General features: G+C 37.1%; 1 pseudogene; it reads left to right on the top strand.

The window, feature by feature from the left end:
- The first annotated feature begins 119,367 nt into the window (after nucleotides 1-119,367).
- LOC145066635 (secreted RxLR effector protein 161 pseudogene) lies at nucleotides 119,368-120,006 on the top strand (annotated as a pseudogene).
- Nucleotides 120,007-144,179: the final 24,173 nt, after the last annotated feature.

Genomic DNA, 144,179 nt, shown 5'->3' on the forward strand with positions numbered 1-144,179 from the left:
TCACAAACAAAAGACGATGTAATATTAGAGTCACTAGAAGATTTGGGAATTTTCACCTTTGGTACCCATCTATATTTGGGTTTAACCCATTTCTTGTTCGATCCGGTGGGTGCCTCAACACTTGATTTGGGACTTGAAGCCGACTGCTAAGATAGCTTTGACCTAACCGGTCTTGGCTTCACAGGAGCATCTCTTGAACTAGACTTCTGGGCCAGCATTCCCTTCTTGTTCTTGGGAGTTGGATGCTTGACCTTGGGAGCTGAATTCTTGGCCTTCATGGCATTCCAGTCGGCATTGTCTGAACGTGACCTTGAGGGGTTTCTTTTGAAGTATCTCCCTCTTGGCGTGTTCTGCCGGCCTTGAGCATAGTAAGGAACATATGCGTGATTTGGACAGTTTTTGGCAATGTGTCCAGGCATTCCACAGTGAAAACATGTCTTTTTCTTCACTGTAAAGTTATTTCTTCCTGCCCCTGGTGGCGTATCCTTGCCTTGTCTCTTATTGTTCCCACAAGAACAATTGCAACGGGCACTCTGTTTCACTGGAATTAGAGGCCTGTGTTTCTCAACGGTAGGTTGATCAGAAGCAGCTGAGTTCGAAGCAACAGACTCAGAGCTCAAAGAGATGTTGGTTTGTTCAATGATTTTCTCCTTGTTCTCATCTTCTACTACTTTACCTGCACATGAAGTAGACACATTAGTGTTTTCAACCTGAATACCTCCTGACACAAATCCAGCTGGTTTGCCATATTGAAGATGTGCCTCCCTAGCAATTTCTTCCTGTGTCATAGGGATGGATGTGTAGTTATGATTGAAAGGTGGAGGAACACTATCATACCCTAGACCCTTGTTTTGATTATCTTTGAATTTTAATTGGGTTTCAAATAAGGACTCGACTGTTTGACTTGACGCAGTATAACTTTTAAAACTAACATTTGTTTTTCCACACTTAATTTCCAAAGTGTCAAGTTCTTCAGTTACAGCAGCAAGTTGTCTCTTAGTATAGTCATAATTTTCACACTTGTTGCTATACTCTTCCTGAAGCTTCCTAAAGTCCTTGGTTTTTGCTTCTAATTCAGCCTTCAGGGGTTTCTGTCCTTTCCTGAGTCGATATCCTTCATATCTCAGGTCCTCAACTTCTCTTTTTAATAAATCATTTTGTTCCCGAAGAAATTTAATCGTAGTTTCACAAGCTGGAGTACATGTAACTTCAGTGACCAGAATGTTTTCAGAACTCATTATTTTTCCACACTTCAAAGCATTAAGTTCTTCAATTACATCAGCAAGACTAAGATGATTGAGATCTTTTGTCTTTTTGATGATAGCCACGTTCACATCCCACGATTTCAGAAGTGAATTCAGTAGCTTTTTGTTTATTTCATAAAAAAACGCAAAAATATTTATGGTCTTATATGTAAACACCTTAAAAGTCAAATTTAAAAAGTTAAACTCAAAAGTCAAACTTTAAAGTCAAACCGAAAAGCTAAATTTGAAAATTTAAAAGTTAAACGAAAAAGTCAAAGGTCAAACTTGGAAGTCAAAGTCAAAATTTAAGGTCAAAAGTTAAAAAATAAAATTCAAAAATTAAAATTTATTAATTTTAATTTAATTTATTTGTTATTTATTATTATTATTATTATTATTATTATTATTATTATTATTATTATTATTATTATTATTATTATTATTTTATTTTAATTTTGGATGAAAAAGGAATTTAAAATTAAATGAAATTGATTTTTGGGCTGATTTTGTCAAAATTTCGAAACTTTCAAACGAGAAAGACGGGTTATGTTTTAAAATTCGGAGGAATGACACAAGAAGCTTGCTAGCTGAGATGGTAAGGCGCTGTGTTTGTGAGCTGGAGGTCGCGGGTTCGAAACCCAGCACCCTTAAAATCGTGTCTTATTTTTATGTTGAAGCGCTGAAGCGTGCTGCTGCTGAGCCGAGCCGTCCTTCAAGCCGCGCAAGTTTGATCCGCAAGCCGCCGAGCCGAATTCTGAGCCGAGGCCGCAAACTCCGGCCGCAAACCTCCGGCGACCGTGAATAGTTTCCAGCCATAAACTCGGGCCGTGAACTCCCAAACCCTAGCCTCCGGCCGCAAACTCCGCCACACCATCGCAGGTTTTGACCAAAAACACCGATTTTTCGAGTTTGAAGCTCCAAAACTCGATCAAAAACCCTTTTTTTATGACCAAGTTGTTTATGGTCCAAGACACAAAAATGCATTTTTCTAGAAAAGTAAAGTGTAAACCAAAACTCAGAGATCTATTCAAAAACGCAAAAATATTTCGAAAATAAGATCAAATAATGCCCCAAATCTGACAAAATTGACTGATACAACCAAGCTCTTATACCAATTGTAAGTCCCTAATTCGCCTGTGAATCAATCAGATCCGTTTGATGGTGCGGAATCCCAATCAAACGGATGATGTCAGATCAAATAGAAGAGAAGGAGAAGGAGAATAATATGAATCTATGTATGAATTGATTAGAATGACGATCCGGATACAAAAGATTCACACACACAAAACTTCTCTCTAGTTTCTCTCTTGGCCGTACACTCCTTGCTGTTTCATCAATCTCTACTCCTCACCCTAACACCTATATATATACAAGGGGAACATGGGCCGTAAATGGGTTTACGGCCGTAAACCTGTTAACGGCCGTAAACACGTATACGGCCGTAAACACCAAGTTCTTTATGGTCCAAGACACAAAAATGCATTTTTCTAGAAAAGTAAAGTGTAAACCATATTTTTGACCCAACACATTGAGTTTGGTAGAGTCAAGTGCTTTTGTAAACACATCAACAATCTCTTCATGAGTAGGGACAAAAATAAGTTCAATATTACCTTTCAGAATGTGGTCTTTGATGAAGTGATATCGCAGTTCAATATGTTTTGTCTTGGAGTGCTGAATAGGATTATGAGAAATCGCTATGGCACTTTCAGAATCACAGTAGATTGGTATCTGCAACATTCTGTATCCGTAGTCTAATAGTTGTGTCTTTATCCATAGGACTTGGGAACAACAGCTGGCTGCGGCCACATATTCAGCTTGTGGGGTAGATAATGAAACACAACCTTGTTTTCTTGAGGACTAGCTGACAAGTCTACCTCCTAGAAATTGACATCCACCAGATGTACTTTTTCGATCAAGTTTGCATCCGGCATGATCCGCATCGGTAAACGCTTGAAGACTGAAGTCATTGCCTGCGGGGTACCATAGACCAAGATATTTACTTCCTTTTAGGTACCTGAGAATTTGTTTGGCTGCGGTCATATGTGACACTTTTGGGTTAGCCTGATACCTTGCACATACACCAGTTGCAAAGACAATGTCCGGTCGGGTTGCGGTGAGATACATTAGAGAGCCAATGATACCTCTATAAGTCTTGTGATCCACAGATTCGCCAGAGGGATCAGCAGAGATCTTATATCCGAAGGCCATAGGGACCTTAGCCGAGGAGCAATTGTCCATAGAGTATTTCTTCAAAAGTTCAGTGCTGTATTTCTCTTGATGAATGAATATCCATTGCTGAATTTGTTTGACTTGAAGACCTAGAAAGAAATTAATCTCTCTATTCATGCTCATTTGAAATTTGTTTATCATGAGCTTAGAAAATTCATCCACCATTCTTTGATCAGTCGATTCGAAGATGATATCATCCACATATAATTGTACAAGCATAAGGTGATTACCATTTGCTTTTCTAAATAGTTTGGGATCAATCACTCCTCTTTTGTAGCCTGAAGAGACTAGGAATTCAGAAAGAGTCTCATACCAAGCTCTATGGGCTTGCTTCAGACCATAGACTGGTTTTTGAAGCTTGTAGCAGTAATAAGGGAACTTGATACTTTCAAAGCCGGGAGGTTGTTAAAGATAAACCTCTTCTTTCAATTCCCCATTAAGAAAAGCGCTCTTAACGTCCATTTGGTGTACCTTGATATTTTTGTGGGAAGCATATGCTAAGAAGATTCGGATTGCTTCCATTCTAGCCACTGGAGCATATGTTTCATCGTAGTCAACACCTTCTAGTTGACTGTAGCCCTTAGCAACTAGTCTTGCCTTATTTCTGATAACTGCACCAGATTCATCTAACTTGTTCTTGAACATCCATCTTGTACCAGCAATAGTATGGCCTTGCGGAATGGGAACAAGTTGCCACACTTTGTTTCTTTTGAATTCTTCCAGTTCTTCTTGCATTGCAGAAATCCAACTTGGTTCCAATAATGCTTCTTTGATAGATCGAGGCTCGACTGCGGACATAAATCTTGCATAGTGACAATGATCAGATAAATCCTTGGCAGATCGAGTTTGGATACCTGCGGATGGGTTGCCAATAATTTGACCTGGTTGGTGATCTTCGTCCATACATTTAGACGACGCATCAGATGATCAGCAGTTGTGGTAGAAGGAATGTTTTCAATATAAGAGGTTTCTTCGAATGGGGATGGTAGTTTCCCCTGGATTTGAGAACAGCCTGCGGAATCATCTTGGCTTGTTGGAGCGAGAATGACATTTTCTTGAGTAGTTTGGAGAGGTTCCCCCTAGATTGCTGATGGGAATTCCTATGGAACCTGAGAAGGTTCCCCCTGGACTGCTAATGGGAGAGTGATGATCCTTGAGTCGGTTCGAGTGTCAATATTCTCTATGATTTCATCATTCGAATCCGAGGATACGTTTGAAGGTAATGATTTTCTGAGAATGGGAACTTGAGCATCATCAAGTATTGGAACCTCGATGGTTGTTTTTTGATCCGGAGTAGAGCTTTCCCCCTCAACCGGAGAGGTGAAAGTATTGAGAGATGCTACTTCGGATAGAGATGGACCAGAAACATCAGCGTGTTGTTGTTGAGCAGTTAGTGACACAAGAACTTCGAATAGTTTTTCCGTTTCAACAAGGTCGAAAAGATCATCATAATTGACTTCAACTAGGTTTAAAGGACCTGGAGAAGCAGGAATGTCACTTTCCATGATGGCAGTGGTTTCAGTAGATGGACGGGTGTTGCGGATGTAAAAGTCATCGAACTTCACATCAAAACTTTCAATGATTAGCCTCGTTCGTCTGATGAGAACCCGATAAGCAACCTTATTCGTGGAGTAACCAAGAAAGATGCCTTCATCAGACTTCGGTGAAAATTTGTTGAGCTGATCTCTATCGTTGATCACAAAACATCTACACCCAAAGATATGAAAGAAACGAACCTTTGGCTTTTGGCTGTTGAGGCCCTTATATGGTGTTTTGTTGAGGCGTTTGCAAACAATGCTTCAGTTCTGAACGAAGCATGTTGTTGCTACAGCTTCAACCCAGAAGTAAAGAGGAAGATGTGCGAATTTGAGCATGGATCTAGTTGCTTCGACAAGGGTATGGTTCCTTTGCTCTACTACACCATTTTGTTGAGCTGTATAAGGAGTAGAAAAGTTGTGAGAGATACCTTTTGACACTAAGAAGTTGTTAAGAGGATGATTAGTGAATTCAGTGCCATGATCACTGCGTATGCGTCTAACAGGAAGCTTGATCTAGAGTTCTATTTCATTGATGAAGTTTATTAGAATCTGCAATGTTTCGGATTTGAGTCTAAGGAAAAATACCCAAGTGAAGCGAGTGAAGTCATCAACTATAACCAGTATGTACTTTTTATGATGGAGACTGGCTACGGTTGATGGACCACAGAGATCAATGTGGAGTAGTTCAAGTGGTTCAGATATAGAAGAGTCAATCACCATAGGGTGACTTGATTTGGACTTCTTACCACATTCACAAGCAGGACATAGAGTGTCATTGCTGAACTTGAGAATGGGTAGTCCTCTGACCGGTTCTTCAGTGACCAAGGTGTTGATGTATTTGAAGTTAAGATGAGCGAGCTTGCGGTGCCATAACCAGCTAACTTCGGATACAACTTTGGAGAGAAAGCACAGCTGCGGTTTATCAATGATGAGAGAGACATCTAGAGGATAAATGGTACCTTCGGATCGTGACTTGATTAAGCAGATGCTTCTATCACTCATCATGATGTAACATAATTGATCATCAAACTCAAATCCATGACCTGCCTTACATAGTTGGCCAACACAGATGAGATTGTGTTTAAGGCTTTCTACATAAGCAACCTTCTGAATTGAGAAATTCCCCATAGTGAGTACACCGTAACCTTGGATGATTCCATTCGCATTGTTGCCGAATGTAACATTTACACCATTGCATATAGGCCTGAAATCCCGAAGGTATTCTAACCTTCCGGTCATGTGCAAGGAGCAGGCACTGTCGATCAACCATTCTTCTTCTTGATCCTCCTTGCACAAAGCCTACAAAAGTTAAGTGGTTAACTTGGGCACCCAAGCGAGTTTGGAGCCCGGAGTAACATGCGATATTTTAATCGATGCATGATGTGAGGTTGTAGGGACAGGTTTCAATTCAACTTTCAAGCCTAGTCCTGGGTGTTTGAGATTTTTTGGAGTTTTGTGAGATTGTGGATAGTTACAAGTCTTTTGAGAACGATGAGATTTGTCATGAGAGAAGATCTTTTGACACTGACATTGACACACAAACTTTTTCTCATTTACCCTGACATTTGGCTTGGTCTGTGGTTTTGAGGAAAACGTATGCTTTTCTCCAGTCCGAGGATTGTAAAATTTGACCTTTTTGTTTGTGTGTTTTGAAAAGGTGTTCTTTGCAGGTTTTGCAGGTGTGTAGGCATGCACAGGCCTTTTGTGATGTGATTTCTTAAACTCTTGAGGTGACCTTTTAAGTGCCGGAGTTGGAAAAATTCCTTTCCATTTTTGAGTTTTTGAAAAAGACTTTGGAAGGGTTGGGGTAGGTAGAATACCTTTCCATTTTGGATTGTCTAATGAATAGATCAGAAAACCATTTGATCGAAAAGACTTATCCTTTGTGTTACATGATTTCTGAGCAGTGTTAGAAACAGTGAACTTCTTCCTTTTTGTTTTCTTGGAAACAGTTGATTTGAAGTGATAATTTGAGAAAATAATTTTTTCTGGACTTTTTGACTTGGGACATTTAACAAATTTCTTTAGTTTTGAATGAATTTCCCGTTGCTTTCCATGGGAACGAAATTCTTCTTTAAAAGCTCTTTTTGCTTCGGGTTTAGGAGAACCGCAATCAGTGACATTTAGTTGCGGTTTCCTTAAATCCTTTGAAGATTTTGAAAAACAGGGACTTGATTTATCCGACCTGGAGAAGTCAGTACTTTGAGAACATTGACCAAATTCAAAGTTTTCGATTGGTAATTCATGATTAATTGGTTCAATAGTCACATAACTTTTGACTATGGTCTGCGGTGTAGAGCTTTGAACAACCGCATAGTAAGTCTTGGTGGACACTTTAGTGGGACATTTGATAGTAGGTAATGGAACAGATTTCAGTTCATGACTGCGGTTAGGAGTACTGCGGTCAGACTGAAGAGATGGGAAGTCCAATGTGACTTCAGGACTTTCTACAACAATTTCCTCATCAACCACGGATGATGTCTGAGAATCAAAATGAATTATGTTATCAACATGATTAGAAAATTCAGGGAGAATTTCCTTGATAACATAGTTATTACTCAGATCATGGAGTTTACCAAAATGAGCTTGGATATCCTCAGGAAATGTTTTTTCATTGACTGGGAATAAAAAGTTGCGGTCTGGAGGGACGTTCCGGGGTGAACCGGGGTGAGGAGTCCGTTACGGTTGGGTACCCATTGGACCAACCCCAATTGAAAGTGTTATCAACATTCCCATTATTAAGTAGATTCTCAATGGCTTCACTTTCATTAAAAAGCTTTTCAATTAAAAGATTTAAGCATACAATTTCACTCTGTGCTAAATCTCTCTTATTTAAAGCTATCTTTAGTTGTGTTTCACTTAACATTCTAGCATCTTTTTCTAGTATCAAGTCTTTCTCTAACATTGCAATTTGGAGTCTTATATTATCCAAACGTCCTCCAACGTGGAACATTTCCTACGGTGCGATGTTCTTCTCATCTAAGGCTTTATTGTAGTCTGTAAGGACGGCAACACATGTGTCATTGAGTGTGTCTATGAAAAGTTGACAGTCATGCATGCTATAATTTAAAGTTTGAATCATAAGTTTTACCTGTTCCACAATGTTGAGAGTTCCATCTTTTTCCATATAGCAATGGTTCTTCTTTAACTTGGTTGAGCCGTCTTCATCAGTAGTTGCTACCATACAAATCTTACCTTTTCCTTTACTGTGATCGTCTTCATCTTCATCTCCTGATGACCACACTTGATGATTCCTGTTCACTTGAGCAACATAAGCTTTTCCCTTTTCTTTGTCCTCCAGTTCTTGAGCCATTCTGAGATAGAAGGCTCTGTCTTTCACTACGTTTTCCTTGCAGTCCTTGGAAAAATGGTTTTCTTTGTTGCACTTGTGACATATAACAATATCACTTTTGTCTTCTAAAGAAGTACCAGAGTCATTTGATTGAGACTGTGGTGGTATGTCTTTAGACTGTGTTTGCTGAGGCTGCGGTTGTGGAGGAAGAGGATTCTTGGTGGAACGAAAGTGATTGTTTTGAAAGTTGTGGTTGAAAGGTGGTCGGTTGTACTGTTGGTTTTTACGAAATGAAGGTGGTAAGCGATTGAATTTTTGACTGATAAGGGCGATGGCATTTTGAAACTCTTCTTCATCTACATATTCTGAGTCTGCTTCAAATGACTGTGGTGGTGAGTCATACGTGGTGGGATATGTTTGATTGTGAGGTGATTGTACTACAAAAGCAAGTGGACCTCCGAAGTTTGAACAGTCCTTGAGTACAGTGGACTCTTGAGCTTGCAATTCTCCATAGAGCTTATAGAGAGACAACGACTGAATCTTCCTATCTCCTTGGACAATCATTTTGGCTGTTATCCATTGTCTTCCCAAGCCATTAAGGAACTATAGATTTGTTTCATGATTGCTGCGGACGGTGCTCGCATTGGATAGTTTTGTGACAATCAAGTTGAATCTCTTAAAGGAGTCTTCCAAACTTTCACCGGTGTGAGCTTTGAAGTTGTTGAACTCATTGAGTGTAGTCGTGAGCTTCTTGTCTTGAGCTTGCTCTGAGCCTTCATACAGATTTTTTAGAACATCCCAGATCTCTTTTGCTGATTTGCTGTTTATGATAATGTCGAAGTTGTCAGGAGCAACTCCACAAGATATTTCATAAAAGGCAATAACATCATTTTCCATCTTGTCAAGATCATCCTTGGTGGGACGGTTCAAAGCTGGTTGACCTCCTCCTAGCCTTGTTGTGGCTCCGTCAGTTTGGACTGGTGTAAGGACTGGGACATGTGGTCCTTCTTCTATAGATCACCAAACATCTCTACCAAGTCTTCTGATATATCTTTCCATCCTTTGTGATCAGTGATGATATTCGTTCGCAACCAGTATTGGGGCTCGATTAGAACCACCAACACTGTTGGAGACATTCAGTGATAACGATTGTGCCATTTTTGAAGATTTTTTTTGTGTTTTAGAAATGAGCTTCAATGGTATAGAAAGCTCTTTGAAAAATCAGAGTTCCGATTTTCAAAAAGCAACCACTATGGCTCTGATACCAATTATTGAGAGAAAAACTTTGAGACACACTTGAACAAACGTTAGAACAAGTATATAGCGGAATAGTTAATCTCGAAGGATCTATTAGCTCAACAATAATATTAAGAGTTAGAAGTTAGTGAGTTAGTTGCAGAAAAGTAATGAAATGTAAATGACAACAGTTGTTATTTCAAGTATACACTTAAGATGATTCATAACGAGGAATGCATTCAAACCAAGTTAATGTGTGAGATCAAACTTAGTGATTAAGTCACAAGTGACTTGCTCCGAAGAGAGATGATGATTGATTATGAGAGTGAGAAGATTTAGTAGGTAAGATAGAATGAGAACTTCTGAGATATGTATTAGAAATAGATGAGAGATTCTCTTCTTACTGATTACACGAGAATGAGTTCTATTTATAGAGACTCATAAAGAAAACAAATTTACAACTCTAAGAGTAGCCATGCAAGGCATATTGGACAATAGAGTGTTTTACAATAAAGGCAAAGTAAACTAGATAGAGACCGCCGTACTGAAGAATTCATATGATTATTGTTGAAGAGACTGCTTGAATGCGGTGGCTTTGTGGCTGCGGTAGCTGAAGTTTAAGAGGGTCACTTTTTTGATTCAACAAATGGGATGTTACACTAGGGTTTGTCCAGACATGGCTAAAAACAAATAAAAACGAATAAAAAGAGAAACTAACTTATTAGTTTTGCTAAATTAAGTGTAGGAGATGATCCTTACTCTTCATATCTTCATAAATCACTAAAATCGGAGAAAAATCGCATCATAAATCATCTTTTTCATCGTCTGGAGCTTCAGGAATCGACTGCTTTGAATCTGATCAAAGGTGTTATACTTGTATGCATGTCAAAAGCTTTCGGAGCAAGTTAGCCAAAAATACGATCGTAGATATATAAAAATGTGATCGCATTTTTTTTCTCAAAATCTCAATATTTCTCTGTTATTGAAGCACAATGCTATTTTCGACCTTTTTCCCATATTATCGCATTTTTTTTCTAGATGATATTTTCAACCAAAACAATCCTCGATCACTTTATGCAATCGTAGAAGTCCAAAAATGTGACCGTATGTTTGGCTTTTCGGCTTGATTTGGTCGCGATTCTTCCTTTTTCACAAACACAAAAGTCGTCTTAAATTTTGTCCAGTTTCCAGAACATTTTGAATCTCATCAATCAGAGTTACGAGTCATGAGATATGGTCAAAATACTAACAACGGATCAAAGCTGCCAACAACATCCTTTGGGCTTTAGAATGTAGCAATCTATCTTTATAGGATCAAATTGATCGAATTTTTCTTGACCAAAACATCTTCCAAGCATTCCTCATAATCCTTCATAAGTTCCAAGTTCGAATTAACTTCAATGCTCCATTAAACGCATCCAAAGCTGCTCCCAAAGTACTACCCGACTCGAATTACCTAAAAACAACATAAATACATGAACAATATCGGAATTCTAACAAATGACACGAGTTGAACATTATTTAAACAAATGAACATGAAATAACATAAATTATGATCCAAAATGCTAATAAAACTATCCTAAATGATGCATAAAATGGCATCTATCACGGTTACATGTCGAAAATAAAAACAAACCACACATAAATAAAATCAAACCCAAAATGAAAATCAAACTTAAAAACTAAAAATAAAACTTAAAAAAGGATAATCAATATTCATCTTCATCCCCTCTTGATCCACTTGTCTGGGCCCTGAAATTATCGGGCGCCCGAAGCTCTTCCCATGTCGGTATGTAAGGTGCTTGTGGTGACATAAGTGGCCGATGCTCAATGTGCAAGTGTGAATAAATCACATCCAATGCTTTATTATGATAGTGCACACCTCCATAAATATTATCCAAATAAAGACCAACCTGACTTTGAAATGATTTAGTTGGAACTCCTCCCATCGGTACATCTTAAGATTTTGCTTGTCCTCTTTCATCCCTTTCCCTCACGTTTCTTCTTCCTTGTGGTCTTTGCTTCTCCACATTCTCCATCGATCATACCTCATTGTCTACCAGTGTACCATAAGCAACACTGAAATTCACCATAACTCGCATACTACCCAAACCATTAGTGGTGGGTTCGATGTCCTTAAGGCATGTCATCGTATAAACAAAACCCGAACTTTAAATTCCATATGAACGCGACAAGCATACCACAGAATGCCCCCCTGTTATAGGACTCTTTGCTCTTGAAGTGACTTCTTTACCTCTTAAAAATCTTGCCAACATGTAAGGAATGTAGCAAAACACTCCCGGTGTAACTAAACTCCATAGGTAAAATATGTTTGTGAAGGCACATTGTCACCGTGATATTTATGATTGATGTTGAAAGTTACGAGGATGTGTAGGAACCAGTGAATTGGTGACCGAATGTGGCATTATCTAGCATCCCTTGAGTTATAATCATCATTAGCAACTGTCTTCCTAAAATCAACATCTATTGTTCACGTGGTAAAGTCTCCAGAACACTCTCGTAAAAACAAAGGAACGTAGGGAGATCTCATTTCCTCTGTGGTGTACAATCCCATTCTCCTCACAAAATCCAATAGACTGCAATCTCGGTACACTCCCCCCCAACTAAAATGCGAGAGCCTACCCATAAGTTGGGTCCACCATGTATTCTGCAAAGTTAATGACAGAAAAGCATTCAACCGAGTGTGCACGATACACTGGTTCTTGAATTATGAATAGATTGTGCCATCCATTACATGAAAAAGTGAACCCATTCCCAATTTATCTTTTCATCCAATACTTCCCCACTTCCCTTACAATTCATACTCCTCTTAATCAAGAACAATTGATGATGGGTGCGATAGCAAACTTGTGGTTGTGCAACCATCCCGACCGATTATTGTAGTTGTTTAAAATGTTGCCCAGAGTATTTGGTGGAAACTAATAAATTGGGTGAAGATTTGAGACATCAATGTCTCCTTGTGCTTGGAAATCTTCTCTTCTTGGTCCCATGGTTCTACAAAAATAAGACACCAAAAAAAACACATAACAACCATAGCAGTTTAGTTTAACAGAAAGAAAAGGGGGCCTGATGTCCAGTTTTCATGTCGTGATGCTCAAAGCTCATGTCATGACCTTAGTTCCACAACATTTCTAAAATTGGTCATAATTCAGGTCAAATCAAACCAAATATACACAAAGGGTTTTTATCTATTAGTAGTTCTTAGTCGATTATTCGCACATGAAAACCAAATTTTTTAGAAAAAATCATGAATTTGACACTAAGAACCCTAAAAACCGAACGATTACTTTCAAGGCACAAATGAACAAGACCACCCCTTTATATAGAGGACATGGGCCGTAAACAGGGTTTACGACCATAAACTTGTTTACGGCTGTAAATACATACTCAGGCCGTAAACATACCAAACACCCTAGAAATATACCAAATGACTCAAAAGACCTTTATACAAAGTAAAGCCTAGACCAAACCACTAACTGAACCCTTCAATCTCCCCTTGGTTTGGGGCTAGCTTGAATTAGTCTTTGTCGACAAGAAGCACATCTGATTTGCCCATCGCCCAGTTCCACATCCTTTTGTTAATGATATCGGCAACCATAGACGTATACTCTTTAGCAGCTGGCTCAAAAATGTCTTCTGCAACCTTGATCTGATGAAGATTCAGCCGATGAATATCCTATTTCCCAAACTGAAGCAGATCCCTTTTGTCATATAAACGAATGCATCCATCTTTAAGCTTTATGACAACAGAGGCTGTAGTTTCATCAAACACCCAGTAAAGCATGGACTGTAAAGATCCATCTGGATGATTCTGAAGTACAGGAATCTATTTGACTTGATTGGTAGTGGGCCACATCACAGATCGAACAGGAAGATTAGTTTTGGGATCAAGTACACTCCAGTAAAATTTAATAATCGACTCTGTAGTCTTCATTGAAGGAAAACCCTTAAGCACTTGATCTTCCAAGAAATACTTGAATTGTGTAGCCTTGGGATTTTGAGAGGGATTTGCAAAAGTAACCTTTGATAATTGTGAAAGGTCAACCCTGGTCCAGGAATGAAAGTCATGAGCATCTTTATATAGTTCTATGTTGCCACTCTTCCGTCTCACGATCCAAATATTTAAAGTGTCGTGAAAGCCCCATGAGATAATCCCTGACCTATCACCATAGATGTCTCTGAAACGATTTTCTTGAAGATCTGTAACAGTGATTTTGGACTGATCCCTAGGAGCATTTTGATCCGAGATCCTTTTGAACAAGATTTGACCTTTCTCAGCTGCTTTGGCCAACTTGGAACGCTTCAGAGCTACGATATTGGGAGCTTGAACTAGTTCCACTTCAAAATGATCCACAACTTGTGATGCTTGAGCAAATGATGGCACGACCGGGGGAGCTTGAGAAGGCAGATACATCCTCGACTCATCAACAAAGGACTTAAAACTTGTCAACAAGTTCATCTTCTAGTTTTTTCTTCAAATCAAAGTAGCTTGTTGTGAGGAGACCAAAGTGGGTCTGAAGATTAGAGATCTGTTTAGACGTTAAAGTCTTATCCTCTTCAAGATCAGAAACTTGAATCTTGAGCTTGGCGTTTTCACTCATAAGACCAGTCACCTGAATGTCAAGCTCTATGTTCTTTTGATCAAGCACGTTTATTTTCTTCTGAAGCTCAACAATGGTGGGATTATCTTGTCCCGAGTGACCTTCTCTAAAAGAAATTCCTTTAGCTATGGGAGAAGGCACTGAGATTTGTTCTTGAGCTAAATGCATGGTGAGCCTCACAGAGGCAACATCATGATCTGGCCTGGGAGGAGAAAATCCTGTAAGAGATGAAGAGCCACCGGCTTCAAATATAGTGGTAGGTCCTTCAGAAATAGGTTCAGATGAGACAATGGCAGGAGTGGTTGTTGGTGATGTTGGAAGGCTTAAAGATAGATCTGGAGTGATAATTCCATGTCTAGGATCGCGTCTTCTTCTCTTCAAGGGTGGCAGGGTGGTTTGAGGTGTTGCATAATCACTCTCAATTGGCTCAATAGTAGGAGGAATAGTATCAAGGGGAGGAATCCCTGAAACTGTCTCCATTGGAATGGTAGCTTCAGCCATTTGTTTGGATGCAGGAGGTGTTGATTCGAGAACATCTTCGGTGTCCCGTATCTCCGTTGCTAGATGAACAACATCATGGATGTTGTCAAGGAGCGAGTTAAGGTTTTCATTCGACAAAAGATCTTCATTGCTTCCAAATTTAAAAGGAATTTCATCCTTATCATAGCCAGAAAGATCAAGATCTTCATACAAATCCATCTCAGTTACATTCTCTTTAGTCCCTTCACTGTAATCACTTTGAACTGGAACGGACGTCATGGCATGTTCTTCTACCACAAAATCATTAGGAACCGTTGTTTCTTCTCTTTCTTCGTGATCTAACACAGTGATAACATTCTCATCTGAAATCACCCTCTCTGAAGACGTAGGCTCAGAGGATACTTTGTCAGAAGATCCATGAGACTAGGATGCTTCGTTCAGTTCAGCAAACTTTCCAAATTTTACAAGCGAAAACTTTCCTTGGAAGACAACCTTTCCCTTGCGATTCTACTTGATCATCCCAACCGTATGAGGACCAAGATATTTCATATCTAGCGTTTCTCCTTCTTTGACCACCTCTCGGAACTGTATATCAATAAATATATGGATAAACCTGGGATACATCAAGAATGTGTCCCGTGTTGTTGCATTAATGTTCACCACGAATTCATCCAAAATAAACTTCAAAAAATTGAGATCTCGTCAGCACCAGACCTTCTACCATAAATGCAGCTCACAAAGATGTGATCCAAAAATCTCCAATACGGTGGCAGATCCTTCTTCACGGTATGAGGAAAGTTGCCTTCATAACCCATCTTTTTAAGAACCTTTTGGGTGTCTTCAATCCCAATCTCAGTAGGAAAACCAGGTTGATCATCAATCAACAAAGACTCTCTGGTGAATTGTTTAGTTATTTCAATCTTGTATCCCTTCATGTCTGCTTCAATAGTAACAGCTCCATCATTATCTCTTTTGAACTTGACAGTCTTCCAGAATTTTCTAATGATGCCCTAATAAACAACGGGATTCACGGGGATAGCAGAAGCCAAACAACATTCCCTCAGCCTATGGATCATCGACTTGAACTCTGCATGTGCAACAGGAGGATCCGCCAGTACGATAGCCAAATTGTGCATGTCAGCGAACTCCAAGTTTGCCATTTGATCTGCACTAAAATAGTCCAAGTAAGAAAACAAAGATATTTGAACAATTAAAATTTTAGTTTTCTTAATTAAGCAAATTAATTTTGGCTCCAAATTGTTTTTGACCAAATGGAGTTTACGGTCAAACAGGGGTTTACGACCGTAAACCCGTGGCCATAAACTCATGGCTGGAAACGGAGTTTACGGCCATAAGCTCCTTGTCCTTAAGCTCCTAAAATCGATTTTCTTCGATTGAAGCTCTAAAATCCGTCGATCTGGTGAAAAAAATACATATTCACGGTCGGTTTTCACATACCTTCGAGATGTACCGAACAATTTCAAAAAACGAGATAATTTTTTTTCGAGAGGAGAGAGAGAATGGGAGAGTTTACGGCCGGAAATTGAAAAATGAGGAGTGGGACTTGATTTCGGCTGTAAACCCTCCTTATATACCTTGTTTGAATTTAACAGTTATCCACACAATGTAAGGCACAGTCCAAATCCCAAAAATTTTCAAAAATAAAACCTTTTGAGGATTAAAACTTAAAATTAAAATTAAGATAAACTAAAAATAAAATAAAAATAATTTCTAAAATTTAAGAATTAAAAAAAATTAAATTTTGACACTTATAAAAATAAAATAAAAATAAAAATGAAAATAAAATAAGAATAGACTTATCTCAACAAACACTGAATATAATTTTGTGACACTGGGATCAAAGTTGTTAGACAGTCTTCATCCACTTGTCGGTACCTTTACCTTCATGTATATGTCTGGTCGATCGGCGGTATTGTGGTCCACTTAAACACGAAAAATTTCTGATAAATTTGGACAAGCTAAGAATGACAAGACATTTTGACCCTATAATCCTAAATATACTCCCTAAAGACCATTCATCTGACGATGACCGGGGATATTATTGTCCACCTAAATTGAACAGCGAGATCTACAGACAACCTGTAAGTGTTCAATTTTTAATTGTACTAGAACATGTTTCCCGCTTCCTGATATGCTCCAGTAATCAAGGAATTCCAGAATACTCCTTACATCGGGCGAGCAGACAATTATTAAGAGAGAAGATAAATTTAGAATGCATATGCTATACACCCAGGTCAGATCTCTTCCAATCACGCAGAGGGTAAAACATATAACTAATTGAAGTTTTAGAGGGAAAGAGAAGAAGAATGATACATATACTGTGTACCAGGTTGGATTGTAAGTCACGCAAAGGAGACAGTATATGGCTAACAGAGAGATAGAGTTGCATATGTCACAGTCCAGGTCGGATCTCTCGATCGCGTAGAGGAGGCAACATATGACTAACAGACAGAAAGAAAGAAAATAATCTACTAAAGACCTAATTTATCAGAATTCCCCAGTCACCCCATCAATACCGGAATTAAGGACAAAATCCGCACATCAAGGAAAAGTTAATCCACAGTTCTAGATACGGGTTCTTTTAATGTGACCAGTAGATTCCCATGTATATCTCCCTGCTCAACCTATCCGAGCATCGTATTGTCAGGCTAAACGGATCTAACTAGGTCAAAATTTGTCAAGTCATTAAATTCCTTAAGTTTAGCTTTTCCTAGTGATGTCCATTTAGAATCTTTCGTGCCTACCAGCGCATCGAACACATAGCGTAGACAATTTAGTTTTGGTACGTTACGCAGATTCAGATTGCCTATTATCACTTGATAATGTCACTTCCCTATAAACAAAACTAACAGAAGACACATAATTTTTTATTTTATGATTTTCTAATGTTTTTGGATTTTTGGATTTTCTGAAAAAAAATAAAACAGAAATAACACTATTTTTGGATTTTTGATTTTCTAAAATTTTTGTTTGGTTTTTGTTGATTTCTCCCCTTAAATTTGTGCATGGATGAGAATGAAATCAAAAAAATGCACAAATTTAAACTAACCTAACCTAAAACAAAAAATTAATCCTCAAAACGAATCATTTTCAAAAAGCTCACAAGCACATCGAATCGAGCTTTGTTAAAAGGCTTGGTGAATAGATCTGTTACGTTATTAGCAATGGGAACCTGTTCTAGCCGCATGAGCGAACGTTCATAGCAGTCTCTGATAAAATGAATTTTGATATCAATATGCTTGGTTTTGGAATGTTGGACATGATTTTTAGCAATCTGAATCGCACATTATCACAGAAGATAGGGGTTTCTAGATAGTTCAAACTATAATCCAACAGCTGATGTTGGATCCAGATAACTTGAGAGCAACAAGCAGATGCAGCAACGTATTCCGCTTCTGCTGTTGAGGTTGAGACGGTGTGTTGTTTCTTGCACTGCCATGACACCAGGCTATCTCCAAGGAATTGACACCCTCCTAATGTGTATTTCCTGTCAAGCTCACAGCCTCCATAATTACTGTCAGCAAAAGCATATAAATCAAATTCGGAATTTTTCGGATACCAAAGACCCAATTGGGCTACCATTGATATATCGAAAAATTCTTTTAACAGCAATAAGATGTGAAAATTTAGGATTAGCTTGATAACGTGCGCATTGACAAACTGCAAACATGATGTCTGGACGTCTTGCAGTAAGGTACATCAATGATCCGATCATCGATCTATAGTGTGTATGATCTACGGATTCTCCATCAGTATCTGGATTCAGCAGGGGTCTTTCGGCTATCGGCGTCGATGCAGTTTTGGCGTGTTGAAACCCGAACTTCTTAAGTATATCCTCCACATACATTGCTTGATGGAGCAGGATTCCGGTTGACTTCTGTTGGACGTGAAGCCCCAGAAACATGGTCATCTCACCAAACGAACTCATCTCAAACCTCTTTTTCATAATGCCTTCAAACTCTTTGCATAGCTGTGGACTGGTAGACCCGAAAATAATGTCGTCAACGTAGATCTGGACTAGAATCTGATCATTACCCACATGCTTGATGAATAAAGTTTGTTCAATAATGCCATGCGAGTATCCATGCTCGAGCAAGTGCTTTGTGAGAGTCGCTTACCACGCTCGAGGAGCTTGATGTAACCCATACAACGCCTTGTCCGACTTGTAGACATGATTAGGAAACTTCGAGTTAACAAACCCAGGGGGCTGATCAACATAAATTTCTTCCTTCACCTTGACATACAAGAAAGCTGTCTTGACATCCATTTGATAAACTGTGAATTTCATGTAGGAAGCATATGCAAGGAAGATACGAATAGCCTCCAAGCGAGCCACTGGAGCATAAACCTTAGTATAATCAAGACCCTCGATCTGTCGAAACCCATGAACCACCAATCTTGCCTTATTGCACACTATAACTCCATAATTATCCTGCTTATTTCGATAGACCCAACATGTGTCAAGAGACTTTTTGCCCTTTGGTAACTCAACCAATTTCCAAACCCCGAGCTTTTCAAACTGATTTAGCTCTTCATGCATAGCATCTACCCAATTAGGTTCATTTAAAGTCATTTCAACGTTCTTTGGCTCTTTTTGAGAGATAAAGCAAGAATAGAGACATGTGTTTACATCTCCACTCTGACTTCTAGTTTTAACACCATCACCCAGCTGGCCAATGACGTTTTCGATCGGATGATCGCGTTGAATTCTTGAAGGTATCTCCTGGCTGATAACATTGAGTGAAACAGGAATATTGTGAATGTTGAAACTCCATCATTTGCTGATTATTCCACATTAGATGAATATGCCACAAACTCATTAGCAATTTCTTCAGGAAATAGTAGTTCCATAAAAGTTGGAGTAACAGCGGAGCATCTCTAGACATGAACTCTCTTTCAACAGGAGTAAGAGGTGTAGCATCAGCATCTGGAGTATCATCTTGAACTTGAGATTCTGGACTACCAAGTGGAACAGATGACTCCCCCTGAGGTATTGAAGTGGATACCAGTGGAGGTCTATAAACAACTTCTTCGTCTTCATCTCCAGAAACAATCTCGAGCCAGAGGAAGAACCAGACGAACCATCTGAAGACATATTTATGGATTTGAAGAGCGATGTGGAACCAAATAGCCAATCAGGACCCACTAGAGCATCCGTTTCATTTTCCTCCAACCAGCGCACGTCGAAAGATTCAACAATCAGCTTCGTCTTCTTATTGTAAGCCCTATACACCGTGCGTGCAGCATACCCCAGAAAGTAACAATCATCGGCTTTGGCATTAAATTTTGGGTTGGACTCCAGGTGAAAAAGGGTGCAAGGGCAGCCAAATACGCCGAAATGACTGACTGAAGGCTTATGACCATATATAATTTCGTATGGTGTCTTCATCTGGGCTTTGTTGATCCAAACACGATTCTAAACGTAGCAAGCAGTGTTAATCGCCTCAGCCCAAAAGAAAACAGGTAACTTAGAGTCACAAAGCATTGTCCTTGCAGCGTCTTTTAATGTTTGGTTTCTCCGCTCAGCCACACCATTTTGTTGAGGTATGCGAATAGAGTTGTATTGATGCACAATTCCCTTTTCTGCGCAAAAATGATCAAGAACTGCATTCTTGAATTTTGTTCCATTATCAGTGCGGAGTGCCTTCACCCGGTTGTTAGTTTGGTTCTCAATCAACACAATGAACTTGTTTATCAGATCGACAACCCCAACTTTTTCCGATAAGAAGAAAACCTATGTAAAAAGAGAGAAATCATCAATCACAACCAGACAATATGAGTTTCAGTTGATGCTTAGGACGTTGACCGGACCAAATAAGTTCATGTGCAATAATTGGAGCACCTGGCTGATTGAATTAACCTGTTTCAGTAGGTGTGGTTTTCTATGGTGCTTTCCCTGGGCACATGACACACACTTCTCAAAAGTTATAAAGTCTCTGATAGGTAGTCCTCGGACCATCTCATTCTTCGCAAGACGATTTAAGTTTTTAGCATTCTCATGACCGAGTCGTTGGTGCCAAAACATTGCATTCTGTTTGGAGACTTTCGAAAAGAGGCAAGTGACTTTTTTTGGAATGTTACTGTTCATATCAATAATGTAAGCATTTCCATCCCGCTTTGATTTGACAAGAATCCACTCTTCTGGGATGACAATGCTTGGCTTGAGAATCATGCACTCTTTTCTAGTAAAATGCGTTGAATACCCTTTGTCACAAATTTGAGAAACACTCAACAAGCTGTGTTTTAACTCGGGAGCAAAGTTGACGTTCTCGAAACTCAGCACTCCATTTGTAATGGTTCCTCTCTGAGTGATTTTTCCACGTTCACCACCCGCAAAGGAAACATACCCCCCGTTAAAAGATTGAATGTTGCTCAATTGGGAGATATCTCCTATCATATGCCGGGAGCAGCCACTGTCGACGTACCAAGGTCTGACGACATTCCTCCGCAACTGCCCCTACAAAATGAGCGGGTTCATTTATATTTGGGAACCCAGGTCATCACTTTCCTGGGTTGGCCCTTTACTTTCTCTGATTGATCTTTTAAAATCTTCAATTTTGAATCATCATTTTTAACCTTTTTAGAGGATGCTGATGATTGTTTGGAAGTTAATTTAGGCATCCAATGATATTTGGGTTTCTTAACAGTCACAGGTGGTTTTGAAATAGGTTTCTTATCATTTTTTATTGAGCATCTGGATGTTCTACCAGAAGTGGTTGAAGATCCAGAACTGCTCTTTGACGAAACCGATGTTGGCGGAGCCTTGTTCGGTTTTGGCAAACTGTTTGTGACTTTGTTATGAAAAACCCTTTTATTCTTTTGAAAAACTGCCCTTTTTCTACTTCGATCATCCTTCCAATCATCATCCTGAGAACGAGTTCTTGAGGACTTTGTAGTTAAAGACCTTCCTCTAGATTCATTCTCTCCTCTTGGTGACAATAATGTATAAAAATCCTATTTGGACAATTCCTAGCTATATGACCACCAATACCACAGTTAAAACAAATATGTTTATTATTATTAAAACCCTTACTTTTCCCACAAGAACATGTGTAAGAAACAGGTTGTGAGATAAGTGAGGGTGCATCAGATGGTGTGATTTGTGGAATTGGTGTGTTTTCATTAGAAGCATCACAAACATCAGGATTATCAAATAACTCATCAAACACTTCAAAAAAGTTCAATTCAGCATCAGCAGATGCAGAAGTATCACAAAAAGCATTGTCATTTTTAACATCAGAAACAATAAATTCTTTATTTGGAACAAAAACATCAAGTTCAGACTCAGTTTTGTTATCAGAAACATATCCTTCAACATCGTGCTTTGACTCATCTAAGGATTGATCTGCATGGGGGAAGTAGAAACGTTAGTACTTTCAACATTAATAAATCCTCCAGAAACAAAACCAGTTGGTTTTCCATAAACCATAAATGGTTCGTTGGCAATCTCCTCTTTAGTCAAAGGGTGATACTGATATGTATGATTAAAAGGAGGAGGTACATTATCGTATCCTAAACCCTTTTGTTGGTTTCGTTTGAACTGCAAGCAATGGTCAATCATGTTGGCAACTACCTCGCTTGACACATCAAACTTTTTAAAATCAAAATTTGTAGATTCAAATTTGCTTTTTAATGTGTCAAGCTCAGTAATTAACTCAACATTCTGTCTCTTGATATAGTCATAATTTTCACATTTGTTACTGTAGTCTTCTTGAAGTTTCCTAAAGTCCTTGATTTTTGTTTCTAACTGAACCTTTAGGGGTTTTTGTCATTTTCTAAGTTGATAGCCCTTATATCTAAGGTCCTCTACTTCTCTACGTAATGATCCTATTTCGTCACGAAGAATTTTAGCATAATCAATACATGCCTGAGAACAATAAGGTAAACTTACCTCACTTTTCTTGGGTTCGGAAGTAGAAGATACCATCAGCGCAAACTGTAGCTCCATCATCTTTTCTTCAGGATCAGCTGCAACATTCTTCACGGGGGCATCATCATTGACTTGGGCCAGGTGATTATTTTCAGGTCCTGAAATATTCAGAGCCTGAATCTGGTCCTCCCAGTCAAATGACTGAGCAACCATAGCAGTCTCACTGTTGACCACAACACCTCCACGATTGTTTCCCACCGCAACCATCATCCTTTCATTGTTTAACCTTCGATCCGGTTTCGGGCACTCACAAACAAAATGACCCGGCTCGTGAAAGTTGAAACAGCGTAGCTTCCCTTTGTTGAAACCTACCTTCTTGTCAGTGTTCATTCCCCAATTATTCTTTGCAGTTTTCTTTGCGAACTGATTCGCCCTGAACACTGCCATAGCTACTTGCCATGTAATATCTATCTCTTCCACATCTTCTGGATGAATCTGATCCAGGTCAGCAAATGATAGCTGAGGTGGAAGTTCTCCGGCTAAAAGAGCATTATAACAGTTGACAAGTCCAGTGGCAAGAGAAAGATTCTCATCATTTTCTTTGAAATTTGAGGAAGAAGCCACCACCGGTATATTGGAGGAAGAAACAGCTTGAGGAACAACAGATGGAGACACGAATGACGCAGCAGGAAGAGATGTTGCTGATGGAGTAGCAAAAGTCTGAATCTGAGGTTGTTGTACAACAAATGCTTGACCTGAGGAAGAGATGATTGATGAAAGAGCATTGTTAGAGGAAATCCCGAGATTTGTAGTCGAATAAGAATTCACATGGTTAATCTCTCGCTGTTTATCATCAATATCACAGGCTTTGATGATCTCCATTGTTTCAGCAAGAGTGAGACATTTCAGATCCGTGGTCTTCTTAATAACAGCTACATTCATGTCCCATCACTTTGGAAGAACATTCAGTAGCCTTTTATTTAGCTCGGACTTGGTCAAGAAGATCCCAAATATGTTCATCTTAGTAGTGAGAGTTGTGAATCGCTGCAGCTGTGCCTCCAGGTTTTCTCTGGGAATGTAGTTGAGCATGTTGAACTTTTGACGCAGCATATCCTAGCGACTTTCCTTCATGTCTTTATTTCCTTCATATACCTCAATCAAGGCTTCCCACAAAGCTTTAGCTTAAGTATACTCTATGAAACCTTGAGCTATATTCGAAGATAAAGCCATGGTCAGAGTGGCCAAAGCCCTTTCCTGTTCTTCAACTTTCTCAAAATCCTCATATGTATAGTTCTCAACTGCTTTGTCAATTTGTTGTCCTGCAACAGTGGTGGTAATTCGGACTGGACCCTTGATGATACTTCACCAAACTTTGAAATCTTTCATTTTAATATACTTCTCAATCCGGTATTTCCATTCAGGAAAACCATCTACAGACAATAGTCTTGGAATAGGCGTGGTTATGCCCATGATAGAGTCCAGTTCGAGATGATGTGTTTGACTTTGAGTATCCATTTTTTTAATTAATAATCTAAAGATCAAAAGATTAAAACAAGAAAAATGTCAAGAATGAGTTTGTGGTCAGACTGTTTACGGCTGTAAACTGAGTTTACGGCCATAAACTGATTTTACGGTCGATTGTTTATGGTCACTTAGATTACGGCCAAAGTGTTTTTGGTCAATGAAGATACACTGTTTACAGTCTATGAAGATGCTCAGTTTACATTCCAAGAACACAGTTTACGGTCTTTGAAGATTCTTGAGTTTACAACTGTAAACTGGGTTTACGGCCGTAATCACTTGGCAGTAAACTCCCAGAAGTTCACGAAAACACAAATTTAGAGTAGATTCGATCCCTTTTAGCAATGAAAGTACCAAACCCAATATCGAACAATGAAGAATGCAAGTGTAAATGGCCGAAAACTTGATTGAATGATGCTTTGACACCGGTTTTACTCTGATACCAATTATAAGGTCCTGGAAACGGATCTTACCAGTGATCAATCAATCAAACAATCAACAAGAATAAGAATGGGAGTAGAAGAAGAATAATATCAAACTTGCACACGTTAATAACTCGAAAAACGTCTGGTACAGCTCGATGTTCTCTGGACGTGAACTCTGAACTAACAACAACTACAAATGACCAAGACCACTCCTTTATATAGAGGACATAGGCCGTAAACAGGGTTTACAGCCATAAACCTGTTTACAACCGTAAACACATACTCAAGCCGTAAACATACCAAACACCCTAGAAATATACGAAATGACTCAAATGACCTTTATACAAAGTAAATCCTAGACCAAACCACTAACTGAACCCTTCAATGAAATTGAAGTGAGGGCCAAGGATCTAGCTCACGTTGTAAGTGGTATTGGAAAGTATGAGTCAATTGGTTTTGTTTAAAGGTAAAAAGTGACTTGGTCCCCCCTATAATTCAAATCGTGACCTTTAAAGGCTCACGTAGTGAATGTTTAAGTTGAAAACAATTACGAGACTTCCTTTATTCCCCACATCATGGTAATAAAACACCACATTGTGGGCAAAGAACAATCCATTTTTTTGATTAATTTTTTTATCACTTAATAGATCCCACACTTGATTTTAATAGAAGATAAATGAATGACTAATCCTCCGAATTAAATGAAAAAAAAAACAATTCAAATCAAATAAACTATAAAGAAAAGTGCAAACCGAGATCGGGATACCTCCCGATAAGCGCTTGTTTTGATGGATTTGTGATCCGGACTCCTTTCCGCTATACGTTGTGCTGGTCGGGGAAGGAATTTCCACGTTCACCTTCATCTCAACGCGTTTCCTCTTGTAATCTGCAACCTGTCTCCTATAAGCTTTCTTAGAATTCTCCTTCTTCCTTGGGTGTTTGCATGCATCGTTCTTTCTTTTGACTCCTTGATATTTTTTAGCTACCGTGCTCTTCTTTTTCTCTTTAGCGGGTTCCTTCAAGTTCACTTCCATTTTTTCAAGCTTGGTCTCCTTGATTTCTTGATGCTCCTCTTCAACTTGATATTTTGGTATGGTAAAGGCAAAAAATTTAAAGGTCATGGGAATTAAGGCTCTAGGTTTTGTAAGCTTAACCGTTTCTTTTGGTTTTAGCTTTTCCCTAGTTTGTACTACTTCTTCCATTAACTTTTCCAATTCATCAAGCTCGTTGTCTTCTTTAAATGCCCCGTCCATGAAAAATATTTCATCTTTTGCTTTCGAGTTCTTGGACATTTCATCAATTATGAAAGTGATTTCCTCCTTCCCCACTCGTAATGTAAGCTTAGACTCTCGAATGTCTACTAAGGCTCTTACGGTATTGAGTAGTGGACATCCAAGAATAATTGGTTCATCTTCATCCTCTTTCATATCTAAGACAACAAAATCAATTGGATAAATGAATTTTCCAATTTTAACCAATAAATCTTCAATTATGCCTCGTGGATAAGTCACTGAATGATTAGCCACAAGGTTGGAGAACTCGCTACTCGGTACCTGGTCGGCTGAGGGGGGGGGGGGGAGTAGCGAGTACTCGGATTACTCGGGGAGTACTTGGATACAGTAAATCATGTAGAAAAATATTTTAAAGGAAATTATACATGTCAAAGATCATAATTTAAAATATTAGTTGATTGAAATTCATTACAAAATTAGGTGAAATATCAACAAAAGATACATTTTCAAATCTTAAATTGTTTCAAAAATAGACAACATTCTTTAATATTGTATATTTAGATTAATCATTTAATCTTCCTCTTCCAATGTAGCTCCAATTTGTTCGTTGATGTTAACTCCATCCGATTCATATTCAACATCTTCATGTAGTTCTTCATCATTCTCCGACACAAATTCTTCCTCATCAAGTTCTCTTAATCTAGAACTTCTAGGATTTTGTAAAAATTCCTCGTCACCCATAGCTTCATCGGGCTCAACTTCATCCAACAATACATCATTTTCCACAATCCGTTCTTGAGCCTCACTTGCATCTTTTGCTAAAAGTACTTCCATATCCTTAGTCTTCCTTATCTTGTTATTTTCAATCAAATTTGCATTAAACTGAACAAAAACAAGATTTTTCAATTTAGACGTCTCTAATCTATTTCTTTTCTTTGTATGTACCTACAAATTTAAATAAGCAAAAAATATTTGATAAATATATAAGTTTTGAATAAACTACTTAAAATTTATAATTAAAATTTAGTAAACTACCAACCCCTTCAAAAGTGCTTCAATTTCTTTCACACCCCGAAGAACTAGTTGTTAAAGAGAGTATCCTTGTAGAAATATTTCTCAATTGTGGAGTTGAGGCACCATAAAATACCCACCAATTCACTACAAGTTGAAAAAAAACATTGTTAAATTTATTATTTTGGAATTTTATAAAATAAATACAATTTAAAATATATTACCGGGGTCAAATTTGTCGTTGTTCACCTCACATCCTTTAATTGCAATTTCTCGACTGAATTTTTCTTGTTTACCAATGTAAACCGGCAACTCAACCACCACGATATGGTTGTGCAAAGAATGATCTCCCGGATATATTGTATCGACAAAATCAACAACCGTATCGGTCACATCAATATCATTTTGGATCTGTAACATCCATAAATTTTGAGCCAATTTAAAACTTTTTGAATCATTTAAAACCATAATTAGTTTTCGAAAGAGTTTATACATTAGAGTTCCCAGAAATCATAATCATCAATCGAAGAAGTGTACGGTCATGCCTTCACCTTCCCGCGTTCATCTGCTGAACCTGAAACAATAAACTGAAACTGTAAGCACGAAAGTTTAGTGAGTTACCCCCAAAATACCAACGCCATACCGATAATCATATCACATAAACATACAACCAACAGAACAGCCATGCATCTCGAGTCTACAGTGTGACTGGTCCGCCCGCAATGGGCCTTCAGTCCACCTGGTCCACTCTTTGAGTCTACAGTATGACTGGACCGCCCGTACCGAGCCTTCAGTCTATCTGGCCCACTCTCCGAGCCTCGACACATTTGGACCACCCTCTCGGGGACTTTAGCCTATCCGGACCACTCGTCGGGCCTTAGGCCTGACTAGGTGCCCTCCTGGGCCTACAGTCTATCCGATCCTCCCTAGGTATGTTGGCCTACAACACGAAGCAGGACCTGCCTCAACCCAACCCTCAAAAAAACAACCATTTGCACATATAACAGATAATCACATAACAGTTCATAGACAAACAAACCGATCTAGAAGATCATATAGCATAGCAACATCCTAACCATGATACCGACCTAACCGATCACTAACATTGCATCATCCTATATACCAGGATACCGACCTAAACTAGGTCATTGGATACTGACCTAAACCAGGTCACTAACATAATATTGTCCTAATTATCAGGACACCGATCTAACAGATCAATAAGTACATCAAACAAGTATAAGTACACAATCTGAGAAAGGGTCGGCCTTGGTGACTTAGACCCTGTTGATATAGTGAGGACAACTTACCTTGCAATGCCGCATTGAACCACAAAATCACGCTCCCGAAACACTGCCCCAAACTCCAACACCTATAACCATCAATGATCCAATCATAAATACTCGCTTACCAATTATCCTCAAAAGTCAAAACGGTCAACCTTTGGTCAAATTCAAAGTCGACTATCAAGGTCAACTGTCCATGTTGACCTCCATTCGTCGAGTACCCTCAGCCACTCACCGAGTTCCTTGCATACTCACCAACTCGCTGAGTCACTCGAGTGACTCGTCGAGTTCCTAGTATCAGTGGCCGCAACTCCTTGGCCAACTTGGCGAGTTTTCCCCTTACAACTAGTCGCATTCCTATGTGTCCAAAGGTTGGGAAAACCCTAGTCAACTCACCAAGTCATCGACTGACTCGCCGAGCCCAAGGCAATCTTCATCGGACTCGCCGAGTTGTTCATCCAGCTCGTCGAGTTCATGACCATCTTCATATGACTCGCCGAGTTCCTTCAATCCTCCATCCATACAGATGCTTTTTAATCCATGCTAAGGCTTCATACTGCATATCCAACTTCCCATGGCATGCTTATCACGTAAAGTTGCAAACTTTATGTGCATGCAAGGCTCTAATGACCCAAAATGCCAAAACCAATCTTGAAATGGGGTTTTACACTTAAGTAGGGGTTCATACTTGCCAATGATGATAACTTTATGGACTTACAAATCAAGGAGAGTTCAGATCTCAAGTTACAACTTCAGATCTGAGCTCATACCCAAGAATAGCTTCATAACCAAGCCAAGAAGCCCTGATTTCATCCAAAGAGATCTAGAAAGGAATGAGGCCAAGATCATGAATTGATACCTAAAATGAAGCTAACTAAGATAGATTTTGTAGATCCATACGAGTCCCTTGCTGCTAGCTACTCGACCTTCAAGCTCCCTTTCACAAGTTCCACCTTCCAAAGCTCAAAAACACACTCAAATGAAGCTCTCCCACGAAATAGGATTTTCTGGACTCTCTAGAGGTTGTAAGGGACTAAGGGAGACTAGTGGTTCCTTAAATAGGGTGCAAAACCCCGAAATTTAGGGTTTCATCTGCCAGTTCCTACTCGTCGAGTTCCTCCTTGGACTCGGCGAGTAGGTCACTTAAACACGCGGATCAGCCCGCTGCTATTCGGCGAGTCAGGCAACCGACTCATCGAGTAGACCTTGAAATCATGAGAAATTATCACCACAAATTGATACACGGGAATCGGGGCGTTACAGGATCTCCGGATTCTTATAAAGATAATATGGATTTAAAAGGTAAGCCGTCAAATGTAGGGTTGTATCAAGCCTACCTTTCATCTTTTTCAAAATGATATCTATAATAGGCTCATACGCTTTTTATTGTTTCCCAAAGCATTAATAATTTCTTGTTTTGCCTTTTGAATCTCACCATATACAAAACGCATTGATGGCTTTCAATCCGCAACAACCATGCGAAGAACTTTGACCAAAGGGGCAAAAACCTTTAAACATAATGCTACACCGGTCCAAAATGTCGCATTTACCACAGTGTCATATGCGTCTTTCCCTTTAACGGTGTTCCTAAGTCTAAATGATTCCAATTCATCGCTTGTAAGCATTTGTTTTAGTTGGGCTTTTTATCGGCCAAACTTTGCAATGTAAGAAATGCGGAAGCAAATCTCGTGACTCTCGGTCTCACAATATCTCTTTTCTTAGTAAAGTATCTCATCATGGCCAAAGTTTTATGATGAGCATAAGTAAATACCATGAGTGTTTTTGCATGGTTGAGAATTGTCTTATACCTCGGTAGCCCACTAATACCTTTTAAAATAAATAAAATGTTAGTAACATTATTAAAAATTAATAAAGAACACTAAATTATAAACTTAGCACAATTAAAATTAATACCTTCAAGCATAAGATTGAGGGTATGTGTTGCACAAGATGTCCAAAAAATAGGTTGTCTTTTTTCCTTTAACGACTTGGCCACTCCCATATTATTAAATGCATTGTCGGTCACAATTTGAACCGCATTCTCGGGGCCAACTTCTTTGATGCAACTTTCAACATACTCGTGTATGTGTTCACTTGTGTGAGCTTCATCCGATGATTCTTTAGATGAAAAAAAATGGCCCCAGGTTATACTTGCAATTGTAATTATAGACTTATCCAAGTGGGACATTGTTGGATTAAGGTGTCTAAGCTCATAATTAAATTGGTATATTCTTGTAATTGGAAGAAAAATCCTTTTGAGTTTCCCTCATAACTAGAACTTGATTAGGATGACATTTGTAAAGAGAGAATGACTTATTAGATTATTATACGATTAATAAACTAATTGGAAATTATAAGGAAATGATTTGTTGATATATTATATGATTAATATATTTATTAGAAATGGACAGTTGATTTGTTAATTTATTAAGTCATTAATAAATTAATATGAGTTCAGTTGTTAAATAAATGATTTGTTAATTTATATGTTTAATAAATTAATATGACATCAATTAGAATTGGTTAATTATTATTCAGTATTAGTTTAGAATTAATTTGATATTAATTAAAATTAATTAAAGGTGCAAGAGGTAAATTGTAATTGTTCAATAGTTGAACAAAAGAGACAATTTTAGAACCATCCAAGGGAGGACAGTTTTCGGAGCTCTTTTAGGCATTCCCGAAGCATCTTGGTTTGTAATAAAGAAAGGATTTGAATTGGGATTAAATCCATTATTTAATTAATTCAAATCTAGCTTTGCCTGCAAATTACCTAAACTATAAATAGGACCCGTTGGGCATCAAATTTCGTGGTTACTCTAACCAAGGAGTATATGAAAGAAATTTATACATCTCCTCCTATTTCCTCACTTGTCTTCTAGTTCTAGGGTTGGGGTTTGAGCCATTAGAGGCATCATCCTTTTGGTCCTAGCTTTCCAAGCTCTTCAAAGGAAGGATTGAAGTGACTTCTTTGTTATAAGAAGTTTGAGGTATATAACCCTAATTTAATGATTTTGAAATTGATAGGTTTTATTCTAGATTTTGTTATTCAAAGTATGTTGGCTTTGAAGTATAATACATAGATCATTTTAGGTTCCATATGCATTTCTTAATTGCTAAGAGTTTTTCTGCTTTGTGCATATTGTTGTAACCCTCTCACTTTTGGTTTCTCACTCTAGAAGACCTTTCTGTCTCTATAATTCTGATTTTTTGGAGTCTCTAAGTGTTCACAGTGAGGCATTGCTATGACAGAAAGCCCAACAGAAAGTAGTGTTCGGTATCAAAGTTCTGTCCGCGACTTTCCGAACTTTTGTCAAAAAAACTCTGTAAGTTAAGTTGCACTAACTACGCTTTAAGTAAATTATATTTATATTCATAGTTGCTATTATAAACTTATAAATAAGATTTATTAGTGCTACCAGTTGTTATAATGATCGATATACTTACGAGAGTGATGTCTAGGCTAGAGTTGTATGGTGTTTAAAGTGGAACAGGTCCTACCTCCGATACGATCTTACCTAGTTATTTATTGTTAGCTATAATTCAATATTCTTTTGAGATTATTGATAAATCCAAAATATTATAATTAAAGTTTCTAAAAATTTAAAATAACGACTAAGACTTAGTAATACTTGTTTATAGGTTGTTTATTGGGAAATCAAAAGTAATTTTCAAAGATCTAACTTTTCCACAAATCATCCACCATTAACAAGTGAGTGCATAGTCATATTCATATTACACATTGTGACAACTGTCAATTTTCGGTCAAGTCAAAGTCAACTAAAGTCAACAAGTCAAACCAGTCAACCCAATTTGCCCGTAGGTACTAGAGTTTACGTTATGTAATTTCTAAACAACTCTCTATTCTAATGAGAGATCATTAATCGAAAAGTGCGTACATCTAGATCTCCTTAACCTAAAACGGTGGTACGTGGAGAGCCAAACTGATAAAACAATGTTACATACTCATCGGGAGTATGCAAGATCCTTAAACAAGGCTTAACGGGGTTTACGGACCTTGCATTGTGAAGCCGGACACTCAAAAAGGTCACCAATGAAACCTCTCTCAATCGTTTTCACTCCATCTCTTCTTATCAGAAATCTCTCCCAAATCCCTCTAAGTATGTGAAATCTCTCCCAAATCTCTCTTTGTATGAGAAATCTCTCCAAGAATGTCCAATCTCTCCCAAATCTCTCTAAGAATGTGAAATCTCTCCCAAATGTCTCTTTGTATGTGAAATCTCTCCCAAATGTCTCTTTGTATGTGAAACCTCTCCAAGAATGTCAAATCTCTCCCAAATCTCTCTAAGTATGTGAAATCTCTCCCAAATCTCTCTTTGTATGAGAAACCTCTCCAAGAATGTCAAATCTCTCCCAAATCTCTCTAAGTATGTGAAATCTCTCCCAAATCTCTCTTTGTATGAGAAATCTCTCCAAGAATGTCAAAACTCTCCCAAATCTCTCTAAGTATGTGAAATCTCTCCCAAATCTCTCTTTGTATGAGAAACCTCTGCAAGAATGTCAAATCTCTCCCAAATCTCTCTAAGTTTGTGAAATCTCTCCCAAATCTCTCTTTGTATGAGAAATCTCTCCAAGAATGTCAAATCTCTCCCAAATCTCTCTACGAATGTGAAATCTCTCCCAAATATCTCTTTGTATGTGAAATCTCTCCAAGTATGTCAAATCTCTCCCAAATCTCTCTAAGTATGTGGAATCTCTCTCAAATCTCTCTCAAAATCTCTCTCAACTTTCTATAATCACTCGGGGCATCCCGACCCTCGAATTTGGCGAAAACAGCCCAAAAGCGGAAGTCTACGCGAAAAACGGGCTTGAGGAACCGAAACCCTTCTTAGGACCCGAAAGTCCTCTTAGGAACCGAAAGTCCCCTTAGGAACCGAACCCTCCTGATGAAGAAGGCTGTTGAACCGAACCGAACCTTCGCTTCTGACCCTTCGGACCGAGCCTTCGGACTGAGCCCCTCGCCTTCGCCTTCTTCTTCTGGTTCGCACTTCGCTCCCGGCTCAGCACCAGCAAGGACCGAACCTCGGCCTAGGACCGAGAGGTCTCGCTGGGAATGCTTTTTCTCCCGGTTTTCGACTAAATTCGCATTTTAGGCCCGTTTTTAATTGTTTTAACATGGGATTTTCACCAAAACTTTATTTTAACATATAAGGACCCTTAACTATTAATTAATCACATTTTTAAGGATAAAACCTTATCCAAAAGAGAGTGGGTGAAGTACAAAGGTAGAGTGTTGACTTTACTTATTTCTATGACACAAGCAACCACTCCCATACCCACTCCATGTCACTATTCACTACCAGCCCATCCCTAGTCACTTCATAGGTCCTTTCTCACTATTTTCAACTATTCCCACGTTCTTAGGGCTGGAACATCCATCCTCTCTCCTCACACTTTAATCATTCTCTCATTTTTACCAAGAACCACACTCCAAACTCTCTCATCTTTTTCTCTCTAATTCGAGAATTTCAAGGCATACTCCAAGACTTTTCTCCTACAATTAGTAAGTATCATCATCTTTCTTATGATTATTACACATCCTCCTACTCAAAATCATAGATTGCTTACACAAACATCATCACATTCTTGTTAGATCTTCGAATCTTCAAGTGATTCTTCAAGTGGTCTTGGGTTGAACACTTCTCTTCTTCAACACTTACCTACTGAAATCACTCAAGGTGAGTTCATACCCCTACATTTTCATGTTTTCTCAAGTTTTTAGGGGGGGGGGGGGGGGGAATATAAGTTAAAACACCAAGAACATAACTAAACTTTTCTAACAGCCTTCATCAGAAACGTTCAACTCCATTCACGGACTATTTTGGACGACTTAAACATTTTTGTTTTCAAAACTGTTTTAGGTGAAAGTAGTTCAAGTTCTTAGCTTTAAAATGACTACTTGCACATCTCCATACGATTTTTCTACAATTTATGGTGAATTTTACAAAACTGCCTATCATTTCAAACACCAATCCGGACCAGTCTGTGATTATGGACCTTTTCACCCAAGTTAGAGATCATTAAAAATCATGATAAAAACTATGAGTAAACTAGACACATTTTGGGAACTCCCAGAAGTTACGGATTTAGTTTTCGACTTCGTATGATTTTTCTATGGCGTTTCTAAAACAGTGCAGGAAGGTCTAATTTAGTTAACATCATATAATTTTCATAACACTTTGTATTATGTTGAGCAAAGTGTATAAATATAAATTCTAAGTATTGAATGTGTTTCTTTTTAAATTTTATCATCATAAACTGAAAATAAGTCATTCATGATAAGATTATTCATTCATTTAGAACACGTATATAAGCTATAATAAGCATAGTTTAATGGATTTCATAACACTAACGCTTTTTCATAAAAGAGTTCTTATATATCACAAACATTTTGGATAAAACTATAATAGGTATAGTTTATGATACATCACATAACACACTCGTACAAAAAGGGTACATTCATACATAAAGGTTTTACACTCACGCACACAACTCGTAAACTTGTTAGCCTAAATTGTGAGACAATCTCTTTCCGTACGTCCGAGTGCGGGATGTAATTCCTGTTAGTTATAATTAGAGTCTCCTGGAGGGAGAACGTGATAGTTGTGTATAGATCTATATTGGGTTTGACACCCCACACCTTGCTTCTAGCTACAGTGGGACCTGCAGGTCTACGGATGACAAATGTCATTTCAGTTTTACGACGCCTGAGAAACGTCGTGGCAGGTTCATTTAGTCATAGTATGATTATAGCGACTCACATAGGGATATAACAATACATAAAGTTTACGGGATTTTTATAAAACTTAAATGGGTTTTATGTCGATTTTAAAATCACTTTTTATCTCAATAAGTACATATATTACTGTACACTTTCGGTTTTGGTATTTATGACTACACATCATTTGAAACCACATTTATATCTTTAAGTATGGACAATACTTGTTATTTTCTCGGTCCTGGGATTTAGGACTACATATACATAAAGTATTAACAAACATAAGAATTTACGGGAATTTCATTTAATTCAGGCGCGTTTATGTCAATTTAAACACATATCATTTTCTATTAGTAAGAGAGGTTACTTATACATTTTGGTCTTCGGTTATAAGACTACATTACATAACTTTTATAAAGAAAATATCGGATTTTCTGGATACATATACTATCGCTTTTACAAGGAAAACGGTTTACTTCTCCAACAAAATCTCTTATGAACTCACCAACCTTTGTGTTGACACTTTTTCAAAACTACTTGTATTCTCAGGAAATCAATAAACAGGTAACCAAATGCTTTTGAGGATGGGACGTTAAGGCATCAAACATTTCATACTTATTGTCTACTTATTGTAATTGATTTAGAATATGTAATTCATACAATGATGTAACTCTTTCGAATAGATATATATGATTGGTTGCATTTACTTTGAGCACTATTATACTCGTTGTTGTGATACTATACATGAAGTCCTCCACCCCGGACGCTTCCGCCATCCTTGGTTTGGGGGTGTGACACACATAGATACAAAATTATTTTAATATTATAAATGTTATATGTGTTATTTATCTGTTTTTATGATACATGTGTTATAGCATGACAAGACTATGCTTAGTTGAGTTATATTGTTAAAGTATTGATTTATTTTAAATATCATACTTAAATCATATTGGGTAGTGAAGGGTTGTGAAAGATAAAATAATGGTGTGAGGTCATGACCATTATGGTACTATTGTACCATTGTGGCCAATCATACAGCAGAGTAAAGATGATGATCACTGCCTATTCTAGACAGCCTTGTTGAACACTGGCATATTCATTTCTTGTAGGTGTTAATGAATTGTGTGTTTATTCGGGTACTCCCCCACAGTGTCCTTTATTAAATTATATTGCTAAGGAATCCCTGAGGTCGTATGGTCTACTCTTTGCTTACAGTAATCGCTTAGGATAGGTCCCTTGATATCATTATTTTAGGATCAAGGGGTAAGAATAAGGGGAATAGGTAATCAGGTTAATTGATTGGGTGTGAAATATATATATATATATATATATATATATATATATATATATATATATATATATATATATAATATTTAAATATATTATTGTGGCCTGAAAACCCTATGTTCTCATCGGGCACCCTAGCCTGACTCACTCAGTTTATTTGTAATAGGTAGTGGTAAGAAGGCTATGGAATAAGTGATCCTACATGTTGATTTATAAAGGAGATTAAGGCTATTAGTATAATAAAAAGTTGTAAGGCATATAATGACTAGTTATGCTTATATTTTCGGTTTCATTTATGATATCTGAAAAGTTGTATGGGCTCATACTACTAAAAGAACAAGACTCATACGCGTATCTAGGAAGTCATGAACCCTGAAGATTGAGTAATCCCTTAGTGATGAAATAGTATGAAATATGGCTTTTCTGATGTGTTCCAGTTTGTTTTTTGTATGTAGATCACTAGAGATTCTGGATCAGGAGTTGGCGGCCTGAAGAGGCCAGGTTTTTCTAACAACGAGATTCGTGAGATGATGACCACCTAGATGACCATGGTTGTTAAGGAGGTGATCTTGGAGGTATTTGGGTCTTTTAAGACCATCATGATCGTGATGTTTGATGAGCGTTATGCTACTCTCGCAGAGCCTGCTGCTGCCGAGTCACCGCAGTTGTTACTGTTGTGGGACAACATGGGAGAAAGACGATGCAGTACCATTAGTTCAACAACACGAACCCACGGAGTTCAAAGGGGTCAACGACCCGATCATTTCCATGAGGTGGCTATCTGATATGGAGGGCTGTTTATTCACCTTCTCGTGCCTAGTGGACCAGAAGGTCAAGTTTTCCTTTATCCTTATTCATTTGGCGACGAAGGACTGGTGGAAGATGGTGACCAGTGATTATCCTCCTGTGGAGAAATTTGTGGTGACATGGGATCAGTTTAAAAAGATGTTCCATACCGAGTATGTTCTACTGCCGGAGCGGGAGAGATTAGCCTAGGAGTATCGGTCGCTGAAGCAGACGACGAATTCGGTGACGGAGATTACAAGGATGTTTACGGAGAGAGCCCTTTCCTGCCCCAAGTATGCTGCTTCATAGAAGGTTCATATGCCCTGTTACTTGAGCATACGCAACACGGAGATCTGTGAGTTTGTGTCGACCCAGAGGTGTGGTTACCTCTCCAAGTTGTATTCCTTCACTCAGAGTAAGGAGATTGAGATGGAGACCTAGACGAGAGAGAAGAGGCAGAGCCCCGTTCAGTCAGCATCGAAGCGGTTTAAGCCCACTGGATCACAATCTGGAGGATAGAGGGGCCACACTTGTGGCAAGTTCGAGAAGATGCTTGAGGGAGCATGCTGATTAGCTAATGGGTGCCAAAAATGTGGCAAGGAGGGGAATTTTATGAGGGATTGTTGTCAGCAGGCTCCGTTATCGAGTACCGGTATTTGTTACCATTGTGATCAGGTTGGCCATGTGAAAGTCAATTATCCCTTGCTCGCAGCTAGAACAGCGCAAACACTAGCGCCGGCTACTTTGAGGATTACTAATGGACTCCAAGGGAGGGCTAAGACCCCAAAGGCTAGGGGTCGTGCTTTCTAGCTTACAACAGAGGAGTCCAGGGCGGTGCCTGGCGTCGTTACTACTATGTATTCATTTATTTTCTGTTCAATTATTTCATGTAGGCTTATGCTTATATTTTTTATAGGTACCTTCTTAGTGAATTCTTTGCCTGCTCTTGTGCTTTTTGACTCGGGTTCGAGTCGGTCCTTTGTATCTCAGTCATTCAATAGGGATTTTGGCATGACTCTTGGAGAGTTGGAGTGTCTGTTGTGGGTTTCCATCGCTAACGAAAATAAGTTTTCTACTTCGAGTGTTTTTTGGGATTGTACTATGGAGATATTCTCTTCAACATGGGTGTTTGGATTATCTCGCTTACGTGGTTAATACTCGGGATGAGAGGAGAGTTTTGGTTTCAGATGTGATAGTAGTTAGAGAGTTTCTATATGTATTTTCAGAGGATTTACCTGGTCTTCCTCTCATGAGGAAGGTGGGTTTTAGTATCGATCTAATCCCCGGTGCGGCACCAATGGCTAAGGCGTCATATCGCCTTACACCACCAGAGATGTAGGAGTTATGTTCTCAGCTTCGGTTTGTGATATTTGAGAAGTCACAGAGATGTTACAACTCACCCATTATATATATATATATATATATATATATATATATATATATATATATATACATACATATATATATATACATATATATATATATATATGTATATATATATATATATGTATGTATGTATATATATATATATATCATATGCAATACATATAAAGCATATAACATCATGTAATAAGTCACTTATTACTTCACATTCTATCATATAACATATGTTAGAATACTCCTAACCATTGTGTCTAGAACTTTCCTACGAGAGGCTATTCTATAGAACCTAGATCATCTGATCATACTTCCCTTCGAGAGGTTGTTTGTGATCAATATACTGTTATTGTACAACTATAACTACCCACCAAGATGCTATTCTCTACCTTTCTGATTCTCCCAACCATACTTATTTCTTAGAGGTTATTCATGGTCGAAAATAACATAATCACACAGTCCATATAATAAGAAAGTTCATGGGAACTCGAATGAATGACTGATTAAATAATCCACATCGTGAGCTAAGTGGTACCAATATTACCTCAAATCACTACACAATAATTAAACCTAATTTATTAATTAAGGTTTAATACTTAACCTTCCTTTCTAATGAGCCTTTCTATTTTCAGTGGCTTAATGGATAAAGTTTCCAACTTTATCCATTATAATGTCTTAATCACTCAACCTTTGCAACCCTAATTAGATTTGTCCAAAAACACTCAACACTCCTTGAATGGTTGATCAAAAACACAACCGAAGGAATTTTTCTAGAACTTAAGGGACAGAGGCATGCTTGTTTACCATTAGAAGTTCCGGAGATTTCTCAACTCCAAGAACGTAGGGTCTATGTAACCCAAAAATAACCAAAACTCCTGGAAACCTTAGATATATGTACAAACTGAACAAAACATAGGTCTAGAAGACTTACAGTGTAAAACCACAAATATTGAAGATGTTTCTTGAGCTGGAATTGGAAACTAACACCAATAAGGCCCATAGAAGCTCCTTATATCACCAAGAACTCAAAACGAAACAAAGCATAAACATGGGGACTAGGTTTTCGTGTTTGGATAGTGGAGGATAAGGTCTCCTGAAACCCTAGAGTTAGCATCCCTTAAATAGGGCCAAGGCCTAAGACCTAGGGTTTTATGTCTAGCCATCACCGCATCGGGGTCCATATACGACCACATCGCCACTTAAGTGACATGGCACACCGTTTTAGAGACCTTTGCGCAACTATGGTTTTCCTCATAAACCCTAAATCTTCCATCTTAATAAAACAATTGCAAAGGATAAGCCATACCTGAAATGGGGTGTTACAACATAATGATTAAGGGTCTGAATGTTGGATGATTGTGTGTGGGATAGAGATTAACAATGCTCACCGATCATCCAAAAAGAAAGCAATGTTCATCGTCTAATTCTTTTAAAATGTATCATCAATAGATTCTTTTATAACGGACCAAATTTATTCTTTCATAATGCATCATATTCTTATTTTGTTCATGTATTTTACCTCAAGAATGTTTTTTTTGTATCCCGTTCTTCAAGAATGCAAAATATAAAATGTTACTCTTTCTATGATTTCTCAACTGCTTTTTGTAGGCTAGTTCACAAAATGTAATTATTTGACATGTTGTTAGGTTAAAGAAAGCTTTTGTGTATTACGTTTTCCCCAAAATGGATTTATTTAAAAATGGAAAATTGATTTTATAAGCTTTCAGTCCAAAATTGTCCTTACAAACACATAATAGATGTCATTCACTTTATAACATATATATATATATATATATATATATATATATATATATATATATATATATATATATATATATAGAGAGAGAGAGAGAGAGAGAGAAAGTTTTCACTTAAATGTCCATTGAAAGTCTCAATTTTGGCTCAGATTAGTCACTAAAGAATTGATCTTTGCTAAATTAGACTTTGAAGTCTTGATTTTTGTTTGATTTTCCTATGTGACATTTTACACTAGGTTTATAAGTTACATTTAGGATTAATGATATAATTGACCATTAAAGTTACCAAAATGTTCCCATGTAGCCATCTAAATACAATTATTTCATTAAATGTCAAAAAGTGATCGACCAACTTGGTCAAAGTTAACGGTCAACGTCCAACGCGTCACAACTATCTCATTGGTCGCGTTGCGAACACTAAATGACAAAATAGTCACAATTAGCCATCATGAGTCGCTCTAAAACACCCATTTAGTCGTGTCACGCTTATCGATCATTCAACTAACTTTCACTAAGTTCTTAATCCTTTAAGTCTAAAGCCCAAATCATCAAATCTATTTCTCATAAGCGACTTAATGGATAAAGATTCAAGCTTTATCCATATCCCTAAGCCATGCTAACCCAAACTTAAACCCAAAATACTAAAAGCTACAAAATAGGGATTAAATTTTTTGCCTAGCAACAATGAACTTAATTAAGCACTCATCAGAATCTTAACAAGTCCAAAAGGCACCCAAGAACTTGCAAATGGTCCTGGAGTTCTCCAAACTCCAAGATCTTCAAGGAAAGGGACATCAAGATACCAAAACCACCTCCCAAGACTACATCTATGCATTAAAATGTTTAAATCAAGGAACTTTATAACTTACAATGCTTATACAGGGTCTAGAAGGTGGAAATTTCAGTTCGACAAAGCTTCTCCACACACTAAGGGTCTCCTTCTTCAACAAGAACTCCAAAATCACAAACATCATCTCACCAATATACACACATGATAGGGTTTGCACCTGAGGGAATGGAGGATGAGAATAAAGCAAACCTTAAACATCACATTCCTTACATAGGGATAAAGGCCCGAGACCTAGGGTTTTGGGCTGTGACGGCTTCGTGACGCGACCAATATAAGGTCACGTCTCTACTTAATGATGTGACATGCACTACAACCATTAGGCATCCACATTGCAACCCTCCAAAGAACCCAATTGCAATTAGCTTATAGAAGATCAAGAGAGAAATCGCATATCAACATCGAGGTGTTACATGTTGGTTTTGAAACATTTTTTTCTGGAAGGAAAATTCTCAATTTCAAAAGCAAACATTTTTTTTCCAAAAATAACTTATATATATATATATATATATATATATATATATGTGTGTGTGTGTGTGTGTGTGTATGTTTGTATGTATATATGTTACTACTTCGTGATTTATCATCTATGCTATGCACTTTGGCATAGAATTCGTCATGGGACGTCCCTATTCGTTTTACACTATTTTTTTTTGTATTTAGGCTTTTACGATTTTATCAATTTTGAGCCACAGTCTTATAGAAATTTTCACATAGATAGAAATGAATTAAAGTCGAGAGATTTTTAGTGTAAAGAAATGTTAATTAAATTATTTAAATATTTAGCTAATTTATTATCTAAAGGTTGTTAAGATTGGAATCTTCTATAAAGTTGTTTTAAATTTTGCAAGATATATAACATCAAACTAGGATTGAAACATTTTACCAAAATAAAGTAGTCACCAAATTTGGTCGCAAAGTCTTGTTTTGTCGCAGCACTTATTGAAACTTGATGTTGAAATCGAGCTTAATTGATTAAGCGTGAACAATAATTCTTTTTGTTGGAAACCATGAAAGTTAAAAAGGAATATTTTAAGAAGAAAAAGAAACAAGATCATTGTGATTACGTACAAGATATGCCATAAGATCATAAAGAGAATAACATAGGTTTCAAGATACTCTGTTTAATTTAAGATGAACGAATGAAGTGATGATACACTATGAAACTTCTTGTGGCATGCAATGTTCGGTTTCAAGTTAGTTTAATGGTTTTCTAACCAAAGATGTAAGATTAAATCGGATCAAGATTTTAAGGTTGTAACATCCATAAAATTCGAGCCAATTTAAAACTTTTTAAAACGTTTAAAACCATTCAGTCATTACAATTTGTTTTCAAAATAGTTTAAACATCATGGTTCCCAGAAATCATAATCATCAATCGAGGAAGTGTACGGTTACGCCTTCGCATTCATGCAGCCATCCGTTGAACCTGAAACAATAAACTGAAACTGTAAGCCCGAAAGCTTAGTGAGCTACCCCCCAAAATACTAATATCATATAACAATAATCATATCATATCAAAAAATATAGAATAGCATGAATAATGAGCCTTCAGCCTGACTGGACCGCCTCGTATAGCCTACAACCTATTTGGACCGCTCATGAGCCTTCGACATGTCTGGACCGCCTCGTAGCGCCTGCAGCCTATCCGGACCGTTCGTTCGGCCTAACTGAACCCCTTTGCAGGGCCTTCAGTTTATTCGGACCGCCCTGGGTATGTTGGCCTTCAGCACAAAGCAGGACCGCCTCAACCCAACCCCCAATCAACAAACATGTGCACATACATATCATACACTAGCATATATAACAGATAATCATAACGATCTAACAGATCACTAACACAACAACCATCTTATAACCAGGATACCGACCTAACCGGTCACTAACATAACATCATCCTAACTACTAGGATGCAGATCTAGCAGATCAATAAAAATATCAATCAAATACCCGGATACAAATCTGATAAAGGGTCGGCCTTGGTGCGTTAGACCCTTATGATATAGTGAGGATAACTCACCTCACAACTGATGCGCTGAAGTGATAAGCTTAACTCTCGCACTACCATCACAAACTCCACAACCTATATCCACCATAGAACCATATCCATAAATTTCCAAGTTCCCAAAATGCTCTCAGAAGTCAAATAGTCAACCCTTGGTCAAAGTCCAAGTCAATGATCAAGGTTAACAGTCCATGTTGACCTCAACTCGTCGAGTACAACCAGCCACTCGTCGAGTTCTTTGCATAATTCATCAACTCGCCGAGTCACATGAGTGACTTGTCGAGTTCCCTGATGTTTGCGACTGTAAACTCTCAACCGCAAACTCCTGACCGAAAACCCATCCAGTCGAAAACCCCTTGGCCGACACGTCGGGTTTCCCTACAACTCATCGAGTTCATGTGTGCCAAAAGTCAGGAACACCCTAACCGACTCGCCTAGTCACCTTACTGACTCACCGAGTCCACGACAATCTTCATCGGACTCGCCGAGTTAACAATGCAACTCGCCGAGTCCCTTCAGTCCATAACCAAACAGATGCTTATTATGCCACTTTAAGGTTCCATATTGCAGATGGAGCTTCCCAAGGCATGTTTATCACGTAAAGTTGCAAACTTTACATGCATGCAAGGCTCTAAAGTCTTAAAATGACAAAACCAAGCTTGTAATGGAGTTTTACACTTAAGGAGGAGTTCATACTTGCCAAAGCTAAGAGCTTTATGGACTTAGAGACCAAAGAGAGTTCAGATCTAAAGTTACAACTTCAGATCTAAAGTTACAACTTCAGATCTGGGCTCATACTAAAGAATAGCTTCATAATATGCTAGAAAAGCCCTAATCTTCACCCAAATGAGATCTAGAAGGAAATGAGGTCAACATAACGACTTGATACCTTCAATTGGTGCTAACTGAGGTAGATTTCTAATTCCCACACATTCCTTGCTTCTAGTCACTTGTTCTTAAAGCTCTTCCCACCAAGAATCCTCTTCCAAAGCTTAAAACACACAAATGGAGCATACACATGTATTAGGGTTTGCTAAGCTCTCAAGGGACTACTACTCCACGAGTTAGGGCACCCAAATCGTTGAGTAGACCTTGAAATCATGAAAATTTTAACCATAAATCAATACATTGGGAATCCGGGCGTTACTATTCTCCTCCACTTGAACTAGACTTCCTCCTTGAAGTCCGTTGCAGTGAACAACTTCGGATAGTGCTCCCGCATCTCTGCCTCCGGCTCCCATGTCCACTCGGACCGTCTTCGGTGCTCCCATTGAAGCTTTACCAATGGTAACTCCTTGTCCATAGAACCTTCACCCTTCTCTCCAGAAGGGCCACATGCCTCTCAACAGAATTCAGATGCTCATCGACCTGAATGTCATCCAACGATACTACCGCCTCCTGATCCATGATGTACTTTCGCAACTATGAAACATGAAAGATGATGTGCGTCCCAACCAAACCTTTTCATAAGGTCTATCCTACATGCCACTTTGCCAACTTGACAAAATCATGATGATCCAAAGTATCGAAAACTCAATTTTCCTATTCTTAAAGAGAACCCCTTTGTGCTGACAAGACATTTGTCCCAAAAATATCATACCAAATCAATCCACTAAATCATGAACACACATGCCTGGCCCAATCAGCTTCGGGCTGGAATACCAAACATATCAGGTCCAATCAATCATAGGGTCCGGTCATCCTCAAGATGGAATACCCTATATTGGAATACCTCTATGAATATAACTCGGGTCTACTCATAACTTGAGATCCAAAGATCTATCCTTGCGTCTCATCCACCATCCTCATATTTGTCACAACCGAGTGCAACTCCCCCAAATCTTCAACAATACATCCAATCCGAACGCGCTCCTACAAAAGACATAACCAACACGATCTCTATGCCCACGGCCTATGACTGGAATACCCTTACGTAGTCCTCAGTATAGGTCTGGATTTCCTCCGAGCCCATAGCATGAGTCTGGTATGCCCTCTTCGGCCATTAGCTCATGACTGGAATGCTCCCGATGACCGATCGACACTACCATCGTCACGTTAGTTGCCCAACACTCCGGTCCTGTAGATATCCACTTTCCTCCACCGCTCGATGGTCCTAATCGATGATACACTCATCAACAAACAACATAATGATACAAAACTTCTACCACCCATCAATCCTAAATCATAAACCCACTTCAACTCTTTCTGCTACCATGTGATGTTTCTCAGACGAAGTCGAAACCTCCTTGGTCCCAACTTTTCCTCCCACTATCCGATGCATCCGACACCTCACCGATTACCGAACCAAAAGACACACAAGAACAGCAGTCACACGCGTCTCCCGAAGAGAAAACGGACTGGCTGGACTTGTGTAACGCTCGTAGATCTGGGCTAGTGAATTTAGAGACGATAAGTATCAAAAATGATTTTTTTATAGCAGAGTGTTTAGAATAAATAATCTTAACACAGTTGTAGTATATGTCACAAGGTTTCCGTGAATATAAAGAACACTAAAATCCAAGTTATAACGAAGAAGTTATGACATGTCGAAGTTTCACGACAGATTCGGCACGACGATGTAGGACGTAAATAGTGAATTTAAGATAGAATGATATTTAGTCTTAGTGATCTAAACGAAAGTTGTAGAATACGTTACACCGAGAGCGTGCATAAAAAGAACGTCTAAATTTGACTTCGTATGAAGAAGTTATATTTTTTGAAGTTTCGACTTAGCGGTATGCGGCCCAAAGTTCGAATATGAGATCGAGCGATTTCTAGCCGATACAATCTATACGAGAATCGAAGATCTCGTCGATAGTAGTTCAACAGTAAAAAGACAGACGAAAACGGACGTCAGATGAAGAAGTTATGAGTTTATATCAGAGTTTTCCTGTCCCGGTCTACTAAAAATGAATATAATAAAAATTAAAGTCAAAATTAGCCGAAAGAGTCTACACGAGAGTTGTAGATCATAATCTCACCTACGCGTGGATGTAAAGAACGCTGAAAACGGAGCTCGTATGCAGAAGTTATGAATTTCTGAAGTTCTGGGCGCCAACCCCAACACTGTGTCAGAGTTCACGACATGAAAAAGGGGTTCACGACGTGAACTCAGTGCTGACGTCTTCTGGAGCCTGACAGACTGAACATCGTGACTACGCACCTGATGACGTCCAAGGTCACGACATGAAATGATGGTTCACGACGTGAAAAATGAATTTTCAAGCTTGTAAATAGAAACAGAAGGCAGTCGGTTTTGGTTGCTAATTTCTCAACCTCTCTCCTACTCTACTCATCTTTAAGTGTTCTTTTACTTCCCCTCCCCCCCCCCCCCCGGAAGCTCCGGTACCATCCCCGATACCCGAAGCAAGTCCTGACGCTCCGAAGATCCTGAGAAATAGAGTTGTTGAGCTGAAGCTCTGCCCGCGAGAAGCCCGGTGTGTGAAGATATCCCGGTTTCATTGAAGAATATTATTATAAAGAGCCGTAGTGGTGTCCGATCATCATCTTATCACGTGAGTGCATAGTCCCTTTCATGAACATGATTTTAATACAAGTATTGTTTGAATGTATTAAATATATGTTTTGTGTGAGTTATTTGATGATGTCTAAATTAAGTGTTAAAGAACATAACTGAGTGTTTATGATAACTTAGGTTAAAGAGTAAACCAAATATTTGTTATAAGGGTTATGGGGTAGTATCTCTTTATGAGTATGAGTGAGATATATACGGAGAATAGAACTTTAAAATATGTCATTGATCCGGGAGCATGGATTAGATATAGTCATTCGTCCCTAGTCCAAGAGTATGGATTGGACTTAGTTAATTGTCATTAATCCGAGAGTATGGATTAAGACCTAGTCAGTTGTCCTTAGTCCGGGAGTATGGACATGACATAGAATCTGTCATTAATCCAGGAGTATGGATTTAGACCAATTGTCCCTTATCCGAGAGTATGGAATGGGCAAAATCATGACTCAAAAATATGGATTAGATCCGGGAGTAAGAGTTAAAATTTAAGGTCCAAGAGTATAGATAGTCTCATTGAGAGGATTGACGGGGTGGGGTAAGAGTTGATGATGTATATATAGAGAGAAATTTTTGTATTGTGTGAATTCCAAATTATATATATGTTATAACATTGTGGGATTGAAATCCCTATGTACTCACCAGGTTTTCTAAACCTGACCCACTCAATATTTTTGTATCACAGGTATCGATACAAAGACACATTACACTGAGAGATTAAAGAAATGTGTATCATTAGTATAGATGAATGTAAGTTCGGTTTATGCTTATGTGTCTGTATTGACCAGGACATCCCAAATGTTTTAAAATGAATAAAATACATCTCTTCAGAGATGCTTGGATAAAGTATTTATCATGTTTTCTGGGAACAAATTCCACAACAGTATTTATCATGTTTTCTGGCCGTGAAATTTGGGGATGTCACAGTTTGTATCAAAGCATTAGTTTAAGAAAACTAGGAATTTGTAGGATTTCTAGACTTAAACTTACAATGCTAAGTGAAGATTGTGAGATGAGTGTCTGTCATATTTTAGACACGAGCACTAGTATATTTTATGAAAGATGCCTAAAATGCTTTTACGTGCTAAATGTTATATTTTTGCCATATATGATATTGTTTGTTCGGATCTATGGTCTGTTGCCGACCGGATCTGGAAACCTTATGTGTTTAGGATTCTAAGCGTACGATTACGATATTAGAACTAGCATGTAAACGTTTCGGAGTGATAAGGATGATTTGAATATCTATCGTGAATGAGGATCTATGCCACACCTCGAACCAGACGGCGGAAACGTCCGAGGGCTCGCGTGACTTAAATTGAATATCATCACAATGAATATACGTGAATCATAACATAAACATCACCATGCATCAATACATTACAACTGACATTCTTCACATCAAGTACATTGTTTAAACATTACATATCCATAGCATAAATTGTTTGATAGTTTTCAAAAGCATAACACCCTAACATACTTGGTACTACTCCTCAGCTTACCTATTACCTGAGAATACAAGTTATTTTGAAAAACGTCAACATATGGAATGTTGGTGAGTTCATAAGCATGGTTGTTTTGAAAATGTTTGTATAGTTTATAAAACCCAGAAAATCCGATATTTTCTGAAAAGACCATTGTTTATACCAAAGTGTGAAGATCCATAGGTTTATGCATGAATGATTTCCAAGCGTATATAAATGAAAAGTTTTGCATTACAGTTACTGAAAAGTACAAATGAATGGTGTTGATCTCCCTCGAAAAACCCGATGTTTTCCGATCAGAAAATATAATTGTTTCAAATTGTTATACCGTTACAACGAAGGATTATGATTTTTCCTTGATTACTCGGATAGTATTGGATTTGTTTATGTGAGTCGTTATAACCATGCATGATAATGACTAGTTCGTATGTCTTGGCATTCTACGAACGCCGGAATTGATCTTAAGATTTTGTCACCCTAGACTGGTCGTGTCTAACTGTAGCGAACAACTGAGGTGTGGGGGAGTCACCCCCGTATAGATCTATACACAAACTCTCGCTCTCCCTCTAGGAGACTTTGATTATAACTACAGACTACAACCAATACTCGTTGGTGCCGCCCGTTATTACTCACTAAATCCCAAATGAATTTGATTACTATTAACTATCGACCTGTATTTGTTTACTGAATTGAAGGTAAGCCTAACAAACGAGAAGAAGAGGATTACAAAGTCCTTCTAATTACATGTATTATTTAAGGCTGTTGGGTATACGAAGGACAAGTAGACCCATTTTGCATTTGATTTATTCGGACCTTACTAGCAATGCTAATGGGTCATTGAGGGTCCCTTAAACATGTAATTGGGTCACGAGAGGCCCAATAACGTTGATTTTTATCGTTGGGCTCAAAAGTTATGTTAATGGGTCACGAAGGCCCAATAAGCATGATTTGAGACTTTCAAGCCCAAGGATTTGAATGTTTACTTGTTTAGGTATTGTATAATTGTTGGAAAGTCTGATTGATCGATTGTTATTTTTGTATCAGCACTAGGCCGTTCGGTTGTTTATAACGATTTTTGGAATTATACGTATATTCATCTTTCCATTTTCATAAGTTGTAGTTTAGTATTTTTGACTCAAATATCTTAATAATAAAATAATTGGTTCAAAATATTGGTTTGAGCTTTCAGTCCTTCTTTAATAAAAATGACAATTTTAGTCCCTTATATAAAAAGACATTTTAGGCTCTTAAATCATTTTCTTGACATTTTTGATTCTTAGACTTGTTTAAGTGATGTTTTTAGTTCAGAAATTACTCCTTGGCAGTTTCACCCTCTCCAGTAAATAGTTTCTCAGTTTAAACCCAAACTTTTCGCAACTTTTACAATTTTGGCCCAAAATCCAAAAAGTTTACATTTTTTATCCTTGTTTGGAAAATTAATCATTTTAACCCCTGAATTAGTTTTGTTTACCCTTTTAACCCCTGTTTTGAGAAGTTTACCATTTCAATCCCTTGAAAATTGTATTTTTCGTAATTTTTGGCTTAATGGGCCGAAAAGCCCAAAATTTGGCCCATTAAACTACAAATTACATTTCTAGCCCTTAAAAGAGTATGTTATTCATAAAAACATTTATTTTTACTGTTTTGACTCTTTTAGTCCTTAAGAAAACCGTGGATGGCAACTTTTTAACCCAAGTTTTGTTTATTTGACAAATTAAGTCCAAAAATGGGTTTTATGTTGTAACATGCTTATTATAATCTTGGATGATAAATTTTTCTTAACTTGTTAAGTGTAATACATCCTAGATCACATATTTTTCCCCCATGAACTATAGATCTCGAAATATCATTTATTTTTGGCACATATTTACCACATAAACATAAGAAATCACACATAGCATACAAATACACATAGATCTACACATGTTACTTGTATTCTCCCCCATAAAACATATGAAAACCGAAAATAGAGGGGTATGAACTCACCTTTGTTTGTTGGTCACGATTTTGAAGAAGAAATGGAAGAAGTTTGATGCTATTTTCGGTCCTAGAAAGCTTCTTGAGAAGACTTTGGCTTAGATAGGTTCTAAGAAGCATGATCATGAACTTTCATGAGTTAGAAGGAGATTTATAATAATTTAAAGAAGATAAACCATGGATCTAAGCATTAACTTACCTAGAATGATGATTGTTGTGGAAGAACCTCCTTAAAATACCCTAGATCTCGAAAATTATGATGGAGAAAGGAGAGGTTGTTGTGAGTTCTTGAGATATGTTTAATTGAATTGTGTGTGTGTGTGTGTGTGTGTTTTTCCTTTGAACGAGAGATAAGAAGAGAGGGGAGAAGAAGAGAGAGGTGAAAGGATGGTTGCATGGAGACATGTGTTGTTGCTTGGAAGTCCATGGTGTAATAAGGAGGTGGCTAACCCTCCTTATTTCATGAGTTTTCTATTTTTTTGTTTTCCTCTTGGGCCGAGAAGAAGAGAAGAAAGAATAGAATTTGGGCCTTTTTGTGCTTAAGTCCATATTATGGGCCCATTTTGATGATTTTTGGCCCAATTGGTCCTTGGAGATGGTTCACGGCCCAATATAATTCAAAGTATGAGTTTTACGTCTCATTAGGGCTAATTAATTTGTTATGACCCAATAAGGCCCATTAGAGATAAACTAGTCCATTCTAGGCTTTTGAGGCCCAAAATGTTAAGTTTCATGCAATTGGGTCCAATTAGGGTCCATTTAAGAGTTCTAAGCCCCAAAATTGTCAAATTGGAAGCTTATTGGCCCATTAGGCCGAATAAGAAAATCCTAGTCCAAAATGGACTTAAACCTGGATTTTTAGGGTTTCCAACTTTATTTGGCTATTTGAAGTGTTTGTATAGAGTATGTGATGAAACTTTGGTTGTTATTGAATAAGCATCATACATGCTTTCATAGTTTTGGTTCACATTGTTATCATTGTTGTTGTTACAAAGCATAAAATTTCTAGTTGTGACAATCTAAATTTACCTTATTCGGTGTGTAGATCAAAATGGTAAGAACCAGAAGTGGAGTTGGAAACGTGAATGAAAACAGGAATCAACCACCTATGATTGAACAAGTGGTTGTTGCAGCAGCAGCACCGGAGCCAATGACAATGGTTGGGGTACAATTTATGATTCAAACGATGTTGGATCGTCAGATGGAAGAAACAATATGTCTGCTTTGGCAAAATCGTGAAGAACTTTCAATGCCGATTGAACAGCCCGAGTTGAATGAAGGGCAACCGTTGGTCAAGCCAACCCACCGTTAGTTTGACAAAACAACCAGGAGGGAGGAATTGATAGACTTGGATCCAAGTACAAAGACTTTTTGACTTCCAAACCATCGAACTTCACTGGAAAGGAGGATCAGATCGGAGTTATGGATTGTGTTGGGTTTTGAGCATTCTAACACTCCTAAGTGTACATGCAATCCTAAATACATTGGATCTATGTTTTCTCTATTATACACGCAAATATCAATTTCTAAGGTATTTATCCTAACTAGCATATTATGAAGTACAAATAATATAAAATATAGTACAGTGACATACCTCTTTGTTGGTGCTTGATTCCATGTAGCTTGAGAGCCTAGTGCCCCAAGTGTGACACCTCAAATGGTTCACACAACATCAAATGCATTTGGAATAAATTAGAGGGAAAATAGAACACTTCATGAAATCGGCTTGCCCTCACTTGTTTCACTGTTGCCGATTTCTTCAATCATAAGATCATTATATAGTTAGTCACAATTAGGGTAAACCTTAATTGTCATGGCTTTCCATTTCCTTGGATCCATGGGTTCAAATACACCATGGAGCATCCATGTAGCATCCTATGGGTTTTAGCCCAACTTGATAATCCATGGAGCATTAGCCCACTATATAAGTCTGGATGATTTACACAATCAACCCATATATTTAATTAGTCTTCTTTTGATCACTTAAATAATTTTAGATTAATTCTTGATCAATACTAATTAAAAAATCTTATTAATATATTAGAACTTGTAATATATTAATAAACCTTAAGTGTTATTTCTCTCATTTTAGTCTATCCAAATGCATGATTCCATGCAACCCAAATGGACCATGCCGGGTCGGGTCAACTATATACCAATTATAGTTATGGACTTAGACACTAATCCAACAGTCTCCCACTTGGATAAGTCTAAAACTATTATTGCAAGTACGACTTCATAACCCGACTAGCAATCGTAGCTCTCAAAAGCCGCTGTCGAACTCTAAACAAATCAATGACGCGTCCATTAGATAAGTGATCATATATTCCTCCATTCTAGATATCATATGGACTGATACATGGATTATAATCATTCTCTCTGTCCATTTGTTGTTTCCTGATTTCCAATTTATGAAGACTAACTAATTGAACAAATCAAATCAGTCCAGGCTCAGCCGAGCACTTACATTTTGTCATCACTAAATCATCGAGGGGCCCACAGATATCACTTTTATCCCATTAAGGGTAAAAGGAATGGATAAACTTCGATTCATATGCTTGTACTGACTACTTATTAAATCATACACAAAGGCACGTTTTATAACATCTAGTAACCAATGCGTTTTCGTGCAATCAATGTATAAGCAACTCATAGTCAACAACTCATATCTCTAGGTATAAAGAATATAAGATATTATCGTCTCATGATTCACTCGTGATAAAATCCATGAAGTGATTCAAATGAGCGTGGTTTGAATCCAATACTCAGAACTTATGAGCACTCATGAATGTTGTAGCAACTCTTGCTATGTCTAATGCACATTAGACAAATCATACAAGCCAAATTCATGACAGTCTTGATTCATATCTACTTCCAACATATGACTGACTGTGGATGGTTTTAATAGCTTAATCATTCGGGAAGAATGATCTAATTATTCTAGAAGTAAAAACATGCAAAGTGAAACACATAAATAATACTAATCTTGTATGGCCTCAACACTTTGAGTGTAAATAAAAACCCTTTTATCTAAGCGCCATATTGATTACTCATTATTCATGTTTCGATTAATCAACTTAATACTTGAATTGAAACAATAGTCATGCCATGCTCCAAGCATGCATACTTTGTTTACCTATGGTCCTTTCTTTGTGAAATAGATCAATTGAACATGACTCCAATGATGCTCATTTCAAAATCCCAATCCCTTTTGTAAATGTAAGAATACCAACCTCTTGCCATTTACTGTAATCCGTTAGATTCTAAACTTATATGCAATGATTCTCTTGTAATGACTATGCACAAAAGTCACAAAGACTTGGCAACAGACATTACAAATTATTCTAATGGAGATCAATTCCATGGAAGCGAAGTCTCATATTCAAAGTACATTCCTTTGAACATCCTTCTTTGCATAGAGTTTTCTAATCTTACACAGATTCATAGAATAACTTCCACCTATGGAAACAATTCCATATTACCACTATGACTATTACTTCTAAACAAGAGTTGTCTTTTTTCAGAATATCTCAATATATTCCTTTCCAAAGTTTAACACTATACTTCCAATTGTCCACGAGCAACCTATATTTGGTAAACCTCATATTGTCCTCGACAATTTGCTTAATCATTTTAGTCATTTCCAGTTCTATTCCTTTTCCATTTAAATGCCTTAGGCATTTGGAAAATTTATAATGGATTATAGCACATGTAATCGAACCTATATCCGAAGCATATGGGACACGATTCATGCTATAAATTTTTTTTATTTGCCATGTTCTCATAATTCGAACTATGAAGAGGTATGCCGTAATCATAATCGAATTTTGAGAACGCAACATATATAGAATTTCGTTATGTTGAACCATTCCAACATAACATTCTTATATATCCTTGACTAAAGTAGATTAAAATCTCAATCTAAGCTTGTAGAATTGGGATGAAGTATAAAATCCTCTCCCTTAATTATAGGAAAACAACTTTTCAAAGTGAATTGAAACTTTTGTTTTCTATAATTAACATTGCTAACTTGCAACATAATCATCATGCTCCCACTAGCATAATGATTATTAGCATAACACTTATGCTCCCACTAGCTTTGACATGTACTCAGAAATCAGCTGGACTTCTAGAAATCAATACTTTATTGAATTTCTTACCAAAGTTCAGATTTCTGATACGATATTGCTTTGATAAGACTTTATCAAAATCATACACCTTTCCTTAGATAGCTCACATGTATGTCTAAACAATTTTAGAACTATGAAAAGGGATGTCGTAATCATCGTCTCAATTGTTTAGACCTTTTCCATTTCTCACAAGTCTATGTTAGTGTGCCGGTTAACCACATGCGCTCCACTAACGACTTTGAGAATGCAAATATTACAATTTCTATGTTCCTAAAATCTACTTAGTGAAAGCGTTTCCTCACCATCATTTTCATGAATCGGAGAGAAACCTTATGACACTTACATTTTATGGTGTATGTGTTCCTATCCATGTGAATTTTTCATAACCATAATCATAAGACAAGGTTAGTGACAAATCCAAACTCATATGGACTGAACTTGGCCAATCTCATTTCCTTGCCACCCGTCAGCACAAGCGCCTACCATTGCTTCTAGGTTGTTATGCAAACAATTGAGAACTCAAAGAACTCACAAGCATAGCAAACTTTAACTGGAATGGCACAGAAACAAGAATAAGTCAACACGATAGGTTATAAACCTTAAGTCATGGGCTAGTGATTAACAATACTCTTGATCAGTTCTCAAAACTATCTCAAGACTCCCACTATCCTATTGACATATAAGATTCTTTTGTCAAGAACCATTCCTTGACAAAACAAATATTCAAGAGTTAGTGCGGATTCTTATCAAGTTAAACACTTCTCACAATTGGTCTTAGTTGGTCTTTGTTTTATCCAAAACATCACAGCTTACCAATATCAAATGTACAAGAATAGGAAACATCTTACTCTACATTTGACAAGTGTTATGAACTTTCTAAAGATTAAGTCACTCGAGGCTCAATCTTGGAGTATGACTCTAAGATTTGATTTTGGAACGAAGTATGATTTATCTTTTTATTTAACCATTTCCACAATTCACGATTCCTCTGCTTATCCAACAAATACACTAAGGTGTCCTTAGAGGATCAATTGTGATATGGTTCCATAATCACTAAGATAATCATAAAACAAGATACTCAAGTACTCTCCCATCTCTTCAGATTGGAGAAACTTTTATCTTTCTGTCTTATTTGATTCTTCTTATTCATTATGCCATACATTGAAACTTTTCCAATGTTTCAGAATTACACTTAAACTTGTAAGCATAATCATATTTACTAAACTTTAGTAAATCATAACGAATAATCTTATTAGCCTTTGTGGTGGACCTGACCAGCGCACAACCAAGTGTACCTAATCCTTTAGTCCTTCACTTAACTCACACATACATGTGACCAAGGACTTAGTCTTAATTACCCAAAGATGAAAATTTTCATTCATCACACAATACAACTTGCATAATTCCAAGTTTCTATCCAACTGAAACTTGGGTGATGAGAATCTTTCCTTATTTGGTAAATTATGACACTACCACAAAGAAAGAATCAAATCCATTTACCAATATTGCTTATCAATGGAAACATATAAACAACAATTTTTTCACAAATGCCATTGTAAGGATACTTAAAATAAATAAATAAAAACAAAAAATTTCTTTTATTTTAAAACTTGCGGAAAAAACTTATCCTTACAATGAAAATACATATGAAAACTTGTTGTTATCTATTCCTAAGCAATATCTCATAACTCTTATGTAGTGGCTTAAAATTCTGGTCATCGAACCATGCAATCGAGATCAGCACACTCTTTCTTTAAGCTTCCTTTGATTCTTTCAAAACATCAAAATGTAATTACATTACATCATGTATTAAGAATCACAAAAGGAGACTTAATAGAGTTAGATAATGGAGTTTACCCGAAGCAAAGTCAAACCTTTTGACTTTTCAGGTAAATTGGGCAGCTTCACAACCAATGTCCCTTTTATTGGCAAAAGAAATATATGGACTCTTTGGAAATGGTACACGAGACTATCAAAGACTTAGCCTTTCTCTTAACCATTGGGTCAAACGACTTGACCATGGCCGATCCCTTTCCATTGGGAAGAGAAAGTTTTTCTGGACTTCTAGTGTTATCATTGTTAATGTCCATGAAAATTTTGGGAAGTAGATCTTCCAGTCTAATTAGCTTTACCAATGCTCCAAATCATTGCTGATTCAACATCATCAAGCAAATAGGTAAGATCATTAAGGGTCATGTCGTGATCTGTCATTAGGGAGTGACTGAAGAACCAAGTCAACAGCCAGCTACCTCGAGACTTCGACACCCGACTCTCCCGGCTTGTGAATATGTGACTTAACCTCTAAGATGTAAGCACATATAGACTTTGGTTGCCAATAGGGATTGAGTGAATTCGAACTTATCAAGTCTTGAAACTTGTGGGATAGGGAGATTTATTGGAGGAGGTGAAGTATGATTTCCAGTCCCACTAATGCGCAACAAAGGGATTGATCTTTCACCTTGGTTGTCATTTGGGATATCATATTCATTAGGAAACTTGTTCCTAAAGATTTGGTAAGACCATAGTTGTCTGAAGGAGAAATTTATAAGGGAGAAATTCAAGTCAGTTGATTTAAAGTCCTTAATATAATACCCAATATGAAATATTAAGGCTAGGATCCAATAACCTATTTATAATTGGAAGAGGGATGTCGTAATCCAAATTATAAAATAGTTAAAGGTAGGTGAATGACGATTTACCAATTTCCACCATGAAAAACGAAATATAATTAAGTTTTAATTGGATTTGAAACTCCTAGATCTTTTGAGATACATTGAACTTTCAATGGCATGTTTGAATCTCGATTGTGCCCGCTCAAGTTTGTGACTGGGATGCCGAGGATCACAAACATGGTGTGAATAACCATGCAAATTGACTTGGTACCCTTAACTTTATCACCTAATCGATGTGCCGGTTAACCACACACGCTCCACCGATCTATAATAAAGTCACGTTACCCTTTTCCATTCTTACTAGTCCTTATTAGTGTGCCGGTTAACCACACATGCTCCACTAACGACTTGGTAAGGTACGAAGTGTAATTTCATGAGTTAGCACCTATTTCACATTTTCCTAAGTAACTAAGATTGGGAATTTATAAGTGTTTAGTTACTTAGTATTTATCATTATACTTTTAATGAAGAGATAATTATAGTCCTTTCCTACCTGTTCGGCTAACGACCGTCCACCAGCCAAGGAAGTGGTGGGTGAGAGTGGACACCCATTAAACTGTCATTTTATAGGCAGTAATCTTATACCCCCTTATAGACCGGCTTTGTGAATGAGGCCTACTAATGGTAAGATTGACTTTATCTTATACATATCTATATAATTAAAATTATAATAATAGTATAAGTGTTAAATTTTAAACCTTTTAAAATCCTAAGGTTCAATTTGGAATTAAAGTATACATGAGGGGGTAAATTTACAAATTCCAAAACTTGAGGGCAAGTTTTGAAACTATTCAAGACTTTTCATTTCATAACTTATGAGTTTAATGGTTTATTAAAACGAAGACACTTCATTTTAATGTAATCTCTTATTCTTTAATAACACTTTTAAAGAAGTGTCTTGTAACGCCTGTGTTTCCGGGCTTGCCATATTTAGCAATATAATAGTCTAGGTTAACCTTTGTAACCCGTTTTGAAATAATAAGAATGTATTATTTGAGTATTATGTGTTTTGTGCTTAATTGCTTAATTATGTGGTCTGATTAATTAAGAATAAAAATAAGCGTCAAAATTTAAGTGTAAAATAAACTTAATATCTTTGGTTAATGTTGTAGTAGTCGAAACGAGGTTTCCGAATATATATAGAACGCCCAAATCTGACTTCGTATGAGGAAGTTATGATTTATCGAAGTTCCGGCTTAGCGGTGTGCAGCCCGAAATACTCGATTTGAGATCGAGCGGTTTTTAGCCGAAGCAATCTAAATGAGAATCAAAGATCTCATTGTTGGTATCAAAGCGATAAAAAGTTAGGCGAGAACGGACGTCAAACGAAGAAGTTATGAATTTATAACGAAAGTTTCTGTCGCGGCCTATTAAAAATAAGTAATAAAAAATAAAGTCAAAATTAGCCGACGGAGTCTAAACGAAAGTTGTAGAGCGTAGTCTCACCTTCGCGTGGATATAAAGAACGTCGAAAACGGAGTTCGTATGAAGAAGATATGAATTTCCGAAGTTTATTTAATATTTTGTATTTAAATTTAATTGGAAATTCGGAAGCATTATCCGAAGGAGTCACCGATCTGATCCGAGGTACGCCCCGCGTACTCGAGTACGCCCAGCGTACTCCGAGGGATGTCGACACTCGCACTCGAGCACTTCGGATACGTAAGCAATGACGTTTTGGGCAGTACGCCCCGCGTAACGCAGTACGCCCCGCGTACTCCGAGGCTCCAGCCTCCTATAAATAGGATGCGAGGGTTCCGGGTATTTTTGCCAATTCCCTCTCATTTTCGTGTCGAAGCTCTGCATTTTTACCCCCGAAGCTACCCCGAAGCCCCGGTATCATACTCTAGCCCCGAGGCAAGTCCCGAGATCCCGAAGATCCCGAGAAGCGCGGTTCCCGAGTCGAAGCTCTGCCCGCGAGAAGTTCGATTTTCGAGGAGATCTTCCAGATCTGCTGTGGATTACTACTTCTATAAGCCGTAGTGCTGTCGGATCGTCTTCTGATCAAGTGAGTGTGTAGTTATTTCTTCTAATACAATAATACGAAGTATTTTATATAAAAATACGTGCTATGTGTATATATTTGGTTGTGTTATGTGTGAATGAGTATTCACTCTCTTCTATCTTATAGATCTGCTTATTTCGTTATGAGATATGTGTTATGTGTGTGTGTGCCTCATCTGTTATGCGATATATGTGTTGATTAAAGCATGCTATACAGGTTTTCTTTAAACTACGTATGAAAATATATATTTTATCTACTAATATGTTGGGTAGAACATGGGTAGATAGTTGGTGTGTAATAAACAGATGAGAGGCCTCGATGTTGTTGTTGTTGTTGATCTAGTTATTCAGCGGAGTATGGATAACGACCACGGACTCTTTCTAGACAGTCCAGTGGAACGCTAGCAGGTTCATAACCTGTAGGTGTTGTGAACGATGTGTTCACCGGTGTACTCTATCCCCCTCATGGTTGCCTTTAGGATATCTATTGTTGAGGAAACCCCTTCGCAGTGATGTCCGTCCCGATGAAAATCCTAGATTAGGTCCCTTGAGATAGTTGTTTTAGGGACGTAAAGTGAGGATAACGGGAATGGGTAATCGGGATAGTGATTGGTTGGTGAAATTAAATATAACTTATTTATTGTGGGTTGAAAACCCTATATGCTCACCAGGCTCCCAAGCCTGACCCACTCAGTTTTATTTGTATTACAGGAAGTGGCACAAGGGCGTAAGATGGATGGATCATCTTGTTGTTTTGTTTACAAGTCTGTATATGTATATATTTGTTGAATGACTTGTAATGTTTATCGTTTATGCTTTATGGTCTGTATCGGAACATGACATCCCGAGTTTTGATTATATAATGAAATGCATCTCTTGATGAAATGCTTTGATAAATATTATTTTATCATGTTTTGTTTTGGGAACAAATTCCGCAACTCTTTCAAATCAAAAGGATTTACTCTGAAAATATTTAAAAGCATAAATGAAAATCGGTCTTTTCTGGCCGAGATTTTGGGGATGTCACAGTTGGTATCAGAGCATTAGTTTAAGCGAACTAGGAATTTGTAGGATTTCTAGACTTAAACTTAGAATGCTAAGTGAAATTTTGAGATGTGTGGCTGTGATGTTTTAGACACGAGCACTGGTTTATTTTAGGAAAGTTACCTAAAATGCTTTATGTGCTAAATGTTATATGTTGCCATATATGATATTATTTTTTCGGATCTATGGTCTGTTGCCGACCGGATCTAGAAACCTTATGTGTGTAGGATTCTAAGCGTACGTCTACGATATTAGAACTAGCATGTAAACGTTTCGGAGTAATAAGGTGAAATTATTCGGTGTGTAGATCAAAATGGTGAGAACGAGGAGTGGCGTTGGAAACGCGGATGAAAACAGGAATCAAGCGCCAGTGATTGAGCAGATACCTGTTGTAGCAGCAGCACCAGAACCAATAACAATGGCTGCGGTGCAAGCCATGATTCGGGCTATACTAGCCGAACAAAGGGAGGAGATGCGACAAATGTTGCATAATAATAGGGATGAACCTATCATACCTATTGAGGAACCGGAATTGATTCCCGAGCAATCGGAGGAAGGGAACAATAGTCGCATGGTGAGTCAAGTTGGGACTCAAGAGGAACGAAGGAACGATACGGAAAGGAGAAACAACAAGGATGGGCGTATGTACAAGAATTTCTTGGGCGCCAAACCGCCAAGTCTTTCTGGAAGCCCAAAGCCTGTTGAGATAATGGATTGGATCTCCGAAATGGAGATGGTATTTGAAAGTTGCGACTGTAGCAACAAACAGAAGACCGTATTTGCGGTTAGACAACTGAAGACTGGAGTCTTGAGTTGGTGGAAGTTGTTGGCAGATACTATGCCACGAGGAGAAGCCCTGAAAATGTCATGGGAGGAGTTCTTGGAACAGCTGAGGGTGCAGTATTGTTCAGAGATAGATCTGATTGATCTGAACAATGAGTTTCAAAACTTAAAGAAAGGGAAGATGAGCATAGATGACTATGCTACTGCATTTACTGAGAAGATGAAGTTGTTTCCGTACCTAGTGCCGAAGGAACTCTCCAAGATTGAGAGGTTTGCTAACGGACTGCCTGCTGACTTTGGTCCGACAGTCAAAATGGCAACCACTCTGAAAACGGCTGTTCGTGCAGCTAAGAATGTGGAGGCCTAGCAGAAGGAAAAGGGTCTGGAAAGAATAGATGTTGGAGAAAAGAGGAAGTTCGATGGAACTTCAGGGTCCAACAAGAAAAACAAGTTCTCGAAGTCTGGTTCGAGGGGAGGTGGAGGTGAAGCGAAATGGTGCGACAAATGTAAGAAGAAGCATCATGGAAGATGTGAGGTGGCGAACACATGCTACAAGTGTGGAAAGCCAGGGCACTATGCCAATGAGTGTAACCTCACAAAGAAAGTTTGCTATGGTTGTGGTGAGGAGGGTCATATGTCGAGGGACTGCCCGAAGAAGAAGGAGGCAGCTAGACCCAACATTCCGCCAAAGCCAAAGGCGAGAGCATTCCAGATGACACTGGAAGCTGCTAAAGATGAAGCTGATGTCGCTTCAGGTACCTTTCTCGTTAACGAATTTCCTGCCCAAATTTTATTTGATTCTGGAGCCAATTACTCCTTTATATCGCATGAATTTGGTAGAAAGCTAGCTTTGCCTGTTGTTAGACTAGATAATGCTTTATTAGTCGAAGTTGCTAGTGGCAAGTTTGTACCTGTTAGCTATCGCATGAAAAACATCTTAATTGATCTGAATGGGAATAAGTTCCACGAGGAATTATTGCCTATCGAACTTAATGGTTTCGACATCGTATTGGGAATGGATTGGCTTAGCGCCAACGACGCCGAAATTTTATGCAAGAAGAAAATAGTCAAAGTAAACCCGCCTGGGAAAGATTCGTTTATGGTGTATGGAGATAAACGCAGAGTGAATTCTGGAATCATTTCATTGATGAAAGCCAGAAAATGTTTGACCAAGGGGTGTACATCGTATTTAGCATTCGTGATTGATGCTAAGAAGGAAAAGAAGGTGATGCAGAATATTCCAGTTGTGTGTGATTATCCGGAAGTATTTCCCGAAGATCTTCCTGGATTACCGCCTGATAGACAAGTGGAATTCCGTATTGACTTGTTGCCAGGACCAACGCCAATTGCGAAAGCACCTTATCGATTAGCACCGACGGAGATGAAGGAACTAATGATGCAACTTCAGGAGTTATTGGACAACGGTTTCATTAGACCTAGTTCATCGCCCTGGGGAGCTCCGGTGTTATTTGTAAAGAAGAAAGATGGAAGTATGAGAATGTGCATCGATTACAGAGAGCTGAACAAGGCAACAATAAAGAATAGATATCCGTTGCCGAGGATTGATGACCTGTTCGATCAATTGCAAGGTTCGAGCTATTTCTCGAAGATCGATCTTAGGTCAGGATATCATCAGCTAAAAGTAAGAGAGCAAGATATCGAGAAGACTGCATTCAGAACTAGATATGGACACTACGAGTTCTTGGTTATGTCGTTTGGACTAACCAATGCTCCAGCAGCATTCATGGATTTGATGAATAGGGTTTGTAACCCGTTCCTTGATAAATCCGTGATAGTGTTCATAGACGACATTCTGATTTACTCGAAAAGCCAGGAGGAGCATGGCAGACACTTGCGAGAAGTGTTAGAAGTCTTGAAGAAGGAGAAGTTGTATGCTAAGTTCTCCAAATGTGATTTTTGGATTCGTGAAGTCCAATTCTTGGGTCACGTGGTCAACCAAGAAGGGATAATGGTTGATCCAACGAAGATCGAAGTTGTGACGAAGTGGGAACAACCGAAAAGTCCCACGGAGATTCGAAGCTTTTTAGGATTAGCCGGATATTACCGAAGGTTTATCCAAGGCTTTTCTTCGATCGCTAGTCCATTGTCAGCTTTGACCCACAAAGGAGCTACTTATGCTTGGGGTGAGAAGCATCAGGAAGCATTTGAGAAGCTAAAGAAGAAGCTATGCGAGGCACCGATACTTTCTCTACCCGATGGAGTTGAAGACTTCGCTGTCTATAGCGATGCGTCTGGTGTTGGTTTGGGTTGTGTTTTGACCCAAAGAGAAAAGGTGATAGCATATGCGTCTCGACAGCTGAAAGAGCATGAAAAGAACTACCCGACTCATGATTTGGAGTTGGCAGCGGTAGTTTTCGCTCTGAAAATATGGAGGCATTACCTCTATGGCACGAAGTGCAAACTTTTCACTGATCATAAGAGTCTCCAATACCTCTTTAATCAGAAAGAATTGAATATGAGGCAACGACGCTGGCTAGAATTACTTAAAGACTATGACTGCGAGATACTTTACCACCCCGGTAAAGCTAATGTTGTTGCTGATGCTCTCAGTCGGAAAGTCAATCCCGAAAGGAAGAGGCCAAGAGCGTTGAGAATTGAAGTTGTGTCAACTATTTTGGAAAGTATAAAGAAAGCTCAGAGGGAAGCTTCTGAGAAGAATGACAGAAAGGAGGAACGTTTGGGCAAAACGTTGGTGTTCGGTGTAGACAGTCATGGACTGAAGGTGTTCCAAGATCGGATTTGGATACCTAAGACAGGAGGAGTCAGAGATCTTCTGATGGAAGAAGCTCACAAGACCATGTACTCGATTCATCCAGGTAGCACTAAAATGTATAGGGACCTGAAACCCTACTACTGGTGGCCGACGATGAAGCTTGATGTTGCAAAGTATGTGGCCGAGTGTGTGACTTGTGCGAGAGTCAAGACACAACATCAGAAACCGTACGGGAGTTTAGAACCTTTGCCTGTGCCTATGGGTAAGTGGGAAGACATTGCTATGGATTTTGTCACTAAACTGCCCAGAACAAAGAATGGTCACGACATGATTTGGGTGGTCGTTGATCGATTCACTAAGAGTGCGCATTTCATAGCGGCCAAGGGGAAATGGTCTATGGAGAAGCTTGCGAATTCTTACGTGAAGGAAATTGTGAGGCTTCACGGTGTTCCGTTAACGATTGTTTCGGATCGTGATAGCCGTTTCACATCGAGGTTTTGGAAAAGTCTACAAGAGGAATTGGGTACCAAGTTGTGTTTAAGTACAGCTTACCATCCGCAGACTGATGGTCAGAGCGAACGAACGATACAAACGCTTGAAGATATGCTGAGAGCATGTACCTTGGAATTCCTAGGTAATTGGGATGAACATTTACCGTTGGTAGAATTTTCCTATAATAATAGTTTCCACTCGAGCATTAAGATGGCACCGTACCAAGCTTTGTATGGACAGAAGTGTCGTACGCCGTCTTGTTGGCTTGAGGCTGGGGAAAAGCAGTTTATGGGACCGGAGTTGGTTCATCAAACTGCTGAAAAATTGAAAATAATTAGGGAAAGAATGTTAGCGGCTCAGGATCGTCAAAAGAGTTATGCTGACAAGAAGCGGAGACCGATAACTTTTGAGGTTGGGGATTCGGTTTTGCTTAAAGTCTCGCCGTGGAAGGGACTTATAAGATTTGGTAAAAGGGGAAAGTTGAGTCCAAGGTTTATTGGACCGTTTAAAGTTCTTCAGAGGATTGGGAACCAAGCTTACAAGCTCGAATTACCCGAAGAACTGAATGGAATTCACAACACTTTTCATGTGTGTTATTTGAGGAAGTTCACGGGAGAAGTTCCCGACATAATTCCAATTTCTGAATTGAGAATTGATGAGAACAAAAGGTTGATTGAAGAACCAGAGGCAATTGTTGACCGAAAGACTAAGAAATTGCGACGCAAGATGGTTGGGTTAGTGCTTGTCCGATGGAAACACACGAATGAGCCGAATCTCACCTGGGAGACGGAGAGTGACATGATGGGTCGTTATCCGCATTTGTTTGTTGATGTGTGATTCCGGGGACGGAATCATTCTAAGGTGGAGAGAATTGTAACGCCTGTGTTTCCGGGCTTGCCATATTTAGCAATATAATAGTCTAGGTTAACCTTTGTAACCCGTTTTGAAATAATAAGAATGTATTATTTGAGTATTATGTGTTTTGTGCTTAATTGCTTAATTATGTGGTCTGATTAATTAAGAATAAAAATAAGCGTCAAAATTGAAGTGTAAAATAAACTTAATATCTTTGGTTAATGTTGTAGTAGTCGAAACGAGGTTTCCGAATATATATAGAACGCCCAAATCTGACTTCGTATGAGGAAGTTATGATTTATCGAAGTTCCGGCTTAGCGGTGTGCAGCCCGAAATACTCGATTTGAGATCGAGCGGTTTTTAGCCGAAGCAATCTAAATGAGAATCAAAGATCTCATTGTTGGTATCAAAGCGATAAAAAGTTAGGCGAGAACGGACGTCAAACGAAGAAGTTATGAATTTATAACGAAAGTTTCTGTCGCGGCCTATTAAAAATAAGTAATAAAAAATAAAGTCAAAATTAGCCGACGGAGTCTAAACGAAAGTTGTAGAGCGTAGTCTCACCTTCGCGTGGATATAAAGAACGTCGAAAACGGAGTTCGTATGAAGAAGATATGAATTTCCGAAGTTTATTTAATATTTTGTATTTAAATTTAATTGGAAATTCGGAAGCATTATCCGAAGGAGTCACCGATCTGATCCGAGGTACGCCCCGCGTACTCGAGTACGCCCAGCGTACTCCGAGGGATGTCGACACTCGCACTCGAGCACTTCGGATACGTAAGCAATGACGTTTTGGGCAGTACGCCCCGCGTAACGCAGTACGCCCCGCGTACTCCGAGGCTCCAGCCTCCTATAAATAGGATGCGAGGGTTCCGGGTATTTTTGCCAATTCCCTCTCATTTTCGTGTCGAAGCTCTGCATTTTTACCCCCGAAGCTACCCCGAAGCCCCGGTATCATACTCTAGCCCCGAGGCAAGTCCCGAGATCCCGAAGATCCCGAGAAGCGCGGTTCCCGAGTCGAAGCTCTGCCCGCGAGAAGTTCGATTTTCGAGGAGATCTTCCAGATCTGCTGTGGATTACTACTTCTATAAGCCGTAGTGCTGTCGGATCGTCTTCTGATCAAGTGAGTGTGTAGTTATTTCTTCTAATACAATAATACGAAGTATTTTATATAAAAATACGTGCTATGTGTATATATTTGGTTGTGTTATGTGTGAATGAGTATTCACTCTCTTCTATCTTATAGATCTGCTTATTTCGTTATGAGATATGTGTTATGTGTGTGTGTGCCTCATCTGTTATGCGATATATGTGTTGATTAAAGCATGCTATACAGGTTTTCTTTAAACTACGTATGAAAATATATATTTTATCTACTAATATGTTGGGTAGAACATGGGTAGATAGTTGGTGTGTAATAAACAGATGAGAGGCCTCGATGTTGTTGTTGTTGTTGATCTAGTTATTCAGCGGAGTATGGATAACGACCACGGACTCTTTCTAGACAGTCCAGTGGAACGCTAGCAGGTTCATAACCTGTAGGTGTTGTGAACGATGTGTTCACCGGTGTACTCTATCCCCCTCATGGTTGCCTTTAGGATATCTATTGTTGAGGAAACCCCTTCGCAGTGATGTCCGTCCCGATGAAAATCCTAGATTAGGTCCCTTGAGATAGTTGTTTTAGGGACGTAAAGTGAGGATAACGGGAATGGGTAATCGGGATAGTGATTGGTTGGTGAAATTAAATATAACTTATTTATTGTGGGTTGAAAACCCTATATGCTCACCAGGCTCCCAAGCCTGACCCACTCAGTTTTATTTGTATTACAGGAAGTGGCACAAGGGCGTAAGATGGATGGATCATCTTGTTGTTTTGTTTACAAGTCTGTATATGTATATATTTGTTGAATGACTTGTAATGTTTATCGTTTATGCTTTATGGTCTGTATCGGAACATGACATCCCGAGTTTTGATTATATAATGAAATGCATCTCTTGATGAAATGCTTTGATAAATATTATTTTATCATGTTTTGTTTTGGGAACAAATTCCGCAACTCTTTCAAATCAAAAGGATTTACTCTGAAAATATTTAAAAGCATAAATGAAAATCGGTCTTTTCTGGCCGAGATTTTGGGGATGTCACATGTCTCTTAAACATCCATAACTTGAGGACAAGTTATGGAGTCATAAAACAATTTAATGAAAAAGACTCTTCATTTTTATGTAACCTATGACACTTTTATGAGTTTTAAGATTCATAAATATGACTTTTCATATGACTTGAGGACAAGTTACAAAAACATATTTTATGAACTACTTTTAGATCAATATGGATTGAAAACAACTAGCACACAACCTTTTTTTCCATAATCTAAATCAACTCATAAACAAGGCAACACAAAAAACTTTTGTTAATCCATAACTTGAGGACAAGTTATGGAGTCCAAAAAATTATTAAGATCAAGAATTATACTAACAAAACAATTTGCACATAATTCCTATGATCTAACAAAACCCACAAGCATGAACATTCATAACCAACAATTTTCAAGAACTACATAAACATATATAAACTTGAAACTTTGATTATTGCATTGAAATATTTTTACTATAATCATTACCACTTTAAAAATAGGTTTTATAAGTCCAAAACAGCTTAAGGTAATGATTCTAGACCAATTCCAGCTTTAGAAGTCGATAATATGCTGTCAGGGGCTCCTACTCGTCGAGTGTATGAACCTACTCGACGAGTAGGATGATTTTCTTCATGGAATTGGCAAGTCCAGTGTCCAGATAGCCAGAAAATCGATTTTTTCAGTTTTTTTCAGCAGTTTGCATAAAGTATATCTGAAAACCAGCCTAGGCTCTGATACCACTGTTGGGTTTTGAGCATTCTAATACTCCGAAGTGTACATGCAACCCTAAATACCTTGGATCTATTTTTTCTCTATTATACATGCAAATATCAGTTTCCAAGGTATTTATCCTAACTAGCATATTATGAAGTACAAATAATATAAAATCTAGTAGAATGACATACCTCATTGTTGGTGCTTGATTCCATGTAGCTTGAGAGCCTAGTGCCCCAAGTGTGACACCTCAAATGGTTCACACAACATCAAATGCATTTAGAATAACTTAGAGAGAAAATAGCACACTTCATGAAATCGGCTTGCCCTCACTTGTTTCACTGTGGCCGATTTCTTCAATCATAAGATCATTATATAGTTAGTCACAATTAGGGTAAACCCTAATTGTCATGGCTTTCCATTTCCTTGGATCCATGGGTTCAAATACACCATGAAGCATCCTATGGGTTTTAGCCCAACTTGATAATCCATGGAGTATTAGCCCACTATATAAGTATAGATGATTTACACAATCAACCCATATATTTAATTAGTCTTCTTTTGATCACTTAATTAATTCTAGATTAATTCTTGATCAATACTAATTAAATAATCTTATTAATATATTAGAACTTGTAATATATTAATAAACCTTAAGTGTTATTTCTCTCATTTTAGTCTATCCAAATGCATGATGCCATGTAACCCAAATGGACCATGCCGGGTCGGGTCAAGTATATACCAATTATAGTTATGGACTTAGACACTAATCCAACAAATTGGATCTCAGAAATGGAGCTAGCCTTCATGGCGTGTGGTTGCATAGGCAAGTTGCAGACCACGTTTGCAGTACGTCAGTTCAGAGGTGGCGCTGTTCGTTGGTGGAACACTCTGGGGAAGACCCTAAGCCCTAATGAGCCACTGCGACTAACTCCGACAGAGTTCTTGGTGCAATTCAAGCGCAAGTTCTTGGTGCTCGGCCCAAAATCTGCTAGATTTGGAGAATAAGTTTCTGACATTGACAAAAGGCAGCATGTCAGTTGATGAATACACAAATGCCTTCACAGACAAAATGGAGTTTGCTTTGCGTATTGTACCAGACGATCTTACAAAAATCGACAGGTACACAAAGGGACTTCCATGGGAGTATGTGATGCCAGTGCGTCAGACATTTACTCTGGAGGCAGCTATCTGGGCTGCCAATCCTATTGAAGATATGATTAAGGGAAGAACTGCCAACAAGGTTGAAGTTGGCGAGAAAAGAAAGTTTGAAGGATCCTCAAGGTCTGATGAGAAGAGAAAATTTCTGAAGTCTGGTTCGAAGGAGTTCGAAGAAGGAGCACAATGGTGTGATAAGTACAAGAGGAAGCACATTGGGAGATGCTCTAAAGAGATGACCTACTTCAAATGCGGGAAGACTGGTCATTATGCCAGTGAATGCACAACCAAAAGAGAAGCATGCTTTAAGTATGGTGAAGAAGGACACTTCAAGCAAAATTTCCCAAGAAGAAAAGAGGCTACAAAGCCGAATGTGCTGCCACAGCCAAAGGCAAGAGCATTTCAAATGATCCTTGATGAAGCAGATGACAATGCAAGGAATCAAGGATGAAGACTTCATATCAGGATATAGCTAGTATCAGGAAGTGTACCCGATTAAAGGCATAGTATAGGGTGAACTTGAACCTACGTGTAATCGTTTCAAGAATTAATATAAACCCTAGTTTTGTTATCTGGTGTGGTAGATGATTGTGTGATTTTCTTATGTGGTGACTTGGATTGACTGTGGGACAATACTTAGGACGAGTATGATTAGGTATGAATGATAGTAGAGGCCTATACTACTGGAAGCACAGGACTCGCACTTGGATCAGGGAAAGTCACAAGGTTACCAAGAAGCTAGTAATTGATTCCGTTTTATTTAAGTACGTCATTACCATTGTTTCGATAATGAATAGTAAGATGGTTGTTATTCCGACCCACGTGGTCATACCAAATTGAGTCCGATTATGATGAGTTTGTTACGTGGTTCATAGAACCAATTTCAATGTAACATCTGCCTTAAGTCGGAAGATTGAAATCAATGCGATCGATAGCATCACGCTTGTTGTTAAGGAAGCTTGTAGCTAGAAATGCTACATGAAAAAATATGATTATATCACATTAGAATATGAAGGAAGGTATATTCCATTCTGCAATTTGACTCTAAGAGACCTGAGTCTAAGGTTGCATCATACGATGCGAGGTCATTAGAGCATGACCCATCGATTTGTTACAATAGATAAAGGAAAGTACTTATCCTAAGAAGAAGAAGGATTCCTCAATAAGGATTTATTTTGTAACTCGTAGGTTAGGATTGAAAGTCCAACATAGTACGAAGAGCAGGTGCAAGATTGAGCATCGCCTGCGGTTAAGAAGTCCAAGAGTTGATACTCAGTCGAAGGAACATAAAAGTTACAGTTATTACCTAGGATGAAAATATAACGTATGGAATCGTTATACAATTCCTATTTTCGTTGATGATTCCGGGACGTAATCATCTTAAGGGGAGATAATTGTAACGCCCGTAGATCTGGGCTAGTCAATTTAGAGACGATAAGCGTTAAAAATGCCTTTTTTATAGAAGAGTGTTTAGAATAAATAATCTTAACACAGTTGTAGTATATGTCACAAGGTTTCCGTGCATATAAATAACGCTGAAATCCGAGTTATAACGAAGAAGTTATGACATGTCGAAGTTTCACGACAGATTCGGCACGGCGCTGTAGGACGTAAATAGTGAATTTAAGATAGAATGATATTTAGTCTTAGTGATCTAAACGAAAGTTGTATAATACGTTAAACCGGGAGCGTGCATAAAAAGAACGTCTAAATTTGACTTCATATGAAGAAGTTATGATTTTTCGAAGTTTCGACTTAGTGGTATGCAACCCAAAGTTCGAATATGAGATCGAGTGATTTCTAGCCGAAACAATCTATACAAGAAATGAAGATCTCGTCGATAGTGTAATGCCTGTGTTTTTGGGCTTCTCATTAATAGCGATGTAATAGTCTAGGTTAACCTTTGTAACCCTTTTTGAAATAATATAAGTGTATTGTTTGAGTATTATGTGTTTTGTGCTTAACTGTGTGACTTAATTGAATTAAGAACAAAAATAAGCGTCAAAATGAAATGTTAGATAAGCTCGATATCTATGGATACTGTTGTAGTAGTTGAAACGACGTTTCCGAATATATAAAGAATGTCGAAATCCGAGTTATAACGAAGAAGTTATGATCTGTCGAAGTTTCGCGACAGAACCAGCAACATTGAATGACGTAAAAAGTGAAATTTACGTTAGAGTGATATTTAGCCTTAGCGATCTAAATGAAATCCATAGAGTTCGTTAAACCGAGAGCGTGCATAAAAAGATCGTCCAAATCTGACTTCGTATGAGGAAGTTATGATTTTATGAAGTTTCAGCTTAACAGTATGCAGTCCGAATACTCGATTCGAGAACGAGTGATTGTTGGACGAAATAATCTAAACGAGAATCAAAGATCTCATTGATAGTAGTGCATTGGTGAAAAGACAGACAAAAACGGACGTCAGATGAAGAAGTTATGAATTTATAATGGAGTTTTCCTGTTCCGGCCTACGAAAAATAAATAATAAAAATAAAGTCAAAATTAGCCGACGGAGTCTAAATGAAAGTTGTAGAGTATGGTCTGAACTACGCGTGGATATAAAGAACGTCGAAAATGGAGCTCGTATGCAAAATTTACGCAATTTAGAAGTTTGATGAGTCAAATTACGCCGAGCGTAATTTGAGTACACCCAGCATACTCGGATGAGTGCAAGTTGCCTGACCAATACTCGAGTGCCTCTAAGTGACACATGCAGTGACGTTGAGTACGGCCAGCGTAAGGCTTGTTACACCCAGCGTAACCCAGACCCAGCACCCTACAAATAGATACCGAGATCAACCATTTTCCTTGCCATTTTTCTTCCTTTCTCTCTAGTTTTCGCCTTGGTTTGCGTGCCAATTATATCCCGAAGTGCCGATATCATTCCTGAGTCCCGAAGCAAGTTCCGAAGTCCCAAAGATCCCGAGAAGTGAGATTCCCGAGTCGAAGCTCTGCCCGCGAGGAGCCCGATTTTTGTGAAGATCTTCCAGATCTACCGAAGAATACTACTTCTACAAGTCGTAGTGCTGTCCGATCATCTTCTGATCATGTGAGTGTGTAGTTACTTTCTTCTAACGCATAATTACGAAGTATTTTATACGAAATATGTGTTATGTGTATATTTTGTTGTTATATGTGTGAATGTATATTCACTTTCTTCTATCTCATAGATATGATTTATTCTCTATGAAATATGTGTTATGTGTATGTGTCTCATTTGTTGTTTGGAATATGTATTGAATGAGAATGTTATTCAGGTTTTAAAATATGTATAAAAATATATATTTTTATCTACTAATATGTTGGGTAGAACATGGGTAGATAGTTGATGTGTGATAAACAGATGAAATGCCTCAATGTTGTTGTTGTTGTTGATCTAGTTATTCAGCGGAGTATGGACAACGACCACAGACTCTTTCTAGACAGTCCTGTGGAACGCTAGCAGACTCATAACCTGTAGGTGTTGTGAACGATGTGTTCACCGGTGTACTCTACCCCCCTCATGTTTGCCTTTAGGACATCTACTATTGAGGAAACCCCTTTGCAGTAATGTCTGTCCCGATGAAAATCCTAGATTAGGTCCCTTGAGATAGATGTTGTTTTAGGGACGTAAAGTGAGGATAATGGGAATGGGTAATCGGGTTATTATTGGTTGGTGAAATTAAATATAATTATTTATTATGGGTTGAAAACCCTATATGCTCACCAGGCTCCCAAGCCTGACCCACTCAGTTTATTTGTATTAGTCGAAGTGGCACAATGGCATAAGATGGATGAATCATCAAGTTGTTTTGTTTACAAGTTTGTATATGTATATATTTTTTGAATGACTTGTAATGTTATCGTTTATGCTTTATGGTCTGTATCGGAACATGACATCCCGATTTTTGATTATGAAATGAAATTATATTTCTTTATGAAATGTTTTGATAAAAATCTATTTTATCATGTTTTGTTTTTGGGAACAAATTATGCATCTCTTTTAAAATCAAAAGGACTTACTCTGAAAATGTTTAAAAAGCATAAATGAAACCGGTCTTTTCTGGCCGAGATTTTGGGGATGTCACAATTGGTATCAGAGCATTAGTTTAAGCAAACTAGAGATTTTTAGGATTTCTAGACTTAAACTTAGAATGCTAAGTGGAGATTGTGAGATGTGTGTGTCTGTTATATTATAGACACGAGCACTAGTTTATTTTAGGAAAGTTGCCTAAAATACTTTTATGTGCTAAATGTTATATGTTGCCATATATGATATTATTTTTTCGGATCTATGGTCTGTTGCCGACCGGATCTGGAAACCTTATGTGTTTAGGACTCTAAGCGTACGTCTACGATATTAGAACTAGCATGTAATCGTTTGGAGTAATAAGGATGAATTGAAATTTTATCGTGAAAGAGGATCTAATTTCACATTATTCAGTGTATAGATCAAAAATGGTGAGAACAAGAAGCGGAGTTGGAAACGCTGACGAAAACAGGAATCAGCCGCCTGTAGTCAAGCAAGCGTCTGTGATTGAACAAGTAGCTGTTGCAGCAGCAGCACCAGAGCCAATGACAATGGCAGGAGTTCAAGTGATGATTCATGCAATGTTGGATCATCAGATGCATGAAACCAGACGTCTGATTATGCAGAATCGCGAAGAATCGTCAATTTGAGTTGAAGAGCCCGAAGTAAATGGAGGGAAGTCCGAAGGAGAAAACCTCAGTGGGATAATTGGTCAAGAGAACCCACCTGTTAATAGACACAATAATCAAGATCGATTGGGGTGCAAGTATAAGGACTTTTTAACTTGCAAGCCGTCGACTTTTACTGGAAAGGAGGACCCGATCAGAGTAATGGATTGGATCTCCGAAATGGAGTTGGCCTTCATGACTTGTCGCTATAGAGGCAAGTTGCAGATAACGTTTGCAATGTGTCAATTCAGGAGTGGAGTTGTTCGTTGGTAGAGCACTCTGGGGAAGACCCTTAGCCCTAACGAAGGCAGCCGATTTTGGTTGCTAATTTCTCAACCTCTCTCCCCGATACCCGAAACGAGTCCTGACGCTCCGAAGATCCCGAGAAACAGAGTTGTCGAGCTGAAGCTCTGCCCGCGAGAAGCCCGGTGTGTGAAGATATCCCGGTTTTATCGAAGAATATTACTATAAAGAGTCGTAGTGCTGTCTGATCATCATCTTATCACGTGAGTGCATAGTCCCTTTCATGAACATGATTTTAATACAAGTATTGTTTGAATGTATTAAATATATGTTTTGTGTGAGTTATTTGATGATGTATGAATTAAGTGTTAAAGAACATAACTGAGTGTTTATGATAACTTAGGTTAAAGAGTAAACCTAATATTTGTTATAAGTGTTATGGGGTAGTTTCTCTTTATGAGTATGGGTGAGATATATACGGAGAATAGAACTTTAAAATATGTCATTGATCCGGGAGCATGGATTAGACATAGTCATTCGTCCCTAGTCCGAGAGTATGGATTGGACTTAGTTAATTGTGATTAATCCGGGAGTATGGATTAAGACCTAGTCAGTTGTCCTTAGTCCGGGAGTATGGACAGGACATAGAATCTGTCATTAATCCGGGAGTATGGATTTAGACATAGACCAATTTTCCCTTATCCGAGAGTATGGAATGGGCAAAATCATGGACTCAAAAATATGGATTAGATCCGGGAGTAGGAGTTAAAATTTAAGGTCCAAGAGTATGGATAGTCTCATTGAGAGGATTGGCGGGGTGGGGTAAGAGTTGATGATATATATATATATATATATATATATATATATATATATATATATATATATATATATATATAGAGAGAGAGAGAGAGAGAGAGAGAAAATTTTGTATTGTGTGAATTATAAATTATATATATGTTATAACATTGTGGGATTGAAATCCCTATGTACTCACCATGTTTTCCAAACCTGGTCCACTCAATATTTTTGTATCACAGGTATCGATACAAAGACACATTACACTGAGAGATTAAAAAGTTGTGTATCATTAGTATAGATGAATGTAAGTTCGGTTTATGCTTATGTGTCTGTATTGACCAGGACATCCCAAATGTTTTAAAACGAATAAAATACATCTCTTCAGAGATGCTTGGATAAAGTATTTATCATGTTTTCTGGGAACAAATTTCGTAACAATTTTCTTTAAAAGATTACTCTAATTTTAAAACAAAGCATAAACAAATTGGTCTTTTCTGGCTGTGAAATTTGGGGACATAACAACTTGCTTCTACGCCCTACCATTAACTTCTGCTAACATAATGAACGTTACATGACTCACGTCAGCCTCACCTCCTACCCGGTCTTCAATGACCCATCTTCTCCTCACTTCAGACACACTATGGCTCTTTCACAAATGAAACCAACCCATGACACATCACAATAACTCAAACCATCATCAACATACCTACCACTACCGACCGACCAGCACGACACTCATATCTAACCCATATCACCCCTTCGGGTTGGAATACTAACATGTCTAATCAATTCAACTATTGAGTTGAAATTATCAGGGTTTGTTGGCCTACTGCCTCAACCCTAGCGCTCCCCTTGAGTCTTTGTGCCTACGTCTTTCAGTTGGCCCGCACATATCTTGGTCTACTTCATTGAGCAAGACCGCCTCAACCCTATCCAGATGCCATAGACGATCATGAGAAAGATCTGACCCGGTTCCCAGAACCTAAATGACAGAACATTCTAATCCCAAGTCTTCCTAAAGCTGAAGAATACCCATTCAGATCTACTCCCAGTACCCAACTAGAGTATTACCCGATCCAAGAAGATTAATCCTATGAGACACTCTGAACTGATGAGATCACCAAGATCCTCTGTACTCCATCAGATCTCTAATAACAACTTCTGATCAAACCAAAAATACACCAGAGTCTTCAGCCTACTCCAGCAACATGTTCAATACCTGGGGACAGACCTATTGATTGCTATAGCATAGCAACATACTCAATACCCACACATAGATTTACAAACACATACAAAGTCTTCAGTATGAATGGACCGCCTCACCAGGCCTTCCGTCTATCTGGACCACTCTCAGAACCTTCAGCATGTCTGGACAGCCCCTCTAGGTCTTTAGCCTGTCGGGACTGTTCTAAACTGTTGAGTATCTCCCTAGACCACCCCTCCTGGTGATCCTTCCCATGTAAACTGTTCTCACCCACTTGGGGTTCCGAACTCCTGATCCATTTCATGGACTCTAACTCCGGCCTAACCATAGGCCTCATGTCGATCGTCCACCCTCTCGGAAATCCGTGGTCTACCCCCTGACCCGTGTGTCTACCACATACGCTGAATGACCCGCACACCCGTGCTGAATGCACTCCCAAGCCCTGGCAACTAACAAACCACTCAATCTATCAATCCAATAACCCTCAGAGTCGAGAACACCCTCGACTAAATACTCAAACTGAACTTAATTCCAGACTAGAACTCCAACATGGTTCCCCAAATTCTGCTATCAAGCACCAAGAAGACGTGTTTCTTATGCTAGGAAGTTTTTTCGAACCCCCAATCAATACAACCCTCAAACCAAGCAGCCACTAGGGCGTCCCTTCTCCCTGTCGGGTTGTGAAACTTATCCCCGTTTCGAAACCTCTCCTGCTCTGCATCCCGAGGTAACTCTCCCCCGCTTAGATTCGACTAATCCTTCATAATACATGAAAATTGGAGGATTCCCAATCCTTCTCACTTCCCAACGATCGACCCGATGACAACCAACTCTTTCCTGCTAGTGCTCCATTACTAGCCAATCATAATTGATCACACACTTCTAAGAACCAGATCAACACTTCGTGAACCCCAGTGAAACCGATAGTCACTAACGCTTGAATAACCTCACACTCAAGTCTTGAAGACCAAAAGATAGATGCTCTAACTAATACCTCGGCGACGAGCTACTTCCCTTGGCGCTTTAGTCTGTCAATCACTAATGGTTGCTAAAACCACTAAATCCAGATAATGCTGAATAACCCTTTTGTGGGACCCTATCCGCAGACCTCCCACATAATACCCCTTTTCCAAAGGTGTTCCAAACACACTTCCAGCTCTCGGGCTTTAGAAATCATTCTTTTCAGGGTTCGCACCCTGACTCACTTACCAGCTCAAATGTCCACAGTTGAACTGTAGTAGCTGAAACAGCCTCTTCCCTAAACCGGGCTACAAACTACTCCCAAGATATAGTCTACAATCCTAAAAGTGCAATAGGTTACCTAATCAATCCTTACCGCCTGATACAAGAGATCCAAGGCAAACCGGACCTCACAATTACTTATGCCACATCGAACCACCTGCGCTCACCGACGCTGAAGTAATGTTGCCTATTCCTGCAACCAGCTGACCCCGAGCTGGAATACAACCTGATCTTGGGGTCACAATCCTGCTCACTCCTTCAAGCTTAAAAAACTAAGAGGGCACAATCCTTGCTCTACAAAACGACAATCCAATCCCTCAATTAACCATTCGACTTCCAGCTGCAAAACCCCAGCTGAACATAATCATCACTCCTTTCTGGAGTTCCCACGACTCACATTCCGGCCTCGAGAGAACCCCCGAGCCTCAAATCTAGAAACTCACGTGTTAGCCTCTCCCGCTCAACCCGCGGAAATATAACGAGTTCAGATCATCTTCCTGATCCCAAATAACCGCAACCCTCTGCTCATCAGAATATGTACCGGTAACAAGTCCCGGTACCAGAAGCTCGACCAGCTCCTCTCCCTGTCGTCGTTACAACTGCGGAAGTTGTTGCGGCAGCCGTCTCAGTAATGGTTGCATGACGCTTGACAAAATACTCAACCATGGCAGTCTTGAAAGACCCAATCATCTCCGTAATCTGTCCCCGAACGATCTCGATCACCTCCTCCCGGATGATCTTCCTGACATGATCCTCTGACAATACTGGCCTATCCTGGCTACCAACTCTCGATCCTGATCTGGATCCGGTCTCAAAACGTCTCGTATGTCCCATATAATAACAGGGAACCAACTTCCAACTAAACCCTAGGGGTTGTGACTTCCTTGCTACACGTATGATCCTGTGCTTTCAATAGTACGGGCCCAAACTACCTTCCACACCTACCCATATTTGTCTCAAGTATCACCACAACACCCTAACAATATACATATACATAGAGAGCGCTCAATCCTCACTCATAGAGGAATGCTAAATATCTCATAACTGGCCTCCCGATCTCTCACTACCCACCCATCTACCAACTGCCACAAGACCCTCCATTGGTGCCACATAACTATTACATGAATACAATCACATACCGCACGACTTAAACAATCCTAGACTAAAAGATTTTAATCCCACAACGGTTGGACTTAGACAAGAGCTGCGCAGCAAGACCAATTCCCTTACCCTAAGACTATTTAACCCATGTAGCATGTAACTTGGAGCATTCATCCAATAGTTAATTCACACACGAAAGAGTCATACAATAATTAATGAGGTACAATACATAAGATAAGGCATCAAATATCAGGCAATTCTATCATGCAAATACTGAAGATCCCTAGCCTAGTAATAGCATGATGTTCTAACATATCACAATATCAAATAACCATATGGTATTTTGGGGTCTACTTACTAGCTCCGGCTGATCGTACACTTCACATCCTCTTTTACTTATTTTGAAAACCATTTAAAATTATTTTGAAAATCTTTCCTTAACTTGAGACTGGATTCACACGAATGTTCCTCCAATTAATTCAAACCAAGGCTCTAATACCAACTTGTAACATCCATAAATTTCGAGCCAATTTAAAACTTTTAAAATCATTTAAATCCATTCAGTCATTACAATTTGTTTTCAAAATAGTTTAAACATCAGAGTTCCCAGAAATCATAATCATCAATCGAGGAAGTGTACGGTCATGCCTTCGCCTTCCCGTGGCCATCCGCTGAACCTGAAACAATAAACTGAAACTGTAAGCCCGAAAGCTTAGTGAGCTACCCCCAAAATACCAATCTCCTTTAACCATAGTCATATTATATCAACAAATACATAATAACATGCATAATGAGCCTTCATCCTAACTGGACCGCCTCGCAGGGCCTACAGCCTATCTGGACCGCTCCCGAGCCTTCGGCACGTCTGGACCGCCTCGCAGGGCTTGCAGCCTATCCGGACCGCTTGATGGGCCTTCGGCCTAACTAAACCCCTTTGTAGGGCCTTCAGTCTATCCGGACCAACTTGGGTATGTTGGCCTTCATAGGACTGCCTCAACCCAACCCCCAATCAACAAACATGTGCACATATATATCATACGCTAGCATATATAACAGATAATCATACCGATCTAACAGATCACTAACACAAACATCCTATAACCAGGATACCGACCTAACCGGTCACTAACATAACATCATACTAACTACCAGGATGCAGATCTAGCAGATCAATAAACATATCAAGCAAATACCTGGATACAAATCCGATAAATGGCCGGCCTTGGTGCCTTACCTCACATCTGACGCGTTGAAGTGATAAGCTCAACTCTCGGACTACCGTCACAAACTCCACCACCTATATCCACCATAGAACCATATCCATAAATTTCTAATTTCCCAAAATGCTCCATGAAGTCAAATAGTCAACCCTTGGTCAAAGTCCAAGTCAATGGTCAAGGTCAACAGTCCATGTGGACCTCAACTTGTCGAGTAGAACCAGCCACTTGTCAAGTTCTTTGCATAACTCGTCAACTCGCCGAGTCACTTGAGTGACTCGTCGAGTTCCCTAATGTTTGCGGCTATAAACTCTCAACCGCAAACTCCTGACCGAAAACCCATCCAGTCGAAAAACCCTTGGTCGTAAACTTCTTGGCCAACTCATCGAGTTTCCCTGTAACTCACCGAGTTCATGTGTGCCAAAAGTCGGGAAAACCCTAACTGACTTACTGAGTCACCCTACTGACTCGCCGAGTCCACAACAATCTTCATCGGACTCGCCGAGTTGACCATGCAACTCGCCGAGTCCCTTCAGTTCATAACCAAACAGATGCTTATTAATCCACCTTAAGGTTTCATATTGCAGATCCAGCTTCCCAAGGCATGTTTATCACGTAAAGTTGCAAACTTTACGTGCATGCAAGGCTCTAAAGTCTTAAAATGATAAAACCAAGCTTGTAATGGAGTTTTACACTTAAGGAGGAGTTCATACTTGCGAAAGCTGAGAGCTTTATGGACTTAGAGACCAAAGAGAGTTCAGATCTGAAGTTACAACTTCAGATCTGAGCTGATACTCAAGAATAGCTTCATAATATGCTACAAAAGCCCTAATCTTCACCCAAATGAGATCTAAAAGGAAATGATTTCAAGATAACGACTTGATACCTTCAATTGATGCTAACTGAGGTAGATTTTTTATTCCCACATGTTCCTTGCTTCTAGTCACTTTTTCTTCAAGCTCTTCCCACCAAGAATCCTCCTCCAAAGCTTAAAACACACAAATGGAGCACACACACGTATTAGGGTTTGCAGAGCTCTCAAGGGACTACAAGGAGGCCAAAGGAGGCTAATGATCCCTTAAATATGGTGAAAAACCCCGGAAATTAGGGTTTCATCCTCCAGCTCCTAGCCTCCTACTCGTCAAGTCCCTTCTTGGACTCGGCGAGTAGGTCACTTAAACACATGGAACTACCCCCTGCTACTCGACGAGTCAGGGCACCCAACTCATCGAGTAGACCTTGAAATCATGAAAATTTTAACCATAAATCAATACCTTGGGAATCAGGGCTTTACAAAGATCATAGTTAGATTTCTAAAATCCCGATAAAAATTTATATCAGATAGATAGTAATTTAATCAAAATTTTGAACAACTGATAAATTCTAAACCAACTTTAATCAAATAATTTGAAGGGATAATGACTTAAAAAGGGTAAGATATATTTCAATTTGTACACATTTGGTCACTGAGTTTCTTCGTCTATATTTACCTTTTCAACTTGTTAAACTGTATACGTTCAGTCCTTATGATTGACTACTTCAGGTTAGCTGGTAAAAATGACTAATAAAGTAATATATTTCTCACTTTGTATAGATTTAGTCCTAAAAAATTTTGCACATATTTAATCGTTAATATTTTTTTGTTGCAAAATAAGTTATTTTTGTTTTTGTACTCATTCAAAACTTTAGAATGATTTCTTTAGTTTTTTTTTTCACGATATCTTATGCGGGAAAATCATTAATGAAGTGTTTAGGGCTTTTGATGCTTATCTCCATCGCGATCTCGACTACTTGGTTGTTTAGGTCATGTGTTCTAAACGTCATAAATTCTTTATACGGTATTGGATTTTAACGATCTTTATATCCATGCGTTCGTAGTTTAGTCTACTACAACTTTCGTTTAGATTACTTCCGTTAGAAATAATATATTTTTACTTATGATCTTTATATCCATATGTTTTTTATTAATGCATGTATGAATATTTTTTTTTATAAAAGCGTAAGTAAAAATATATTACATTTTAACGGAAGTAATATTAACGAAAGTTATAGTAGACTCAAAAAACAAACACGTGGATATAAAGATCGTTAAAATCTGATATTGTTTGAAGAAGTTACGACGTTTAGAAAACAAGACTTAAACCAAACCACAAAACCTACACAACCAAACAGTCGAGATCGGGATTGACATAAGCATGAACAACCCCAACCAGCTCATCAATGATTGTCCCACGTAAAATATAGTGAGAAAAAACTAAAAAAATAATTCATAAATACTTAATGAAAACAAAAACAAAAAATATTTATTTTGAAAAAAAAAATATTATGATGCGCATATCTAAAATGATTTTGGTAAATCTAATTAAATACCAAAATGAAAAACCTTGGCGTGGGTAATCATGAAAAGTCAAAAGCTTTAATTAGAAAGAGGTATTCTTACGTGTTTAAAATCTTTCCTCTTTCTATCGGTATTTGACAGAAATCTAGAACCACTTTTTGTCGTTTATCTCCCTACATGTCTTTCAAAAAGAAACAGAAAAAAAAAATCTAAATCACTACTTATTTAATCGTAGAACCAATCTTTTTGACCAGTTAACTAACTTGTTAGACTTCATTTTGTCATCTTCAAATTAAGGAAGTCATTATTTTCAGTAGAGCTATCATGTGTGTATTATCCAAAACCGGAAGTTAGAGCTATCATGTGTATCACTTTATTCATGGTTAATAATTTTAAAATATGACTATATAACATCTCATGCTTTTAGTTTTATAACATACTTAGTAAACTGATATTATTGTATTACCACTGATCAATCATATAAATCATTAAAATGACCCAAATTTAAAAATAGTATATTGCGTGGATCTGGGATTTGCCTATTTTGTCAATAAAATTGGCTCAAATGAGATTTATTCTTATAAAAGAAGAAAAAAGCTACAAGTAAATAGTGTGATCCTTTGACATACTTATAAGCCTTCCATATGGAATCTACTTTTTGAAAAGGGATATGTTTGATCTCATCTCGATCACTGGGGTTTATCCACACGTTTGCTATCCAACCTTAGATTTTATTCCACTATCCCATGCTTACGATTTTTCCTCACTTTTAATTTTTTAATCAATCCTCAACTATTCACTTAATATTTATATTTTTTCATATTTTTATTTAAAAAATACTACGAGCGTTCTTGTATTAATAGAATGTATGTATTTTTCAAAGATTAAGGTTATAATTTATAAAACAACATACTTATAATTTGTTTCGCATAAGTTACTAAATTTGGTTTTGTACATGTTTAATAATTATACTTTAGAATTTGTTTCATTTAGGCCAAACTCACTATGAAAAATATGATGACGAGACACTTACCTAATATTATTTTACATAGATAGATTTTTTAATAAAATCCAAAAATAAAAATTAGTGTTTAATTTTTTTTGTTTTGTTGTTTAAGATCATAAAATAATAATATAATTTTGGGAAATTGACTTATTAAGATAATTAACTTTTCGGTATGTTCACATCTGGATAATTATTTTTTTTACACATATAGGTAACAAACTTGTTGGAAATGTTTACATATGACCATTATGGTCTGCTATAGCAGGTTAAATCCTAAATGTAAACGCTTTCAACAAGTTTGTTACTTAAATGTGTAAAAAAAAAAATAGTTAACTAAATATGAACAAAACGAAAAGTAAAAGTAAATTACACGAATGGTCCATGTGGTTTGGGGGAATTTGTGTTTTTGGTCCCTAACATATTTTTTTTTAACTTGGATGGTCCATACTGTTTATTTTTATTACGCATTTGGTCAATGTCTTACCTAAAAAGACTATTGTGCCCTTATTAATTTATTTTTTAATTAATTTTCTTATTTATGTATTTATTTTTTACATATTTAAAAAAATTAATAAACCCCACATATTTGTATCTCTTCGGATTATCCCTACTATTTATTTTTTAATTAATATATTTTTTAACTCGAATGATCCCTACTATTTAATTTTTTTAATTAGTAGACCCTACATATTTTTATCTCTCCTCACCATCCCATCTCTCATCCTCCTCAACTTCTATTTATTTTCCATATTTAGTGATATTGACGTCTTCATCATCCCTTCTTTTTTCGGTCCTTCAACTCCATCGAATCAACACCATAACCCACTAAAGATGAAGAAACAGTAGATATGATGTTGGTTCGCCAAAGTTGAAGCACCAAAAAGAGAAGCATGATGAAGACGTCGATGGTACTAAAGATGGAAAAGAAATAGAAGTTGAGGAAGATGAGAGATGGGATGGTGACTTGTAAGACCCAAATTAAATTTCTCAAATATGGTTTCAGGTTTACGATGAGGAGATACATATATGTGGGGTCTATTAATTTTTTTAAATATGTAAAAAATAAATACATAAATAAGAAAATTAATTAAAAAATAAATTAATAAGGGCACAATAGTCTTTTTAGGTAAGACAGAGACCAAACGCACAACAAAAATAAACAGTAGGGATCATCCAAATTAAATTTCTCAAATGTGGTTTGAGGTTTATGGTGAGGATATATAGATATGTGGGGTCTATTAATTTTTTAAATATATATAAAGTAAATACATAAATAGGAAAATTAATTAAAAAATAAATTAATAAGAGCATAATAGTCTTTTTAGCTAAGACAGTGACCAAACGCATAACAAAAATAAACAGCAGGGACCATCCGAGTTATAAAATAAGTTAGGGACAAAAAACATAAATTCTCGCAAACCATAAGGACCATTTGTGTAATTTATTTTTATTTTTCGTTCATATTTGGGTAACTATTTTTTTGTACACATATAGGTAACGAACTTGTTGAAAGCGTTCACATCTAGGATTTAACCTGCTCTAGCAGGTCATAATGGTTATATGTGAACACTTCCAACAAGTTTGTTACCTAGATGTGAACAAAAAAAAGTTAGTTACCCGGATATGAACATACCGAAAAGTTAATTACCTTAATAAGTCATTTTCCCTATAATTTTCATTGTCTAACATCATTTTTTATGCACGCAAACTACAGTAATCATTAAAACTTCTCGCTTAGGTCGTTAAAATTAGACAAAGTTACATAAATGGTCCCCATGCTTGGTAATATGTATCAAATTTGGTTATTATCGGGAATGTTTTGCAAAGATGGTCCCTAAGTTTGATTTTCTTGCCTGAATGGTTCTTATAGATAACTTTGTTAAAAATATGGGGTTAAGTTTGTGTGAAATAACCAAATTACCGTTTTCTTTATTCTTTTATTATTTATTTATATTATTTCTTATATTTCTTTTATCACTATAAATCTCTCTCTCTCTCTCTCTCTCTCTCTCACTCACGTAACTCATTTTCGATTTCTACTGGTCCTTTGAGTTTGTGCTGAGTGGAGTTCGTACCTTTGGTGAGATCTCCAACAAAACCCTCCTCAAAGGTATTAACGAGACTCCAAATAATGGAAGAAGAGTAGGAATGAGGCTCTCGACATATGTTTTTAGATTGAGTTTGTGTGAGTAAATGTTATCTCTTTGATGAGAGCTCCAACAAACCCTCATTAAACGTGTTAATGAGACTCCAAACTGTTGGTTTCATATGCTCAAGAATGATCATAAAACAATACCACCGATAACGTATGATCATATAAGGTCACATCAATAAAAAGTAGACACTTAAATTGATACTATAATATACGAACATAATTCATATCAAAATATTATAATTATGATATTTATTATTTCATAAGATAATAATATCAATATAATTCATATTGTATGAATTATAATAAGTTTGATACTTATATTATTTAATTATTAAATGATTTAGTTTGTGTAAGTTTTTTTATTTAATTGAAGGAGTTAGATTAAATAAATAATAATAACTATATATATATATATATATATATATATATATTATTGAACGTAAATATATATACATTTATGGTTGGAGATGTTTATAAAATATAAATGTTTAAATTTTAAAAACATTAACAATGTAAAAGTGGAGATGCATTAAATGGTTGACTTTCTCTATCTTCTCTCACTCACGTAATCATCATCCACAACCACCTCTCTTATGGTCCAATGCATGTAAAAACTTTTATGTTAGACATGATCAAATTTTGCATGTGTGGATGATTAAAAGGAAGTAAGTGCTTTCATTTTCTCTAGCTTTTGAAGTGAAGGAAAATATACACACAAACACTTGCTTTTCTCTCTATATTGTTAGTAAAAAAGAAGGAAAATACAACACTCTCTTGAAGACTAAAATCAGTTTTAGTCATTCAAGCTTAAGAGGTTGTATTAACAAGAGTAAACTAGCATTATTCTAGTATTGGAACTTGTTGGTGGACTATCCTTAGAGGGTCTCTACTTTGAGCCCTAGCCACTTCATCAATGATCAACCTATTGTGAGGATCCAATGACTATAAATGTTGTTTATCTTATCCATGTAGGGTTGTTAAAATAAAATTCTTATATGTAGATGTATTGTGATCTTGTTTTTTAGACATGTACTCAAAACTTATCTAGATTTCTAGAAAGACAACACTCTTTGACTTTCTCATGGAAGACCAGATTCCTTTCTATACAATGCTTTTCTAAATCTATGAATAAGTTTTGCAAGCTTACACATGTTCTTTGTATACTTTATATGATTAAATCCTTTTAGAATATGTCATACATCCTTTGAAAGTTTCATATTTATGAAAGTAATTTAAACATCCATTTTACCATGTATTATATCAAGGAAGGAAACAATGGTAACAACTAACCAAATAGACCTTTCTCAGCTACCGATGAGAATTTTTCCTTATAATCAATTTCTTGAGTTTGAGATAAACCCTTTTCCACCATACTAGTTTTGAATGTGTGTATATTCCTATCCATGATAGTCTTCACCTTGAAGATCTAACTGTAACCTACTGTCACAAGACTAGGTTTAGGATCAAGCAATTTCAAATTTAGTTATACTTAATGGACCGAATTTCGCTATCCTTAGACTCTTCTAATAGCAGCCTTAGGGTCCACCATTGCTTCTTAGTAGCTATAAAGCTTATACAAATTGATCAATGTTTTATCACTAATCAACGTATCTCCTTGCATAGTAAGATGGTACTCATAAAACTTGGGAGGTGCCATAACTCTACTATATCTTGTGAAGAGGCAAGGCAATTTCATTTGATTCAAATGGTATTTCAACCTCAGGTTGAGAGCTAGTGCCAACTATAGTTTCATTGTCAGTCATATCTCGGATTTTTTAAGATCAATATGACTCACTGACTTCTTGATGTGTATATGTTCTTTCTCTTATGGAACACTCCTTTCAAGCTATAAGCATCATATATATCTAAAGTCTTTGAATCCTCCTTTTGACCTATGGTTAGTTTCAAGACATGGATTAATTTCTATTTGCACAATTTTCATGATGTGACAACCTCCTTGTTACGACGTGAAACTGAATTTTCCAAAATTTAGTTTCGTTTTCGACATAAAATACCACTTTCATACAATCATACAATACATCTAAACACAAAATCAAACAAAATATACCTAAAATTAGTAAACATTTATCAGAAAACATGAGCAAAATCAATTCCAAACAAACACATTATACCTAGAATCGATTTCTTACAACTAAACTCAGTTTCATACAACCAAAATTAGAAAATAGAAAAAAAAAACCGGGACTGAAATCAAACTTACCTCCGACTGGTCCCAAAAAAAACCCAAATCTTTCTATAAAGTTAAACCCAAAAACCTAAAAAACCTTCCTAATACATTAGAAATCATAAAAAATGGAGGAATGAAGAAATTATCTACTAAAAAACGTTGTATGTCTCGGAGTCGTGATCGAGAGAGAATATGGATCTCAAGTGGCGACTGTGAATGGGATCGATTAGGGTACTAAAGAAGATGAAACCCTATGTCGACGACATTTCGTCACTATATGGTAAATGAACATGACGTCGTTTAATATTTTTCAGCTTAATTTTAAAAAATAATAGTAATAAACCTATTCTGATGACTTGTCATCGGCAAATTACGGATCGACATCCCTCTGTACCGACAAATGGTCGTCGGGATAGAGATCAAAAAAACGACATCACTTCTCTTTTATTTGCAATATTACAATTAAAAAATAGAAATTATTTTTATAAAATCTATATCGACGACTAGTCGTCGGAATAGATTTTATGAAAAGCAAAAATTCTTTTTGTTTTCGCGCCCTACCTACCCTTACGACATGTCTGCTCATAAATTGGTCAACATGACATTTGGCCAATTTTATGCTGACAGCATGTCGTCGGTATAGTCTGACAGTGACGTCTGCATAGGAGTGAATTCTTATAGTGAAATTCTCACTATCAACACGACCCCAATATTCTTTTAAACGTAATTTTTTTTCATTAACATTCCCTAATGGTTAGAGTAACCATTGAACTTAGGGATGGCGGGCTGCATGAAACGATCATTGTTTTCTGCCATTCTTTCTCGACATTCATCACTGGATTGAAGAGTACATATAGATCTCTCTTACTTACTTTATTAACTACTCTCTTTTTCTTTCCTTTTGTGTACATATGAAATCACTTCCTCTCATACCAAATATTAAATCACAAAGATGAAGAATATGAAAGAACTTTGACATATCATTAATCTGAAAGTGAATTTTATAAAGAAGCCTTACAACAATAACAAGAGAGTAAAATCCAAATAAAATGAAATTAAGCATATTCAACTAGAAGATTCCCACCTGTCACACCCCAAAACCGAGAACGGCGGAATACGTTCTGGGGTGGAGGACGTCATGTACAGTATCATTACAATTGCATAATAGTAAAAACAAGAAACAACAACCATTCCATTAATATAGTGATAATAATTACAAATGTGTTCTGTAAAGTTTAATAGACACCAAAAGTATAACAAAAATAAAAGATGGGTCTTGTATGTGCTCCATCTTCTCCAAAAGCTGCACCTATACCTGTCTATCTTTTCCCTGAGGATACAAGTTATTTTGAAAACGAGTATCAGCATAAAGCTGGTGAGTTCGTAAGATTTTAGTGTCGTTGTTTGTATAAAAGACTTTTACGAACATGTAATATAAAACTGAAACTTATATATTTATGAGTAGTAGAAATCCCTAGAAAATCCTATATTTTCCAGAAATGTACATTTGTAAGTCAAATCCTTTGAGTGTATAGAAGTATTATCTTTGAAACCTTCACTTGTAAAAGTAAAGTAATAGATCTCATGTGAGTATCATAGCTGAAGAAATGTTATGTCTGTTAACAGTAGTAGTGGCGTAACTTTAGTTAGTGTTAGATCTTTAATTACTTCGGGATATCAGCTTAGTCTTTAAGTCTTAGTGTATTTATTTGGATATAAGTGTAATCCCTCATGTGACCAACTGTATGATAGTAGAGTGTCCGATGACCTTCCCAATCATGCGTAGTGAAGTGATGTAGTGCCATCCTTGGGCCTAGTTGGCTCGGACTGTAGTTAACAGTCGGGATGTAATAGCTTCAGTTTCGTATAGATCTATACCTGTAGTGTTGCTTTCCTTTCAGGAAGCCCTGGTCACATGGTGTAAGCGTGGTAGAGTGCCTTATAGAGGGATAGTGTGTTTTACTTTGTATTAGTGTGTTCTCTTATGCTTTAGTATGGTAAACTTTTAGTATAGTAGGTAGAGTGTTCTCTTATGCTTGTATTAACTTGAAATATTGACAGTTATAGTGAGTATAGTAGTAGTAGAGGTAACAAGCAGTAGCCTTAACTATACCTATTATAGTTAACTAGAGTGTGTGAATTCCTGCCCTGGATCAGCAAAGGTACTGAATAAGATGAAAACTTTCATATCTAACACAAATATATATGATATATAACTAAGAAATCAACGACATTCGGACGTACAACCAATACCCTAAGACCACATCAAACAAGAACAGGAAATAAGGCGAGCTATCGGTCCTAAGTCCTTCAAGTCTTACTTATATAAATATATTCATGTAGATATATTTTAAAAGAAAAGTAGTTTATACAGGGGTTTTGAAAATAGTTTAATCAACAATTTAACTTTAAAGAAAACGCATTAGATAATTTGTAAAAACAGTTTTATTGATAAGCATCAAAAAGTGTGGAGAAATCTCTTTTTGATGATAAATTGTAAATCACATATGATTTGATAAATAAATCTTGTAGCATTATACTTGTATCCCCCTCTAAAACATGTAAAAACATTTAAAAGGTTCATTAAGGGGTATGAACTCACCTGCAATGAGTTGATCGGGTGGATGTGTCGGATAAGCGTTTAGTGTCAAGTAAAGACTTGAACACCCTTTATGACCCTAGTAACATATGGAGACATATGTTTACAAGTAATTAGTGATTTAAACTCTAAATAAACACATATAGACATCCTAATGTGATTAGAGGTCTTATGGTTGGGTGCTAGTAGGCTAATGAGTTGTAAAGGAGTATAAGACCTCACCATGGAGTTTACTCTCCTAAAACTCACCCTAAGTGAGTTTACGGCTGGGAGACCACATCCCCCATTAGTTTACGGCTGTAAACTCATGGGAGGGGTGAATTTGAGTGTTTTCAAGCCTCATGTTGTTCTAGAAGTGATTCTAGGGTAATATACAAGGCTATAGGGGTGTTTAAGGTTCCAAAAGTGTACTCCCTTGGAGTTTACGGTCCAAGGACCACTCCTTGGGAGTTTACGGCCGTAAACCCCTTGGTTTATGGTAGTAAACTCTTGGATACCTCTATTCTTTGATTACAAGGCCCTTGGTTCATTCCTAACAAGTTCTAGTGAAGGTTATAAGGCTTTCTTGGGGTTTAAAGGGTCCTTTGACATGGTTTAGGGGAGTTTACGGTCTAAGCATATGCTTGGGCCATAAACTCTAGTTTACCCCTCAAATGAAAAGATTTAGGTGCTCCAAGGCCGAAATAGCAAGTCCCTAAGTCATATCAAATCCTAAAATGGGGTTTGGAAGTGTTGTTGGGCTTGTTTGCATGTTTAGAGGGTGTTTACGGTCTCAGCATGTGCTTGGACCATAAACCCTCTTTCAAGCCCTAAAAATTGATGAATCAAGGTTTAAACACTTCTATATTAAGTCCATAACTAGTTTCTAAGCTTAAAGGGAAGAAATTTGGCACTTTTGACAACTTTTTAGGGGTTTACGGCCTAAGGATGTTCTTAGGCCATAAACTCCTCTTTTTTCAGTCTTCAAGAATGATTTTTGAGTTAAAGCAACAATCAATGATGTCTAGAACAAGTTAGGGTAAGAGAACTTACGTTTTGGAGGCGGAAACTTGCGGTTTTTGGATGAAATCAGACTTGAGGAGAGGGAGTAGAGAGAGAAGGTGGGTCTAGTGTGGTAAAAGGTTTCTATGGAGTGTTCACTCTCCCTTATATAGGGCTTGAGTGTTGTACCCAGTATACGACTACCCAATACCTATGTTTAACGAAGTTTAAACTTTTTTCCCGGTTAAATGGTCGTAATTAAAAATAAACTTTTTCCAATAAAATGGAAAGATAATTTACTTGTTTTTATTTATTTTATTACGATGATAATGACATAAAACACAAATAAATAAAACATTTATTTATTTGTCGACCCCAATTTAACGGAACTTTTACAAAATAGAATATTTTATTAACGGAAACGGGTTATAACGACGGACTAAATTTTGGGTTGTCACATCATCCCCCCGTTAAGGGAATTTTGTCCCGAAATTTAGAATTCAAACAGTTAAGTTATTACAGTACTACTAATCAAAGAGATGGGGATATTTAAGTTTCATTTGGTACTCGCACTCCCAAGTGAACTCCGGTCCTCGTTTGGCGTTCCATCGAACCTTCACAATTGGGATGCGGCTTTGTTTCGTTCGTTTGACCTCCCGGTCCATGATCTCCGTAGGCTCTTCCACGAAGTTGAGGCTCTTGTTGACTTCGATCTCGTCGAGTGGGATAACGAGAGTCTCGTCGGACAGGCATTTCTTCAAGTTTGAGACATGGAAGGTAGGATGTATGTTACTTAGTTCGTGGGGTAGGTTGAGTTTGTAAGCTACGGGGCCGATTCTAGCGAGAATCTCAAAAGGCCGTATGTACCTTGGGTTCAGCTTTCCATGCTTTCCGAAGCGTATCGTGCCCTTCTAGGGTGAGACTTTCAAAAGGACTCGGTCTCCCACCTGGAATTCCGAAGGTTTTCTTCGTTTTTCTGCGTAGCTTTTATGTCGATCCCTAGTGGCTTTTAATCGTTCGCGGATCTGTACAATCTTTTCAGTCGTTTCTCGAATGATCTCCGGACCATGAGAGTGCTGTCAGGAACTCGCCCTTTAGCTAACTGAGTGTCACCCACCTCAGCCCAACACAGAGGGGATCTGCACTTCCGGCCGTAGAGGGCTTCAAATGGAGCTGCCTTGATGCTCGTGTGATAACTATTATTGTAAGAAAACTCTACGAGGGGTAAGTGCGTATCCCACGCTTTTCCAAAGTCAACCACACTGGCTCGCAGCATATCCTCCAAGGTTTGGATGGTCCTCTCACTTTGTCCATTAGTCTGCGGATGGTAGGCTATACTCATGTCCAGCCTCGTCCCTAATGCGCTTTGCAGTGATTGCCAAAATCTCGAAGTAAACCTACTATCTCTATCAGAGATAATAGATATAGGGACGCCATGCAGCCGTACTATTTCTTTAATGTATGTTCTCGTGAGTTTCTACATCTTTTCTTTTTCTTTGATAGGTAGGAAGTGTGCGGGCTTGGTCAGTCTGTCAACGATGACCCATATGGTATCCAGCCCACCCGTCGTCTTGGGCAGTTTGGTTATGAAATCCGTAGTGATCCGCTCCCACTTCCACTCTGGCACCTCCGGTTGCTGGAGAAGACCAGATGGCTTCTGGTATTCGACCTTAACCTTCGCGCAAGTAAGGCATTTACTCACAAAGGTATCGAGCGGTGGGTGAGAGTGGACAATGTGACACCCAATTTTTTTTTTTTTTGCAAAAATTTTAAACTTTTAAAACCCATCTTAAATTAAATTAAAACAACTGAAATAGTCATAACATAATCCATCAACTTAATAATCATATAAAATAAGTGCGGAAGTAATAATAATAATAAGGTCCCAACAAAATAACTAGTAGCGATGTCCCGATGCTCCATGTCAAGCCTTAGCCTCTTTAATCTTAACACCTGAAAAGTTATAAGGGAAAAAACGTAAGCACGAAGCTTAGTGAATTCAAACACAGACATTGTACTAACATTCATATTTACTAGCCCTAATCCATTTTCCAATTATAATGATAAAGGCAAAGAATGAATCAATGTCTATATTACGAGAAGGACTTGTAGGTTTGAACCGCACCGGGAAGATCCCGTATCATTTGGCCCTAATCACCGCACCTCACGAAGAGTATTATGTTGGTGATCTTACCTACCCACCGCACCGGTAAATCCGTATCCTTTGGTGGTGTCCCCATATCCATAATTAGTTACATACAGTGCACATGTACGAATTAAAACAATACTTATATAGCATGCTTTTATAATAAATTCAAATAATCACACACGAGCTAACTAGCAAACACAATCATCAATACAACGGTGTGAGAGAACTCACCTTGAGTGAGTATTAAGGATGGCTAACAATCAAATAATGCTACCAAGCTTGAGCAAACTTCAAAACCTCACCTAAGAAGGACTAAAGGTTAGAAATGAGAAGTAATGAAGCTATGAGTTGAGAAAAGAGTAATCACAGCAAGGTCTTTGAAACAGACCTGCTGTTCAAAACGGATTTACTCCAAAATCTAAAACAGAAACATAGCTTTAACTAAATTTTATAGGAAACTATGATTACTCTGGATTCCACAACTATAAAGAACTCATTCTAACTCCAAAAGATGAATTAAATATGAATTTTACAAAATGGTGTATCACTTCTATCTCCAACAATACAGTCAAGTGATGTTGGCCAATTCTACCCAACTTGTGAGTAGAATTCGTCCAAAAGAAAATTAAGAGAAGTAAAGGACATACAATTGAAAGTCTCAGAGTTGGAATTGAATGAAAATCATCTCTCAAACTCCAGATATAAAATTCACATTGTGGACAATCACAGCACTAGCAAAAGCTGGTGACTGCCCACTGACCTGGAGTGTGGATCCATTATACCCAATTTATAATTGGAAATAACACCCCATATTCTCCAGATCTTAAATTGATAATATAAGGAACATATAGAAACTTGGAATCACTCTGGATACTTTTCCAAGACTTATAAATGATGAAAACAAGATGACATATCAGAACAGACCCGGATCAGACCTAACAGCAAAGATGCCATTCTTTCACATAGATAAAGCCCTTATCAGTGAGGTTGGCCTTCTTAAGAAAGTTAGCCAACTCAATTTTTGAACTTTTGGAACTATTTTGGGGTCCGTTTGAGTTCTAGAGCTGCAGATATGATTTTTACAAAATGACTACAGATCTGATGGAAAACAGAATCGTAGCCACCCGTGATTCCTTTTTGGCTTATCCATCCTTCTCCTTTTGAAACACATTTTAAGATGTGTTCATCATCCCAATTCAGTCCCCATGATAATGGTGGTACTAAAAAGGGTTAGGGATCATTAGGATTTCATTTAGCCACAAGGATGTAATAATAATCAACATGAAAATAAACATAAGCACATAAAATCATCATTCTCCCTTTTAGGGTTTCCATGATCTTTTGCCACATGTAATCCCCTAGATCGATCATCCACCATATATTGGGTGAAGATAGGATCTTGAGATGATGTATAACATACAATTACAATAAAATAAGAAGGAGAAGAGGTGAAGATGAAATCATAAAACTAGAACAAGGTTATGAATCAAGTCGTAAGAAAGGATAAGGAGGTTCATACCAATACGAATCAAGGCTGGAAATGAACAAGAATTAAGCTCCAAACAGCCCCTTGGCTGCTCTTGATCCCAAAGAGAGAGAGAGGGACGATTTTTGAGAGAGAGGGAGGGTTTAGAGTGTTTTCCTTGTGTGTGTTCCAAATGATTCAATTTACACATTAAGTACTATTAACTATGTGGACTTTGCAAATAGGCCCATAGCTCATGGACTTCAATAAAAGGAGTTTACAAGATGATCAAAAGAGTCCAATAACATAAGAAATCAGACATTGGTTAAATAAATTAACCCAAGGTTACAAGGATAATTAAATTAAAATAACCAAACGTACCGAGAAAACCCGGGGCGTTACAGACACCCATTAAGTTGTCATTTTATAGGCACCAATCTTATACCCACCTTATAGACCGGCTTCGTGAATGAGGCGTACTAGCGGTAAGACGACTTTGATCTTATACATATATATATATATATATATATATATATATATATATATATATATATATATATATATATATATTATTATTAACTTATAATATTATAAGTATAAGGGTTGAATTTTAACTTTTAAAATTCTAAGGGTTGGAACTAAAGTTTTAATCAAGACTTTACTTGTTCCAAAACTTGAGGGCAAGTTTTGTAAACTTTCAAAACTTTTCATTTCTTGTAACTTATGAGTTTATTAGAGTATTAAAAATGAAAACTCTTCATTTTTATAACCATGTGTTCTTTTAATGGTTTTAAAAACAAAGTGACTTTTGGTTTTCCATAACTTGAGGACAAGTTATGGACTCCATTAAAACACATAATGATCATGAATTAATCTACCACATAGGTTACAAATAATTCCTATGATCATCTAAACATCATAAGATCAAGAACATGAATATGAACACTTTCATGAATCAAAAATTACACTTAAAAACTTGTAATTTTGATAACTTGTTGTTGTAAATGGATTAACATGAACATTACACCAACTAAAACAGGTTTTAAAACACCAAAACAGTTTAGGGTAATATTCCTAGTCCATTTCCAGCAACAAGAATTGAAATTCTAAAAATTGCAGCCTCTACTCGTCGAGTGCATGAACTGACTCGATGAGTAGCTTGCATTTGGTCATGGACTCGTCGATTCCCCCCATGGACTCAGCGAGTTCATACGGGCAAAAAGCAGAAAACTCAATTTTTCAAGCAGTTTGCACAAAAATCAAACAAGCAAGCCTGGGTCTTGAGCATTCTAACACTTCCTAAGTGTACATGCAACCCTAATAACCTTGGATCTATGTTTGTCTAATAATCATGCAAAGTTGTTTTCCTAGGTTATGAACCTATCTAGCATACATGGGGTACAATTTTCTTTGTATAAAAGATAGAACTACATACCTTGTTGTTGAAAGTGTTACTTGAAACCTTGTGAGCCTAGCACCTCAAGTGTGATGCCTCAAATGCTTCACACAACACCAAATGCAAAGTATAAACATTAGAGAATACTCTAACACACTCAAAATCGGCGAAGCCCTCTTATTTCTCTTGTGTAGCCGATTTTAGGGAGAGACATGGTTCTTATATAGTGTGTTGCATTAGGTAAAACCCTAATGTAACATGACTCTTCATTTCTCAATCCATGGGTTAACTCCATGCAACATCCTATGGGTGGAACCCAACTTGATAATCCATGGAGCCTTTTAGCCCACTATATAAGATATGGCAGATTTACATAATCTACCCATATATTTAATTAGTTATTCTTTTGATCACTTAATTAATTCTAAATTAATTCTTGATAAAAAATAATTAAATAATATTATTAATATATTAGAACTTATAATATATTAATAAACCATATGTGTTATTTCTCTCATTTAGTTTATCCAATTGCATGGTGCCATGCAACCCAAATGGACCATGTCGGGTCGGGTCAAGTATTTACCAGAAATAGTTATAGACTTAGACACCTTATCCAACAATGTCTCCAGATCTTTAGAGCGAATACGACCGCTCCTAACTCGAGGTTGTGCGTGGTGTAGTTAATCTCGTGCGTCTTCAGTTGTCTCGAAGCATAGACGATGACTTTACCTCGTTGCATCAGGACACAACCGAGCCCTTGGTTTGATGCATCGCAGTACACCACGAAATCATCTGTCCCTTCAGGAAGGGACAATACCGGTGTGGTGCATAGAGCTCGCTTTAGGGTCTGAAATGCCTTCTCCTGTTTCTCTTCCCAGTCAAATGTCACGCCCTTCTGTGTCAATGTAGTAAGGGGTTTCGCAATCCGAGAGAAGTTCTGAATGAATCTACGGTAGTAGCCAGCAAGGCCTAGAAATTGATGAATTTCTGTAGGCATCTTCGGTGCTGACCAGTTCTCAATAGCTCTAATCTTGGAGGGGTCCACGTGGATTCCTTCCTCACTAACCACGTGTCTTAAGAATTCAACCCTTCGGATCCAAAATTCGCACTTAGAGAACTTCGCGTATAACTTCTCCGATCGCAAGGTTTCTAGGACTCGTCGTAGATGATTCCTGTGTTCTTCCTCGCTCCGAGAGGAGACGAGTATATCATCAATAAAGACAATGACGAATTGATCTAAATATGGACGACACAACCTATTCATCAAGTCCATAAATATTGCGGGTGCATTAGTCAGTCCAAAGGGCATCACTACGAACTCATAGTGTCCGTAACGGGTTTGGAAGGCTGTCTTCGGAACATCCTCCTCGAGCAATTGTAACTGGTGATACCCGGACTTAAGATCAATCTTGGAAAAGTAACTCGCCCCTTGCAGTTGGTCGAAAAGGTCGTCTATACGGGGAAGTGGGTAGCGGTTTTTGACCATGAGTTTGTTGAGCTCCCTGTAGTCGATGTACATACGGAATGACCCGTCCTTCTTCTTGAAGAACAAGACCGGTGCTCCCCAGGGTGAGAAGCTTGGTCTTATAAAACCCTTGCTGAGCAGCTCGTTGAGTTGACTGGACAGTTCTTGCATTTCCGCAGGCGCTAGACGATAGGGCGATTTAGCTACAGGGGTAGCTCCTGAGATTAGGTCGATTCTGAACTCAACTTGACATTTGGGAGGTAAACCGGGGAGTTCTTCTAGGAAGACGTCGGGGAAGTTGTATACGACTGGAAAGTCTTTTACATATTTTGTTTTCTGGCTCGTGTCGGCGATGTGAGCAAGGAATGCGCGAAATTCCTTACACAAGTACTTCTGAGCTTGGATACTTGAGATGATGCGAAGGATCGTACTGGGTTTGTCTCCGTAGATCATCAGAGTTTCGTTATTTGGAAGATTTAAACGGATTGCTTTGTCGAAACATAGAATAGCAGCGCAATGGAGACTCAACCAGTCCATGCCCACAATGACATCAAAACTTTTGATCGAGACGGGTATGAGGTCGATAGGGAAAGTATGATCATCTAGTGTGAGAGTGCAACCTAAGTAGATTTCGTTAGAGCTTTCCGTCTTTCCGTTAGCCACTTCTACGACAAATGTTTCTTTTAGTGGTTGTGGAGATTGCTTAAGTAAGTGTTTAAAGTTTTGGTTTATGAAGCTTCTTTCTGCACCACTATCGAATAAGACACAAGCATAAGAGTTGTTGAGAAGGAACGTACCCGTGACTACTGTGGGGTCCGCTACTGCTTCATTGTGGCCAATAGCGAGTAGTCTTCCTGTTCCTCCTGAATTCCCAACCCTCAGACAGTTTTTCTTGAAATGGCCAGCTTCTCCACAGCCATAGCAGGTTGGGCTCACTCCCGAACCGAAGACCTGAGAGATGGGTTTGGGTTGGGATCTGCAAAACTGGACGGTATGACCCTTCCAGCCGCAATTGGTGCAGTTCAATTCACGGCAGGGGCCGTTGTGATGGAAGGGGCACTTGGGGCACTTGGGCAGGTTCCCAACATAGGTTTTTGCTGGTGCAGGGGTAGCAGGAGTGGTGGCAGCATGGATAGCCATGATTTGTTGGTCTTTGGAGGGGGTTTGAGTTCTCTTACTCTTCTTTTGATCCCAAAGCTTCCTCATTTTGTCGTTTGACTTGGGTGGTGCAGTGGCAGTTGTGGTTGCTATAGCTGGAGTAGAGGGAGTTTCATGATCAATTAGCCCGTGGGCCAACTCCTTGGCGCTGTCAATTGTTGTAGGATGTGAAGATAGAACATTTCCTTGATATAGGGGCACTAAACCCCAGATGTATCGTTCGATTTTCTTGCTCTTGGAAGGGATCATGTTAGGGAACATAGCCACAAGATCGCAAAACCTAGCCGTATAAGCCACTATATTTGTTCCTTTCATCTTGAGGTTCCAGAGTTCCTCCGCAAGCTTCTGAACCTCGCCTCTAGGACATTACTCCTTTCTCAGAAGATCTTTCAGTGTGTCCCAGCCCATGGCATTGGCTATGACCAAGGAGAGTGAATTGACATGGCCATTCCACCATGTCAGGGCCCTTTCAGTAAAGGTGGCAGTAGCGAACTTGATTTTGCTCTCTTCGGGGCATGTGCACATCTCGAAAACAGCTTCGGCTCTTTCAATCCATTGGGACAGAGGAAGGATTCCTCCGGTCCCATTGAAGAACATTGGTTTACAGTTCATGAAGTCTTTATAAGTACACCCCTGTGTTCGTGGGGGAATTTCACCATGTCTAGAGTTGGCACCCATTCCGGCTCCACTAGCATCGCTGGAATTTATTTGGGCCAAGGCTGCTGTCACAGCTATTTGAAATAGCACTGGGTCGAACTGCGAAGGAAGAGGAGGTGGTGGTGGGGTTTGAGCCACAAGTCTGCCTTTGTTCGGGCGCTTGCGAGGAGGTATCTTTTACTGAAAGTTCATAGAGATGATAACAATAGTAAGAGTTTATTGCAAGTATGGTAAGTGTGTTTCATGGACTAAATCAACCATAGCCCAAAAATCAGGGAGAGAATCATAGCAATAGAGTAGTTAACTGCCAATTTACTGGTATTAATGATGTGACACAAGTTCGGGAAAAGTGACCTAACAGTAGGTCTTACATCACACCATAAGGAAAATGTTGGCAGTCTAGAGACCTAATTAGAGTACTTTCAAAGTTAGGAATGTTTACAGACAAGTGCTCTACTGAGCATAGGAAAGAAAAAGGCTAGTCCTTAAACAAAAGAGTGAGATGCCTCGACATCTTCTAATGGCGACGGGTACCCATTGGGTAAACCCTCAGATCAGTTAGTTGGCACATGACTTCCTGAAGATGTCGTTCATGAGTCCTCTAACGTGCTCGGAGTTCCCTAATTTCGGATCAAGATGCAGCCAGCTGTTGCTGCAGAGCCTCATTGGTTCTCCTCGTCCTATCCATAGCTTCTTCTAGTTGGCGAATGCGAGCAGAGTTGAGGTTAGAGTTGGCATCTACTTCCACAACTTGGCCAATCGCTGCTTGACCTTGCTTGACATTCCTGGCAATTCTTCGGACCATGATGGGCAAGACTTGGTCCGCTGATCCTCCTTCACTTATGTTGTAGAATCTTCGGTCTACATCGAAAGGTACCGGCTGACCCTGCTCATCGTTCCATCGGTTCAGGGTTATTGCCCACGTGGGAGTGGGGCCTTGAAACACTAGATGGGGGTTAGGATTTGGAGCTGCTAGTGGCAGGTTTTTGACTTCTGGCTCGGAGTCAGAGTCATCCGAGAAGCCTTCAGCGCGGTGATCATCCAATGGAATCGGATGATCGTCTTCTGGCTCCTCATTGAGCCATCATCCATTGCCCTGGTTTGAATAATACGGATCGTCGGGATGGTGGAAGCCAGACATGCTATCTACTCGAGAAAGGGGAAAGAAAGGTTAATAGACGTACTAATCTAGAATACTTTTTAAGATGATCGTTACTAGTCGGTCCAATACTTGCATAGTCCATACCAATTACATGTAACCGAAGCAAGATAGTCCTTCGAATAAGCAACCCTAACCTCAGATCCCCAATCAAACAAGAATAGGAAATGAAGCTAAGGCCACAGATTCTGAGTCTATAGCGCCCTAGTCACATGTAACCGTGGTGTATCCACTTAGCAACCATTGTCCTACTAGTAACGAACCTTTTAGTTATCACATACTTAGTTAGTAGAATGCATAATACTCCTATAGTATTCATGTTCTAACGATCTTGTGGTAGTGTTGGTAAGTTTTTTTTAGACTTGTTGCAACACCATAATCACTCTTAGGTACATGCTAGTCACTCCTAGAGAGACGTAGTTGATCAGGATGCATCCACCCAGGTGTGGCTATATGTCTCTAAGCTTAATTATGCTGATCAACAATCTTTAATACTTCTGTTCTGTTCTAGAATGATACTGATCCTTTGTATTGGTGAATGTATATGTATATACTTAATTAAATATTTTAGTATTTAAAAGTATATATTCTTGGTCAGAGTGTTTTAGTCCCGAAGTGTTTATAGTTTGTATATCTTTTATGGGTTGATATACTTGATTCACTATAAAAAATGGCTCTGATACCAATCTGTCACACCCCAAAACCGAGAACGGCGGAATACGTTCTGGGGTGGAGGACATCATGTACAGTATCATTACAATTGCATAATAGTAAGGACAAGAAACAACAACCATTCCATTAATATAGTGATAATAATTACAAATGTGTTCTGTAAAGTTTAATAGACACCAAAAGTATAACGAAAATAAAAGATCGGTCTTGTATGTGCTCCATCTTCTCCAAAAGTTGCACCTGTACCTATCTATCTTTGCCCTGAGGATACAAGTTATTTTGAAAACGAGTACCATCATAAAGCTGGTGAGTTCATAAGATTTTAGTGTCGTTGTTTGTATAAAAGAGTTTTACGAACATGTAATATAAAACTGAAACTTATATATTTATGAGTAGTAGAAATCCCTAGAAAATCCTATATTTTCCAGAAATGTACATTTGTAAGTCAAATCCTTTGAGTGTATAGAAGTATTATCTTTGAAACCTTCAATTGTAAAAGTAAAGTAATAGATCTCATGTGAGTATCATAGCTGAAGAAATGTTATGTCTGTCAACAATAGTAGTGGCGTAACTTTAGTTAGTGTTAGATCTTTAATTATTTCGGGATATCAGCTTAGACTTTAAGTCTTAGTGTATTTATTTGGATATAAGTGTAATCCCTCATGTGACCAACTGTATGATAGTAGAGTGTCCGATGACCCTCCCAGTCATACGTAGTGGAGTGATGTAGTGCCATCCCTGGGCCTAGTTGGCTCGGACTGTAGTTAACAGTCGAGATGTAATAGCGTCAGTTCCGTATAGATCTATACCTGTAGTGTTGCTTTCCTTTCAGGAAGCGTTGGTCACATGGTGTAAGCGCGGTAGAGTGCCTGATAGAGGGATAGTGTGTTTTACTTTGTACTAGTGTGTTCTCTTATGCTTTAGTATGGTAAAATTTTCGTATAGTAGGTAGAGTGTTCTCTTATACTTGTATTAACTTGAAATATTGACAGTTATAGTGAGTATAGTAGTAGTAGAGGTAACAAGCAGTAGCCTTAACTATACCTATTATAGTTAACTAGAGTGTGTGAATTCCTGCCCTGGATCAGCAAAGGTACTGAATAAGATGAAAACTTTCATATCTAACACAAATATATATGATATATAACTAAGAAATCAACGACAGTCGGACGGACAACCATTACCCTAAGACCACATCAAACAAGAACAAGAAATAAGGCGAGCTATCGGTCCTAAGTCCTTCAAGTCTTACTTATATAAATATATTCATGTAGATATATTTTAAAGAAAAGTAGTTTATACAGGGGTTTTGAAAATAGTTTAATCAACAATTTAACTTTAAAGAAAACGCATTAGATAATTTGTAAAAACAGTTTTATTGATAAGCATCTAAAAGTGTGGAGAAATCTCTTTTTGATGATAAATTGTAAATCACATATGATTTGATAAATAAATCTTGTAGCATTATACTTGTATCCCCCCTAAAACATGTAAAAACATTTAAAAGGTTCATTAAGGGGTATGAACTCACCTGCAATGAGTTGATCGGGTGGATGTTTCGGATGAGCGTTTAGTGTCAAGTAAAGACTTGAACACCCTTTATAACCCTAGTAACATATGGAGACATATGTTTACAAGTAATTAGTGATTTAAACTCTAATTAAAAACATATAGACATCCTAATGTGATTAGAGGTCATATGGTTGGGTGCTAGTAGGCTAATGAGTTGTAAAGAAGGAGTATAAGACCTCACCATGGAGTTTACTCTCCTAAAACTCACCCTAAGTGAGTTTACGGCTGGGAGACCACATCCCCCTTCAGTTTACGGCCGTAAACTCATGGGAGGGGTGAATTTGAGTGTTTTCAAGCCTCATGTTGTTCTAGAAGTGATTCTAGGGTAATATACAAGGCTATAGGGGTGTTTAAGGTTCCAAAAGTGTACTCCCTTTGAGTTTATGGTCCAAGGACCACTCCTTGGGAGTTTACGGCCGTAAACCCCTTGGTTTACTGTAGTAAACTCTTGGATACCTCTATTCTTTGATTACAAGGCTCTTGGTTCATTCCTAACAAGTTCTAGTGAAGGTTATAAGGCTTTCTAGGGGTTTAAAGGGTCCTTTGACATGGTTTAGGGTAGTTTACGGTCTAAGCATATGCTTGGGCTGTAAACTCTAGTTTACCCCTCAAATGACAAGATTTAGGTTCTCCAAGGCCGAAATAGCAAGTCCCTAAGTCATATCAAAGCCTAAAATGGGGTTTGGAAGTGCTGTTGGGCTTGTTTGCATGTTTAGAGGGTGTTTACGGTCTAAGCATGTGCTTGGACCGTAAACCCTATTTCAAGCCCTAAAAATTGATGAATCAAGGTTTAAACACTTCTATATTAAGTCCATAACTAGTTTCTAAGCTTAAAGGGAAGAAATTTGGCACTTTTGACAACTTTTTAGGGGTTTACAGCCTAAGGATGTTCTTAGGCCGTAAACTCGTCTTTTTCAGTCTTCAAGAATGATTTTTGAGTTAAAGCAACAATCAATGATGTCTAGAACAAGTTAGGGTAAGAGAACTTACGTTTTGGAGGCGGAAACTTGCGGTTTTTGGATGAAATCAGACTTGAGGAGAGGGAGTAGAGAGAGAAGGTGGGTCTAGTGTGGTAAAAGGTTTCTATGGAGTGTTCACTCTCCCTTATATAGGGCTTGAGTGTTGTACCCATTATACGACTACCCGATACCTATGTTTAACGAGGTTTAAACTTTTTACCCGGTTAAATGGTCGTAATTAAAAATAAACTTTTTCCAATAAAATGGAAAGATAATTTACTTGTTTTTATTTATTTTATTACGACGATAATGACATAAAACACAAATAAATAACATTTATTTATTTGTCGACCCCAATTTAACGGAAATTTTGTAAAATAGAATATTTTATTAACGGAAACGGGTTATAACGACGGACTAAATTTTGGGTTGTCACACCACCCCACAGAATAAGACTTTATTGAACAAAGTAGGTTGTTAAGATCGAGATCTTAACCAAGATCGTTTTGTTTTGCAACATCGTAATCGTAAGATCGGATCGGGATCGGAAGATCCTACCACAATGAACTTATATTTAAATTTTCTTGTAAGGTCTTGAGTGTGTAGTTTTAACTTTTTAAACATGGAGTCGATTAAGACTTTTTAACTTGATGTCGATTAAGACGTTAATATGGAGTCAGTTTTAACTTTTTAAACATTAATCATAATTTTTGTTGCTGTAAACCGTAAAAATTAAGAAGAATACATCTTAATTACAAAGAGCAACAAGATTATTATGATATATAACTAAAGACTTAAAATCATAAAGGAATGTCATGAGTATAACTTGGCTAATTCGAGATGAAACGATGATGATTTATGAGGATTGGCAATTTGAAATACTCGATTTCAAGTGAAATAGAATAATTTTGTAAGCTCGACTATATAATAACACTATAGAGGTGGGATCAGATCGTATTAAGATTTTAAAATCCTAGTCAAGATCCGAAGATCTCATTATAGATCTTGCTTCATATAGATCCTAGTGAGATTGAGATCGTTTTTTGTTTGCAGGATCTTAAAATCGTAAGATCTTAAGATCTTAAGATCAAGATCGGGATCTTAACAACCATGGAACAAACAAATGGACTCGCATGAAGATCTTGCTTCATATAGATCCTAGTGAGATCGAGATCGTTTTTTGTTTGCAGGATCTTAAAATCGTAAGATCTTAAGATCAAGATTGGGATCTTAACAACCATGGAACAAACAAATGTACTCGCATGAAGCAGTTAAAGTAGCCATTTTTCCTTAAATTTATTCAAACTAATCCAATAATGACATCATGTTTTTATCCTCGCGAGTTTATGAAATGGTAAAAGTAAAAATATATAATTATATTATCATATACATATCGATGAAAAATATAATCGAAAGATACAAGGCAAGATACAAGGCAATAACCTTCTGACATTTGAAAAAAAAACAACTATCATTTTCAAAATTTTCAAAATGATCATTTTGTATTTCAAAAAATGTTCAATTTAGGTGTGTTCGATAACATATTTTTAAGATTTTTTTAGCTTTTAGTTTTTAAAAGAAAACTCAAATTAAAAAAAATAAATTATTTCAAGTATATTTTTGGAGTCTTTAGTTTTTAGGAGATTTTTACTTTTAGTTTTTGTTTAATTTTATATTTTTAAAAGCCTCCAACTACTTGTCGAATACTTCTACATAAATAAAAGCTCCACCTTTTAGCGATCAACCATTTTTTTTTCAAACACCCCCGATGTATTTTTTCCTCGTTGGCACCAAACACTTTTAAAAAACGCTCTCTGCCAATTTTTATTAGACCATCCGGTATGGTGGCCACGAATTGGGTCGTGGTCTAGGTGGCCACGAACGATGATTGTGTACACCACCCCGGCGGGTCGTGGTCGTGGCTCACCGTGTTCCGGACAACGATTCCAAACGGCCAATAATTTCATTTCTTACATTAAATCTCGTTTGACCTTTTCTTCCTCCTTCCTAACGACTATTTTTCAATTTCTTCAACATTTTCTTATAAATACTACCATTCATCTTCTTATTTTTCATACATTTCTTCTCCCTTTAGATACATTTTTGTTGTTTGATCCTTTAAAAACCATGCCTCCCAAAAATAAGAAATTGTCAGAAGAGGAAGAAGAGAAATTAGCACAAGCATGGGTGACAGTTTTGGAAATAGACGCTGGTCAAACTTCCAGTTCTTGTTGGAGAAATGTTGAAAGTGTTTTTCATGATTTAATGGGTTGTGCAATTCGAAATGTTGATGAAATATGCTTGAAGTGGCGCGATATGAGGGCCAAATGTTCTGAGTTCAATGGAATTTACAACTTTGTTATAAACAACGTACACGAAGCCGATATCGATCTAGTTAATGTGGCCATGAAGCAATATGAAAACACGAATCATCAACGTTTTAGACATGTCAAAGTTTGGCAAAAATTTATCCCCAAAATGGAATAACCTTGTTTAAAAAACACAAATTAGAAGTTTGGTATTTTTGCTTTTTAATTCTTAATGTTATTTTTATTGTTTTTTATTTTACTTAATGTAATTTTTATTTTTAATGTTATTTTTATTTTTTTTTCATTTGAATTAATATAGTTTTTAATTAATGTAATTTAGTATTTTAAATTAATGAAAATTAGTATTAAAAAAATTATATGAATTTTCATGTATTTTTGAATTAAATTAATTAAAAAAATGAGATGGAATGGTGTATTTAGTGATAGGTATCCCTTAATTAGTGGTAGAGAATGTGGTACTGATATGATATCCACCACTATAATGATTAGTGGTGGGAATAACGGATTACATTACGGTCATTTACAAATGTTGAATATTACCCACCAAATGTCATATTTTATATTTTTTGTATGGTATTGTTTTTCATTAACTTTTTTTTAGATTTCAATAAAAAAATCAAATCTTTTCTGGAAATTTCGGATCTATTCATCATTTTTCGAAAATTTGGAATATATTTTTTATCCGTAAACCTAAATTTTAATTCATAATTTGAATGTGATATTTTTTTTGTTAGAAATGTACTTTTAATATGGCATAAAATTAGTCTAAAATAGTCTGAAATGTCTCCACTGGACATGGTGATTATTTTAATAAGACGGAAAAGTTGGGTTATTTACCCATATTTCAAAAATTTTGATGATATTTTTTTTAGAAATTTAAAATTGTTTGGACTTTTAACGAGTCTATTTTGAAGAATTATACTAATATTTATAGAAAATTTAATAGAGTTTTGGGTTTTATAAGTTATTAGAAGGACCATATCTTGGTCGATCATAATCAATATGCGCACTAATGGCGTTAAATGGTTTGTGATAAAATTATAGTTAAATGTATGTTTATATAATGGTGCTTCTTAAATCTAGAAACACAGTTTTATTATATTATATGTCAAGTTAAAACCTTAAGACTTTATTTAACAATGAGTCTTCTTTATTATTTACATAAAAATAGATTCTATTAACAAAAAGTTGACCTTGTAGGTTACCAGATGCAAAATTTGGGATGATTATTTTTATGGTCGATAAGAGGTCGACCTATGCATGTTATATATTAAATAAAACTATTGCTATACTTTAGCATGACAAACATTGTTTGCTTAAAAAATTAACTATTATGTTATCTTTACAATCGGTGCTTAATAAAACTAATCTTTTGAATACATGGAGAGGGGGCATTGATAATATTAAAAAATATTATCTTAAACTATATTATCTTCTTTTAACATCATATATTTTTGAGAGTGAATTAAACAAATTGTTCTTGTAATTTATTTGAATGTAATTATTATGGCTTATACTAACTCCTTGCTAGTTGATTACAAAAATTTATTGGTTTCACTTTTTTATTTTACCAAAAGTATGGATTGCCTTTTTTTTTTTTTTTCATGAATGTTAAACATTTTATATTTTTGTGGTGTTGTGGTTTTATATTAGTTTCTAATTTAGTCACCAGAACTTACGTCGTTGCCCCGCTTCCATTAGCCCTCATCCCCGATGTGCGATGTGCATGACGATACTTTTGTCTGAAACAAATATCTCTTTCTTCAAAGCATTACTTTTATCTTTTCGTAAAAGTTATCTTTTAGGAAATGAAAAACAAAATTTATAAATAAAAAAGCTCCAAAGCATAACATGTTAGAAAATAGGGGATGAATAGATTGCTTGGATTCTCTGAAAGTTGTGATTCACTATCAAATTGAAGTATTTCGATTGTACAGATCGAACACTCAATTGGATGAAATTCAGAGAATGAAATCTGAGAATGTATGTGAAAATGTTCTTCAAGATGTACCAGAAAAATGACCAAAAAACGGATATATCATTCTTGTCTGAAAATTGTCAATAGACAGTTACAAACTGTCTGAAAACGGATAATCGATCCCAGCCAGGGCTCTGCCCCTTGGACCCCGCCAAGGGCTGCTGCCCCTGGGACCCCGCTCCCAGGGGCGTTGCCCCTAGACCCCCGTTCGTTTAGGGGTTTCGCCCCTAAATAACAATGTACTTTGAATCTTTAAAAACTTGAACAAATGTGCACTCCTACACCATCCTAACTTGTTCAATATTCAACAAGATCACTTTTGGTCAACAAATTTAATCCTATTACACTTAAATAATATTTGATGATATAAAATCACCAACATAGCAAGTAGCTAAGTAGGAGAAAAAAGATACAAAAGAGATAGTTTAACAACGAGGAAGAGATATATTTCACTCTGTTCTGTCCAACTACATACACTATTAGAAAAACAACTTTTTACGACGCGCAGTGTGTGTCATAAAACGCTCAGACGACGCGCAAATGCGTGCCAATGAAGACCGTGTCATAACGAGAGATGACGCACCTTTACGACACGCAATGCGTATCATTAAGGCCGCTGTCAAGAAATGTGATGTCATAAATGAAGATGACACACATTTTTGCGTATCGTAATTTTAAATTAAAAAAAAAACTAATTATAGATTTACTAATTTTCAAATTAAATTTGCATTTCATGTCTCATAAAAGAAAAAAATACCATATACAAAAAATACAATCCCTTGCACAAAAAATAATGTCATACAAATAATCATTCCAATAGTAGATAAATGTAATACATCAAATGTGAAAGAGATGAAAGTGATCAACAAACAATAGTTGAACTACAAGAACTTGTTGCCCACATTCACAACATCCGAGCTACTTTTCTTGACACTATGCACATCAAGACCTACAAATTTGAATAATACAACCATTAGATTCACATAAACTAACAAATCTCAATATGTAAAAATAAGTAAAAAAAACAAAAATAACTTTAAGAATGGGGTAATGAGGTAAAATATGTGGTTGAAAGTATTTGACAACCAAATTTTAAGATACTAGTTCCTGTACAATCACCCTTCAAAGAACCAAAAAAATATGAGATAGTTATGATAAGTATCATTTTAAATAAAAAAAAATTACAAATTAATATCACTGGTAACGGTGTTAGGCTTAAAACATTAAAAAGGTGATTCTATAATCTATATATACATGACTTTATGGGAAGTACCAATAAAGAGATATTCATGGGAAATTTTAATGCGTGAATGACATCTGCGCCCCTGCTACTGCCACCAACACCGCCTGGATATAGAAGATTTCAAATGAGTTATAAAAAAAAGTTCAGTGAAAAATCTATATAACAAGCACCTGGATATTGAAGACTTCTTTGTTATTCCCTTGAAGGTTTCCATCAACATTGAAGGAAAAGATCATACTAGCCATACAAATTCATAATCCTTCATGAAGCATCTATACACCAAGCCAACTCGATAAGAATCAAAGACACTGTGATGCATTATGAAATCAAATAAAAAATAAGTTATACAAATTAAGTAGGATAACTGCATCAAGTGACACCAAAAAACCATTTTGTGAGCTTACTGAGACCTTTGAGAAGATGTATATGCAAAACAATGTTACTGTCAATACAATGAATCTAAGGTCTAAACTAGAGGACATATTTGTAGGGATAGGTTAATTTTATGGGATGAAAACAACTTATATAAGCTCCAATAAGTAAATAAGGTATCTAATATCTAGTCTTGTGTGAATCGTATGTATATTTTATACATGGATTATAGATGTTATGTTATGATCTGACACTAATGAAAAGAAATAGATTAGAGATTTGGCAATGATTTGCATACAATCAAAACATGAATTATTTATCATGGAATTGGGTGGCCACGTTACTATTACCCTGAAGTACACTGGCTCGTCTACCGAAAAGAAATAGATAAAAATTTTATTCACAATTCACAATAAAAATAATTTTTTTTTTTTGGGGGGGGGGGGGGGGGGTTACTCGCAACAGCTAGGTTCATCTATATCAGCAACTTTAACTTTTGATCCATATCTTAATCTCACCTGTAAAATGTTGAGTAAATATCATATGTTCAAAGGGGCAATTCTGTAATTTTTTAATTAATGTAAAGATTAAAATATTGAGATAGGTAATAATAGACTATAACCAAATTGATTTCATGTCTGTAACCAAATTGATGTTTGTAACCAAATTGATCTTCAAGAAACTCTTTCAATGGAACTGAATGGGACCCATCATTCCATCAACAAGTTTCAAAGTTCATTCACATTTTTGTATTGTGATTTCAGCAGCCCATATAAACTCCAAGCCACTAGATTAGCCCAATAATACCATCTCCACCATATAGGAATCCTCTCTAGTAAAACACATAAAACATATCATTATTTATTTACTTAATAATTTTCCATTTGAGAAAAATTGTAATCAATGAGAGGAGTAGAGTTACCATTCGGACAAACTGTCATTGTGAATAATAATTAAATAAAATAATGAAAAACTTTAAATAGAAAAGATAAAATTTACCTCTCCAATTCCGGTACTTCCATCTTCAAGATACAAAGTTAGCACAAATCCTTCTCTATAATATGTGGAATTGTTATTAACAATAGGAGTTGTTAGTGGAGCACATAGTTGAGTTCTGTCATAACATGATAAATTTTACATTATAAATTTATAATAAATCTTTATTGATCCATTTTTTTAGTAAAAAGCTGACCTGTACTGAAAAAACTCCAGTTTATGAACTTTAATTGAATTGAGAACTGATAGCTGTGAAATAGTGGATAAAGCATGATCTCCTGCTTGACATGAAAATTGTCTTAAATCACACCCCCATGGTTGTTGATCATAATTATTATCATCTGTTTTCTTGAAATCCTTCAAAAACAAGAAATTTAGCAAACACATAAATATAAAAATATGAGAAATATAGGATTTGTATTTTGTACCTCTATTTTAGAAGTGCTAATTGATTAGTATCATGTAAAAAGGAAACATCTCCAATCACACAAAAAACCTGAATCCAAAATTGTAGAAACACGAAAAATATAAAAATGAATATAGAAAATATTTCTATCAAATACTCACTTTTTTGTTGTGGTCCACAGCAAAACCAATAGCATTACTGAGTAAACCATCGATACCACTAGCACCTCTGTTTCTAGTGGAAAACCTGAGGGTAATTTGGTAATTTTACCATAACTACCTTTTCCATGACTACTTCTATACATATCTGCATCGCGTATGGGCATACTATTTCCTATGAAGACTTTAGATCCAAATTCCAGTCCATTTTCTTGATCTTTCCTGAGCTTGGGAACTTCATCTGCTTTTGCTCCAAAAAGGAAAAAATTGTCCCCTCCAACTTCCTCCCTTATTTCAACAGACAAGCATATACATTAAGGACTATGAGTTCTGAATTATGTTGAAGGCTTGCAATATAGCCACCAATAAATATAGTCTAGTAGCTTTGACATTGTAGAGAAGCTTTGAGATTCATCCCAAATTGTGTTAAATACCATAATTGCCCTGGACCTTCATGCTTACAATTATACTCAATGCTTGCTTCCACCTGTACAAATATGAAGAACTCTTGAAGTTAATGAATAAATTAAACTCCTTATAAGATAGAAACATGTGAAAAAGGAACATATATATTTATATTGATATTAATTTCATGGAGTACCTCATTATGGAGGAATTTGGTGAAGAACCTCTTAGATTCAATACTGTCACCATAGTTTTAACAATTTCACCACTTTTTTTTTTCTCTCTTTGGCATTTCTACAAACACTTTATGTGAATATTTCTTAAGCATGTTCTGAACCTCTACAAACCAATTGTTAGCATCATTCCAGTCAATTCCTTTCTTAGCAACCTCTCTAACTTCCTATCTTGGTGGATCCAACATTCCAACCCTAAAATAAACAAACAGGAATCCAACATTTTTGCTTTCTGATACAAACCTACATTGTTCATCAAACATTAGTTTATAAACAACTGTTACAATCATACATCATACAAACTAAACTTTGTCCAAGCAGGTCCGAACAATCATAATATAATCACACAATATGTAAATAAATAAACAAAGATATACAAATAGAAAAATAAGGATTGTGGTACCTGTTCAGCCTTGATCACACGTCAATAGGAGTTGAGGGATTTGAGAGCTGGAATCGGACCATATTTGAGATGGTTGACCATATTTCTTCTGACATTTGTGTGCATAATACTCGAAATTCAGAATCCCTAGGTGTATAAACCACGCTTCATGAACCCCATAGGAACAAATAAGGAACTCATAATCCATGTGTGTTTGCAAAGGAAAAAGGGGGCAGAACGAAAGAGTGTTAGAATCGAAGGAAATATATTTAGAATTAAAGACAAAATTTAGTAAATAACCTACCTGAGTAGCTTTGTACGACTACATGGTAGCATCTTCTAAGTCATTTGCTTTGATTTTTCTTAGATCAACTTTTTCTGCAAACCCTATTAGTTGTTGGTACCTATTTTAGGGTTTCATATGGAACAAGAAAGAGGTGGTGATGGAGAAGATGGTAGGGAGGCGATGGATGGTAAGAATGGTGGTGATGGTCGATTGTGCTGAGTAGGGGTGCAAATGAGCCAAACTACTCGTGAGCTACTTGGGATCGGATCGCTAAGAGCTCGACTCGAAACCGATTTTAAACGAGCCCGAGCCGAGCTCGAGCTTAATATTAAGCTCGTTTATTAAACGAGCTCGAGCTCGAGCCTATGTCACTAAGCTCGATTAGGATCGCGAGCCTAAATGAGCCTTTAGATAATATAATTTCTTATTTTTTTATATATTAAAATATTTGTGGATTAAGAATTTAGGGTATTAGTAAACGAGCCTCTTAATGAGCTCGAGCTGAGCTTAAGATTATTTAGGCAAGTCAGACAAAAAACGAGCCGATCCCGAGCCCGAATCGAGCTTGTATAATTATTTACGAGCTCGAGCCGAGCTCAGTATAAGAAGTTCGAATTGAGCCGAGCTCGAGCTCGAGCCTTTTAGAACTTAAACGAGCCCGAGTCGAGCCTGTCCAGGATCGAGCTCGGCTCGGCTCGTTTGCACCCCTAGTGTTGAGGTTACAGGCGGTGAGATGTAGGTGCGACAACCATGGTGGTGGTGCAAGATAATGGTGGTCTGTACCGTGGAGGGGAACTGTAGAGAGAGAGAGAGAGAGAGAGAGAGAGAGAGAGAGAGAGAGAGAGAGAGAGAGATGGAGGTGAGTCTGATGAGGTGAGCGTTTCTGTGGTATGAGGTGAGATGAGCGTTCCTGTGGAAGGCGGAGACCCAACAGGTGGGGTTTTTAATTTTTTGGCTATTAAAAAATGAAAACGCGCGCTCATATACTAAGATTATAAAGCGACATGATAACACAACACACTTTTTAGGATAGGTGCCCTCCGTGTTTTTAATTTTTTTTGTTGGACACTAATTTTAGGGCGCACAAAAATGCGTGTCCTCTACCCTTCAAATTTTGCAAAGCTGACATTATTTTTTAGGGCACGCACAAATGTGCGTCCTCTATCAGTGCGTGTCATTGTTTGCGCGTCATTAAAGGGTTGTTTTCTAGTAGTGATCAATGTTTTTTTACCAAGATACTTACACCATACATAAACTATCGTCATAACATCATCAACAATTTTTGAAGGAGAATATGATACATTGTTGAAGATTTTGTTGTTTCTAACTTTCTAGACACACCATAAAAAATAGTGAATACATAAAACCTTTTGTCATTGGGAAGATCCTCATGAAGCTGCAAAATTGAGGAACTCCCCCTACATTTACGAATTTCTTTAGTGGAAGACTGTGACATCCCCATTTTCACGACCAGAAAAAACCCGATTTGTTTATGCTTAATTAAAAATCAAAGTATCATTTTTGAAAAGTAGTATTGCGGAATTTGTTCCCAGAAAACATGATAATTGTATTATATAAGCATTTCTGAAGAAATGTATTTTATTTATATGAAAACGTTGGGATGTTATCGTCAATACATAAACATAAGCATAACGAAATATTACAAGTCTTACAATAATAAACTAGTGGACTAATACTCCTTGAATCTCTCAACATAATGTATCTTTCATATAGCCACCTGTGATACAATAAATTGAGTGGGTCAGGTTAGGAAACCTGGTGAGTACAAAGGGATTTCAATCCTACAATGTGATAATAATGTATATCTCAAACCTACAAATCCAACTATTATCATTAACATAGATATATCATATCTCTAAAACAATTTATCACATCACGTCGACTCCTACGTAAAGATCCTACACAACGATCTTACAAGATCTAGCCTAAATAATCAATATGAACAACAAACCGACGACGTTGCTTCGGAAATTCCCTAGCAACAAACGAGGATCAATAAATACATCAAATGAGGGGAATGGAACAAGTTTCACCACAAACCTCCATTCGTAAAAACAACAAGACAATTAAGTCAGTGGTGGTTATCTAGATAACTGTGCCTAGCAGTGGTCTGATACCGTGAGGTATTTTACCCCCACACTCACCCTATCCGACAATACAACATCAGACATACCTGGTAGTGGTCTATTATCGACACACTCTATTAGGTAATCTACGAAGTTCCCTCAATTACTTTGTGAAAGGAAACACTGACACACAAAGCTCATCAAAATAAAAAGTATGGGGAAATACTAATAAAGTACTCACGTACGCTCCCGTACCCCAACACCTAATAGTGTCAAAAAAGGACTTTGTACATGATAGTGTTGGAAGTGTGTCCAATATCATTAACTAGTTGGTGATATTTCTAATAATAGCAGGGTCCTCTTGGGTTGCCCTCAAGACTCAAAATTGAGTAGAATATATAATAGGAGTAATTAGTTTATTAATTATTATGGTTTAATAATTAATTAGAAACTAATTGGAAAACAATTTGGGAATTAATTAACAGTTTAATTAATAGAATGGTTGAATGTGAATTAATCAATAGTTGATTGATCAGGGAACATTCCAGAACCCTAGAAGGAAGGGGGTTGGACAAAAATTCCCTTTGGATATAGGGAATTTCGTTCATAGCATATCCCGTCCCACATGGGTGGAAGGATAAAACCCTAGGAGGTATCAAAGGCTATAAATAGGGCCTTAGGGATTCATTACTCCTTGCTCATTTTTTTCTGGCTTGAGTATTCGCTACCTTCTTTCTCCCTCATTGTGGAAGAACTTTTCGTGAGTTCATCCCTCCTAGTTTATATTTTTTTCTACTCTTTTGAGTTCATTGGGTGTGAACTAAGAGATGGATTCTAGTTTGGATCCTCATCATCCAAACAAGGTGGCACGCACAAGGAGTCAAGCTCGAAGATCATTGGTTGCTAAAGAGGTTAGTATTCTTCTTATATTTTCGGTTTTCCTAGGGTAGAAGTAATAGTATGAAGCCATAGATCCATAGGGTGCATGTACACTTAGGTAAATCGTTTTGTTGTTTTGATTATTCCGCTGCCTAGTTATAGAGTGTATTTGATGCATATGTTGCCCAACAGTGGTATCAGGGCCATTGGTTCATGGTTACTATCACCCTACATCCATGTTTTCTGAAAATATTGCTTTGGAACTGAATGATGAATGTTTAATTGAAAAATTCGTAATTTGATAAAAAAAAACCTAATTCACGACGTGACAGAGTTATCCACGTCGTGAGCCGCAGCAGATCAGAATTATCGGTTTTCAAATTAAGACTTTATCTTGCATGGATAATTACCTAATTAGATTAGATCTGTAAAATTTCAAAATAGATAAATATTATTTAAATGAGGTTACTTAAATTAGAATAATTGTTTGTTATTTAATTGGTGATTTTAATATTATTTATAATGAAGTATTATGAATTTGAATGTTTACCCCTCATGTTTTATTGATTGTTATATTGCATCCTTGTAATTAATCTGAATTAATAATAGACAACTGGATTTAAAATGTTTTAAATTTGCCCCTTTATATATATGTAAGATCCATATATTGTATAAAAGAATTGCAATATGCGTCCTCGTGTATTTTAAATATTGACATTGTCGGTCTTACCTCGACTAGGCTCACCCGTTCTAATGTAGGGGTTTAAGGAGGTCTCTAAGATTCCTAATGAGGTCGGTTTTTAATATGCTTCGCGCTTACCACCCTCACTGCCCCATTGCATTTTGTGAATGGAGTTACTGAAAGGGTTTGATAGTGATAATGGTCAATCTAAAAGTATTTTAAATACAAGTATAAAACAAAATCCCGTTTTATTTAAATAAAGTGAATCTTATGTTGTCCATAAAAATTGCACATTCTCTTTATAACTTGTTGATGGAGCTCGTGTGGTTAACCGGCACGTCAATTAGAGAGTATAAGTAGAGAATGATGTGAAACTCGCGAATCTCAAGCGTAACTTGAGCCGGGGACCACGCAATTTTGTATGGGTGATTCACCATCAATGATCTGCGGCATCCCCATCATTGAATTTGAGATGAACATAATCTGAGATGAATATGCCATTAATAGTCAATGAATCTCAAAGATCTAGGAATGTCATGGTGATTGAAATTGACAAAGAGCTTTGTCTACCTAAATAACTTTGTGGTGTGTTTACGACATCCCTTTACGCATCACGAAGCCAAACATGGATCCTAGCCTTAATCCAATAATTCATTTAGGGTAATTATTAATTAAGGACTTATATCAAACTAATTGGGGTCTTATCTTTTGTAGATGTCGAACCAAGCAAACAACAACAACAACAGCAACAATTTGCCTCCTCCTCCTCCAACTGAAAACTCAAGCTTCTCTCTCATGTCGGTTCTTAATAGAGAGAAACTCAAGGAGGATGGATCCAACTATCTTGATTGGATCAGAACCTTGAGGATCACATTAAGATATGAGAACAAGGAGTATGTTCTCGACGAAGATGTCCCGGTGCTTGGAGAAAACCCTACCCTAGAAGAAGTTACTGCCTACAACAAGCATTACGATGAATCGACCAAAGTGGCTTGCCTTATGTTAGCAACCATGGGTTCTGGTCTCCAAAAGAACCTGGAGACATGGGGTGCTTTTGTTATCAACCAGCAGCTCGAGGAAATGTTTCAAGAGCAAGCAAGGCAAGAACGATTCGAGATCGTTAAATCCCTCATGGCATGTAAGCTACAAGAGGGAGCTTCTGTGTGTGCGCACGTCCAAAAGATGAAATCGTACATAGACAGACTTGGGAATCTAGGTGTTGAGCTGCCTAAGGGGTTGTCCATTGGCATGGTCTTGAACTCACTTACTAGTTCGTATTCTCAGTTCATCATGAACTTCAATATGAATGGCCTCGACAAGACCTTGATGGAGTTACATGGCATGCTTAAAACTGCTGAAGCAAGAATGAAGAAGCCTAACAACTCTAACCCTACTGCTCCCATGCTGGCGATTGACCGTGGTTCTGCCAAAAGGAAAAGGGCGCCTCAACCCAAAGAGAAGGGTAAGGGTAAGGTCGGACAGTCTGGTCCTCCTCCTAAGAAAAAGGCCCAAGGTGAAATAGCTTCTTCTTCAGATCCAAGTGAGGCCATTTGTTTTTACTGCCAGGAAAAGGGACACTGGAAGCGTAGTTTCCCTAAATACCTCGAGGACCTTAAGAAGGGCAAAGTCAAGGTGGCTAGCACCTCAGGTATGTTCATGATAGAATTCCATAGCACATTTACTTCTAACTCTTGGATTCTTGATACAGGATGTGGTACTCACATTTGCTTTGATATGCAGGGACTAAGACAAAGTAGGAAGTTGAAGCATGGTGAGCTTAACCTAATCATGGGAAACAGGCACAAGTCAGCTGTTACAAGGATTGGGAACTATGAGCTAATGCGTAGTGGTGGTGTTTGTCTTAGTTTATTAAATTGTTGCTACTCGCCTGATATGGCAGAAAACATTATTTCTTTTCATGCACTTTATAAGGATGGTTGTCGATTTTCTTTTGATAATGATAATGGTGACATTTTGGTTTATAAGAATGGTTGTTTTATTTTCAAAGCTAGTCCTTGTAAAGGTGTGTATGAAAGTATTGTTTGTGATGGTGATATTGATAAACTAATTATGAACGTTGGTTCATCTAATAGTGAATTAGATAAATCGTGTTTGTGGCATTGTCGACTTGGCCATATAAACAAGAAACACATTGCTAAGTTTCAATCTGATGGAATCTTGGAATCATTTGACCTCAAATAGGATGATGTATGCGAATCTTGCTTACTTGGCAAGATGATAAAGGCGCCATTCACAGGCCACTGTGAAAGAGGCAAGGATTTGTTAGATCTCATCCACACAGATGTTTGTAGACCCTTCAAATATGCCACAAGACATGGAGAAAGATACTTCGTGACTTTTACCGATGATTTTAGTAGATATGGATATATCTATCTAATCAAGGAGTTTCAAAATGAAGTAGAAAATCAATTAGGTAGAAAGATCAAGATGCTCCTATCCGATAGGGGTGGAGAGTATTTAAGTCTTGAATTCTACGACCATCTTAAGAATTGTGGTATAGTTTCACAATTGTCTCCTTCTAGGACACCGCAGTTGAATGGTGTAGCTGAGAGGAGAAATCAAACATTGTTAGACATGGTTCGATCTATGATGAGTCAAGCTACACTTCTGATATCTTTTTGGGGGTATGCCTTAGAGACAGACGCCCATATCCTAAACCTCGTACCTACTAAGAAGGTTGCTAAAACACCTTATGAAATGTGGAGTGGGACATGTCCTTCTCTAGCACATGTAAAGGTTTGGGGATGCGAAGCTTTTGTTCGTCGCGAGGCGAATGACAAGCGTGAACCCCGATCAGAGAAGTGTTACTTCATTGGCTATCCGCAAAAATCGTTTGGATATTTGTTCTACAAGCCTTCGGAAACAAGGTGTTTGTTGCTCGAAGGGGATTCTTCCTTGAGAGGGATCTCATTTCCAAAGAGGACAGTGGGAGCCACATAGATCTTGAAGAGCTTCAAGAATTGAATGAAGAAGAACCTTTAGTAGACACTAGCACTCAACTTGAGGTGCAGCAGTCCGTTGAGGAAATTCAAACCGAGGCTGAGCGACCTGTTGAACAAAATGATATATCTCCACCTCCCCTTCGCAGATCCAATAGAGTTCGTCTTCCTCCTGAATTCTATGGTTTCCATGTGAGTACAGAAGGAGACGTATTGATCAGTGATCGTACACTGATTGATATGGATGAGCCATCCAACTATAGGGAATCAATGGCAGGAATTGAAGCTGCTAAGTGGAATGAAAGCATGGAGAGCGAGATTCAGTCTATGCATGACAACCAAGTTTGGAATTTGGTTGATCCCGCACCTGGCACTAAAATGGTTGGGTGTAAATGGATCTTTAAGAAGAAGACATGCATGGATGGGAATGTGCACACATTCAAGGCTAGGTTGGTTGCAAAGGGTTACACTCAGACTCAAGGAATAGATTACGAGGAAACCTTTTCACCAGTAGCCACGATCAAGTCTATTAGGATATTACTTGCCATAGCAGCCTTTCATGATTATGAAGTATGGAAAATGGATGTGAAGACCGCTTTCCTTAATGGAAAACTCACAGAGGAAGTGTATATGGCACAACTTGAATGTTTCATAGATCCAAAATATCCAAATAGAGTGTGTAAGCTTGAAAAGTCCATATATGGACTAAAGCAAGCGTCTCGCAGCTGGAACCTCTGCTTTCATGAAAAGATCAAGGAGTTTGGATTTTCAAGAAGTGAAGGGGAGTCCTGTGTATATATCAAAGCTAGTGGGAGTAATGTAGTCTTCCTAGTATTGTATGTGGATGATATACTCCTTATAGGAAACGATATCCCGACGTTGCAAGGTGTTAAGACGTGGCTTGGGAGTTGTTTCGCTATGAAGGATCTAGGAGAGGCTGCATACATACTTGGTATAAGGATCTATAGAGATAGATAAAATCGTCTAATAGGGCTAAGCCAAAGTACATACTTGGATAAGATCTTGAAGAAATTCAAGATGCATGTCTCCAAGAAAGGGTATCTACCTATGCAATATGGCACAAAATTGAGTAAAACTCAATGTCCTGAGTCTAGTGATGAACAGGAAGGAATGAGTCGAGTCCCGTATGCTTCTGCTATAGGATCGATCATGTATGCCATGACATGTACTAGTCCCGACGTCTCATTTGCTCTGAGTATGGTGAGCCGTTTTCAGGACAACCCAGGCGAAAGTCATTGGACGACAGTAAAGAACATTCTGAGATACCTAAGAAGAACAAAGGATATGTTCTTGGTATATGGGGGTAAGGATGAGCTGAAAGTTATAGGTTATACAGATGCAAGTTGCCAAATTGATATGGACAACTCATGTTCGCAGTCAGGATGGGTATTCTTGCTTAATGGAGGAGTGGTCACTTGGAAGAGTTCCAAGCAGTCGACAGTGGTACACTCTACATGCGAGTCAGAGTATATAGCAGCTAGTGAAGCTACAAAAGAAGCTACATGGTTAAAGAATTTCATTGATAATCTTGGTGTCGTTCTGAGCATCAATGATCCTTTGGAAATCTTTTGTGACAATGAGGTTGCAGTCGCATTGACTAAAGAACCTAAAGACCATGGTAAATCAAGACATAAGTTAGAAAGTTCCACTATGTAAGACATTGAGTCGAGGATGGAGATATTGTTGTGAGCAGAGTATCGTCAGAGGAGAATCCAGCCGATCCGTTCACTAAACCACTATCAAGGATCAAGCATGATAGTCATACAGATCTATAGGCATAAGATTTTCTGAAGATATGGAATAGTTGTTTAGTTGTTTAGTTTGATAATCCTTGAAACATTGAGCAGTATGAATTTGTAATAGAAGTGACGTTTGTTTTGTAGAGAATTATAAAGTGTTGGATTGCAATCATTTCTGTTTATTTATTACTGTGTTTCACTTTTGCATGTTTAGAACCCACTTCCCGAGTACTAAATACTTAAACCTCCACAGTCGGTCATACTCTTGGAAGTAAGTAGTGATTCAAGACTATCTTGAGTGTTGGTGGATTGACCGTTTTGATTGGCATAACATAGTGATTGTGTCAACACTCGTGAGTGCTTAATGGAGAGTTAAGCATTGGAATAACCCGCACTTAGAGATTACTTCATGGATTTAGTCACATGTAATTCTAAGATCATAATATCTTCTGTTCTTCAAACCGAGATACATGTGGGGCTTTGCTCTATGATTCTGTTATCCATTGGTGTACTTCAACGCTATTCGTAACTAATGGCTATAACGGGTGCGTTCATGTGTGATATGATGAAATAGACAAGGACTATGTAGTCAAAGTTTATTCGTCCATTCTACCTTAATAGGAGAAGCGATATCTATGGGCCCCTCGATGATTTGGTGCTGACATCTTAAAACCTGGCCGGACACTGACTAGAATTGATGTGTTCGATTTAGTAGTCAGATGTAGTCGTCACAAATCTATATCGGGAAACATAATTTTGAATTTTGGGATTGACCATTATCCATGTCTTGAATTCATACAGATATCACTAGGATGATGGAATAGTTGATCACTTATCTGAGGGCTGATACTGATTAGATTAGAGTTCAGCAGATGCATTGGATGGCATTCTCTCTGTTGATTATTTGAGAAATATAGAACCATGCATGTCTATTTGATGACTTGTCCAAGTGGGAGACTCTTGGAAGTGTGTCCAAGATCATTAACTAGTTGGTGATATTTCTAATAATAGCAGGGTCCTCTTGGGTTGCCCTCAAGACTCAAAATTGAGTAGAATATATAATAGGAGTAATTAGTTTATTAATTATTATGGTTTAATAATTAATTAGAAACTAACTGGAAAACAATTTGGGAATTAATTAACAGTTTAACTAATAGAAGGGTTGAATGTGAATTAATCAATAGTTGATTGATCGGGGAACATTCTAGAACCCTAGAAGGAAGGGGGTTGGACGAAAATTCCCTTTGGATAAAGGGAATTTCGTTCATAGCATATCCCATCCCACATGGGTGGAAGGATAAAACCCTAGGAGGTATCCAAGGCTATAAATAGGGCCTTAGGGATTCATTCCTCCTTGCTCATTTTTTTTCTGGCTTGAGTATTCGCCACCTTCTTTCTCCCTCATTTTGGAAGAACTTTTCGTGAGTTCATCCTTCCTAGTTTATATTTGTTTCTAATCTTTTGAGTTCATTGGGTGTGAACTAAGAGAGGGATTCTAATTTGGATCCTCATCATCCAAACAAGGTGACACGCACAAGGAGTCAAGCTCGAAGATCATTGGTTTCTAAAGAGGTTAGTATTCTTGTTATATTTTCGGTTTTCCTAGGGTAGAAGTAATAGTATGAAGCCATAGATCCATAGGGTGCATGTACACTTAGGTAAATCGTTTTGTTGTTTCAATTATTCCACTGCCTAGTTATAGAGTGTATTTGATGCATATGTTGCCTAACAGATAGTACTTCTGGCACATTATAGTACCCTGGTATGAGTAGGACTCGTACCCCAGAACATAATATTACCCCGACACAAGCAACACCTAAGACACAGAGCTTTGAAAAAGACGTGGTACATAGAAAGTACTTTTGTACGTAGAACATACTCCATCGATCATCAATCTCCTCGAACAGAGTTTCTACTCTCTATTCTGATCACACGCGTACCCTTAATAAAATACTACCCAATATTTAAACTTCATTGAACTAAGAATCTCTTTTAAGTCTTATTTCATCACTAAGCAAGCCTACAATGCTTATAACCAACTTTAAATACTAACTCTATTTCGGCAACACTATCATAATTTAGTGTAATATTTTATACAGAGTATTAAGTATTAACATACATTTATATTCTCATTTGTAATACTTCTATTATTATTATTATTATTATCATGTAAATACATCTTAATACATATAGAACCATGTCTGGTTTGCATAGAGTATATCATCAAATATACATATAACACGTATTTCCAGATAATAAGCATATAACTCACATATAAACTTTCAACATATATTTAATACCTTTATTAATACTTGTATTAAAATCATGTTCATTAAAGGTACTATGCACTCACTTGTTAAAGTGACGACTTGAAATTTGGGCAGCGCTTCACTTCTAGAAACTGTCTTTTCCTTTGACGTAACCTAGCATTATTATCACTAAGTTTTAGTCCAATATTTATTGCGACTAATTATTAGTCTAGATTCATCATTAACTCAAAGTCTACTTTCATGATCTACAAAGTAAGGAACAACCAGATAGGATCATATTGGAGGTAGGGTCCGTTTGGTATACGAAGTATACTGTTTGAAAATCCCACTTTAAACACCTCACTAAATCACAGCCTAAACATCATCCCCATAAGTAGACCAATCAATATAACGACTTGGAATCATTGATAAATCTTGTTTATAGGGTTGTAATAACGATAATGAACTTAAACATAATCTATACTTAAAGTATGGTAAGCATAACTCACTTACAATGAGGTTTAGCAAGAAACCGGGCTTTGTGCTGGCAGAACTTCTGAGCCGAAAGCTCTTCTTCTCAGGGCCTTATGGTGCTCTAAGACTTACTTCTAACACCTAGGAGGTTCTAGGGAAAGGTTTAGAGGGTTTGGGGATGTTTGAGAGAGAAATAGATGAGAAGATGTGAGAAAAAGAGTGAAAAACGCCACTTATTTATAGGCTAACAACAACCCTCTACGTTGGGCGTACAAAAGGGTATGCTAGGCGTACATAGAGCTACGTTGGGTGTACTCATGCAACATGTCACAATCCCGTGCAAATCCATGGGGAAGAAGGTGTGGCTAAGATTGTGCCATGTGTCACTCCGAGGTTTTAATCCAAAACTAATTATCTTCTAAATTTCGTAACTTTCGCATACGAGCTCCGTCATTGACGTTCTTTATATCCACACGTAGGTAGCGACATGATCTACAAATTTCTTTTAGACTCCATCGGCTAATTTTGATTTTATTTTTAAAGTTATATTTTAACAGACTTAGATAGTTAAAGTGCGTTAAAAATTCATAACTTTGTCATCCGACGTCCATTTTCGACTATTTTTATATCATTGAGCTCTTATTAACGAGATCTTCAATTCTTTTTTAGTTCATGTTGGCTAATACTCGATCGATCTAAAATTCAATTTCCAAGCTATGCACTGCTACACTAAATCTTAGAGAAATCATAACTTCGTTAAACGAAGTCGGATTTGGACGTTCTCTATATGAACGCTCTCGGTTTAACGTATACTACGAATTTCATTTAGATCTCTAAGGCTAAAAAGTAGTTTATCAAAAATTTACTTTTTACGATATCCAAAGCAGTGCCAGTTTAATCGAGAAACTTCAACGGGTCATAACTTCTTCGTTATAAGTCGGATTTCAACATTCTTTATATGTACAGAATCATTGTGACATATACTATACTTTGGTTAAGATTATTTATTCTAAATAACCTTCTATCAAAAAGTCATTTTTAACGCTTATTATCTCTAAATTGACTAGCCTGAATTTGCGGGCATTACAAAGACCAAAGCATTTGAATATGCAACCACGAGATTTAAGCACCAGATCACAACCTTGGTTTGGGGTCTCATTCGTTATGTAACATCCAAGTAATTTCAAACTTTAAAATGCTATGGTTTAAAAATCTTATTGGGTAATAACCCATATTTAACAAATTGGTCCCATAAAAACATCTACAAACATTGGGTGTTACCGTTAATCATCATACAAACCATAATAAGAAAATGAGAATTACATCAATACAAAAAATAAGGAACTTAAGAAGTTCCACTCCATTCTTCGTCTCTGTACTTCTAGCTTTCATCTATCACTCTCTCTCATTAACTGTAACATGTGATACATGACTTTAAAAGAGATACGTAAGACAATAATATCTCGTGAGCTACGCGGGTTTGTGACCCAAAACGTTTATCACATTTAATTCAAAAACATTTCATTTTTTCAAAACATATATTTTCAAGCATTTTCAAGGAAAATTCTTTTCACACATATCATAAGTATCATTTCCTTTCATTTCATATCTTATCATTTCATTTCAATAGACATCTTTCCATATTCCATTTTTATTTTATCATTAAGGGCTAATTACGGTATTAAACTGTTGCCATTTTTATATTTAGGGTCTACGTCCAATAAAGGGGCCACTCTCAAGTCTATACCAAGGTGGAAAGAATAAATAAATCCACCAAGGTATCATTTCCATTAGGACATCTATCTCGTGAAGGGGAGGCGCCACCCTGATAGATTCCTCTAATGCCTCTTATGAGGTATCATGGTCCAATAGTTTTTATTTCGCTACTTTCCAATTCTTTTAATTACTTTCCGTTCCTTTTCATTACTTTGCATTTCTTGTCATTACTTTCCATGCTTTACACAGTTCATACATTAGTATCATAAATTCATTTCAAAAGTAAGCATCTATATTTCAAAACATTTCAAACACATTTTCAAAACATTCGATCTTCCAAAACGTTCTTTTCTTCAACGTTCTTGCCTTTACAACACTCTTTAAAAATACCTTTTCCAAAACATTTGTCGCTTTCATTTCAAAACATTTCATATATCAAATAATTGCATTTCATTATCATAAAATCATTTTGCCATGTACCCCAAAGTGGGAAAATGCCAACACGTACTCACCTCAATCACACTTAGGTTAGCTAGTCATCTTCAAATTCCTTACCATAGAGAAACAATCTCAAACATCACCTATATAACATTAAAACAAGTCATTAAAATGACCAAAATACCCCTCATAGGTTTCATTACTAAATTTTATTATTTCATCTCATTCCTTATGTAAAAATATGAACGTAGGAAAAAACCACGCATAAATCTGAGCCCGTATGCAAAAGTTACACAAAAATTACATGACATTGATCAGGGTATTCCACACCCGTGGAATGGTTTTCCTTGCCATTCCACGGTCGTGGAATGAGGTCTGAACACACACAAAAATCTTAAATTTTCTCAATATAACACCCTACTTTGCATAGTTCTTGAAGACCCTTTTACCATTCACTTTGTACCATTTATTTAGGTTCTCACACATGTTTAGGAGGTGTTTTATCATCTTAAAACACTCCACTTAATCCATTAAGTGTTCATTGAAACCTTAAGATCATGATAGTCCTCAAGTGTTTAAAAGAAGGGTAAACTAGTCCATTTTTCACTTGAATATTCCAAAGCTCACAAGGCTTGTTCCCAACTTATGGAACACTTAAATAAATGTTGGCAAGCACATAAAACCTTCATTAATCTCATTGTAATTACATAAACTAACCATGGAATCCTCAATTCCATTCCATGTTTCCCAAATTACCCTTTAGGCTACAACAATCATTAGAACCACTTATAGCTCAAGAGATCCTTCATGTTTATGTTCCAATTCCATCTCTAAAGTGTCAATTCATATCCATGAATGTTATTTACCTATTAGATGTCAATCATCATGTGGTTATCCTTAGATTTCCCAAAATGCCCTTATGGCCACTTATTCCATAAATTCAACCATAAATTACTCAAGCCTTTTATGGTTTTGCATTAAAATCATAGTTTTAGTATCAACTCATGTTTATGAGTACCATATACTCATAAAATGCTCACATTCCAAGAATTCCATTGTTTTCATCATAATTTCTCACATAACCATCTAAAACCCATGTTTATGCTTGGTTATACCACCATTGATGAATTTGAGCATTCCAATTGGAATTTTTGCTATCAAATATCATCTAGGTCATAGAATCTAATTACATTTAATTATCAATTGTCATATTCCCAATTTGGGTTTTCTAGGGTTCATGTGGGTTTTCACATGCATCACCAAATCCACCAATATTGTGATTGGATTGGTATTGGAATCACCAAAACTACTCAAGGGAGGTTATAAAATAAAACCCTAATCATCTATAGAAGCAAAAATTGACATTCAGGGTTTATCAACTTCATAAATTCGAATTTCTAGATTGAATGGAAGAGGAATTATACCTTGCAAGCCTTGATTCCTTCTCTTATTTGCTTGTTTTCTTAATTCCTCACTTGGATCGAACCTTATATGAAGAAAGGGTGAAGAATAGACATTAGGGAGCTTATATTGGCTGTAAATCACGTTTGGAATATGAAATGGAGAGGTTGCATCTTACTTTCTAAATGTTTACCATTTGGTCCCCCAAGTTTGCCCGTTTTGTCAATTTCCACCATAACCTCTTATTTTTTGTCTTTAACTTATGTTTTGACATAAAAAGTCCTCCTCCATCTATTATATAACATTTTTAGTCCTTTCCACTAACTCAGTCAACCGTTTGGTCAACTAACTGTGTTAATTTGGCACTTTTGGCCCTTTAACTTGTAAAATGTTATTATTTTCACTTCAAACCTTCTAAATTTTATAGCAAATAATGATATGATTATCCTTTGATGATTTAACTATATAATCATATTTCATTTATTTACTTTATTAATTTAAGAACCTAGTCTTAAATTTTAGGATGTTACATGTTAAGCCACGTAATCCACACAAAGAGGATGGAATGTGGACGTTCCTTTCCTTTAATGTTACAGCCACTAGTATTATTCGCAAGTTAAATTTTCAAATGAAGAATTAGACTTTAAGAGGTACAAATTTGGACCAAAATATTCTTAAGTCACTCGGGGTGGTAAGTTTGGAATCAATATGTCGCCTAATTGCATCCATCGTGAAGATATCAACAGGGGACAAGTTGATAGTCCAGGAATCTTCAGTTGACATTGGATTCGCTTCATCAACGATCTAGTTGAGTTTGGACAATTATGTGGAGGAATCTGCACCCCTAGGATCTCTAAAATAATCATCTACATTTTATTTGTTATGCACCTACAACTCCTTCGGTCATCATCCCCTTAATTTCATAAAAAAAACTTTTCCAAAGAGTTTGACTACTTATTACGTTTTTGAATTATTTATGCACTTGCTATTGAGTATATATATATATATATATATATATATATATATATATATATATATATATATATATATATATATATATATATAATTCGGATAAACTAATAAATGAAAAAATTATAAGAAATGTAAAAAGAAATGTATCGGTTGCATGTTTCTCTTGATGGTTGATGAGGTTGAGAGACATACGGAGAAGCTAATTTAATGAGATTTTCGAAGTCTAAGGTCGAGGGTTGAGATGGAAAGACGAATTCAAAATATACTTCAATAGCATGGACTGGAGTAGAAGTATTAACAGGTGATGATTGGTTCATTTTACAAAAGGTACCACCAGTTGAGGACCAAAGTGGCTTGGATCCATAACCCTCACATAAATTTCATCAAATGTGGCATCACTGCTTTCCTCTATCACCCTGGTTCTCTTGTTTAGAACTCTATAGGCTGCAACATGAAGGTAATATCCAAGAAAGATACCTTTATCAACATTGGGTGTGAATTTTCCTAGTTGATCCCTATGGTTCTTGATGTAGCAACGACAATCAAAGATGTGAAAGAATTTGACATTGGGCTTGCTTTTGTTTATTGCTTCATAATGAGTGAATTCAAGCCTGTTGTTGATCAGGGGTCGATTTTGAGTGAAACATGTGTCTGCAGTGGCTTCGTCCCAAAAGTAGTACGGTAGGTTTGCAACGATCAACATGGATCGAGCAGCTTCACATAGTTTCCGGTTCTTTCTTTTAACTACACCATTCTGTTGTGGAGTGTAGGGTGCAAAAAATTTGTGCTCGATGCCTTTGGATACAAGAAAGCTATCTAACGCGTTGTTCTTGAATTCGCCACCATTTCCACTTCTCATCCTTCTACGTGGCTTGCCTACTCTAACTTCTATGTAGCGAATGAAATTAATCAGCTTATTGGTGGTTTTAGATTTATTTCATAGAAAGTAAACCCATGTGAATTTGGTATGATCATCAATAATCACAAGGATGTATTTCTTAGCATTTAAGTTAGGAACTGTAGTGGGACTACACATATTGATATGTCTAAGATGAAGAGGTTCAGATACACTATGTTCTTTTATACCGTTGTGCGATGATTTGGAAATTTTTCCTTGTTCATATGCAACACAAAGTGTGTCATTTTCAAGTTTTAACAATGGTAGTGCTCTCACAAGATCCATTCCAATGAGTTTGTTGATATAACCAAAGTTGAGGTGAGAGAGTCTTCTATGCCACAGCTAACTGATATCTGAAGCAGCTTTGGAAAGAAGACAAATATCTGGGGTTCCCTCATTAGTTCAATATCAAGAGGATGCATGTTCCCATTTCATGGGGAATCAACAAGTAGTGCTTGTTGGATTCCATAATCAAACTCTTGGTTTTAGTGAACACAACCTCATGATCATTGTCACACAGTTGTGCAACATTGATAAGGTTATGCTTAAGACCATATTCATATGCTACACGTTTAACGGTAAAGTTCCGGTTCGATATGTTTCCATGTCCTATAAATTCTCTATTCATGTTGTTTATGAAAGTAACATGCTGACGTGGTGTTGTGATGTTGAAATATCTGAGGTAACCTTTGTTGGATTAGGTGTCTAAGCTCATAACTATAGTTGGTATGTACTTGACCCGATAATAGCATGGTCCATTTGGGTTGCCTTCACCGAAGCAATTTGATAGGATGGATATTTGAGAAAGAGGTTATTTGTGATTTATTAATATATTATAAGGAACCTCAAACAGTAGCATTCAACCCGAGGAGGAAACTCCTGTTGAACCATTTGATGAGTCCAAACCTATAAGACGTTCCACTAGAATTAGTGTTCCACCTGTGTTGTATGGTTCTCATATAACAGCTGAAGGTGATACGTTTATTAGTGTCAGTACATTGATAAATTTGGGTGAGCCTAAGAACTACAAGGAAGCGATGGCGGGTCTCAAGTCCACAAAATGGAAATAGTCTATGAACAACGAGATTCAGTCCATGTATGACAATCAAGTTTGGAACATGGTTGACAATGTACCTGGTCGCAAGACAGTCGGGTGCAAGTGGATCTTCAAGAAGAAGACCTACATGGATGGGAAAGTACACACATATAAGGCGCGATTGGTTGCGAAGGGCTTTACTCAAACTCCTAGAGTTGAATATGACGAGACCTTCTCATCAGTAGCGAAGATCAAATCTATAAGGGTTATGCTAGCTATAGCTGTGTTTAATGATTATGAAATATGGCAGATGGATGTCAAAATTGCTTTCCTTAATGGAAAGTTGGTTGAGGATGTTTACATGAGTCAACCAGAGGGATTTATAGATGCGAAGTATCCTAATAGAGTATGTAAGCTTGAAAAATCCATTTATGGATTAAGGAAAGCATCTCGCAGATGGAATGTTTGTTTCAATGAGAAAGTCAAAGATTTTGATTTTTCGAGAAGCGAGGATGAGTCCTGTATGTATGTCAAGGCTAGTGGGAGTATAGTTAGCTTTATCGTGTTGTATGTAGATGACATACTTCTCATAGCAAACGACATTCCAACCTTGCAGGAGGTTAAGTCCTGGCTTGGAAAGTGTTTCGCTATGAAGGACCTCGGGGAAGCTGCTTACATTATGGGGATAAGAATATTGAGAAATAAGAGTAAAAGACTAATAGGACTTAGTAAAAGTACCTACTTGGACAAGGTGTTGATACGTTTCAGCATGGAGGATTCTAAGAAAGGAGAATTGTCCATCCAGAGACATACCAAACTGAGTAAGACTTAGAGTCCGAGTACCGATGCCGAGATAGTAGAGATGAGCCGAGTACCATATGCTTCCGTAGTTGGCTCGATCATGTATGCTATGACATGTACTCGCCCTGATGTGGCCTTTGCTTTGAGCATGGTCAGCAGATATCAGGGGAATCCTGGTAGAGCTTACTAGACTGCGGTAAAGAACATTCTTAAGTTCCTTCGGAGGACAAAAGACTGGGTCCTTACCCTCGGTAGGAGTGATGACTTGAGAGTGACAGGGTATAGTGACGCCAACTTTCAAACCAACAGAGATAATTTCCGCTCTCAGTCTGGCTGGGTATTTACCCTAAATAGAGGAGCAATAACATGGAAAAGTTCCAAATAGGAGACTGTAGCTGATTCAACGTACGGATCAGAGTACATAGCAGCAAGCGAAGCGTCGAAGGAGGCAATATGGCTGAAGAACTTTATCGGAGACCTTGGAGTTGTACCAGCTGTAAAGGAGCATGTGGAGATTTTCTGTGACAACGAGGGTGCGGTATCCTTAACCAAGGAACCGAGGGTCATGGCAAATCCATGCATATCGACAGAAAATATCACTTCATAAGACATCGAGTAGAAGAGGGATTCCTCATAGTAAAGAGGGTATCATCAGAGGAGAACCCAACAGATCCCCTTACAATGGGACTGGATAGGGTTAAGCACTTGCAGCATGCTAGGAGTATTGGTCTGAAGGACGATATTAGTTTTAGTGATTAGATAGTTGTTTAGAAACTTGTAATAGATAAAATGTAATCGACATTTGATGATTAAATGAAAGGAGTTTTATTTATGAGTAAAGTTACTATCTTGTGTCAATCATTTACTATTGTTTCATTTTGCATGTTTTAATTTCCAGAATAATAATATTATTCAAATTTTTCCACAGTTAATCATACTTTGGAAGTAGGTTATGAAGTTAGACTGTCATGAATAGGTTTGTAGATTGTCTAAAATGTTTAGACATAGCAAAAGTTTGCTGCAACATTCATGAGTGCTCCTGAAATAAGATTTGAGTATTGGATTAAACCCACGCTCACATGAATCACTTCATGGAATTTATCAGGAGTGATTGTGAGATGATAATATCATATAATATTCAAACCAAGATATATGAGTTGTTGATTACGAGTTAGTTGTGCATTGATAGTATGAAAATGCATCAGTAACTTGATGTTATAAAACGTGTTGTTGTGTATAATTTAACAAGTAATTAGTACAAGCATAGAATTCGAATTTTATATGTTCCTTTTCTCCCAGGAGGAGTAAAAGCGATATCGTGGGCTCCTCGATGATTTTGTTTTGACTTATGTATCGGGCCCGACCAGGACTCAATTAATGTGTTCAATTAAGTTCTATGTCAAACAAATCAGAAATCAGGAAACAAAACTGCTGGACAATAAGTATGACTGTGTTTCATGTATTTGTCAACGCTATATCTTGAAGAACAAAGGATTGTATGATCCCTTATCTAAAGAACGTGTTATTGATCAGACTTGACAATGACTTTTGAGAGCTACCATTGCTAATCAAATTTTGAAGTTGCATTGACAGTTATAGTTATTAGACTTATCCAAGTGGGAGACAATTGGATTAGGTATCTAAGCCCATAACTATAATTGCTATGTACTTGACCCGATAGTAGCATGGTCCATTTGGGTTGCCTTCATAGGAGCAATTTGATAGGATAAATATTTGAGAAAGAGGTTATTTGTGATTTTTTAATATATTATAAGTATAACATATTAATTGAGAAATCATATTATTTAATTGGTATTGATCAAGAATTAATTTTGAATTAATTTAGTGATCAAAAGAGACTAATTAAATAACCGGGGACTGATTATGTAAATCAATGATACATATAGTTTGGGCTAATGATACATGATTGATTAGTGATGGTCTAAGCTTATGTTAAAGTTCATGAAGTGTTAGTCCAAATGAATTATTGGATCAAAAGCCTAAGTGAATGGATTAGGGTTTACAAGGGACCCTTGGAATTCTACACTATATATGTAACCCCCTAAGCCCTAAAATTAGATACAAGTGTATTCTAAGAAGAGTATAGCCGATTTTGGTGCCTCCAACCTCTCTCTCATTGTCCTCAATTGTTCTTGGTGTTTGTGACACATTTGAGGCATCACACTTGAGGTGCTAAGTTCTTGTAAGGCCAAGTTCTACAAGCTACAAAAAAGATGTAATCATCTTACTTGTTTCTATGCTTTAATTATCAATGTTGTACGCTAGTTAGGCTTCATGCTTTGGAAAATGAAAATTGCATGTATAACTAGAGAAAACTTAGATCCAAATCATTGGGGTTGTATGTGCACCATAGGGAGGTTAGAGTGCTCAAAACCCATTAACCTTTATGCTCGGTCATGTGCCTAGAGCATCCACTGTCAATGTACCATGTATCATCATGTGGTACCATGACATAAAGAACCTGCATTTAGAGAGAAGGTTTAGTTACCCATGTTTGTTTAGGTCCTTGAGTGTTAGATTTCTCCATACTTGTTGGAGTTAGGACAGTCTTTTCTTGTTTTGCATCAACCTCTTTGGGTTTTGCTTGGTTTTTAGAGACCTTAGTTTTGGCTTTCTTAGAGGTCTTCTTTTGAGGTTTGGTCTGTGGGAAAGGTGGAGAGTTGGTGAATTGAGTAGGAATTCCTAGATAAGGAAATCCAAAGATCACAGGCATTCAAAATTGATCAAACATGGGAAACTAGGTATTTTCCCCAAAATTGATTGATCATTGGAACCTAGAGTTTCCCCCAAACATGTGATTCCCTCCCATGGATGGCTTAAAACCACATTATGGACCAAGAATAGAATTCATGGGGTAATTACTATTCTAATACATGAAAAGGTTGGTTGGAACAGGTCTTGGTCTCATCATTTTAGACAAATCTCGAAGATTGTTAGGTCTGAAACTATTCTGATAGTGGATTCCAGTTTGGTTTGGAAATCCATAATTTAAGAAACCATGATTTGAAGGAGAGGTTCTTTGGGCATTTGCAGTTTTGGGAGGACTGGTGTGTATGGTCTTCCCATGTCCTGTCTTGGTCTTTGGTACTTTATTATTCTTTCTTTCCTTCTCATCATTTGTAGTCTTAACCACTTTGGGTTTTGAAGAATGGACTACAATTAGACCTTCTTTTTAGAGACATTAACTTTCTCTTTTCCCTTATCTTTAGAGACGTTAGTTGGCTTTATTGTTGTCTCTTCTTGTTTGGGACTAGGTGAAGTGATTTTTATTGGAACAAAAGGTCTCTTGAGTATTTAAACAATAGTTTTCTCATCACTCGTAGTCTTCAAGATTTAATCCTTGTTGACTTGAATTGGAGATTTTCCGGGTTGTTATTTCTTTGAATATATATATGTCCTAAGTCCTTTTTTCCAGTGACTGAAGCATCAAGAGATGGAAATGTTTGTTCACTAAAGAAGCTAATTGGTTCAATATTGGAATATCCTACTAGTCCATATGATTTGGTGTGTTTTCCTTAGATTTTGAGCATGTGATATCAGGATTTTTAGAAGTGACATCTTCTGAATTGAGACTTTCCATTGTGGGACTCTCAATCGATTTTACAACTAGAGAGTTAGACTTAGTGTTCAAGTATAGAAGATCATGGAATGATGTGAATTCTAATGGGATGCTTGAGAATGAAGTGGTAATTACATCAGGACTGCAAGTTACCACCTCTTCTTGATCCTCATTCTCTCCAAAGAAGAGACATGGATCACACAACAACAACTCTAGTTGAGTACTGGGACTCATGATTTGTTTGTTCATTTCATCATAACAAAGACCATATTTGATCCATGATGGTTTTGGTCCAGAGAGAATGGCATGTGAGTTTTCTTCAAGAAGGGTTTTGGATACCTTATAACTACTGATTTTTGTGTTAATCTGGGCGTACATCTCACGATTGTCTTTTGCAATGATGTCACGTTGATTCAATATAATTTCATATTTTTCAATTGACATAAGATGTGCCTAAGTTTTTATTTCAAAATCATTTTCTAACTTAGCCATTTTACATTTCAATTCTTCAAATCTGAACTAAGTGTCGATCAGTTCATCTTTGTAGTAATTGACACAATATTCAGCATTGGTGACATATGCTTTGATTATTTTAGAAACGTCGTCAATGTCAGCTAAGAAAGGTTCAATAATTAAATGATTATCATGAAGCATAAAGTGTACCTTCTCAACAACTTGTTGATGGAGAGGAAAAGGCTCTTCGTCATCATCCACCATGAAGCAGAAGTAAATCTTGTATGATTTTATTTCCTCTTCTTGGTCGGCTTCATCATTTATTTCCCAAACTTCCACACTTGGAGTTTCCATGACCATGAAGGCTTTATCCTTTGATTTCTTATTGAGTTCTTTAACTTTTTTAAGGTAATGTTCCTCATCTTTTACCTTCTCGATTTTCATTTTTGCAATCCTTAGCAAAATGATTCTCACATTGAGAATTGTTGCACCTGATTACTTCATCATCATCATAAGAATTCAATCATGAACCCTTGTGTTCATCCTCTAAGAGTTGTAACTTTCAGAATTTGAGTTTTGAGAGTTGAAGCTCTGTTTATTGTTGTTCCATCCTTGGAAGTTGCCAGAGTTCTGATGATATTGTTGGGCTTACTGATAACTTTGTGTTCTGAAGTTCCTAGTTGGCTTGTTCACAAACTTCTTGAAGTTTAGATTAAAGTTGGTTAGAAGTTCCAATCATTGTTCATGCTGTTTTTCCTCATTGATTTGAAGAGATCCTATTGTGGTTCCAATGAAAGCTTGGTGATTTTCCATATACCCATTTGCTATCTGAAGAGGTTGTTGATTTTGCATGTACGGATTCTGATTGTACTTTTTAGCTATACTCGAACTTTGATAAGGATACACTCCATATCCTTGGTTGGAAAATAGATTAGCAAAGTGGTTTGGGATTGGATTATGATGTGTAATCAGTTTTTGAGACCGATTTGCCATGGTTGATGAATTGCCCATGGCAAGTCCATGATTATCAATGGAGTTCATTGAGCCAGCTTGTTGACTTTAGGATCATGTTATGGAAGTTCAGTGTACAGATCAAACAAAGACATAGTATCCAGGTTGATGGCAGTTTGTAGCATGATCATGTGCACTTTGTCCCATTTAGGAGATTGCTTGTTGAAGAATTTTAGATTGAAATCCTCTTGCGATCTTTCACCTTTGAGCTTCTTGAACCCGTTGACAAAAATATTGTACCTGGAATATCAATCAAAGAGAGTTTCATTATGTAACGTTTAAAAGTGTTCCATATCAAACAAGGCGACTTTCTTCCTATTTTCAAGAATCTTGTCAGTTCCTTCGAACTATTTCTTAAGTGCATTCCGGACACTAAAAGGTATTCCCTTATCTTCATGAGGAAGTCGCTCGTAGATGTAATAATGAATTCTAGATAAGAGCTCTTGCATTGAATTAGCCTCAAATTTCATGATTTTTCTTTCCCGGAGTTTAGCAGCAGGAGATACAGATCCAGAAATGACTTTGGAGGTTTCAGGAGAAACATCAGCATCATGAACCTTGGTATCTCTTATGAATTATGTAGTATGTTTCCCAGTGGAAATGAAGGTCCAGATGTCAGATTCATGACCTTCCAGGTAGTACTTGATGCGTTCTGCCCATGAAGAGTATTCACTTGGTACAATGATAGGTGCACAATTTCCTGCATCAAGACTGTTTGCAACTGGAACTGAATAGAGAACATTTTGGTTTTGATTCACACTTGCCATTGAGAACAAGTGATACTAGTTTAAAACTTGAAAAAAAATATTTTTATGAAAAGTATTCTAAGTCTCAAAGTCGATCACACGAGCTCTGATACAAACCGAAGAAATGAGAAAATTAGTAAACCAATACTTGAAGAGTCCTAGTGTTGAAAATACTGAAACAGAGTTTTAGAATCGTCAAGTGGAAAGTAATGCAGAAAATAAAGAGTTGTGAATCAAACAAACTTATGATAAAAATGTTTTTATATGTTCAAGATCAATGATTCAAAAGTGTCTCATATTCATAAATACTCAATTACAAAGTGTTTGAATGGTAAACACACTAAAACACTCAAACGACTCTCTGAAAACTAGTCTAAACAACAAATGAGTAGAATGAGCATAAATGAACAAGGATGAGGAACTTTATAATGGAGCCCAAGGGGCCTATTTATAGGCTTTGAAAAAGCCCATGACATGTCTTGACCAATCAGGTGTTGACATGTCATCATGACTTAGTTATCATTTAACACCTTTGCCCTACTTAATGGAGAATGGATGCAATATTCCAAGTCCGTTAGTATTTTGTAAGGGTTCCATCCAAGTTTTGAGTCTTCATATTTCTTGAGCCTTCTTGATTAACATTGAAAGTATGATGAGCATCATGAGCATCATGTTGCTCCATTGTCTTCTAGACTGTAATCAACTTCTAGAAGTGTCATTGATCAAGTTGAGTTGTTTCTTGAATGTTGGAATATGTATTGAACTTGAAGATGTAAAACCACGTGTTCATGATGGACCATGAACGAAATGCATGTGTCATTGAGAACTTGGACATGCCATCATTGTACATGATATGCCATATGCAATCTTATTGAGCCATCAATGTGATCATGTTGATCCATTGACATGAGATAAGCCACCAACATTCATGTTGATCCATCAATGTCTTGATGCTCCACATATGATCTAAATGTTCCACCTGAGATCATGATTGTCCAACTTGCTTTCAGCGAGTGCTCCATTTTCAGCACATGCGCTAGGTAAACTCCAAATGCTCCATGTCAATTTCAAGTGCTCTAACATTTGATTCTTCTAACACTTGTTGAATCTTCAGGATCTTTCCAACCAGAAACATTCTGATAATGTTTGTTAGAGAGATATGGACATAGACTAAACTTATTTTAAGTGACAATCACATACAATTATTTTCCAACAGTGGTCGAATCGGCAAATTGGTAGCCAAATATTGCAGATCGGCGTCAGAAAGAACAACAAACGTCGTGTAAGAATCTATAGACGAACACAACGTTCCCTACACCTTTAATTTCGATATGTTTTCTACTCTCACTTCATCATATTTCATTCCTTCATCCTCTTCCAAAGGCTTAATCATCCAGTTGAGAGGGCGAATGTGAAAATCAAGCTGCAGGTGGAAGTGTGGGATATGAGATATTTTTTAAATCATTTTAAGGACTAAACGTGTAATTTTAAACGAACCATAAAGACAATTTTTTTGTAAATTACATAACTTCTTGAATACATTATATATGAAAAAATAAATGGACATGTGTCCTTTTAAGATTGGTAGTTACCAACTAAACATAATTATGCATTTTCTATAGAACCCATATATATATATATATATATATATATATATATATATATATATATATATATATATATATATATATATATATATATATATATATATATATATATATATATATATATTGTGAGGATCTAACCCATATTTTTTTGAGTGATTTTTTTTCAAAAAAAGCTAAATAAAACACCAAATCAACACCATAGAAACATATGAGCGAAAACAAATCTCAAAAAATGTAAATATACGACAAATGCATATGTGTATTTTTTACGAACTTTTTCAATTTTTGTCATTTGCACACATATGCACATATCGTATATTCCCGTTTTTTCGAGACTTTCTTTTGCGAATATGCTTTTTTAAGACCGATTTTGTGCTTTGTATCACTTTTTTTTTTAAAAAACATCACACAAAAAAATTCTCATTTTAAATGTGGTTCGTAGAAAAATATTTGTTCGCAAAAGATCATGAGCCTATATATATATATATATATATATATATATATATATATATATATATATATATATATATATATATATATATATATATATATATATATATATATATATATATATATAAAAGTTGAGTAGAGAACTATTAATAATCAATGAACCAAATCAAAACGTCGAAATTTATAGCGATCAATTGAAAAATGAAGAGTTGTAAACTTTTACTATGGACATGCGTACCATTGTTCTTATATATATATATATATATATATATATATATATATATATATATATATATATAGAGAGAGAGAGAGAGAGAGAGAGAGAGAGAGAGAGAGATAGGTTCAAATGTTTCTACTATCTATTGTGTGTATGTATGATTGATTCTGGACCAATCATTTTAGTTATTTTAAGAAATTAATTAATGCATATTAAATGCTAAAGATTTAATTAATAGTTATTATATCTTTAACATGTAATATGCATCAATTAGTTTCTTAAAATAAATAAAATAATTGGTTCAGAATCAATCTTAAATGCACACAATAGATAGTTAGAACATAATAACCTAATCTTCTATATATATATATATATATATATATATATATATATATATATATATATATATATATATATATGTGTGTGTGTGTGTGTGTGTGTGTTTATGTGTATGTGTTCTTGAGAAAAGAGAAAACACATTCCTTATTGTTTTTGTAAGTGTTTGACGCGTTGACCATAGCAATTGAAGGTGGATTTTTGCTGATTTTGAGAAAATTGCAAGGTAATTTAAAATATAAACTTAAAGAAGAGCGTAGACCGTTGACTCAAAATGTATTTTTAATTTATAGTTTTTTCATTTTTTAATGTTAGGGATTTTAGATGTTAATAACTTCAAGAAGTCAAATGAAGATATATGGGGGTTGGGGGACAATCAGTTCTATATATTTCACTAGATCCAATTTCTACTCTTTTTGTTGTTGGTCCATTGTTCAAGAATTTGATTTTCAACTTATACATCAATTTTAAAACTCGTAAAGTATGAGTGTAAACTAATACTTAAGAATTATGTTTTAATCAACATTAGATATGGCTCATTACTAATAATAATATTATTTCTTTGCTCATCACCGTGTGTTAGAGAGGAACTTGATCCAAACAAGATATTCGGAAAAAAAAACGACCATGCAAAACCCTTTGCATGCCACTTGTGAAGGGCATGCATATACAACGTCAAATATTTACTTATAACGTGAAAAAACTATGGGTGTTTTAAATTTAAGTATAGACGGGTCCTAAAGTCAGATTCAACATGTTTCTTATGACATTTAAGAGCTTGTATTCAGTTCAAAGTGAGGGTTTAGTCCAATGATTTTATCAAACTCATTCCACAAGTGAAATGACAAGGATTGAGAACAAAAACCAATATACATGTTTTGCCTTATCCATCGCAACAAAAGAATTAAAGATTGTTGTGTAAATGTTCCTCTGCTTCCACCGTGCCTCCTTCCTCCGTCACCGAGTTTCACCTTCTTTGACTTTGAACGACTTACACTTCGATTTCCTGTCCTTTAATATAATTTACAAGTTTGTGAATCTTAAGACACAATAGTTCATGTGGGGAAGGGTCACAATTTGAGGCGTCGTTTAGGAAGAGGATCATGGCGTTTATGATCGTTACGTGTGATGATTATTCTATGGCCTTCACTTCAAATAAGTCATGGGCTTTTAAGATTGTGTTTGAAGCTTACCCTTTTCAAACGAATTGTAAGTTGTTAAAGGTTTATGATTACAAGATTGAGTATGTTGAGTTGCCTTCATTCATCTTTTTCAATTGTTGAACTAAGATGTTGTGTACATATTCTCGAAATCATCAAAGTAAAAGTCAAAAGTTGCTGTGATGAAATTGTTGTGTAACTAGTGAATTGTTTTTCTAATCTGGTATTGAGCATCAAACAATATCCATGTGATAAGAAGCAAAAAAGAAGTGAATGGATGCTTTAGGTAAAATTTTGTGTTTTCTTAAAAAGTGTTGGTGAGTTGTAGTACAATTACACAAGAGGATGCAAGAGAAGCATTAAAACAAACATAATGTAGAAAATACAAAAGTAGAAGTGGAGCAAAACCTATTTATGTAAACAAGAAAAGACAAAGGAAGACTACCTTAGGAGGTTTGGATATTTTTCTATTTTAGATTTTCTTGCTCATAGGGATTATCATATATTTTGGTTGTTATGTTGGGCAGGGGTATTTTGGGCATAAAAATCATGTATGTCACACCCCCGACCGAGGCGGCAGAACACGCCGGGCTGTGTGACTAAGTTCATGGATCACAACCAATTGGATGTATAACACAAGTATAACAATAAACAAAACAACATTTATTGGAGCTTGTTCGACTCTTGATAGTCGATGGTGAGTTTGTTCGACTCTCGATAGTTGATGCATGTCCTAGACGATTCATCCTTCATTTAAACAAACAATATTGGAGCTTCCCATGGAGATAAATCTTGGCCGGGTAAAGTCTTTTTCAAGAAGTTCTCAGAGTTGACCGGAGAGTTCTTGCTTTTCGATGAAGCTAGATGATAAGGAGATCTTGCCGTTGGTGTTGCACCCGAGATCAAGCTGATTCGGAATTTGACCTGTCTAAGTGGAGGCATTCCAGGTAGGTCTTCTGTAAATACTTTCGAGTAGTCGCACACTCGTGGATTGTCTTTGATTTCCTTACCCTTGCCTTGCATATCCACCACGTGGGCCAAGAAAGCGAAGCATCTCTTCTGTAAGTACTTTCTTGCCTTCATGTAAGAAATGACTCTTAGATTATTCCCTGATTTTCTTTGAAAATCACAAGGGCTTCGTTGTTAGATAGAGGTAGTCTGACGAACTTTTCATAACATAGAACTTCAGCTCAATGAGATGATAACCAATCTGTTCCGATGATCTCATCAAAATCTCCGATGGTTGTTAGGTTGACGTGAAAGACATTATTCAGGGTGAGAAGGAAATTGGTGAGTATTTATAAGGTATTTTCTTATTTTCATGCTTTCCATCACTAATGTGTAAATTTTATTAAATTTGATAAATTTTGGTTTTATTGTGTTTGTGGACTTTTGGGAGATAAAGCTTCTATTGGCACCAATATCAAATGATATAGGAGCCTAAACATTGTTGATATGAAACGTACCAGTAACCATACTTGGTTCCTCGCGAGCATCTCCAATAGTGATCATAAATGATCTTCCGTTTCCACCTTGATTTTTCAGTTTCAGGCAGTCCTTCTTAAAATGCCCTAGTTGGTTGCATTCAGAGTAGTTATGGCTTCCTCATGTCCCAGTGGTTTATGTTGTGGCAGGGTCTTTCTACAGTACCTTGAGATATGACCTTTCAGGTTACAGTTGTTGCAGATTATCTCCCTGTAATTTCTGACATGGTGGAAATTGAATTCGGTAAAATGGGGTAAAGTCCCAGTGTAGGACTTGGATGGGGTGGGAATGTTGGTAATTACGACCTAGATAACCGCAGGTTCTGGTTCAAGTTTGTGACGCTTGGAGTCCCTATTTGATTTCCCATGGAACTTCCTTTTGGTACTTCTAACGTGGTTCTTTTCTGTTAGTGGGGCTATGGTGCCCTGACGGATACATTGGTCTGTCAACTGATAGACTAATTGCTTAGCACTATAGAAAATGAAGGGTCTAGATGCAATAACCAGAACTTCGAAAAATGAAGCTAGCCCCATATGTATCTCTCAATCTTCTTATCTTCCTAGGTCACCATTCCTAGGAAAATGTTTTTTGGGTCGTTAAATCGAGAGGTGGAGGCAACCACCTCTGATCCTTTCATGGTGAGGTTCCAAAGCTCCTGCTCTAGAGCCTGAACTTCTTGTCGTGTGTAGTACTCTTTGATCATCATTTGCTTCAGAGGTTCCCAAACCATGACATAAGCTTCATTGATTCCCATAGACTTAGCATGGTTATTCCTGAAAGTTAGGGCAGAATTCATAAGTATGCACGTATCATACTTGAATCAATAGGGGCAAGAACTGATGCAAATACTTCCTCTATTTTCTCTATCCAACGAGATAGACAGACAACTCCTTCTGTTTCATAGAAGGATCGGGGTTTTCAACCCACGAACTCTTTGTATGAGCAGTGCCTGGGGTTGTTTTGGTTAACCACTAGAGTGCCACTACCATTTCTACTGTTCACGACATTTCCCTTCTAGGCAGCCTAGTATGCAGCTATGGACATAGCAATCCCTTGTGCAAGTAGGTTTTGCATCAATGTGGGATCCATTTAGAATGTTGGGTTTGATTTATTGATAACTAGTGGGGTTTCATTGTTTCCAACTGGAGTTGCCTTGGAATTAGGAGTTTCTCCTGATGTTTGGGTTACTTCTGGTGCACCTCTTCGATTGCCTCAGGGAGTTGGTGGTGGATGAACTCGTGGTTCCTTTCGTGGGGCCATTTACCTAATATGTTTGAATGGACATGTTAAGTTGTTTTACATTATGTAGTCATAAACGAGTTGTATTTTATGATTGTGTATTAGTATAACTTGTTCCTACAAATTTCCAAGTTATAGAGAGTGATTGATTACAGAAACCCTACAAATTTATAATTGATTGATTGGGAACTTATGGGTTTCTCTGCTACAAAGGTAGTAGAGCTATTGGTTCTTCAGTTTTATGCGAACTATGAAATTATGAAGGTTATCCCAGATGTTTAAGTATATTTTAAAAGGTATACGTTCTTTTGGGGTTGATATAAGGTTTATAAGGTACTAAGCTTCTGCACCGAATCTTGAGAACATTCCTCAATCTCGAAAACTATCAAACTTTGTAGTATTTCAAACTCCTTGCTCAAGGTTTGTTGTGCACTGGCCCGACCATAAATAACATAGGCATGCGTTCCAGGTTTATTTGTCGTATGGCTTATGTATAATATAAACCTTAGTTGAGGTGTTTGACCCAAAGGGCTGAGATGGTAGTTTAAGTTAAAGGGATATTTAAAATTTTATTAATTGTTCTCATCGCGGGTCAGAGTATATATATATATATATATATATATATATATATATATATATATATATATATATATATATATATATATATAACTCATATATAGGGATGAGCAAAAGGACCGAACCGGCCGGAACAGGACCGGAACCGGGAACCGGCTTCGGCCAAAATCAAGAACCGAACCGGCCCGACGGTTCTACCGGTTCCCGGTTCCTACCGTTTCTTGTCATTTCTTCAAATGTTGGAACCGATCTTCGAAAAATAACATTATACGGTTTCGGTTTTTGTCGGTTGTACCGGTTTTTTCCGGTTCTACCGGTTCCGGTTATATCGGTTCCGGGTCCTACCGGTTTCCGGTTCCAAAAATCCACAAAAATAACGTCCCAGTCCCGGCCCGACCGGTTCCATCGGGTTCCGGTTCCGGTGCCGGTACTGGTTCAGGCCGGTTCCCCAGTCCATATATATTATTGTTGGTAGGGTTTGTTGTATTATTAAATTTTGTCCTCCACTCCAAGATTACTATGTACAGACGAGGGCCAGTCAAGAAACACTGGAGGACAATATCATTTTGGCAATTAAATCTTACTTTCCCTCAAGTAAGAAAAAGGATTAAAACATTATAAACAAATGGAAAGATGTAGATAACCTAAAAAGAAATGAAAATAAAATGAAATGAAAACTTAAACTAAAGTACTTCACTCTTTTTTTTTGTCACATTATCAGATTTCACAACGAGGAAGCTCCAATGAATCACTACCTAGACAACAGTCTCAATACTTTCATATTAATGATTCATAATTATATTTAAGTAGTTAAACCAAGCTTGAGAAAATAATTTTTATGCTGAATTAAATTTGTGAAAACTGTTTATTTTTAAAAATAATTTCATGAAAATTCGTTTATAAAAACTTAGCTTGACCAACCCCTCCTTTTTTTTTTTCCGAACTCGTCCAGTAAACGCGGTAAGCTCCATTATGGACAGAAAATCCAAGCTTACCCCTATGATTCCACTATTGAGGGATCAATCTCATTATACCACACGCTTTTTTTTTTGTCTTGATCAGCTCTTCAGATTTAAATTGCTTGCTTCTTGATTTCGACTTGAAATTGACTTGGAATTGCACATTTCTTCAAGTTGCTTGATATACCATTTCTAACATATATATAGATCTAGCACGAATTTTACTTTGAGGCCCAGCATATCTTCAATACTTCAAAAATGATAATAAATTTTAGGTATAACAAGA

Source organism: Lactuca serriola, chromosome 8 (genome assembly GCF_051521515.1).
Source record: "Lactuca serriola cultivar US96UC23 chromosome 8, Lser_US96UC23_V15, whole genome shotgun sequence".
NCBI classification, from domain to species: Eukaryota; Viridiplantae; Streptophyta; class Magnoliopsida; order Asterales; family Asteraceae; genus Lactuca; species Lactuca serriola.